Source organism: Hyaena hyaena, unplaced genomic scaffold (genome assembly GCF_003009895.1).
Source record: "Hyaena hyaena isolate Hyena2069 unplaced genomic scaffold, ASM300989v1 scaffold_408, whole genome shotgun sequence".
Classification (NCBI taxonomy): domain Eukaryota; kingdom Metazoa; phylum Chordata; class Mammalia; order Carnivora; family Hyaenidae; genus Hyaena; species Hyaena hyaena.
In genome coordinates this window covers 983,632-1,127,810 of record NW_024081041.1, presented here as the reverse complement: position 1 = coordinate 1,127,810, position 144,179 = coordinate 983,632, and the positions used below count along the sequence as shown (strand labels likewise).

The following is a 144,179-nucleotide window of genomic DNA, read 5'->3' as shown; positions in this document are numbered from 1 at the left end:
CCAAGGCAAGAGTCCAGTTTGGAATACAAAAATGAGTCAAGCATTGGTTTTTTGTTACCAGCCACAAAGTAAACTTCATTTTCAGGCAGTGTTTCTGGGGGAGGTAGTGGAGGGGAGAAAAAGAAAAATCGATAGTGAGTGACTGATTGCTTCATTTTATCAGGCGGGCCCATTGTGAAAGAGCTCAGAGGAAATGTGGAGGTTAAATATATTTCCAGAGTCGTCCAACAGAAAGTGGCACTTTGAAGAGAACTAGGGAAATATATATCTTCAGAAACCCCTGTATAGTTCTCTGCCTTCAGTTTTAATAACTTAATTATAATGAGTTATTTGTGCTGACAGCAGCAGTTAAACTTTGTTCCTCTAATGGCTTTTTTTTTTTTAACATAAAGAAAATAATCTGGGAACTTAATGGTGTATGCATAGACTGTTTCTTACTACACAAATACCCACATGCATACAGAGAATATCTCCACTCTAGACTGGTTTTGTCTTCACTAGCTCATTTGTTTATCAAATCAAATTTAAGGTCCCACACCCTCTTCTCCTATAATTTATCACAGAAAATACCAGTTTGACCTGGACAGCTTTTCCCCCTTCTTTCACTAAGGAAGCCAAATGAACTGGGGGGAAAAAATGCTATTTTCTATCCTTCCTTTTCTCCCTTTGTTAATAGTTTCAAGTGCGCTTTTTCCTTATCTTGATGGAAAATGGTTAACTCCCATAACAAAAGACTCCACTGGGAAGTGTAGGTGAAAAAACTTCTAACTATTGAAAATAAATACCATTAAACTGTGACCAGTTAAAATATTAAAAAATAATCAGCACAAAAGGGCGCTAAAAGGGAAAACACTTTTTATTAATCTTAAAAGTTTGGGGCGCTTTTTTTCTGGTTAAGTATTAGGCAAATCTTTATTTAAAAAAATAAATTCTCAATACCATAAAATGATGGTTCAGCATCAGATTAGCATTGCACTCAGTAGTTAAGGTTTTAGGAAATATGCTTTATATTGTCTTTTCAAACACCTGTGATTGTTTCATTTTCAATGTTTTTGCAAGATAAATGATGACTTAGAATGGGGCATATTTATTTGCCTGTATTTCATTTCCCCCAACGAATGTCACTAGGAGGTGGGCACGGAGCCGCTGCTTCCGGGTGTGTCACACTGCTTGTTCCTGAGGTGTGGGGACTGGCCTTTAGTGAAGCAATGCAGAGCAGGGCAAATAGCCAACGGTTAAGGGAGGAAATGAATTTTCAGATTCTTATTACCAAGTGGGTAAGGTCAGACGCTGGAGTTCAGGGGACGTGTCTATAGCTCCTCTAACTCTCTTGGGTTTACTAAGACAAAAGTTACCACTGAACCTTACCACTATGTATATATGTTTAATATCTGTCTTTTGAAATGCAGAAATAGTTTAAATGTTTCTTTGTCTATTTTTCTTTTTTTTTTTTTTAATGCTACCCAGGGAAATATTTTCATATCATTTTTAAGTGGCCTGCCTCAATGTATATTTATTTCTTTTAAAGCAAAAAGGTTCTGGAAACTGTTTTTCTGTAGCTTTAAATGAGTAGATGAGCAAAATCTATATGGGATGTAATTTTTTTGTTCAGTCTCTTTAAAAAAATACTTTGTTTTGGTACATTTGGTTGTGCTTGTGGGGAAAATAAAAACGCAGAGATCCTTATATATTTATGTTAAAGTAATATTTTATTATCTACATAAAACAGAAATGCACAATACCTTCATAGTTTGTTCTAATTATTGAAATATCTTTATTTTATTTTTAAAGATAGTGCCAAGTTTTAAGGGGGGGGGAACCCTAGACCTTATACTGACTGAGTTGAGTTGTGTGTAAAATACTTCCCTTCCTTTATACTTCATAAAGTTTTGGAATAAATTTTATGCGTATACTGCCAGGTTTCACGTTGGTAACTTTCAGAGCTTTTGTTTTGTTTTGTTTTGTTTTGTTTTGTTTTGTTTTTAAGAGAGACCACTGTTCTGATTCTACTTCACTTTTCTTTGCAAAAAGCTATCAGTCCCAGACCTTTCAGTCAATACGTCTATAGCACTCAATTGAAATGGTCATTGGGTTTGAGTTCTGATTCCTTTGCCATTTCAGGGTCCAACAGAGAGATGTTTGTCCCCTTTAAATATATGCAGATATCCGTACATCTTCTTTCCAGGTTACTTTTACCTTAACTGATAGTGCTTTTTTGGAGAGCATCAATGGAACTAGGTGGACTTTAGTCTTTACCCACTTATCCTCACATAATTTGGGATCTAAAAGAGGAAGCTTAGTTAAAGGTATTATTCTTTCTAATAATTAACAAATATCTTTCAACAAAGAGTAACTCTGACAATATGCAAGATGTGTGTTTTCCAAGAGATTAGAAGTAGGTCCTATATATTATTTCTGTTAGGTTTACGGGGGGGGATGGATTTTGCAATGATTTATACAATAGTGTCTATTTCTCTTCAGGCAAGCAAACAGGCTCTGAAATAGAGAAAGAGAAAAAAGGAAAAAAAATGTATGGGAGAGACTCAGGCCATGGTGCTAATAACAGATTGTTTCAGATAGTCTCAGATGGAGCATTATACTTACGAAAATCAGTTTTAAGGTTAGTGGAAAATCCAAGCAGTGTTGGGTTAGTTTACAAGTTTGCTGATATATTTGAAGTGCTCCCTGGGATGCCAGTTTAAGTACAAATGTCCATTTTGAAAGGTAGTTTCTGGGCTTATTACATCTGATCATCTTTTCTAACTCCTAGTCAATATTCCACAAGTCCCAAACAGATTCAGCCAAATGATCTTATCAATAGTCTGAACGAGAAGTGACAGAAAGAAGAAGTGTTTTTGTGACCGCAGACATGCTGATGGGTAAAATGTTTAAGCTGGATATAGATTTGAGTTCTGGGTCAATATCCTCCTCCATTGTAGGCAGAAAACAAGCAGCATCTGCCCTCTGCAGGGCATTTTAGTGGACCTTGAGAAGGCGTTTTTTGTTCTTAGCCACGGGGGCTACTGACTGGAAACCATCACGTGTTAAACGGACACGCCATGGTTTTGACCCATGCTTGCCGTTCAGATTCTAAAGCTACTTGGGCACTTTCATTGCCGGTTTGGGGAATGTATTACACGCTAACGTGAAAAACTCCATCACTGCCACTGGGAGAAATTTGTGGGGCAGTCATCCCTAAGATGTTGGCTCGCCACAGTGACAAACCTTTTCTTTTCCCCAAAGACAATAATGCAGAATGCAGCCGTCCTGAAAAAGCTCCTGTGTTTCCTCAGAATATGTCACTTTTAAATTTTATGGTGTACCATGGGGGAGAACGGATCATGTGGGAGAGTCATGTGAAGGTCAGATAGAGGGAATGGCCACAAATAACATTATGCTTGGCACTTGTAGACATCCTCAGTTCCCATGAAGTTACCTTCTTTATATTTCAGATGGCGACAACAAAAGCACTCTCCTTCCCCTCTTGCATCTACCAGTGAAAGCCACACACTGGTTGGCAAAATGTTCTGATGAAATGGCTTTAATAAAGGGACTCATCCTTCTATCTTCTTATTTCTCCAAAAGCAACTAATAAAGAGATGCAACAGCAACAATGGGCAGGGGGGCGGGGGGCGGGGGGGGGATGGCATGTGAGTGCTTGGGTACCTGTGCCTGTGTGCCTCTATGCTGCATTCATTTGCCTTTCGTTTGCCTTACTATGGAAGCAGCTTGGGTAGTGCTGTGTTGCTGGGTGAGAGAAATGATCGTTTTGTCACTGGTTTCTGTGATTTGTCTTTGTTGATTTTTCAATCAGTTTATAGAACTCTGTTCTAGATTCTATTGAATGCCTAGACAAGTTAAAGAATGAGATAAAGAACGGAGCTTTTACAGAAAAAGAAAGAAGGATGGTGAAGGGAGGGTCAAAGGTAAAAGTGTTTCTTTGGTCTGCTTGTATATTTCAATGAGGCAAGAGGGACAGTGTCTATGTGAAACGAAAGTGCATCTGGAGGAACTGTGAATGAGTCTTGACAATATGACGGAATGGGATGTTCAGCTAAATTTTAGACCAACGTGATCCCTATTTGGGAAAGTTTACTTTCTCAGTGATGCATAGTCTCTTAACAAGGGGCAGATGGTGGGAGGAGAGAACCAGGCCTCCTGGTACCTATTCTCACCACTTGATTCAGTACAGGAAATAATGCAAAGGTGGCCGGCGCTTGCCACTCAGCTAGAAAATCGTGGAATCAACTTGCCCACCTTTGTAGAACTTGGGCCAGAGTTATTCCAATGCGTCCTAGAGGTGGGTACAGCAGTACCAGAAAATGGCTTTTTAGTTCTCTTAAAGGCTTCGCTTGGCTATGGAGATAAACAATCAGAATACTTTCACATTGTTCTTGCGTTTTTTGGGGAAGCTAGGGAATTTGTTTCCTTCTTTATTTTTTAAGAAAAAGAAAGTTAATTAACTTTACCATGTAGTACTTTCCCTTTACCTTAATAACAACTCTGCTTGGCTTAGCTGTTAGAGGTTTTAGAAACAGTATCACATCCCATCAAAACAACCCTGGCCTCTTATTGTTAGAATTCTGGTTGTTGATAACATTAAGATGTATTTCTTTAAAAAAAAAAAAAAGTCTGAAATGTTATTTAATACACCAGTAAAAGTGCATCTATATCTTAAAGTTTATTCCTTTCACGTCTTTCTGAGTTTTTATAGCTCTTTGTCTGAGATTTGGAGGGAGGGGGGCAAAAAAAACTTCCATATACGGTTGGTACGTGAAGAGTGTGGTCTGTAGCTGGCGGTACACAGCTCTCTGCTCTCAGAATGAGGAGCTGTCATCTAGAAAAAAGAAGGAAATAAATGCCCCATAAAGACTCACTTGTCACTGATTTTAGAAAGACGGGAGCATTAGGACCCCATCTGAGCAATACGGAGGGGATTTTGATTGTTATAAATTGTATACGATTAACTCTCTGCGTGCAGAACGACAGCAGTAGGAAACCTCGCTGTGGAGTAAATTTGAACCTGCATCCTTTTTTATTTGGGGGGCATATATTTTTCCTCCCGCCAGTGTTTCCTCTGGGTTTGGGGTTTAAATTGAGAGGGGGAGGGACGGGTGAGCCACACACACAAATTTGGCCAGAGTTTGGCAGGAGAGTGAGGGGAAAAGTTTCTTGCGCGCGTGTAACACACATTAGCCGTTGTAAATCACTGGGCTTTAGGGTTCAGGCAAATCCTCGTGGAAAGGGGCGGGGGGACTTCTTTCCCTCCTCCTGTTCAGAAATCTCATTCCGGCAGAAGAATCCTTACGTTCCACAGCGCACGATTCTGGAGACAATGACTCGACCGTAATAACTTTTTGTTTGTTTGCTCCCTTAACAAAATATTCCTTCGAAGTTGTTACCGCGCCTGGCCAAGGAGGGCGAGGGTGCTGCCGGCCGCTTCTCCTCGGTGCACGGACGCAAACGAGGCGCCCCAGCCGCGCGGTGCCACCCCCACCTCGGGGACGCCCAGGCCGCTGCAAGGAAGGCCCAGACTAGCCAGCTTGCCGGCGCGGGGAGCCGGGCGTTCCCCGGACTGCGGCCCCGGCCCTCGCTCCGGGACAGGGAACAGCCCCGGAGGGTCTGGGGAACCGGGCCCTGCGCGGCGGCTCCCGCGGCTCCGGCGTCCGAGTCTGTACAGGGCGGGTCGGCCGCCCGGACGTCGCGGGCTGTTCCAGCGCACACTCTCTCCAGGGAGACCCTGGAGGCCGGGGGGGGGGGGGGGGGGGGGGGGGGGGGGGGGGGGGGGGGGGGGGGGAGGGGAGCCAACGACTGGTGTGTTCGCCCACCGAGGCTGAAGGTAGAGGTGGTGGTGAGGGGGAGGAGGGCAGGTGCCCTGGGCACAGCAGCCGCCCCGGGGAAAGTTGGTTACAGTCGCAGCGAGGTGGCGAGGCCTCTCTGGGGGCGCGTGCGGCCGGGGCAGAGATGCAGTGGGGGGCAGAGGTGTCCGGGGGTCGAGCGTCCAGGCGCCAGTGACGCTCCGAGCTCTCTGCCTGCGCGGCGGTTCCGCTTGACTCTGCAAAGTTGGGCCCAGGACCTTGCTTCCATCCTGAGAGAGTCAATCCGCAGGGGAAGGTGCCCCAAGAGAAGAAGGCAGAGGAGGCAACAGCTGGAAAACTGGGGAGGAAAGGGGGAAGTCGAGTAGTTTGGCCTTTTCTTACTTGTTTTGGAGGCGAGTGGGAGGGGGGCAAAGAGTGGGGCAAGGGGGCCAAGCGCTGTCAAATGAAGTTCCGAAGCCTGCTCCCTTCAGCCCACGCCCATCAAACTTCTGGCTGCTCCTGACCTCGGCGCCCTGTCTCCACTGAAGAAGAACCGACCCACCAGATGCTGAAGCTTGGAAGAAAACGGACCTCTAGACCCCTCGGAACCCGACCCCTCCCTGCTGGGCCTAAAGTCGCTCTTTTATCTACTGTAAAGGAGGAAAATCAGTTCCCCAGCGAAGGGAACCAGGGAGCCCCTCTCGGGCACCCCAGCCTCCCAAGTCAGAGATGCGGGCAGCGAGCGGGCAGCGGCCGCACCCCACGATCAGAGGCTCGCAGCTCCACTCTGCAGCCTGGGCCTTCACAGCACGGCCGGACGCCCCCACCCCCTCCCCGGCCCTCCAAGGCTCTGGGAGGGGTCGCCTAGTGGGAAGAGATCACCCGGTTCTTAAAACCCTGGTGGCCGGGCGCTGGGGGTCCTGGCACGGCCTTTGCCTCCGGAGGAGGAGAGACCAGGCGGGGAGCCGGGGCCCTAGGGGCCCGGGGGGCGCGGCGGGGCCACGGGGGCGAGAGGCCGGCTGAGGAGGGGCGGGAAGGCGGCCGGGGCCGCAAGCGGGGCTCCGGCGGGGCGCAGGCCGGTGCTGGCGCCCGGCCCGCCTCCGCCCGGCGCTCGGGGCCTCCGGCTCGCTCCCGCCGCGCCCGCCCGCGGCCACTCCCCGCGCCCCGCGGCCATCCCGGGCGAGGACGCACGCAAACAAGGATGCTTCTGTTTACTCGCCTCTGCCTGTGGATTTCTAAGACATTCAGCAGGCACAATCATTAAACTAATTTGTATTTGATTGTTTGGGCGGACGGAGGGTAGTTTTATTGCGCTAAGCATTCAAGCAGGCACGCATCGCTGATTACCAGTATACATTAAATAAAGTTGTTTGTACACATTGTCTTACCACATATAGGCAGAGGCTTATTATTCTAATTACTCTAATTAGTGCATTGAAATGTTTTCTACTTGATTTGAGGAGACAGTGATTAGTTCTATTACTTCTTTTAACTCGTATTTTATGGAAAACTGTTGGTGCATGTTCAAATTACTTTATTTGCCCCTGGAATATCACGCTGACCCAAACGCAGTGAACTGCACGGCCCTTGTGAGGCCCCAACTTTGATGTGGGCCTCAGCTTGGAAGAGGCGTCTGTTATTTATGATTTCCCTCCACCCGCGCGGCCGCGGCTCCCAGCGCCGGGCCCCGCCGTCCCCGCCCCGTCCTGAGCCCCAGATGCGCGCCGGGCACTGGCCGGGTCCAAGCAGGCGCGGATCCGAAACCCGCTCCGGCGCCGCATCGCCGGCCCGCTGCCCCGCCAGTTCCCTGGGTGCGATTACTTTTAAAAGACGCCCTTAAGCATATTTTCCGTGAATCTGTTTCTTGAGCTTTAATGTTACTATTAATTGATAAGATCAGCTCATCAAACATACTGTTTCGATAGGGAATTGTAATTAAAACCTTAATCCTGTTTGAGACTTTTTTCCCTTTAAATTCCTTTTTCTTACGGAAGGGGTGCAAAGTTCACTATAAAAGTATTATAACAGGGAGATTAATTCGTTATCTAAATAACAATCTTTGTTATTGATCCAACGCACTTTCCTGCACCTTTTGTGTCGGTCGGGGAGACCCTTAAAAAGGAGACTATGACAAAGCAGAAGATTTGGACCGAGTCCCGCAGACTCGGATCGACTGGGCGAAGCGAGGGGGTCGACGGCCCTCCCCCCCGAAGCACAATCCGGGGAAGCCCGGGAGGTGGGGCTCGGCCCGCGCCGCTGCGGGGCCGCGGGCCTGGGAGCCCGGCCTGCAGCGCGCTCCTCTCCCCTGGCGAAAGGAGATCCGCTCGGTTTCTAGGTAAATATTCCACCGGTTCTGCTTTTACTGTTAATATTTAACCTCGGATTATCCCGTCTCTAAATGCGCGTTCCTAACCTTTGCCGGTGGCTGCGGTGTAATAAACCCTGGCGGGGCCGGGCGGTTCAGACGCCCGAGGTCTCGGCCGCAGCCTCCCGCTCCCCGCCCCCACCCCACCCCGCCCCTCCCCACCCCACCCCACTGCACCCCACCCCACCCCCCGCCGCGAAAGCCGCGCGGGAATGAAATCAGCGCCTCGCGGCCGGGCAGCTGCCGGCTGAGCATCCGGGACGCTCGCAGGCGGAGGGAGGCCGCCCTTTATCCCGACGGAGGAGTCCCCGGGGGCTGCAGATGGACTCGGGCCGCCCTGCGGCGCCCTGGAGGAGAAGAGAGCGCGCGCGAGCCCCGGTTCCCGGAGGCGACAGTCCCCAAATAGGGGTGGGGGGCGAGGAAGGGGGGGTGTGTTTGTGGGGAGCAAGCAGAGCATCTCCTCTATCCCCCTCCTCACGCGCCCCTTTAAAAGAGGCCTCAGTGTGAGAAGAAGCCCGAGAATTTGTGAAGCGAAGAGGCGCTTCTGTGGTCTTTGGTCAGCTCAGTGGTCTGAGCGTGTCTTCTTTTCTAGGAGCTCCCCCACCCCCCACTCACACCCCCCTTCTTCCCCCTTCCGACAAAGTCTTCCTCCACCACGCACAGACTTGTTATGTAACAAAATCTCCCCGGTGGGTTTCACTGGAGAATAAAGGACACCCCAGCCCCACCCCTCCTCTCCTCTCCCTTCCCTCCCCCCCCCTCCCCCAGTGCATCTGTTCGCCACGACTTCTGTCCTCGCACCTCGCGCCACGGCCGCAGCCCTTAGCCGAGTAGAACTTTGGCGCCCCACAGTGGCACCCGCTCGGAATGACTCTTGAGTTTACAGCCTTCCAATCTGTTCAAATGTTTTGTTTCAGGACCAATCGCCTTCCCCCTCCTCTCCCTCTCCACTTTGCGTACTTTCCCTCAACTCCTCCTAGCCAAACACTTATCAAGGTGACTCTATACATGTGACCCATACGAAGGTTTCTAAACATCCAGTTCTAGGTAGTAGGGATTGGAAAAAGCTTCATCTGCAAAGACCATATTTTATACCAGAAAGCTTCCCGCCCCCCCAAAAAAAGGGGAAGAAGAAAGAACTGCCCCCCAACCTTTGGTCCCTACGTGTTTGGACTTTGGCAAGCTTTCAGCCTCTCAGAGAAGCCCCAGCCTTTCAGGGGGACCAGAATACTAGATAAGAAGTAATGGTGAATCATAGGGTGCTACATCAGGAAAAAAAAGGGGGTCCCAGTAAATGCTATTTTAATTCAGCCTAGGTTTCACCTGTGACTTCTTTCTATATAGAAGGTTTGTTCAGTCTTAGTTTTTAAAAATGACTTTCTAGCTGTCACTTGAGCAGAGACCCATCCATAGAAGAGCTTTCCAGAATAAGGACACTCCTCCCCCCAAAATAAACTACCAAAAGTATCAGCTCAGCACCTGGAGCTGACTCCGCTTCCTTCAGAGCCCAGCGAATTAGTCCTTCTCCCACACTCTAGGCCGCTTTCACCATGAGTGGTGATTCCTCCCTCCACTGTTATCCCAAGTAACTTGATAAGGAGGCAGAAGAGGAACACAGGCAGCAGTACTGATGGAGCTGGAACCGAGACCTGCATTTGTGTACGAGCCCTGCACGTGGGTGTGAGCAACCTAGGAGAGGTCAGCGGACCCCTCCAGACCTCAGTTTTTCTCTCTTGCAGAATGAGGATAATACCACTTCTTTCTTTCTAACAGGATTTAAGTAAGGCTCAACGGAAATAATGTACCAGAAAGGGTATCAAGTGCAAGACCGATGTGAAGTGCTGTTGCCGCTAACTCCACCCGAGGCCTCTGCTGTGACTGTCCAGCACACGCGCGCACACACACACAAATGTTTGTAGCTTAAAAAATAATGATGCAACCTTATGTCTAATCAGTGTGGAAGAAGGGGAAAAATAGCCATCTCAACTGCATTATCTAGGAAGGGAACCACGGATTCCGATTAGCTTTAAATCAGAGCTACCACAGCACGGGATTTTTTTTTTTTTTTTTTTTTTTTTTTTTTTTTTTTTTTTTTTTTNAGGATGTTCAGGCTCTGGCTTGTGGCTAAAACCATCATTGGGGCCTCCAGCGCCACGGAACAGAACTCCTAGCGATTGTAGTTCCGCTGTGATGCCAGGGCCAGCCCAGGACTCCAGCAAACCACTACCCTCCCCCCCACCCCCTTTTTAAAAAATTTTTATTTATTTCTAGGAGAGAGAGAGAGTGAGCAGGGGAGGGTCAGAGAGAGAGGGAGTCACAGACTCTGAAACAGGCTCCAGGCTCTGAGCTGGCAGTCAGCACAGAGCCTGACGCGGGACTCGAACCCACGAACCGCGAGATCATGACCTAAGCGAAAGTCGGACGCTTAACCGACTAAGCCACCCAGGCGCCCCGCACTCCCCACCCCCCGCCTTTTTTTTAACATCTTACAACCTCTTGATTTTTATAGCGTCCTTCTCTGGGTGTCATTTAACAGCCTGCATTAGTCAAGAAGAGAATCCTGGGATCATACACTTAAAACAAGTCACACATACACATAAAGCAGCAACAGCAACTATAGCACCAACCACGGGCAGCTTATCTGGAACTGAGACAGGACTCCCACCTGTGGAGAGCTCCAGTGGTCTCGGGCCACGTCCAGGCACTGGGCTTGGTCAGTAAAGACAGCTCGGATCCAACAGGCACTCTGCGACACCCGGGAGTTCCCCGGAGGGGCGCTGTGGCGGAAGCCGGTCCCCCACTCTGGTGGGAGGGGGGCACCCTTCACTACTCAGAGGATCCCATCCCACTCGGAGTGTCCTTCCACCACCCTGAGTCCCTTCCGCCGGTGCGAGGGGACCCCTTTGCCATTTCGGCGTGGGAGGAGTGGCCCCGGCCAGTCCCTCCCTTTGCCTGCGTCGGGAGGCCCTCTTGGGGAGCCCAGCCGGGCGTGGGTAGAGGGAGAGGTTCTGGGCGCTTCCCCGCCCGCGCTGAAGCCTCGGGTCCCGGTGCCCTTGGGGCGCAGTCGAGGCACAGTCTGAGCGCGGGTCCCTGCTCTGGAGACCCGAAGGCGCAGGGAGGCTCCGGGCGCCCGAAGTGCAGGCGGGGCAAGGGGTTCGCCCCTGGCCGTTTCGGGGCTGCCCCCTCTTCCCCTAGTTGGCGCGGGGTGCGCGGGGCGCGCCAGGGCCGAGTTTTACACTTTGTCTCCCAGGAGTTCTCCGGGGGAAGAAGGGGGCGGTCGCCGGCCGGCTGGGCCCCACGATCAGAGCCCCCTCCAGGACCCGGCAAAGACGCCTCCCGCTGACGAGGGGGTGGCCCGGCCAGGAAGTGACCTGCGCCGTATGGGCCGCCGCCCTGGTGGTCCCAGCCGTGCTCCAAGGGCTCTCGCCTTCGCGGTTACCTTCCGAACGCCTGGAGGCCCCTGGGGCTTCCCCAGTCCAGGTGCTCAGGGGCGGGGAGGGAGGGGCAGCACGCCTTGCAGGTGAAGAAGGGAAGCGAGGTAGCACCGAGACACCCCGGATCATGCCTATCTGGCGTGAGCCAAGGACTGCACACTAGGTGCACCTTCACCCGGTTGTAGGAAAGGCCAAGCCACTGGCCCCAGAACAGCAGGACTTCTTCCAAATGCGCGGAGTCCCTGAGCCAAGGCGTGTGGGCACCGCTCCCCGCAGCAAGGCGTCGATAATGCAGGTACAGGAACACATAGGCATTTCCAAAAGGGCAGACCCGTGTTCAATCCATTATGACTCTCAGAGTAATCAGAGCTGGAAGGGAACGGTAATTTAACAATCTTTTTGTTTGGTTTTTGAGAGAGAGTATTTGGGCAGAGAGAGGAAAGAAGTGGAGTGGGCACTGTGGGTAGGAGGAAGCTGGCACAGAGCGAGGCAGGGAGGCAGGAAAAGGCAGAGGGTGAGCAGGTCTGCGCTGGGCCTGAGAACAGAAGCCTGCGCCCGCTGAAGGCTGCTAGAGGAGCCTGCGTACAGACTTAATTGGTAGAGGATCTTGAAGAAGTTTTAATTAGATTCAAAAGGCAATTAAGAGCCATTGTAAGGGAGTGATCCGATGAAAATAATGCTTCAGAAAGGAAGAGAGTTGGCGCTATGCGTCAGATAGATTAGAGAGGATGAAAAGCAGAGAGGTTAGCTAGGGGCTGCAGGAGCAAGCCTGACTCAAAGTTGTCAGGGAAGTCTGAAACAGACAGGCAGATGCTGCTGCTGAAATGGCTGTAGGGGCTAAGAGAAGAGAGAAAGAATTACGAGACCATGATTACATTCTTGGCAAATCAGATGGACAAGAAGAAATGGGAAGAAAGAAATTATGTTCAGTTTGAGAGGTACTAGTTTCACTAGTCTCTCTCTCTCTCTGTCTCTCTCTCTGTCTCTTTGTTGTTGTCTCTCTCTCTCTCACACACACACACAAACACAGTACCACAAAGTCATCATGGTAGCAGGGTTTGCAGCAACAACTTATCTAATTGATGAACCTACCTCTAAGGCTAAGCCAGTAAAATCAACTTAATTTCAATCCCAGAAATCTTTATTAGACACCTATCATATGATAGACCCTTTCCGAAATGACGTCTCCAGAATTGAGCTGCAAAGAATAGGAAAGAAGAGAGAACGAACATATATCAGAGGTCACAGTTTTTGTATACATACTAGGTGCCAACCGTGGGAGAAATCTGTATAGACAGGCCACAGCCAGGGTTCTTTTAACTTCTCACGAGGAGTCCTGCTTAAGGCATATCATTTCTTTCCTCATGTATTTTCTACTACATATTTTCATTTAAACCTTCACTTTCTTGTAAAAGAGTTTAAGAAGTCCATTTTAAAGAAATTCAGATCTGCCTTATTTAACACGTCAAGCATCTAAACCAATGAATGGTTACATTTGGGGATAATATATTTGTTTATATTTACTACACTTCCCAGTTGAAGTGAACAAACCGCTCTCCAAGATTTCCTTGCCTTTGGAAAAAAAAAAAGTAGAATGGTGTAGTGGATTACTTTGAGTTAGGAAGAAAGGAGGGCAATTTGAATAGGGGCCAATGGAACACGAGTACGTCAATATTCTCCTGAGTATGGTATAAAGTAACTGAGAGAGCCTGCTTTAAAAGACAGAGCATGAACTGACTTCCATATGATTTCTCTTCCTCTTTTGTATGCCTCTGATAGTCAATCTACATTGCTTGCTTTTGCTTTCCACTTCCCGTGTAAAAGCACGCTAACTAGACGGCCTTGATTTTTTTTTTCTTGGAAGCTCCATTTTTCAGAAAAGAACTTGTCACCGGCAAATGTTTTTTAGACATGAATATTTGGGAGATACTGGGGAAAAACATGAGAAGCCATTTTCTGCAATATTTGTCAGAATAAGATTTAGTACTAATTTGTTAAAGGAATTAGAGTTTTCTGGAGTCCTTTGGAAAGCACTTTTTCAGATGTAAACACGCTACTCCGTCGCACACCACGTCCTGAAATATCTTACAAAATGCATCCCATAAAAACCTCTCAGGGGCAACTAGGTAGACAGGTGAGGTGACTGGCTCTGAGTTAGAGGGCGTGCGTGTACAGTGGAGAACCTGCCGGTGCCACCTGCTTCTCCTCTGGGCCTGTCACCACCACGGTTCATTTGGAAAGAAGAGGAAGAACTAGTATAAAATAGTACAGTATGGGGGCTGAGTGATGAGAATGGTCTACATCGCAGAGCGTCATTCTAGAACCCAATGAAACAAATATTTCTGAAAGAGTTTCAGGTAGCTTCAGTTTGAATATCATCTTAATCAGATGATAAAGTGTAGAATTCACTTTATAATTTTGCATATAGAAAGGTCTAAAGACACATATCAACAATACCTGCCTCCTTACCGCACTGCTTGAGAAATCGAACATTGCCAATACGCTATTTGCCCCTCGGTTATGGCTCCCTGGTGGCCTTCTCCTCTCCTCGCCATCAGAAGTAACTACTATCTTGGATTTAGTATCTTCCACCCATTAACGCCTTTATATTATTACACATATATTTTTATTCATAAGAGTTTTTCATGGTTTCCAAACTTTGTATAAATGGTTTAAAACTTTTGAGGGACACCTGGGAGGCTCAGTCAGTTAATCGTCTGACTCTTGGTTGCGGCTCAGGTCATGATCTCACTGTTTGTGAGATCGAGCCCCATATCAGGCTCTACAATGACAGCACGGGGCCTGCTTGGGATTCTCTCTCCCTCTCTTTCTCTATCCCTACCAGCCTCCCTCAAAATAAACAAATAAACTTAAAAAAAAAAAACTTTTGAATCAACCACACTTCATATAAAAATGTTAAAGATCTCAAATGCAAAAGATCAGCATCTTTGGATACCCTGCTATCCTGTTCAGACTTACATGCAATATATTGGTTCAAAGGCCTATATGGCTATTCTAAACCAGTTATGCTTTCAAAAATAGAAGCTCCATAGGGCATAATAAAAGACAGGATGGATAGCACTTGCAATATTTATGTTTTGCCTTTTTCAATAAGCAAAACCTATATATTTAAAAATTATCACCTTAGTTGTATATATAAGCCAAATGGACTACCATATGTGTGTGCTTATAAATAACTGTATGTCCTAATACTTGCCACTTCAGAAATATTTATTTCCCAATGGAAGCATCATTTTCTCATTTTGAGTACTTTTATAAGTATTAAATGGTTCAAGAAGGAGTCTACTTACATGAGTCAAGACAATTTGAAAATAGAAAGGTGTAGTAGTTTCCTTCTCCAGTGATGAATAAAAACAACAGGGAGGTAGGTTGTTTCCAGAGATAGTCCCAGCAGTAGCCCCCATCCCGCACACTCTCTGCAAGGAGATTTTGCCGTTCTTTCATCACATGGTGGAATCACTCCCCCTACGACCAGTCCATCTAAGTTGGCGTGGCCCCCTGGCTTTGATGGAGAAGATGAGGCCATAGGAACGCCTCCATATGGCTTACAACACTAAGATTTAAGAGTCCGTGTGACTTCCGTTTTTGAACTCTTGGAAGCCCTGGGAGGAGAGAAGAGATGACCTCAAGCCCAGCCAATCAGCGAACCAAATGCAGGCACGAGTGACTGCAGGCAAGAACAGAAGAATGAGACAAACCACCCAGAGTCATGAGAAATAATAAATCATTGTTGCTTTAAGCCATACATTTTGAGGTCATTACAATGCAGCAATAGGTAACTGAAAGAGAGTAATGAGGATGGGTTCGTGCTAAAAGTCCGGCATAGTTGCACTGGAAGGTGGTCATAAACAAAGTGCTCACGAAAGAAAGTCTTACCAGTTCTGCATCTCGGTAAAACTAAATATTTAAAAATTTGTAGGGCGCATCCCTACCAACCCACAGTCCTCTGGGGTAGGTCAGTTATGAGTGAGACTTTTACCCTAGATGAAAATTTTCAAACGACCAGGTCAAATGACACTGTGCTTATAGCTAAGTGTGCCGGGAACCCGGAAGCACTCTGATTTTGGTAGTATTTACAATTACCACAAGGAGTTTATAATCTGAGTATACAAATCCGTACCAGTTTCCAGGACAACAAAAGCATATGCACATTATGTGTGAGCTGACTCAGAATTCTTAGTTGGGGGAGACTTCAAAGCTAAGAAGAGTAATATAAGAAAGCGATTTAGCAGTGTTTAACGAGATGAGAAGATGTGATCTGGCAGAAGAGGCTGATACTTTACAGAGGCAACAACTGGAAAAGGCAAAGGAAACTTGCCCTTCATAGGAAATGGGTGGGAGGAGTAGTTGCTTAAAAGAATATTTTCTGCAGAATGCTAGCATTTGACTATTAGAACTCTTCCATTTGCATGTCACTGAAACTAAATAAAGGAGGCTTAATCATCACCACCCCCCCCACACACACAAAAACCCAAAAAATAAAACAAGGAATTTATTGGATCATGCAACACAGAACTTCTGAAATGACTTCCCCAGGGGGACAAATGGCATCATCAGGACTGAGTCAGGTTCTCTTCATCTCCTGACAGATGAACTCCTGGTGAGCAGAACTGCTGGCTCTATGATAAAAGTTAGGTTTGTAGTCTGTATTACAAAGAGCCTCATCTTGAAGAGTTCCACTGAGGCCAAGAAGTAGTCTTACGGCTCACTCTTTTTATTTATTTTATTTTTATAATTTTTAATGTATATTTATTTTTGAGAGAAAGAGAGACAGAGTGTGAGCAGGAGAGGGACAAAGAGAGAGGGAGACACAGAACCCGAAGCAGGCTCTAGGCTCGGAGCTGCCAGCACAGAGCCCACCTTGGGGCTCGAACTCCTGAACTGCGAGATCATGACCTGAGCTGAAGTCAGATGCTTAACTGACTGACCCAGCTGCCCCAAATAACATCAGCATTCTTTTTTTTTTTTTTAACGTTTATTTTTGAGAGAGAGTGAGAGTGAACAGGAGAGAGGCAAAGGGAGGGAGAGAGGATCTGAAGTAGGTGCTGCACTATCAGCGGCCCCGACACAGGGCTCAAACTCATGCACCATGAGATTGTGACCCGAGCCGAAGTCGGACACTTAATGACTGAGCCCCTCAGGAACCCCTGCTCATTCTTTTTAAACAGTCACTGTGTGGTGTGTGTGCATGTGTGTGTGCTTGTGTAAGAGCTGCAATGCTCTGATTGGTCAGTCCTGAGTTCACATGCCAACTTCTAAAACCAAGGAATCGGCTCCATCTAAACCATTTGTCCCTAGAGTACAGGAGAGGTGTTTTCCCAAAGAAAGTCAGGGGGGTGGTACAAGAAGGGGTAAAAGGTAGCATGAACAGAGGCGGGGAAAGGAATAAAGAAAAACACTGTCTACTATAATCAATGAACTTTTAATACAGTAATGCTTAAATTTTTAGTGTCCCTAGGCTAGGGGCGCCTGAGTGGCTCAGTCAGTTAAGCGCCAGATGTCTGCTCAGGTCATGATCTTGCCCCGTGTCAGGCTCTGTACAGTCCAGAGCCTGGAGCCTGCTTGGGTTTCTGTGTCTCCCTCTCTCTCTGCTTCTCCCCGGATCACACTCTGTGTGTCTCTCTTTCTTTCAAAACTAAACATTAAAAAAAAAAAATTTAATTAAAAAAAAAAAACATTTCTAGGTTAAGACCTAAAAGTAAGGGTACTTGCAGAGCTCTTTCTATCTTGACGTAGCAACTTAAAAAAAAGGTTATATCATTATTTGAGTTACAAAAGTGAACGTTATTAGTCTCTTAGCCTACAGTTTCCCTATTTCTTACCGCAGAGGTAATACACTTTTCTAGGAAACTACTCCTAGAAGATTAAAAGATTTCATCTAAAAATGTACTTATTTGAAATTCTACAACATTCTTAACGAAAAAATATTATCTGCATAATTACATTAAATGGCTTCTGGAATACATTACCACTAATGATGCTAATAGAGTTAGTCCAGATGCAAACTATAAAAACATCCATTATCTTTTGTCCTTGAAGGAACTTCAAAAATTGCTCTTTTGTTTCTTGTAGGAAGCTGACTGATGTTATATTCTAGTTTCTTGTATGTTGTTTTGTAAACTGTCCTACAGAGCCTCAATATCTCACAGAAGTTTCTCAAGTGATTCAGAAACTATATCCCACAATTTCTTACTTTTTTCTAGGACTCGGTTTTGGATGTAATTGATTTAATGAACATGGTAGCCGACATATACATCTGATTTTTACTTTTTGTCCCAGTTTGTATTCAGCCAGTAGGTAGGACAGAAACCACAGAAACATTCTCTACTATTTTATCAGAAAACATTAAGTTACTGTTATTGGCAATACATACGGTTGAAAATGGGTCTCATTGTGCATCAGTGTTGTGTTAACTTACAGAGTTTACAAAAAATGTTGGCAGTGATAAAGCAACCTAAATATTTTGGGTCTCAGGTTCATACAAAAGCAAAACGTCCTACAAAAATGATGTTTATTGAAAAATAGAGTCAGATGTTTGTAAGGTAAGCAAGTGCATGATAGGAAAGCCTACACACAGACAGCTCAGTTGAATGACTAGATCTCTTCAATAAAGCTGCATAATGCAGCTGGCTTTAGGGGATCCCACGACATGGTCATTGGTACATATATGGTGCTTCGAATCTAGTTAATAAAATGTCTTTATTTTCTCATATATAATTTTAGGTCACAAGTTTTTTTGCCCTTGTTGGGAAGTGTATTAGTCAACCAGGGTTTTCCAGAAAAACCAAGAGGCGATGGCTAGATGTGTGTAGCTATATACAAATATTTATACAATATTAAAAGCCGTTGGCTCATGGGATTACAGAGGCTGGTAAATACAAAACCTGCAGGGTGGGCTGCCGGGGTGGAGACCCAGGAAAACCAGGGTTCGGTTGAAGTCCAGTGGCAGTTTGCTGTAGAACCATGAAGAGCCAATGTTGCAGACAAAGCCCAAAGGCACAGGTGCCTGGGTGGCTCAGTCAGGTAAGCATCCGACTCTTGATTTCGGCTCAGGTCATGATCTCACAGTTCGTGAGTTCGAGCCCTGCATTGGGCTCTGCCCTGGTGGTGAAGAGCCTGCTTGATATTCTCCCTTTCTCTCTGCCCCTCCCCATGTTTGCTCTCCCTCTCCAAATAAATAAATGAACTTATATATATATATATATATATGAGCCCAAAAGCAGCATGCTAGAGAAATTCTCTCTTGCTTGGGGAGGCTGAGCTTTTTGTTTGATTCAGGCCTTCAGCTGGTTGGATAAGGCCCACCTAGATTATGGGAGGCATTTTGCTTTACTCAAAGTCCACTGATTTAACTGTTAATCTCAACAAAGAATACACCCAGAATAATGTTTGATCAAATATCTGGGCACCTAGAGGTGCCAAATTGACACATAAAATTGACCATCACAAGTGCACCCCTTATAAACCTGGCATCCCAACACAGGTTCTAAAACTGTACTTAATCTCCAAATAAAGAAAATAAGGTCAGATTTGCACCCAGCATGATACAACTACTCTGCATACGATGAAAAGTCACTAACACTTTCCCCAGAAGAAAGGGCACACTCCTTAGATGGTGCTTAGTCTTCTTGATATCCTGTAATGTAAATACTATGATGTAAAAATTAATAATACGTAAATACTATGATATAAAGTCAACACATCTTATTAGATGACAAGGAGACAAGAGAGACTAAAACAAAGTTGTTTGCTATCTAAATACACAAACATCTTCATAATGAAATAGGAGTAAGTACTCAGGAGAACAAGCCCTTGTTTTTGTAACTGGTCATGTGGTCAAAGCTGGTATTCATGACTACCCATTTGGTATTCCCTTTGCCTTTAGCAAGCACCTCTGCTGGGCGTGGTTATCTTTGCGGTGAGGTGACCCAAACCTTCATTCCTGACAGTGTACTGGCACAGGGCATTTCTAGGCACCAGACCAGGCAGTAAAGGAACAATTAGGGAAATCTAGACCAGGGAGGGGAACATGTCTAAATAAGTGGATTGTTTTAATGTGGTCTAATCTTATTTTACTAAAAATGTTATAAACATTACAGCAGCTATTTTTTTCCTTCAGTTTTCAAAGGGCTTTGGACCTATTGTCTATATAACTTCAGTTCTTTTCCAGTCAGGCATTTATTTTTATTTTGTTTTTAAAGTAAGCTCCATGTCCAATGTGGGGCTTGAACTCATGACTCTGAGATCAAGAGTCACATGCTATACATACTGAGCCAGCCAGGCACCCCCCCACCCACCGCCAATCAGGCATATTTTTATGGCATAAAAACCTCTACCACTACATATGTTGGCTTTCAAGGTCATGCATCAGACCATGCTGAGAAATAAATTATCCTTTTAGTTTGTTTTTTTAATCAAGAAGATTTCTAGTTTTCAGAGGAAATCCTGAATGCTATTACACATTCATATACCTATCCCATATATGTATCACATGAAGATAAGTGCTCAGTTTTATGGGAATGTAAATCTGGTGCCTTTCACCAATGTTGAATTCATAGTTGGGAGTTTCGTGTTTCAATTAAGTAATTAAAACTTGTTGAAATGATATATCATCTTTAAATTGCCATAATTCAAAATAAAGTATCACACATAATTAAAAAATAGACTAGAAAAAGATGGAGAGAGTTTGCAAAAAGGGATGATAAATCTAAAAGTAATAAATTAAAATGACTTTCAAAATAGATAGGACATTAAAAGAAAATAAAACTGCCTTTAAAAACATCGCCTATCTTATAAAACTCAGATCTTAATAGTCTTGCCTTATACTGGAGACAGGCCAAGCTGTGTATAATCTCCAAAATCTGTTCAACAAATATTTATTGAATACCTACTCTGTGCTAGGTATGATTCTAATTCCTGGTAGAACAAAACAAAGAGGTAAAAATTATAGAGGGATGGATATATATCAACACATAGTATGTCAGATGGTCATAAGTGCTATAAATAAAAATACAGGGTACAAAGGGTAGGGATTGATAGGTGGAAAAGAATATGGTACTTTATCAGTGGTCGATAGGGCCTCTCTGCCTAAGCAATATTTGAGCAGAGTCCTGAGGAAAGTGAGAGCTGAATGGTGGAGATACAGGGGGAAGAGCATTATAGCACGGAGCAGGTGCAGAGGCAGGGGTGGGGGGAGGTTGGAGAGATAAGATCCTAGAAGATAAGGGTTTGGGTTTCTACTCTGGAGGGTTTTAAGCAAATAAATGACATGACGTGAGCATGTTTTAAAAGGTGTATGTGGATGTGGGGGTTAGATTCTGAGGAAACAAGGGAAAGAGCAGGGAGACCGGGGGTAATAATTTAACAGGAGTGCTAATTTTGTAGCATTTCAGTCTGAGGTGGATCTACCCTTATGGATTTGGAGAATCCAATACCAATCCAAAGCAGTTTCACTTCAAAGGAATATTAAGACATTTTGGTTTCCACGTTTCTAAAATTTACATATGAATATAATTCTGTCCCTTACAGAGGTCCAATATGCTAAATATGGAAAAGTTAAATTAATGAAGACAAAATGCAACATGAGGCATGATAGTAACTAATTCCAGATTATTATGCTAGGTATTTAGTATCTCAGGGCATGGGATTGTTGTTATTATTATTATCATTATTATTATCAATATATAGAGTTTGTACTGCTTAGACTAGTTTGGACACCTGGGATGCTTGTTAGAGATGTAATGTTCTGGGTTCTGTCTAGCCTTGGAATCTCCAATCTGCAAATTAACATTTTCAACAAGCTCCCAGATGATTCTTACATATAGTGATGTTTAAACCAGCAAACCTCAGAGTAATGAAAGAGTATTAGTTTGAATATTAAGATTAAAAACAAGGAGTTTTGTATTCTATTACTTTATCTCGACTCCCGTTTTTAATCGGGTAGGATATGAATAAAAGAAAATTAAAATCCCATTGCTCTGCCATAATTCTAAGAAAAACAACGAGTTCAACTGTAATAAAAATTGAAGAAGGATATGCTTTGTTAATGAGATGACAATAAAAAAGCATTAGAATGAGAGCTTTATAGTAAGAATGACCTCAGAAAGCTGTGGAACAACTTTCTTATTTTACACATGAGGAAATCGAGACACAGGAAAGTTAAATAACAGCTACAGTGTAGCACAGTCCAGACTGCAGAGTCCTCAGGACTCCTGTTCCCCTTCTGTTGTTTCCATTCCTACACCATCAATTATCTAGGGCCATTAGTTTATCATATTTTTTATTTCCTACAGAATTAGGAGACAGTGATATTTGGGGAAATCTTTTTATTTTCCAAAGGATGAAATACAAAGACTGGGGATCCTCCTAAACACTCTGAACCTGCACCAATGTATCAGTAACACATTTCTTTGTAAAGAATGAAGATGTTATCTCCTCTTATGTCATATTGACATACGTTGGCTGCTTACAGTGAGCTCAAATATTGGTGGGGAATTGTGGTATCTGGGGAATTATTGTTTCAGAATTATTTGTTCTCAGCACCTTTGGCTATGACCTATAGTGGCTCTCTGAAGAAGAGGCCTGATGACTGGCCACATGCCTAGCACTGACCAACAGAATGTGCGCAGACCTAAGGAGCAGTATTCCCACTTTGACACTTGTAGATGCATCTCACATTGCTGCCAGTTCTCTTCCATCATGCCCTTTGCCACTGGGAGGGCATATCCCAAGTTAGGGTCTTCTCCTTCAGCCAGGATTCCGGATGGAGCAGAGCTGAACCTGAACCACATCCTGGAGGTAGCTACGGAAATCAACCCACATTAGCTAACATGCCACATGAGTGAGAAATATATGTTCTTGGAAGCCACTGGTATTTTTCAGGATGTTATTCACTGTAGCCTGATAAAAGCTAACACATAAATGCTTCCAAATCAGGACCAAAAATCTGGTGTCTGAGGCAGAAAGATATCAAAAGTAAAAATTCTGAGGTTTCCAGGCTAAGAATCTTTGTTATAAAAATGTGTACATATCTTATCAATGTGCCTGCATATACATTAGTGAGAGAATGATTTTATGCAGTTTAGAGTTTGGTATATATAGGTACACATTTGAATTATGGTCATTTGTGTTTGGAAAATAGGTATAATGAATCTCCATGACAATTTCATAATGTAAAATGGCACCAACACTCGCAGAAAGGAAATGTCACAATTTATCTGGGGATACAATTTTCAAAGTCCGTGGAAATATAGGGAAATGTTTTTATAAAATTATAATCCCACAACACAATGCTCTTTCGATTTACATGACCGATGTTAGATTTACATCAGCAAAACTAATTTACTTCTCCTTTTTTCAAAGTATTTTTCTTCTTAGTATTCTTAATTCTCTTACTGATGATGATTTGGTAAGCGTAGGAAACTTCTTAATTTTATTCTTTCAACGTATTTGGTGGCAAGGAAGAATTTCATAGATTTTGAGGGACCACTTGACTGCAGATAATACCAGTTCGGCAGGAAAACTAGCTGTGACTTCTTTGGCCTATTTTCATCTGGCATCAGTGAGCGGGAGACGGTTCACATCAACTCAAAAGAATAAAGTGTGTGCATCTCATCCCAACTCAGCATTGAGTGACTTCACACTGAAAGCTCGAATATTTACATGACAAGAATTGGGAAGCCCTACAAGTCAGGGCTTTTCTCCCCCCAGAGAGTTGGTGGTTAAACATTTATCCAAAGGCTTAAAAAGTCACCTTCTTTATCATTTGGCACTTTAACGTTCAAAACATTAAAAAGAGAGAGAGAGAGATGGCCTAATTTGATGTACGAGGAAGGACTGAAGGCTACCGAGTTGAAACCAAAGCTAATGGCTTATTTACAGAGGTTGAGGACTGAAGGTGCTAAGGAATGAGGCGGATGCTCTAGGAACAAGATTCTTTCTGCGCAGACTCCAGGCCGTGGTAAACCTGACAGAACCGAGAGCAGGAAATGAGACCCCTGCCTTCGGCAAGGGGCTTATATACATGGGCAATCAGAAGATATTTTGAAAGAAGCAGAATAGCTGTGCAATAGTCTAATATGTTTTTTCTCTTTTCTGTGTAGCTACGCATGGTCAGACACAGTGCTGACAAACGTTGAGGTGACATATGGTAGGTACACACATCAAGGTCTTCCAGTTTTACAAATATTTCTGATTATAAGGACTTATAGATATTTATTTTAGGTTTTACTGGGTGGAATAATCTTTAGGGCTTTTCAACAAAGGAATCAGGGCTTCCACACTATCAATTCTTTATTGGGGGTATCTGTCAGCAAAAACATCCCAAATAAGAACAATGGTGTTCCAAATTCTGTATTAGTATTAATAATTCTCTAGCTTTTATGGTTGTAATCTTAGCAGCACCTTACAAATATTCTATGGAAAGCACTGCAGAAATGTAACTTCCCACTAACAAAACAACTAACAAAATTAAACACATAATTTACCTAAGAGACTGAAAAGAATATATGAATATACGTATGACAATACATACAACAGGGTTCACAGAACATAAAAGTATCTAATTGGGAAGAAATGGTCTTATAATAAATTACCAACTTCTTTCATCCATAGACTTTAGCCAAACAGGCGCTAACTCTGAATTGTTGTTACTGTAACTTTAAAAATAAACTTACTACATATTAAACATTTTTAAGTAGTCACTGCTCAGAAGTTAATCTAAAATGTCTACTGTTTCTATTCCTACACAGTGGATGGTTAGAATAGCTTATAGACTAGTACAACACATAAAGAGTAAATAAAGCAACTTGACCATGAAATCCTACATACAAATATTAAAAATCATCAGAGAGTACAGCAATTCCTTGAGCCATTCCCAGTGACGAGACTGTCATTCATGTTCCCCAAATTTTAGGATACCAAAGTAAATGCATATTCTAGAAATCTAATATAGGAAGAAAAACTGACTTAGATATTATGGGTGCAAATAAAAGAAATCATGCTCAGAAATATTATCTTAAATCATACTGCCAGAGCATTAGTCAACTTCCTAATCTTCTTCTTAAATAATAAATTTTAAATATTTTTATTGTTAAGAAATTATAATGCAGGATCTTGCAGAAGCATTTAAAAGTAACTGCAATGAATACTTTTAAAAAATGTTCATTAATTTGCGGAGAGAGAGAACACATGAGCAAGTGCAAGCTGGAGAGGGGCAGAGGGAGACATGGGGAGAGGAGATCTGGAGCGGGTTCTGTGCTGAGAACAGAGAGCCCGATGCGGGGCTCAAACCCACAAACCGTGAGATCATGACCTGAGCCAAAGGCAGGCACTTAATCAGCTGAGCCACGCTGGAGCTCCTGTAGTCAATACTTTTTATAAGACACCACGTACCACTTAGTAACACTTTCTAAAGTGTGCTCTGAGAGACTAGTTTCCAAGAAATGTTGACAAGTATTCCACAGAAAGTTGGGAAACGCCACAAACCTTACCTCATCTCACCTCCACAGTGTCCATTAAATATTAAAAGTTCTGAAGCTCAGCAGTAAAGAAACCTGCCTAACTGTGCTGAATTCGTGGTATCCCATGCTTATTTCACCATAGAATTTTTTACTTGGCACATAAACCACTTTTGAAAATTGCTCTTTGGTTATTTATATGCATTCTGTAAACCTTACCCGCCCACCTAATATGCAGTAGCACAAGAGATCTCAACACATACTTGTTGTCATATATGTTAACATATATCGTAAACTAAGTGGATGGATGAATGTGTCTTATCTTGGGTGCTTCATTCCATTCTCGCTCACCAAAGCGATTTGGGGCACAGCGGGAACTGCAGAACTTAGGGGCTAATGAGTAATTAAGGGGCTGGCTTCTTACCTTGTAAGTCAAAGCAGGAAAACACTGTATCAAACTCTCATTTAAGTAACAAACCAACCAAACTTAAGTAAATAAATCTTATCTGGGGGAATTATTGAGAAAGGAAAGAAAAGTAAATAACAGGGTGAACGCAGTCTGCAGTTTAGTTGCAGGCTTGTGTAATTTTACAGTTTAAAATGAGCGGATGTCATCTCATAACATGAGGATGGATTGAGAGTGTGTAGCACATAGATGATGCCTCATCTACCAGGCTTAGCCTCGTCTAATTTCATAGAGGCTGTGACACAAACCTATTTACCCAAACCTTCCATTGTATTCAGCAGTGTCCTGAAATGATCAATTTTGAAAGTGAGCTAATGAGATACTCAAGCTTATCTTATTATTCTGAAGTACGGAATAATACAAACAATAAAAATCATTAGATATTGAACAGCATTTTTATACAAATAAAATTTAAAACATCTCAGTTAGTTGTCTGTACAGATTCTCATTTGTAACAGAAAGAGCTGTTTTATCTTTGGTGTAATCTACTCAATTTATCTGATCACATGACTGCTTTGCTCTTAAATTTTTCCTTGAAATTTCATAGCTAAGACTGCATTAATTTACTTGGCCAAATACACTGATAAAAATAAAAAACTTCTTTCCTCCGAAAATGTTAATTTCAACATAATTACCTTTTGCTTTCAGAATGTAATCAAATAGACCATTAATAGTATTCATATGTACAAAATTTTAAGTGCAAAATTCAGACTTACAGGCCAAAAGCTTAAATATACTTTCTGCTGTGTCAAAGGAAAAATCCTGGCCTCTGTCCACATTTATAAAATATATATAATAAATCATGATCTCTGATTAAAGTAATTTATCTTTCCCCTTTTGACTTGTGGCTACTGCTGTCAATCATCACCTCATTTGCTTATTGACATTAATGTACTGCTAGAGAACTACGCTACAAGGGAAAAAATCACAGCTGCTAGAATAGTGTTTTAGCAATAGTTAACATTCTGGTAAGAGTCACTGATAACATTTTCAGAATGGCTAAAAAAGAGAAGTTCTTCTGAAGTATTAATTTAGTATTAAATGTGCTAAAAGGGAGGAAACTAGATGCAACACTGAAAAAATGTGCGATAATTGGCTTTGAAAATGAAAACTACTGTATTAAGAATGAAAAGTCAAATAATCATTTTTAATTTACATGATAACCAAGTGAAATTTTTGTTTGGTTTTATATCTCTTTGGTATTACTATACTTGTTAATATGAGTTTCCTATCATTAGTTAATTCCTGGAAAACACCAAAAATAAAAACACTTCTGCAAAAAAAGAACTTTTTCTTTGCTACACATTGGCTCAAAATTAATCACCCTAACAAAAAGGAAGCATGTTAACTGTGTAAATGTTTTTCTATATATTGCATATTTTTAGGGTCTTATTTTAGGGCAGTTTAAATTGAGAGGCTCCTTTAATTATGCTCAGAGTCAGGGACATATCTTTATCTATTACTAGTCACTGGGAAGATAATTTATTTTACCAAAATGCTAATAAATATTTAAAAAATTAAGTCAGTTGACAATACTAATAACAATGGGTCATTTGGCTTCAAATTTTAATGGATAGTCTACATATTTTTTTCTTGTTAAGGGAACCTTTGTACACTGTTGGTAGAAATGTAAATTGGTACAGCTATTATGAAAAACAGTGTGGAGGTTTCTCAAAAAATTAAAAATAGAACTTCCATATGATCCAGCAATCTCACTCCTGGGTATATATCCAAAGAAAATAGAATCAGGATCTCAAAGAGATAACTGCAATCCCATATTCATTCCAGCATCTGTCAACAGATGAATGGATAAAGAAAATATGTGATGTTATATTACATATATGTATATATATAATTTATATTATGTACACATATCATAATGGAATAGTATTCAGCCTTGAAAAAGATGGAAATACCGCCATTTGCAATAACATGGATGCACCTGGAGAACACTGCTGAAACAAACCAGACACAAAAGACAAATGCTGCATGATCTCATTTTTATGTGGAATCGAATAAAACAGTCAGATTCATAGGAATGGCAGGGTTACCAGGGACTAAGGGAGGGGGAAGTGGGGATATGTTGATGAAAAGATAGAAAGTTTCAGTTATGCAAATGAATAGGTTCTGGAGCTCTAATGTACAATGTGACTACAGTAAATAGTACTTACTGTCTACTTGAAATGTGCTTGTCATTACCAAAAAAAAGTGGTAACTATCTAAAGAGTTACATTATTTAGCTCGAATGTGGCCATGACTTCACAATGTATATCACAATGTATATGTAATGTATATCAAATCATTAAATTGTATACTTTCAATATATACAATTCTTAGTTGCCAAATAGACCTCAATAATAAAGAAAAATTCAAAATTCTCTTTTGTTATGGTAAAAATTTTTGGTTTTTTCTAAGTCGATAAAATACTGTTCTTCATAATAAAATCTAAACGGTAAAGTGAGAAAGAGAAAGGCTGAGAAGTGGTTTGATAGTGGTGTATAAAATTTGGGGTGGCAAACCCGAGCTTAGTTAGTAACTGATCTGAGAGTATCCTAGAACAGGGGTTACAAATCTGGTCCACCAGCCAAATTCAGACTGCCACTTAAAACTGTTTTTCCATTTTCTATTGGTAAAAAAGAAAATAATAGCATTTTGTGACACATGAAAATTACATGAAATTAAACCTTCAATGTCCATAAGCAGTGTGGCCACATTCATTTATGTAACTTCTACGGTGGCTCCCACCGCACAGGGGATGAGGTGAATCGCTCCAACAGAGACCTCTGGTGCTCTCCTCATTCTGCTCTGCCACTTCACACATTACAAATCGCAGTGATGCAGGTCTAACTCTTCGTATTCTGAGTACCACATATCTTGTCCTATCACAATGTTTATTTATTACCAGTGGATACTCCTAAATGCCAGAACAAAAAAAGAAATAGGAAAAAAAAGAAACGTGGACTGCAAGTGTCATGTGCTGAAGGCACAGTGCAGGGTGGACAATTTTGTGATCAAATCGGATGGCAAAGCATTGTGTTCATCATGCAGTGACACCGTGGCTGCTCCGGAAGAGTACTACACATACGCTGGAATTCTCAGATGGCCAGAAAAATTAGAAAATTTAAAGCAAGGTATCTCATCTCATTACAGAATTTCTTCATAAAAATAAAAACATGAAAATAAAGCTGCAGCCAAAAATAAGCTTCTGAGTGGTTCATTTGTTAGCCAGGCAAGGAGAGGCTTTTACCAATGGCGAGTTAATTAAATTGTTTTTGATTCATCGGCTAAAGTAAAGTGTCCAAAGTAAACTTGCTTAGACTATTTAATTAGCTTTTGGCAAGAACAGTCGCTCGAAGAATGGAGAACATTGGGAACGGCATCAACAGTCAATAAAAAAAACACAAAAAAACCCAAGGCAAATGATTCTGAGTGGTTTTCCCTGGCTCTTGACGAGTCAACAGATGTTACTGTTACTGCCTGGTTATTGTGGTTTATTTGATAAGTCAATACTGAGGTTGGAGTGATTGAAGAGTTAGTTTCTATGAATAGTCTGTGTGTAATGACTACAGGTAAGAGTATTTTCTAAGAAGTTAAGAAAACATGACTTGGGTACAATCTGAAGTAGAATCTGCTAAGATGTGTTACATTTGGTGATAAAAACGTGTGGAGGAAGGGGCGCCAGGGTGGCTCAGTCAGTTAAGTGTCTGACTTCAGCTCAGCTCATTATCTCACTGTTCGTGGGTTCAAGTTCTGCATCCGGCTCTGTGCTGACAGCCCTGAGCCTTGAGCCTGCTTCGGATTGTGTGTCTCCCTCTCTCTATTCCTTCCTCACTCACGGTCTGTCTCTCTCTCAAAAATAAATAGCATTAAAATTTTTTTTTTAAAAAAACGCGTGGAGCAAAAAAAAAAAAAAAAAGACTTAGGTGGTCAAATTTATGAAACTTGTGAAGATGTAACATATTGAAACCCTATGGTTATTTACTGTATTGTTTATAGCAGGTTTTTGTGGAATATGTTTGACTTTCATCTTGTGTTAATGAACTGGTGCTCTCAACAGTGAACTTCATGTAACCAGCATCAGTTGTTATCTCTTGTCAGCTATGGAAGGTGACGTCCTGATTTGTTCGACCACACTGCAGTTGGCTTAGCAGTGGTAGTTTTATTGTGAGTGTCTGGGTTCAGAACTGATACTGCAATTTTTCTGGACCAGAAGAAATACCCTCAACCAACAGTACAGAACACTGAATGGCTTTGGAATCTAGCTTCTGTTGCAGACTTGATGATGTTTTGTAATAAATTCCCCCCCAAGTTGAAACAGTGCAAAACAATGGGAACAGTTACTCCCACTGTCTGTAAGCACTCAGGAAATGGCTTCTCCAGACTCAAAGAGCATTTGAGAGTAGTGCTTTTCAAAGGGTGCCCTCAGACCAGCAGCTAGAGCATCTACTGATTACTCATTAAAATGCAAATTCTACTGAATCAGAAGTTCTGGAGGTGGAGACAGCAAAACAGCGGTCACACAGGAAACATACCCTAGAGTAATTCTGATGACAGCTAACACAATTTGAATCACTAAGTAACATCCAGGAGCTTTATACATTCCTGTGCTCTCAAAAGGGAAGACAAGAAGCAGTTATCTCCATTGTCACAGGAATCTGCAGCAGATACGTTTTCTGAGCTCAAACGACAGGTCCAGCATTGTTTCTTCGGACCCTGATGCAAATGTAAAGGAGATTTCCATTTTTCAAAATCCATTCAATTGTGCAACTCACGAGCTTCCACGTAACCCTCAACTGGAAGGGATTAATCTGCAAGGTTCTAGCATGCTAAAAGGAAAAGACCAAGGGAAGAAAGGATCTAGTAGAATTCTACCAGGGCCTTCCAAGTGATAAACACACTCAGGGAAAATACTCTCATGGATTAACACGTGTACTTGGCAATTCTGATCTGTCTGAAAAGATATTTTCAAAGACAAAATATGTAAAATCTTACTAGAGATCAACATTAACAGATGAACACTTACCATCATTTCTGATGATAGGAAATAGTAACTTTGAATCCCAATTGAGTGAAATATTATCCTTCCCATGAGTATTTCATTCTTCTCTTTAGTAGAACCATATGACCAAAAAAAAATTCTTAATTACTATGTTTTGAATTTTGTCAATAAAAATTTTGTGGAAATTCATTTTCTCTCTCATGATATCATACCTCGATAGTCATCTCAATTTTGCCTCTTAGTCCATTACAGAAAATGTTTGCTGACTTCTGCTCTGGAATCAGAAGCCTCCCTGCACACTTAAAACATAGGTTGAAAGCGCTGTCTCTAAGCCAGATGTCCTTGGTGAGTAAAATGGCTCTGCCACTAGCAGGTATGTGGACAAGAGGAAGTCCTCCAATCTTTCTTTGCCTCAGTTTCCTCAACCGTAACTGGAAGTAAACAATGGCATCTATCTTACAGGGCTGTTGTGAAGATTAAGCGACTTAGGAAATGCAAAGCTCATCAACGAGGGTCTGGCAAAGTAAGCATCAACTCAGTGCCGGTTGCTAATTTAAGATACAAGTACTACTTCACCCAGTTGGTAATCAAATTATAAATCTGATCCTCCTAAAATTCCCCCAGATAAAACATCTAAAATGTTTACATACATGTATGAGGGAAAAGAAAATCCAAGTGCATGAAGGTAACGGTACAGGATAACCCAGCCCTCTCCCAACTGACCCTTGCTTCTGCCAAGAAACAGAAGACAGGTGGGTCCTACCCCACGACAGTAATCCTCGTATAGATGGTTTCTTATATGGAAGAAACTGTATTGCTATTTCAATATTTCAAATGTCACAGTACTACATTCTTTATATTCTAGAAAAGAATCAGCATAGTAGTAATTTAAAATTTTTTTAATGCTTTATTTATTTTTTGAGAGTGTAAGCAGGGGAGGGGCAAAGAGAGAGGGGGGATAGAGGATCCTAAGCAGGCTCCGTGCTGACAGCACTGAGCCTGATGTGGGGCTTGAACTCATAAACCACGAGATCATGACCTGAGCCGAAGTCAGACGCTCGACTGACTGAGCCACCCAGGAGCCCCTATGACCTTTATATTTTTAAAGTTTGACATATTATATGGCTTCACTCAATAATATATTCTTACTCGTTCAATAACTACTTATTGACAACCTAATATTTGTCATACACATAAATTCACTAGCTTAAGCACTTTGGGGGAGAAGTGCTTTCATATATGTACTTTTGAGAATGCCCTCAAAAATTGCCTAGAGATATATATCAATCATTTTTAAGCTAAATGTGCTTTTTCTTAAATGACTACAAGAAATTCTAGAGTACTGATGTCTAATATTAAAACCACTAGCCTCAGGTGACTACTGAACACCTGCAGTGTGGCTGGTACAACTGAGGTATGGAATCTTTAATTACACTTAACTATAATTAAATAAAATAGCCATATATGGCTAATGGCTGCCAGACAGGACCACTAGAGGATTATTCTAGAATGTGCAGATGCTGGGATTCAGCAGTATGTCCTATGTGGGAAAGTAAATTTTGTTACACTATACACTTTGGTCGGGGACTGGAATTTCCCTATCAGTCCTGTGGGCCATCTTATAACAGATTTTTTCCTATCAAGAGGAGGGGTGGGAGGATGAAGCCCTAGGACTACTGAGCCTGGGTGATAGTTCTCTGTTTCTGCTAGTACATGGCAATGACAATGTCCTTTCTTCAGAAATGTACTGGGAAGTTCAGTATAGAGAAAGATATCTAAGTGGAGCTATTCTGGCTGAAATAAGATTGAGCATTGCAGAGTCCCCAGCCTGCCTCTACCCCCTCCTCCCACCCTACCAACAAGCCTCTAAAACATGGCGAAGACTCGGGAGAAGGCCTGAAGCCATAGGACACTGAACCGCAGGAGTCTGGGAGGAAAAGAGACGGAGTCCACTAAGAAGACAGCCTCACAGGGCTCCCTCAAGAAACAAGCCAAAGCACACATGGTGGAGAGTCCCAAATACCACTACTAGTAGGGAAATAAAATAACCAAAATCTCAACAAGAGAGATCCAGAGACACCATTCAAAGAACACTTCCTAAGCGGACAGGTCCTGGACAGTCAATGAGCCTTCTTTTTTTTTATTTTATTTTATTTTACTTTTTACTTTTATTTATTTCTAGGAGAGACAGAGAGACACAGCGTGAGCAGGGAAGGGTCAGAGAGAGAGGGAGATACAGACTCTGAAAGAGGCTCCAGGCTCTGAGCTGGCAGTCAGCACAGAGCCCGACGTGGGGCTCGAACCCACGAACCGCGAGATCATGACCTAAGCGAAAGTTGGATGCTTAACCGACTAAGCCACCCAGGCGCCCCAATGAGCCTTCTTTAATACAGCAGCACAAGCAGGTGCACAGGATATAACAAGCTTTTAAAATTAATAAGAGACAGAAAGCTAGCCAAAATGATGAAAATGGAAGAACTCTCCTCTAAAGAAATTCCAGGAAGAAATGGCAGCTAAAGAACTGCTCAAAAGAGACATAAGCAACATAACTGAACAAGAATTTAGAAACAATAGTTATAAAATTGATTGCTGGGCTTGAAAAAGGCATGGAAGACATCAGAGAAGCTCCTGCTACAAAGACTATGGAGCTTAAAAATAGTTGTGATGAATTAAAAAGTGCTATAAATGAGGTGCATAATAAAATGGAGGTGGTCCAAGCATGGATAGAAGAGGCAGAGAGGAGAATAGGTGAATTAGAAGACACAATTATAGAAAAAGAAGAAGCTGAGAAAAAGAGAGATCAACTGATCCAGGAGAACGAAAGGGGAGTTCGAGGACTGAGTGATACAATCAAACGGAACAATATCCGTATCATAGGAATTCCAGAAGAGGAAGAGAGGGAAAAGTGCTGAAGGAGTCCTGGAACAAATTATAGCTGAGAATTTCCCCAATCTGGGTAAGGAAACAATGAAATCCAAGAAGCACAGAGAACTCCCCTCAGACATAACTTGAATCGATCTTCTGCACGACATATCATAGTGAAACTGGCAAAATACAAGGACAAAGAGAATTCTGAAAGCAGGTAGGGAGAAAAGGGCCCTAACATACAAAGGGAGTGGTGACAGACCTCTCTACTGAAACCTGGCAGGCCAGAAAAGAATGGTAGGAAATCTTCAATATGATGAACAGAAAAAATATGCAGCCAAGAATCCTCTGTCCAGCAAGCCTGTCATTCAGAATAGGAGAGAGAAAGGTCTTCCCAAATAAACAAAAATTGAAAGAATTCATCACCACTAAATCAGCCCTACAAAAAATCCTGAGGGGGACTCTCTGAGGGAAATGTGTCAAGGAACACAAGGTACCAGAGACACCACCACAAGCATGAATCCTACAATGAACACAATGACTCTAAACTCATATTTTTCAATAACACTGAATGTAAACGGACTAAATGCTCCAATCAAAAGACATAGGGTAGCAGAATGGATAAAATACCAAAATCCATCTATTTGCTGTCTACAAGAGACTCATTTTAGAACTGAGGACACCTTCAGATTGAAAGTAAGAGGATGGAGAAATATCTATCATGCTACTGGAAGTCAAAAGGAATCTGGAGTAGCCATACTTATATCAGACAAACCTGACTTTAAAGTAAAGGTAGTAACAAGGGATGAAGAAGGGCATTATATAATAATTACAGGGTCTATCCATCAGGAATTGTTACACTATACAGTTAATATTAGTTTGCTACTCAAAACATCCCTGTCTTTTCATGCCACAAAATATTTTGTTTACTCTCTTAACAGCAGAACTAAATCAATTCACTATTTAACACAACAATGCTTATTTTTCCTCCAGTATAACTGATTTCTAATTATTTAAGGTGCTGGGGCACAGAAAAAAAATATATATAATCCACATATATTTCAGAGGCCTTAAGCCTCTTCCTTTGGCCAATTTTTAAGGCATCTGCTAATAGTTGGAAAGCTATTTTGTTTAGTAGTTTACCTATTGTTCTTGATTATGCCCACATTTTTACACAGGTATTATCCAATAGTAAAATAGGTAAACAGAAGAAAAATGGAAAAACTAAAACTTTCAAGATGAAAGTGTTAATATATCAGCTGAAAAAATAATCACAACATGAAAAAATAAGACTCTTCCTCCAATTAACTCTGAAAATTCTGTATACACCAAACAAAACACTGGCCAGGTTATAATGCTTATTATAATAAGACATCTTTACATGGAGGTGTGAAAAATTAATTTTATTTTTAAATATCATGATACTTTCTGGCTCAACATGTTCCTTTAAAAATAAGTTAAAATGTTTCCATATTACTCTCTTATTACACATATTATTGACTAAAGAATAATATCACTGATAACATAAAGTAAAAATAATGTGACCCACTCACATATTCTTCAAGAAAAGTGCTTACAATATTTTATGAAAACACTTGCTTACATTTTTACTTGATTTAATGGACAATTTCATATTGTTCTTTAAAATCTACAAATCTCTTAATGGAGCAGTAAGACATTCCTGCCATTATATAACTAAACAAAACCAACGCTAAAATAAAACCATACAAAAGCACATTGATTTTATTATGCAACATATATTAAGTCACTGTGTAAAGCTCTTTTTTATGAATACTTTTGGAAAGCTCACATTGAGTTCCAGCACAGCTCTGTTATCAATCTGTGAACAGAAGGACACATCAAGCAAGCAAAGATCTTTACATGATTCCAGAAGTTTTCTTAAAGATGCTGGACTTACCATTCTTGTTCCTGTGAAAACAAAATAAAACACCTTAAATACTGCATTTATATAACATCCTGATAAATAGCCCCTTTATTAATTATTTAAAATGAACTTAAGATAAATTGCTTTTAAAAATTAAAAGCATTTCTTTAAACAAAAGACATATTGAAATAGACTTGTAAAAAAAATACAAACTGAATTCTCCCAGCCAATTTGGCATCTAGGACCTGTATTTTGTCAATTCTCTGCCCACTATCTTCATTCCTACCTCCTATGCCTTCCAAGCAGCTCCTCCAGACTTTTCTATTTCTGTTACACAAGTTCAAAACTGGTTGCACATCTCATTTTCCTCAACCCGTGGGTCAAATCAGACAGCAATGCTTATAATGATTCAACCTCATATTCCGTACAGTGCAGTCACCGAGCAACTACCCCTGCAGAAACTTCGGTTTCAGGCACTGGAGATGCAAAGATGAACAAGGCATTTGTCTGCCCTAAGGAACTCCTTGACCAGAGTTGAAAACAAATAATTACAATACAATTTGATAAGTGGTGGGTATAAAATGACATTACTGGAAGTCAGATAATGGTGAGCAATTCTGTTTAGCCCATGTTAAATTTGAAGAGACTATGGGATACTCAGATAGAAGCTAAGTTATATACATTATGAAAAGCACCTGCTTAAAGTCAGACTCAATAAGAAACAATTATCATTAGGCTTGAAGATATCATCTGTTATGAAACATACCTTGCCTTAACTATGGGTTTTCTAGGGAGAAAAAAAAATCACTATCATACCACATAAACACATCTACTGTGAGGGGGACTGAAGTTTCTGAGATGTTAACCTAGGCCTTTTCTCCTGAGAAATCCTTTCTACCCCCCTCCTTGCACGGGCTCCAGAAGCAGCAGCCCTACTGCTACCGTGATGTGGCTGGCCCCGTGCCAAACCCATACAGATTCTCCTGGGAATCTGGAACTGGAATTCAGTAAAGCCTTCAGTGTCCATAGATCCCTTGAACTAAAGACACGAAAAACTGGGATGGGGCTGTTAAATTATATAGCTGTGTGTACCCAGGAAGACAGAGATGGCTGGCATGACAAGAAAATAAGGCAAAACCAAACATAAAAGTACCTGTGAGTACACAGAAGCAGTGGGGGTAGAGGCAGGTGCCTGGGCACCAAGGACAGGAAAAGAAAGAAAAAAGGGAAAACAGCTTCCTTGCCTTTAAAAAAAAATTTTTTTTAATATTTATTTACTTTTGAGAGAGAGACAGAGACAGAGTGTGAGTGGGGGAGGGGCAGAGAGAGAAGGAGACGCAGAATCAGAAGCAGGCTCCAGGCTCTGAGCTGTAAGCACAGAGCTGGATGTGGGACTCGAACTCACAGATCACGAGATCCTGACCTGAGCCAACGGTGACACTTAACCAACTGAGCCACTCAGGTGCCTCCTTTCTTGCCTTTTGTTAGTTTTCTAGTCTCTGCTGAGGTCTGACCATAGTTCCTCCCTATCTCCCAGAGAAACCCCTGTATCTTCATAATAATGTTCCTTCCTTTATGTGGAAGTTACCTTGAGTGGGCTTCTATTGCACAAGTTCAGAGAACCTCAACTGGGGACACTGGGCTATGTGGTGTATTTCACCTAGGGTTGTGACTGTTTTCCAATTTGCCAGACTTGGTCTTTAGCATCTGAGTTTCCTAGTAAATTAGAAATTCCTAAAAGCCTAAGAGAATGGAATGTCAGGGAAGGAAGGTGGGAGACCGTAAATCTACCAAGGCTAGGGTGCCGTCTTATGTATCCGGAGCACTGTGTGCTTTTGTTTTCTTATCCACTGAGGACACAACTGTGTTCTCAGCTTGCTCCTTCAGGGCAGGGGCCACATCTATCTTGTTCGCTGACCTATCTCCGGTGTCGGAAACAATGCCTGACACGGTGTATGCTCAATAAGTGTGTAATAAATGAAAGAATAAAGGGATGATATTGAACTTCCCAATGCCATCACCCTGGCTTGGACCCTTATTAGATGGATTACCGTAGCTAATCTCCCTGATTTTGATTTCCTCCCTCTCCAATTCACCTACCACTTGTTTCTAGATTAATATCCTGAACACAGCTCTAAATATATCACTCATGCTCTGAATTAAAACCCAATAATAGCTCCTCCCTATTGAATTTAGTGCAGATTCCTCACCCTGGTGTTCAAAACTCTCCATTATACTAATGTTCTAAGTCAAATTACACTGCCTATTCTCTGAAGGTATTCTGTATTTTTAACTCCTGTGCTTTTGTTTCACGCTCTTCATTTTCCTTAAAATGCTCTCCTCCCCCTATTTTCTATTCATTTTTCAAGGATACCTTTCAAATACCTATTACCCTTTCTTAAAATTTATTTTAGAGAGAAAGCATGCATGAGTAGGAGAGAGGGACAGAGGGAAAGGGATAGAGGAAGGGAGGGAGGGAGGAAGGGAGAGGGAGGGAGAGATATAGAGACAGAGATAGAGAGATAGAGAGAGAGAGAGAGAGAGGGAGAGAGAGAATTCTAAGCAGGTTTATGCTTAGCATGGAACCCAACCACTTTGGGATCCGACCACTTTGGGATCATGTTCTGAACTGAAATCAAGAGTCAAATGCTCAACTGACTGAGTCGCCCAGGTACCCCCCTATTAACCTTTTCAATTAAACTTATTCATATTTCTTTAATCATATATACTCTCTTTTCTTTGAGCCCCCAAATGAACTTGCTTCTGGCTTGCATTAAAATTATATATTTTAAAATATATTTTATAATATATATTTATATAAATTTATATTTATAATATGTATTATATATAATATTATATATATATATATAATTTTTTTTGGCCAGGTTATAAATTCTCTGAAGGTAGGGACTGTATCTTACTCAGCTTTGTATTGGTCAGTAAGTATTTTCAGCATGAAGAAGGTATGCCACTTAACATTAATATGCACCAATCACAAAATGACAAAATAATGACTATAAGCTTGGTTTACCTAAGAATCTTTTTTCAAAATGGATTCAAACACTTACCGAAACCATAAAACAAGAATAAAAATGAAAATATAGCATAGTTGTTTAGGAGCACAGATTGTGATTCAAATTCAGATTCCTGTGGCACCTGGGTGGCTCAGCTGGTTAAGCATCCACCTCTTGGTTTCAGCTCAGGTCATAATCTCATGGTTTCATGAGTTTGAGCCCCACAGAGCTTGTGTGGGATTCTCCCTCTCTCCTTCTCTCTCTGCCACTCCCCTACTTAAACTGTCTCTGTCTCTCTCACATAAATAAATACACTTTAAAAAAATTATAAAAAAACACAATTCAGATTCCTTATTAGCCATGAGACCCTGGGCAAATCAATTTGTTTCAGCCTGTTTCCACTTCTGTGGCTATAATAACAACTATCTCATAGGCTGTTGTGAGGGTTAAATCTGTTAATATATGCTCAGAATAATATAAAGCATACAGTAACATTGCTGTTAACATTATTTTACTTTGTTCTTTACATCTGAAATAAGATGGTCTAATATATTTGCATGATGGTCTTCTTCCTATAATTTATTTTGCCATAATACTTCCTTGCTCTCTTCTATTTTTTTTTTTAGTATAGTTGACATACAATATTATCTTACTTTCAGGTATACAAGGTAGTGATTCAACAGGCTTATACATTATGCTATGTTCACTACAAGTATAGCTACCATCTGTTACCAGGCACTGCTACTACAATATCATTGACTATATTCCGTAGGCTGTGTCTTTTATTCCCATGACTTATTCATTCCATAGGTGGAAACCCCTATCTCCCACTCCTCTTCACACATTCTGCCCATCCCTCCACCCCCCTTTCCTCTGGCAGCCATCAGTTTGTTCTCTATACTTACAGGTTTGATTCTGCTTTTTGTTTATTCATTTGTTGCTTTGTTTCTAAAGATTCCACTTACAAGTGAAATCATATTTATCTTTCTCAGGGTGACTTATTTCACTTAACAAAATACCCTTCATGTTGTCACAATCTCATCCTTTTTTATGGCTATGTAATATTTCACTCTATATCTATATATCACATTTTCTTTACCTATTTTTTATTGATAGACACTTAGGTTGATTTCAGATCTTGGCTTCTATAAACAATGCCACAATAAACATAAGGGTGCATATATCTTTTTGAATTTGTATTGTTTTCTTTGAGTAAATATCCAATAGTGGAATTACTAGAACATATGGTAATTCTATTTTTAATTTTTTGAGGCACTTCCATTCTGTTCTCCACAGTGGCTGTACCAATTTACATGCCCATCAACAGTGCACAAGGGTTCCTTTATCTCCACATCCTCACCAACATTTATTTCTTGTGTTTTCTATTTTAGCCATTTTAATAAGTGTAAGTTGATACCTCATTGTGGCTTTGATTTGCAGTTCCCTGATGAATAATGATGTTGAACATCTTTTCATGTGTCTTCTGGCCATCAGTATGTCTTCCCTGGAGAAATGTCTATTCGGGTCCTCTACCCTTTCTTTAATTGTATTGGTTGTTTTTTCATACTGAGTTGTTAAGTTCTTTATATATTTTGGATATTAACCCTTTATCAGATATATCATTTGCAAATATCTTCTCCCATTCCATAGGAATGTTTGTTGATGGTTTCTTTCACTGTGCAACTTTTTTTTTTTTTTAATTTTGATGTAGTCCCAGTAGTTTCTTTTTGCTTTTGTTTCCCTTGCCTTAGAAGACATACCTAGAAAAATGTGTTGCAGCTGATGTTAGAGAAATTACTGCCTATGGTCTCTTCTAAAATTTTTGTGATCTCAAGTTTCACATTAAGGTCTTTACTCCATTTAAGTTTATTTTTGGGTATGGTATTAAAAGGTAGTCCAGTTTTATACTTTTACACGTAGCTGTCCAATTTTCTTAGCACTATTTGCTGAAGAGACTGTTCTTTTCCCCATTATATAATCTTGCCTCCTTTGTCATAAATTGTCCATATAATCATGGGTTTATTTCTGGGCTCTTTATTCTGTTTCATTGACCTATGTGTCTATTTTTATGCCAGTACCATACTGTTTTGATTACTACAGCTTTGTAGTATATCTTGAAATCTGGAATTGTGATACCTCCAGCTTTGTTCTTTCTCAAGACTGCTTTAGCTATTTGAAGTTTTTTGTTGAAGTTTTTTGTGGTTCCATACAAATTTTAGTATTATTGGTTCTAGTCTTGTGAAAAATGCTGTTTGTATTTTCAGTACAGGGATTATACTGAATCTGCAGATTGATTTAGGAAATATTTGGGACATTTTAGCAATCCCAATTCTTCCAATTCATGACCATGGAATATCTTTCCATTTGCTTGAATCATCTTCAATTTCTTTCATCAGTGCTTTATAGTTTCCAAGTACAGTTCTTTCACCATTTTGGTTAAGTTTATTCATAGGTGTTTTATTCTTTTTGGTGCAACTGTAAATGGTGTTGTTTTCTTAATTTTTCTTTCTGCTATTTCCTGTTGGTGTATAGAAATACTACTGATTTCTGGGTACTAATTTTATATCTTGCAGCTTTACTGAATTCATGTCTTATTTCTAGTACTTTTTTGGTGGAACGTTTAGGATTTTCTACATATTGTATCATGACATCTGCAAACAGTGAGAGTTTCACTTCTTCTTTACCAATAGGGATGACTGTTAATTCTTTTTCTTATCTGACTGCTGTGCCTAGGACTTCCAGTACTATGTGGAATAAACATCGTGAGAGTAGACATCCTTGTCTCATTCCTAATCTTAGAGGCAAAACTCTCAGTTTTTCACCACTGTGTGTGATGTTAGCTGTGGGTTGTTCATATATGGCCTTTATTACATTGAGGTATGTTCCTCACTTCAGTACTACTATTATGTTGGGGTAAGTTCATTCTACTTTGTTGAGAGATTTTTTATCACGAATGGATGCTGAATTTTATCAAATGCTTCTTCTGCATCTACTGAGATGATCATATGATTTTTATCCTTCGTTTTGCTGATGTGGTGTATCACACTGATTTGCAAATACTGAATCATCATCTTTGCATCTCTGGAATAAATTCTACTTGGTCATGGTGAATGATCTTTTTAATGTATTGTTGTATGAGGTTTTAGTTATTTTATTAAGCATTTTCACATCTATGTTCATCAGGGCCATTGGACAATAGTTTTCTTTTTTGTGGTCTGTTTGTCTGGTTTTGGTATCAGGTTAATGGCCTTGTAGAATATATCTGGAAACTTTTCTACCGCCTCTTTTTTCGGAATACATAAAGGAGAATAGGTACTAACTGTATTTATTTATTTATTTATTTAACGTTTATTTACTTTTGAGAGAGAGACAGAGTGTGAGTGGGGGAGGAGCAGAGAGAGAGGGAGACACAGAATCTGAAGCAGGCTCTAGGCTCCAAGTTGTCAGCACAGAGTCTGATGTGGGGCTTGAACTTACAAACAGCCAGATCGTGACCTGAGCTGAAGTTGGATATTTAACCAACTGAGCCACTCAGGTGCCTCAGTAACAACTCTTCTTTAAATGTTTGGTAGTATTCATTTGTCAATCATCTGGCTCTGAACTTTCATTTTTGGTAGTTGTTTGATTACCAATTCAATTTCATTATTTGTAATCGGTGTATTCAGATTTCCTCTTTTTTCCTAGTTCAGTTTTGGAAGATTGAATGCTTCTAGGAATTTATCCATTTCTTCTAGGTTGTCCAGTTTGTTGGCATGTAAGTTTTCATATTATTCTCTTATAATTCTTTGTATTCTGTTGCATCAGTTTGTTACTTCTCTCTTATTTCTAATTTTGAGTCCTTTCTCTTTTATTTTTGATGACTCTATGGATTTATTGATTTATTTATCTTTTCAAAGAATCAGCTCTTGGTTTCATTGATTTTATTCTATTGTTTTTTGCTTTTTTAGTCTCTATATCATTTACTTCTGCTCTGATCTGTATTATTTCCTTTCCTCCACTCACCTTGGGTTTTGTTTGTTCTTCCTTTTCTAGTTCCTTCAGGTGTAGCTTGTTTATTTGAACTTTTTCTTGTGTCTTGAGGTAGACCTGTATCACTACATATTTCCCTTAGAACTGCTTTTGCTGTGTCCCAAAGATTTTGGACCATTATGTTTTCATTTCCATTGTGTCTCCATTAATTTTGTTTGTTTTTTGATTGTTTCATTGACCCATTCATTGCTTGTTTAGCATCATGCTGTTTAGTCTCCAGGTTTTTGTGTCTTTTCTATTTTTTTCTTGTGATTTATTTCTAATTTCATGCTGTTGTAATCAGAAAAGACACATGGTATGACTTCAATCTTCTCAAATTTATTGAGTCTTGTTTTGTGGCCTAATACATGATCTATTCGGGAGACTATTCCATGCACAATAAAAAAGAATGTGTATTCTGTTGTTTTCAGATGGACTGTTCTCTATATATTATTTCCCTCTAGTCCAATATATCATTCAAAGACATTATTTCCTTGTTGATTTTCTGTCTGGATGATCTTATCCATTGATGTTAAGTGAAATGTTAAAGTCCACTACTATTACTGTATTATCATCAATTTCTCTCTTTATGTCCATTAATATTTGCTCTTTATAGGCAGGTGCTCCAGTGCCAGGTGCACAGATATTTACAACTGTTGTATCCTCCTACTGGACTGATCCCTTTATCATTATGTAATGCCTTTCTTTGTCTCTTGTTATAGTCTTTGATTTAAAATATATTTTGTTTGATACAAGTATTGCTACCCTGTTTTTGTTTTTTGTTTTTACACTTCCATTTGCATGATGATGTTTCTCTATCCCTTCACTTTGGTGTAGATGCCTTTAGGTCTGAGGTGAGTCTCCTGTAGCTGGTATATCGATGCTATTTTTTCTTTTTTTTAATCCATTCTGCCACCCCATGTCTTCTGATTGGAGCATTTTGGCCACTTACAGTTAAGGTAATTATTGACAGGTATATATGTATTACCATTTTATTATTTGTTTTCCAGTTGTTTTTGTAGTTCTCCCCTGTTCCTTCCTTCTTCTCTTGTTCTCTTCCCTTATGATTGATGAGTTTCTATAGTGTTACGTTTGGCTTTCTTTCTCTTTATTTTTTGTGAACATATCATAGGTTTGGGTTTGTGGTTCAAATATAGCATCCTAAATTTATAGTGGTCTAATATTAATTTGATGAACTTTAAGTTCAAATGCATTCTGAAAACAAAACAGAAAAAGAAAAAAATCGCTTTTTTTCCTCTTCATGTTTTATGAATATGTTGACCCATTTTACATCTTTTTATTTCTAATTTTCTTATGTCTAATTATGGCCATTTCTTTTCCACTTAAAGAAGTCCCTTTAACATTTTTTTTTGTAAGTCTGGCTTAGTGGTGATAAACTCCTTTATTTTTTTTGTTTGGGAAACTCTTTATCTCCTTCAAATCTGAATGACAACCTTGCTGAGTAGAGTATTCTTGGTTGTAGGTGTTTTCCTTGCAGCATTTTGAATGTACCATGCCACTTCCTTCTGGCCTGCAAAGTTTCTGAGGAAAAATCAGCTCATGGTCTCATTGGTTTTCCCTTTAGGCAACTTTGTTTCTCTCTTGCTTTAAAGACTCTCTTTATCTTTAACCTTTGAAATGTAATTACTATGTGTTGTAGTGTGGACCTCCTTGGGCTCACCTTGTTTGAAACTCTCTTCTTTGATATGGATGTTTAATTCCTTTCCTAGATTAGAGAAGATTTTAGCTACTGTTTCTTTAAGTTTTTCCACCCCTTTCTTTCTCTTCTTCTTCTAGGACCCCTGTAATGTGAATGTTTGTTTGCTTGGTGTTGTTTAAGAGATCTCTTACTCTATCCTCATTTTTAAAAAGTCTTTTTTTGATGTTTATCTCTGGTGCATTCCATTACCCTGTCTTCCAGAGCTCTGATACATTCTTCTGCATCCGCTAATCTGTATTCCTTCTAGTGTTTTCTTTACTTCAGTTATTGTATTCTTCAACTATGTGATTGGTTCTTGTTTATATTTTTTATCTCTTTTATATCTTTACTGGGTATCTCTTTAAAAAGGGTTTCATTGGGTTCTTCCACTGTTTTATCCAGCCTGGTATTTTTATAATCATTACTTTAAATTCTTTCTCAGGAATACTCCTTATATCTGTTTCACTTAGTATTTTTCTTGTTCTTTCTTTTGGAGCATACTCCTTTGTCTCCTCATTTTGCTTGACTTTCTGTGTTTATTTCTAAGGATTAGGATGTACAGCTACTTCTCCTGAACTCAAAGGAATGGTCTTGTGTTTGGTCATCTCCTATACAGACTATATGGTTGGTGACTTTTGCTGGCTGGCTGGCTGGAGCTGTGGCTGGCATGGCCTGGGGGAACCTGGCACATTTCACACAGTGAGTGCCCTGTCAGAACAGTTAAAACTGAAGCAGATGCAGGTCAGGATGTCCCAGGGTTCTATGCACAGAGGGCACGCTAGAAGGATAGCCGAGGCTGAAATGGGTGCAAGCCAGAGTGTCCCAGGGTGCTCTGCACAGGTACCTTGGCGGAATGGCTGGAGCTGATGTGGTGTGCAGGCCAGGAGATCCCTGAGCTCTCTGTGCAGAAGGCACCCTAGCAGGAGAGCTGAAACGAAAGTTGGTGCAAGCTGAGGAGACGTGGGGCTCTACACACAGAGGCACCTTGGAAGGACAGCTGAAGCAGAAATGGATATAAACTCTGGTGTTCCTGGATTCTCCACATAGATGGTTCCCTGAATGGTGGCTGTATTTGGGGTGGGGTACAGGATGGGAGGTACTGGAATGTTCTATGCAGGGGATGCCTTGGCAGGACGACTAAAGCTAAGATGTGGTCCCTGGGCTCGCCACACAAAATGTGCCCTGCTAGGACAGCTGAAACTGAACTGGGTGCAGGTCAGGTTGTCCCATGGTGTTCCACGGAGCAGGCGCCCTGGCTGGGTGGTTGGAGCTGAGGCTGGCATGGATGGAAGTGTTCTGGGGTGCTCCACACAGGGTGTGTCCTGGCAGGCTGGGCTGAAATCAACGTGGGCATGGGCCTGGGACTCCCGGGGTGCTCCACACAGGAGGCACCTGGCAGGATGGCTGGATCGGAAGCAGACCTCAGCCAAGATGGTCTGGAGCACTCTGCACTGTGGGTGCCACAGCAAGTCATTTACTGCCAGTGTGGTTGGGCCTGGAGTGTTCTGGGATATTTGCACCTGTGTCACCTTGGTGTGAAGACTGGGACTGGAGTGAGCACCAACCAGGGGAGTCCTGGTGTGTACGCTGTGGCTGCCTGGGTAGGACAGGTGGGGATGGTGTGGGGTAAGGGCCCAGGGTTCACTGAGGCACCAGATCAGTCAGGGTGCCAGACTGTGCACTGGTCTGTGCTTTCAAGGTGGAGGGGGAGTGCAGACTGTGTACATTAGCTCCTCCCACCCAGAGAGCATTCTAGCAGCAATCCCTACTGTTGGGTGGAGTTCTAGGGTTGATTCTTTTACATGCTAGTTGCTCTTTTAAACCATGGCTTTTAGAAAGAAAACACTAATACTAATACTAATACTGATAATGATAATGGAGGAGAAGGAGAAGGAGACGAAGATGAAGACGAAGACAAAGACGAAGAAGAAGAAAAAAAAGAAGGGGGCACCTGGGTGGCCCAGTTGGTTAAGTGTCCAGCTTTGGCTCAGGTCATGATCTCACAGTTCGTGGGTTCGAGCCCCGCATCAGGCTCTGTGCTGACAGCTAGCTCAGAGCCTGGAGGCTGTTTCAGATTCTGTGTCTCCCTCTCTCTCTGACCCTCCACTGCTTGTGGTGTCTCTCTCTCTCAGAAATAAATTAAACATTAAAAAAAATTTAAAGAAGAAGAAGAAGGAGAAGTAGTAGTAGTAATAGTAGAAAAAAGAAAAAAAGAAACAATAAACAAAAACAAAATCAAAACCACACACACAACAAAAGCCCCCATGCCACCGCCCCCAAGGTGGGCTTGTGGACCCTGATCTCACTGAGGTCACAGGTGCACTCTGATGACCGGACCCACTGGTGTCCAGATCCTGCTGGAGTCTAGGCTTTTAAGGTGGGGGGTGAGGGGTCATTTGGTAGAGTTCTACTATTGTGTCTTTTATGTGCCAGTTGCTCTTCTCTGCTTAGGCTTTTTTCTTGTGCCCAAGGACTGAGAGATCTGTTCCTGGTCCTCAGTACTATCCCTCCCTACTGCTGTTGGCCTTGTAAGGGTGGGGGGTTCCCTTTGTTACTGTGTCTCAGTTATTCTTGCGTTCTCTTGCCATTCTATCTGATTGTGCAGAAGCTGTTGAGTCAGCCCTCAGTTCTTTCAGGAGGAACTGTTTTGTAAGTAGGTGTGAGTTGCTGTGTTCTGTGGAGGTTAAGTTCAGAGTCTTCTATGTTGCCATGTTGGACTGGAACTCTCCATGTTTCCTTGCTCTTGTTCAGGAAAGTTACAAATGTTTTCAAAAAAGAAGCCATTATACTTCTTACCTATTTTATGTTTTTGTCAAGTAATTCATATGTTTGTAGGCTGTTAGACCACCTGACTACCAGCCCCACAGTTCACAAGTGTGCTTTTGTCTAAGGATCAGCGTTACCGACTTCTTTGTGGTTCTGCAGCATCTCTTTCAGACACTGGCTACTCTTCATCTCTACTGTATGAGGTTCTGGGGGGAGGGGACTATAAAACAGGTATTAACCAATGCCAGCCCCTATCCTCTGAGGTGAAGCCTAATGTAATCAATGATCTAATTTTAAAGGCCTCGGCTATCTTTCTTCATTCTCTCTCATTTTCTTGAACTTTCCAAAAATATTTCTCCCATAAAACATTTTGACTAACTAATTCAAGGTGGTAGGTGGGCAGGAAGGAAAAGAAGTAAGCAAGGAAAGCAGTCGTGGTGTTATGAAAAAAGAGTACTCACTATTTTGGGGCCCCAAACCTTACATTTGAACCCCTGCTCTGGCATATATTAATTGCTGGGCTCTAGTCCCTCTTCTACGAAAAAACAATGGTATCCAATTCCCTGAGCTATGAAGAATAAAGAAAATAACATAGATGAGGCATCCAACCCAAAGAGTACATGTAACAGGCAAGAATTTCTCCCTAAAGTTTATGCAAGAGTTTCTGCCTAAAAGTACTTGAATAAGTAACATGCAACCACATAAGCAACATCCACATAAATATATCATAAACCTGGACTGTGCAAAGATTTTCAAGGAAACCACAAACTCAGATGCTGAAAATCTTCAGGTTTTCCTGTTGCTGAATGTTTAATAGACAGGAAAGGATAGACTCCCGTCCATGGACTAACCTATTAACACTAACAGATTACCAGAGAACACAGTAAAAGTGCTATGTTAGTTCACAAAGTACCAGTCATTTGGGCAGTTTTAACTATGGTGCTGCCAACACTCTAGCTAAAGTAAGAAGTAACAAAGCCTCACAGGGATCCCAGCTGATAAACTGCAAGGACACAAGGAAGGAATCCCATAACTGGAAAGAATTTTCAGTAGATCTGCCTTGGGGTAGAATTACTCCTAATGTATAGAATTATCAGAAATGAAGATTTGACAATATCCCTTAATTACGAGTTTAACATCAAGAAGTATTATGTATGTATATATATACATATACATACATATGTATACAATCCATTTGTATAAATGTGTGTATATATGCGTGTGTATATGTGTATATATATACATATACGTATGTATATATATACATTTGTATATACAAATATATACATACACATATATACACACGTGCATATATATATATACACACATTCATATATATACATACATACACATATATAACTCATTATACAAATGGATTAATTTCTTCTCTGTCTGTAATAAAAATGGAGAACATAGCTCACATAAATTCTCACTCTTCTTACTAGACCAAAAATTAATGTTTATTTAGAGCTTTCTGATAGGTTCAACTATAAAATTCTGTTACTGTCCTCACTCTTTTACCTAAGTACAGATAAAATTACTCTCTGTATCAACTGGCCTATCCTGCACTTCCTCAAACCAAGCCGGCTTATGAAGACAAAATTTTATTGAACGCAAGAAGTTTTTTTTTCCTTGCAAAAAGTCTGGGATTGCCTTTCACATCAAGACTTTAAAAAAAAAATTATACATGGGGCACTTGAGTGGCTCGGGCAGTTGAGCTTCCGACTTCAGCTCAGGTCATGATCCTGTAGTTTGTGAGTCTGAGCCCCCCATTGGGCCTGCTGCTGTCAGCCTGTCAGTGAAATCCTGCTTTGGATCCTGTCTACCTCTCTCTGCCCCTCCCCCACTTGCACTCTCCCAGAAATTAAAAAAAAAAATCTTTAAAAAATTAAAAAAAAATAAAAAATAAAACAAACATATACATTGTATCCTTACCTAATATGTCCAGTTGCCGTAATCTGGTACAATTACATGCCAGTTCTTCAATGTCTGTGTCACACACAGATCTGTTGGCCGTAAGGAAGAGTTTTTGCAAGTTGGGGAGCTGGCGTGCCAGTCTGGCGAAACAGCCGGTGCTGCTCTGCAGAGTAGGGCACCAGCCAAGGTCAAGTTCCTCCAGAAGCGGACACCCAGAAGCCAGTTCTGCTATCCCATTCTCAGTGATATTCTTACATCTCCACAGATCCAGAGTTCGGAGTTTTTTACACTTGGCTCCTATCATGCTGGCTATCACATCATAGTCTTCAATCTGGAAATCAAATCATTGCAGTCTCTTACATATTATGCTCAGAAATACAAGCTGCGTAGAGCAAGTTAAAACATTCGTAATCATCTCCTATTGTTTGCTTCCATGTAAACAGCCCCACATACTTGTTAATACAGATCTACCCACTCATCTCACAGCTCTGCCACTGTTTCATAAAACAGCAAGAATAATCACTTACTTAAAACTCCATCTAAGAGAACTCTAAACAGAGGGCCTCATGAATTAAATCCCAAAGCAGTTGAAATCCCGGATCCCTCACAACGAATTTGAGGAGTTTGTGTTGTTCTTGTACACCTTCCATTTTGACCTTGCTGCTGCTACTCGTTCACAGGGCCTAGTTTCTTCTATTTTATATACAATTAATCAACTGTGGGAGGTATGTTAAGACCCCCCTGATAGAGGTGGGCGCTTCGCCACACTCTAAAATGGTATATACTGAGAGTCCTAATAATGATACTAGTTTGGGGTTAAATGAGGCCTTTAGGGACTGAGTATACAACACAAAAATAATTTAGATGGTGATATGTTCGTGTCGGTTACTGGATGTGTCCAATGATCTACTTCATGATCACAAGATAATCCTCTACTAAACAAGGATTAAACATTTCAGTTCATGGGCTTTACATGCTTTAATAATGTTTTTTTCTGAACAGGTTTCTTAAGAGTTTCATTTGATTCTTTTATAATCAGGTATCAAAAGTATCACCAGAAGTCAAAAGGAAACAAAATACCTAACACTTTCAGTTATTATTTCCTTGTGTTCATTCATTTATTCCTTTCTTCAGCTACCATGTGCCAGCACCACTCCAGAGGCTAGGAACAATAGTGAACCCAAAAACAAAGACTTTGTTCACATTTTTGGGAAAGACAGACAAATGAGCAAAATAAATCCAGAGAGTGTAAGTGGTATGAGAATAATAAAACAAGGTGATCAGACTGCCAGGTACGCAGAGTGTCATCTGTGGTGGAGGAAGGGAGGGAGGGAGGGAGGGGGAAAGGGAAGAACTATTGTTGGGATTTCCAGGAATGAACCTGGTGCATTCCGGGAACAGAAATAGGACCAAGTATGGCCCAAGAGTAGAGAGGCCGTGAGGGCAGAGAGATATGCAGGGGCCAGGCTATCAGGACATGGAAGGGTTTGGATTTTTCTTTTAAGTACTGAGGAAATCAATGGAGGGTTTGAAACAAATATGATTTACACCAAAACAAAAACAAAAACCCCTCTGGTTTCTGTGTTGAGGGTGGTCTATGGTAGGTAAGATTGGAGGGGGAAGCCCAGCAAAGAGGCCTGCACTAGCTTAGTGGAGAGAGAGAGGGGCTTGCATTGAGTTTGTAAGCAGTGGAAATGAAGAAATGAACAGACCTGGAGCTCTATTTTGAGTCAGAGCTAAAGGCTGATGGTTTAGATGAAGTCATGAGGATTTCTACGGTTCTGATCTTCAGGAACTGTGTATGGTAGAATCATGCAGACCATCAGAAACAGATTTGAGGAGAATACAACTACTTAAGTGAGTGTACCCAAAGAATACAAAACTGTAACTCTGAAAATCAGTGTAGCCAATAAACACCTTTACAAAGATGTCAAACTTTCCAAAACCCACGATGCTTACTGCTATTGTTTTGATAGTCAAAAAGAAAATCAAATGAATCGTCCTGCCTTTTGGTCAACTGAAAGAAAAGAAGGTGAAATAAACATGGTATTAGAGTATCAACAGAGATCTGTCAGTGTTACTGTTCTGGTGAACCCTGGACCTGTGGTGAAATGGGAGCAGTATTTCTATGACAAGGGTGCAATGTTTCAACCATGATGGAAATAATAGTATCAGCAATATCACGAATATTTCTCAACTTCCATGTTAAGTCCTTAACACTTACTTTCCTGACAAGCATCAAAAGCCACAATATTTTACTGGCAACTACATACTTTAATTTAAAAATTGCCTCCTTATCTTAAGTAGCATTTCTTACAGGACATCATATATTAACAGAAGTACTAGGGAAAGGTTGGGTCAGTAGTCAGGTAGAGCTGGAACACACTGGCACGCACAAAGGCGCACAGTTTCTTTGCTGTAGGATATACCATTGAAAGGTCTAGGAGGAAGTCAGGGTAGCATTATTTCCTAATCTTGATCAGGAATCCCTACCTCACTATGCCCCCCCCCCCCATACACATCTTTTCTTAATTGAATATCTTTTAGGACTAATGTTCCATGAGTCAACTTGGAAATGCTGGTTTAAAATATACCTAACTCTAACTACAAACATATATATAATTCTAAATCTACAGTATGTGTGATCAGAGTCCTGCTTTTCTAGGAGATGTTGTTCCAGTTTATGGGAGATAAATAATAGGCAGAAAAAGGTACCTCTGGCCAAGGTTAGACAGGGTCCTTACCAACCTAAAGAGGGCGAGCTAGCAAAGATCCAAGTGGCAGTAACTGGTTGGTCTGTCATCACAGAAAGTGCCATCGAATGTCACTGAGCCCATCCAGAGGAGTCATCAGAGGGACCCAACCAAAGCCCATGAAATGGCTTACAAAGATAAGAATTGGATCAAAAGTAAGGAAAGTCTAATACTGAGTTAGTGGGCTCCCAAGATAGTTTCTAAAGACTGGGGTTGGTCTGAGCCCACACTTGAATTTTAGTCAGGCCTAACCACCAGGGTGGTTTTTATATGAGGATATGGAGATAAACGAGTGGTCGTAACAGGTCTCTCTAGCCTACACTGCCAAATCTTGGAGCATCTCTGAAGCTATCACTGAACTGTAAAAGGTGTTCACACAGAATTTCTTGTAGGTTGGATCCAAGCTTAGGACACCAGAAGAACTTCTCTGATCTTGCAACTATCCTGCTTCCTCAGGTTTTCCTAATAAGCGGATATAAAATCAGAATCGTTTGGGATTTCCAGAATCTGTTTTGAGAGGGGAAGGTAAGAAAGAAAATAGGGACGGACTGCCCCACAGTCGGTATAGTGGAAGATGTATTTCCTGTGAGTGTGTGTACATGCGTGCACACACACATGTACATACAAGTACAGTTCTTCCTTGGAGTTTCAGCATTCCTTATAAGCTGCATAATTTAGATGAAAAGAATTTAACTCATCCCATGAACTCTTTCAATGGCACAGAAAGTCAAATTTTTAAATCTGGAAGGACTTTAAAGGTTATCTAGTCCAACAGTCCCTAGACATTTGGATTTAATGGACCATTAACATTTCAAAAAAATTTCAGTTCTAACACAGGGTGTCCACTTACCTTAACCAGTAAGGACAGTAAAACAAACACACACCAAAAACAACAGCAACAGCAAAACAAACAAAACAAGATAAACCTACCTATTATTAGCAACATTTCTAGGAAATAACTTCAAAACTTAAAAACTAAAATTAGGGGCACCTGGGTGGCTCAGTCGGTTGGGCATCTGACTTCCACTCAGGTCATGATCTCACAGTTTGTGATTTCAAGCCCCACGTCGGGCTCTGTGCTGACAGCTCGGAGCCTGGAGCCTGCTTCAGATTCTGTGTCTCCCTCTCTCTATCTGCCCCTTCCCTACTCACATTCTATCTCTCTATGTCTCAAAACTAAAAATAAACATTAAAATAAAAAAAAATTTTAGAAAAACTAAAATTAGCTTTGTGACAAACTTACTGGACTACCAGCATTTGGGTATGACTGATATCTTATTTTGTAAAGAAAATCCAGAAACGTAGATAGCTTGTCTGAACTAGCATCTGGTTCGAGGCAGAACCAAATTCTTTTTACCACAACACATGACTTGCCTTGCTCTCATGGATAAATAATGTCGATGTTCCAAAGACATACTCTCGAATTTAAGAAAAATGTTTGACAGTACAGTACACAGTAGTTCGCCATAAATCTGAAAAGCCATGGGTGAGCGTGGAGTGGGTGGGTCAGGATAAAATTCACCCAGGGGAAGAAAAAGAGCAGAAATGATGGTGAATAAAGACATTTCAAATACTTACCATTACACAACTGCCCAGACTAAGGTGCTGAAGCTCTGAACAGAAGTTCAAAATGCTGAGCAGCGCTGTTTGCTGCCATCAGGGACCCCATTGGTGGCAAATATGGAAAGTGAAAGAAAGCGAAACAAAGAGAAGAGGTCAATTAGACATTAAAGGCTGTCACTGCTTTTCCTGAGACAGAGCTCAAACCTGAGGTTACAGACACCACAAATGCCGTTTAATGAGTCCCCAGGTGCTCCTGCCATTGATTGGCTTGAAGTCAAGGTAATCATTACTAGTTTCCATGTAAGTCACCACGTTGTAGATGGCTTCATGAGCCCCACAGACACCTATATTTTCTGTGACCTCTCGGCTCATCTCCCAAAGGTAAGCAATTTGAAAGTCTGGTTAAGAATGAACAGCAAGACAATCTTAACCCCACCCCTCAAACAAACAAACAAACAACAATAAAAAAACCCCAACACCAAAAACCCAGAGAGGGCCCATGACACTGTGAAGAACAGCGGCAGCTCTGACATTCACTGATCAGCTGCTGCCTGATGGAGCTGCCAATAGAGTCACCCCAAATCAGGACTGAGCTGGTGACATTAATGTCAAAGGGTTCTCTTTGCTGACAAGGATACCAACAACCATTGAGCACCTGTCACTAGCAACATGCTGACTGAAACATATATAACGTGCACTTTCTAGTCATGTTCCTGCCATTTAAGCCCATCTATTCTATGCGATGAAAAAGGTTTCACCACTGAAGAAACCAAAGATATACTAGACTGCTACATAATCATGGCACCTCAAGTGTCTCTGGTCATAACTTCATTTGATGAAATGCCTGCCATAAAAAATTACCAAAAACAGCAGCAAAACATTCACATTTCTAGGTTGTTTTTTCCTATTAAGAAAAAAACTACTCAAACTTACGTGGCAAAATTTCTTTCTAAACATTTTAACTAAATTGTATGTAAAAAAAATGACAATGACAGTGTACAACCTCTGTTTAATCTGTTCCAAGTGTCCAAAACCTGAACAGTATCAGCTGGAGAAAGGACGAAGGATGTGTCGATGACAATACAAAACATTAGTTCAAATCCAGGTAAGGTTTTCCCAGAGAAAATAAAGTAATGAACTATATCATATAAAATAAACTTAGTCTAGGCAAAATTAAAATAATAGTTATAAGAGGCCTGAGAACAAAATCAGACTTAAGACTAATTGTTTCATTACTGGGCATTTCTTTAAATTTAAGCCAAAAATAAAAGTTTATATTCATTTTATGATTTTATGCTTGAGTTTCAATACAACTTATCACATTTAAAAGATATGTAGCTCTCAGAATGTTGATGTTAGACGAGATCTATGAAGATAAATTAATTTTCTGATTCTCTGTAATACTTAGGTATTTTAACTTACTAACAGATCGGAAACTGACAGGTTTGTTTTTATTAAAATACCAGATCCTTATGACAAGGCTGTTTGAAAAGACTTTCCCATGAGCAAGATCCAGGATATATTAGAGAATTTAAAAAATTTTTAAAAATCTTTATTTATTTTTGAGAGAGACAGAGAGAGACAGAGTGCAAGCAAGGAAAGAACAGAGAAAGGGAGACACAGAATCCGAAGCAGGCGGCAGGCTCTGAGCTATCAGCACAGAACCTGATGCAGGGCCCAAACTCATGAACCATGAGATCATGACCTGAGCCAAAGCTGGACGCTTAACCTACTGAGCCACCCAGGTGCCCTATATTAGAGAATTTTTAGAGAGAATTCCATATATTCTTGTCGACTCAAAATTATAAACACCTCCCCTCCCCTCACCCCCATACACACACTTCATTCAAGAACTTGCTGATAATTTATTTTTAAACTGTTTACAATGCATATCTCAAGTATACAAACAAGTACAGAATCCAGTGTAATGAATACCCATGTAGCTGCAACTCAAATTTATCAAATTTTAACATTTTGCTTCCTTTGCTGACCCTTATCTATTTGTGAATCCCTCCATCCATTCACATACTTCTTTAGAGGTAACCTTTATCATGACTCAAGTGTTTAAAAACATGCTTCAAAATTATGTAATTTTGGGCACCTGCATGGCTCAGTTGGTTGAGGGTCTGACTCTTGATTTTTGGCTCAGGTCGTGATCTCATGGTTATGAGACTGAGCCCCGTGTCAGGCTCAGCTCTGGGTATTGAGCTTGCCTAAGATTCTCATGCTCTCTCTCTCTTTCCCCTGTCTCCTATTCACACTCTCTTTCTTTCAAAAAAAAAAATTATATAATTTATTACACATTATGGATCCATAAATTGCATGTAATTACTGTTCTACATGGTTTCTATAAAAGGATATTATATAAACGTGCATATACTTTTGCGTCTTCCTCAACAATGTCTGTGAGAAATTTGTCCATGTTGATACTCACAGCTTTAGCTCACTGACTTGTTAACTGTTGTATACTATTACATCATGCAGCATATACTCCCGTTTGATGAATATTTAGTTTGTTTATAATTTTTACCTTAACAAAGTGTTAAAATAGCCATTCTTATATGTGCTTCCTTGTGCATTTTTTAGAAGAGTATTTCTCTAAAGCACATGCCAGAGGAAGAATTTCTAGGTGTTTAGGTATGCTTGGGACTTCATCAGATTATGCAAAATAGCTCTCCTGAGTGCCTACATCAAATGATGTGCCCACCAGCAATGCAAGAGTGCTGGGTCCCCACATCTTTGCCAACGTATAGTCTTTTCATCCTTTTTAACATCTGCCTATCTGATAAGCCTGGAATGTTAGAAAATACATTAGTATGATTACTAGTGAGGTTGAAGATCTTCTCATATGTTTACAGGCCACTCATATTTCCTGATCCATAAATTGCTTAACCATATCCTTTGCTGATACTTACATTAGATTGTTTCTTCCTTCCTGACTTGTGGGAATTTTTTTCTATGCTGGATACCAATCATTGTCAGTTACATCCATTACAAATATCTTCTCTAAATCTAACACATGTCTTTTGCTTTATTTATAGAACATTCTGAGACATGAAATTTCAAATTTTAATATAGTCACATCAATCTTTCTCCTTCATGTTTGTATTTTGTTGTCTTTTCTAAAAGGTCCCTCTATACCCAAGGGAGAATAGTCTTCTTCTTCTTTTTTAAATGACAGCATTAAAGTTTTTCTTTTTTACACTTATGTTTTTAACCCAGTGGTAACTGATTTTTATACATGGGAACATATCAAATTTCATTTTTTTCCTTAAGAATAACCAGTTGTCCTGGTTCAATTTATTGAAGATGTTACCTTATCCCCCTATTTGTGGTGTCTTCTCTTATATTTCAAGTTTCCATATATGGGTGAATCTATTTCTGGGTCACTTTGTTTCACTTGTCTATTTGCCTTTCCCCTGCACCAACACTTCAGTCTTTCCTAGTATAATTTGGAATGGGTCTATATATGTGGTAAGGCAAACACCTTTTCCTCATTCTTCAAAACTCTTAGCTGTTCTTGATCCTTTGCTCTGTCATATGAACTTGAGAATCACCTTAAAGATTTTAGTTTACCTTTTAAAATTGTTTTAATGTTTATTTATTCTTGAGAGAGAGAGAGAGAGAGAGAGAGAGAGAGAGGTGGTAGAGGGGCAGAAAGAGAGAGACACAGAATTTGAAGCAGGCTCCAGCCTCTGAGCTGTCAGCACAGAGCCCAATGAGGGGCTCAAACTCACGAACTGTGAGATCATGACCTGAGCTGAAGTTAGATGCTTAATCGACTGAGCCACCCAGGTGCCCTTTAGTTTACCTTTTTAAAAATGATGCATAAAGATTAGCTTTTCTTTCTTCCCCCCACCCCCCCCAATGATCAATACAGTTGTTCCTTGAAAAACATCAGGATTAGGGATGCTGACCTCTGCACAGTCAAAAATCTGCAGGTATAATTTTTGACCCCTTAAATCTTAGCTGCTACTAGCCTACTGTTGACTAGAAGCCTTAACAGTAACATAAATAGTTAATTAACACATATTTTGTATGCTGTGTATATTATATACTGTATTTGTACAGGAAAGCTAGAGATAGGAAGGTGTGATTAAGAAAATCATAAGGATTCCATTTATTTATTTTTTAAATGTTTTATTTATTTCTAGGAGAGAGAGAGAGAGAGAGACAGCGTGATCATGGGAGGGTCAGAGAGAGAGGGAGTCACAGACTGAAACAGGCTCCAGGCTCTGAGCTGGCAGTCAGCACAGAGCCCGACGCGGGGCTCGAACCCACGAACTGCGAGATCATGACCTAAGCGAAAGTCAGACGCTTAACTGACTAAGCCACCCAGGGGCCCCATTCACGTTCCATTTTAAAAGATGCTTTCATTTACTCTTTGAACTCCCATCCCCTGACTTCACTCTTTGTAGTCTTCCCTGTCTAATGGTCTTGCAGACTGCCTTCATATGGCACCAGGAATTCTCCCCCCCCCCTTTTTGCTTTAGAGGGAGAGAGAGTGAGCGAGCATGAGGAAGGAGGGGCTGCTCCATGCTCAGTGCAGAGCCTGACACAGGGCTCAATCTCATGATCCTGGGATCATGACTTGAGCTGAAATCAAGAGTCAGATCCTCATCTGACTGAGCCACCCAGGTTTCCCCTGAACCAGGACTTCTACTGAAAGTGCAGTGGTCCTCCTTGGCAGTGGTACTGCAGATACTGCAGAACCAGGAGAGGCTTGGCTCAGTTCTGACAATGAGGTATAGCCAATGCCGGGTCACTATATACTTTTTGTTATATGTGCCCAGGCCCAAATCCCTCCTTTCTCTAAACTTTCCATCCAGTCCCTGGGGTGGCTCGGACAGCCATGTAACACAGTCACTTAGCTCTGTCTACCCCATGTTGGGACAGTAAGATTCTCCTGATAAAGTCTGAGATGAATTCCTATTAAATCAGTTCTTCTAATTAAAAGTAAGAGTAAGATAAAAAAATGTATTGCCAAGAGCACCATATGAATCCGTCTTGACTATTCCTTTGAGGAGCCACACCTACCGCTTACTGTCTAGCTTAAAGATTCTAACTTTGAGGCCCAGACAATACACTTCTGAATTAAAATTACCATATTTATATACCTACAAAACATTCTGTGTAAGGGTAGATGCATTCTGGAGGAATTACAAGCCACAGAAGAGGAATTCATGGCATACTGTACTTACTCATGTAAATATCTTACAATGACTTACACACTCTGTACATTAAATTGGGAATTAAAAATTCATTTAATAGTAGAGAGAACTATTATTTTCATTCCCACCTTAAAGAAGGAACTCATGTAGAATAAAAGATTCATGTTGAAGGATATCACACATCTTTGCTAAATAAGGGCTATGAGACGACGTGCTGAGACCGCCACACGAGGGGATGGAGGTGACAGGTAGGGGAAACGAGGATGGCCTAGGAAGAGATGCTGTGAGGAATATAACAGGGCCTTAGCAGAGATAAATAAAAGGGCCGACAGGTAGCACTGAGGTGAACAAGCAAATCATGACTTTTTCCAGCAGAGCTCATGAGAAGCCAGAGACTTGGGCAGTACCCGGGTTTAGAAAACACAACAATAGTTTGCAGTCTCTCTAAATCCATTTAACCCACTTCCTTCTAGAAAGTGTTCAGGATATTCTTTCTCTATGCTGTTAGTACTCAGAATAAAAGTTCTGCTATTGATGTTGAAGCCAAGAGAAGAAACTAAAGAGAAATGAACTCTTCATTTCCAAGTATAAAAGGGCCTGATTTGGAAGAGACCACAAACTCAATGGTTTAGAGCGGGAGTCGACAAACTACTGCCCAAAGGCCAAATCCAGCCCACTGCCTGCTTCTGTAAGTAAAGTTTTATTGGAACGACAGCACAGCCAATCATTTATGTTTTGTCTGTGGCTATTTTTATACAACAACAGCAGGGTTGAGTAGTCGTGACAGACCATATGGCCTGCAAGGCCTAACATATTTACTATCTGGCCGTTCACAGAAAGTTTGCCCACCCCTACTTAAGAGAACAGTTCTACAACATTGAGTACTTGCAGTACTTCTACATGTTGAGAACACACAAGTGGATGGATTAAAGCTACATTATCAAGGGTACCATGAGAAAGGTATTCAGAAATAAAAAGCGAAAAATTGTATGAACCTCTGAATTAAGACTTAAGGTATCTATTCGGTCCTCAAGTCCACAAATTCTGCTCGTTAGTTCAATAAAATTCAATAGAAACACAAGAGTAGCTGCATAAAATCAAAATACAATTTAAATAGTTATCAGCTTTAATAATGCAAGGCAGGAGATTCATTTTCAAATGACTCTGTAATTTTTAAACAAAGGCCAACCTTATTTAAAAGGAATTTGCTAAGAAATGACTGGATCCATGTTAATTTCTCCTACAGAATTATCAAAACATACCCTAAGTGAAAGCTGGCATCTAGTAGTAGAATATATGCTCTTAAAGAAAGAATCCCTTTGCATTCCACCTAAAATCTACCTACTAAACCTGTTCAAAAGCGTCAAAATCCAGTAAATAACTTTTAGTTACAGAGAACTATTATTAATGTCTCTCCTTGCTGTAAGGAAAGAAGGAAATTCAAATTTTCATTCACAATTTTTTTAAGAAATGCTACCCATAAACTACATAACCTTCCATCCTCCAGACTTTGAAAATGCTAAGCAAAAATACTTAGTAAGATGATAACTGATGTTTACTATACTCACATATAAGTTTTAGATAGTCCAGGTTTATGTTTTAGTACAGTTCTACTTAGGCATACCATGTACATTTCATAATACAGTGAGGCATTGTTTAATCAATGTATGTAGTACTGTGTTCAACATTTTACATTAATACAGGCATATGGTTGTTAGTTTATGACCTTTGTTGCTCAGTTAAAATTAATTGTTGCTTATCTTTAGTAAAGAATGCAACCCTTAATTATAACACTCTTATTATAGGAAGGTAGGATTCCAAATCAGTGTTCTCTACTCTAAAAAAATGGTTCCTAGAATGCATTCTAAAGAAAAATTACAGGGGCACTTGGGTGGCTCAGTAAATTAAGCATCCGACTTCCACTCAGGTCACGATCTTGCAGTCCATGGGTTTTAGCCCTGAATCAGGCTCTGTGCTGATGGTTTGGAAGCCTGCTTTGGATTCTGTGTATCCCTCTCTCTCTCTGCGCCTCCCCCCACTCATGTTCTGTCTCTCTCTGTATATCAAAAATGAATAAACATTAAAAAAATTTAGAGGAACATTATAAGTTTACATATTACAGATGTATATTAGCTAAAATATAGAGACTAGTGACATCACCTGATCACAAACAAATGTACTTTCACCGGCCATGATATATTTCAAACATAGAGAATAATATCTACAAGTAAATGGATGGGATTTTATACAAGTATATTCACTGCATGAAAATTCATAAATTTGCATAACAAATCCACCAAAGAAATGCAAAGAACACAATAGGTAGAATTTAAAATACACATATATGTATGGGGTGCCTTGCTGGCTCAATCAGCATAGAGCATATGACTCTTGATCTCTGGGTCATGAGCTCGAGCCCCACACTGGGACATTACTTAAAAAAAAAGTACACATGTACGTCCGAATCCTTCTCCAATTTTAATATTTTGTGTCCCAGTGTTCCAATCTCAATATAGAATAAATGTTGAAGTATTCTGAGAACTATTTAAAGCCCTTGAAACTAACTATATGTAGAAATAATCATTCCAGAATATTTCAGTTCAATTATTTATAGAGATTTGCTATGAACCATGTACTACAAATTGTTCTGTTTTATACAGTTCAAATATACAATATAGGTTATATAATGATACATAACCACAACTTGAAAATGATATTGTCTTTTATAGCTTAAACTTTAAGATCAATATTGTGGTGGAAAAGTTACACTTCTGACTGATTTCTTTAAAAAAACGGTTAAAGCCCCTAAAAGACATAAATTAATAAAGCTCTTATACCTATCTTTGAGGAAAGAAAGGAAAGTTTTCTAAAACTAACTAGATGGTTAAAGCTACCCTAGACCAAATACTCAGAAATTTGGCTATATAGTACAAGTTTCAAAATAAGGTTCAAATAATTTAAATTCCAAAAGCCCAAGTGTGTGACAGAACAAAATCTAAGACTAAACCACACATAGGTGCCTTGCCCTATAGTCTCATTTCAGAACTATTTTTACTATTATAGCAGATCTCTCCTATAATCATACAGTTGAATACATCTTTGCTCACAGAAGACTAAACTGATCGATTTCCCTATCAATCCATAATGGATGATGGCAGGTATCTATGGTCACAAAGTCAGGGCAGTTTCCACACCAGCTGGTCTTGACAGTAACCATATTGACTCTATAAAAAAAAAGAATGTTTCCATGAAAGGGGTCGAAGGGCTGGACTGTCAGAGAGGCATGTAGGAGGAGTCTGAGGCATACGTTGGTTGGCACTGTTCATCTAAAGACAGTGTCCTAGTCCAAAGACTTTGTCTTCTTTCCTTCCTGTTAAGATGAAAGTGTCAACCTGTCCTGTGCTGATGCCTTTCATCATTTCAGTCACATAACTAATTCTCATTGTTCTCATTCTAAACTCACCAAATAAATCTTCTAACTATAGTTTCACTGAAGACATGGCAACAGTGAGAGAATGTGCTGATCAGCTATCTCTAATGAATGATGTCCTTTCCAGGTAGAGCTCTTCTACCTGACTTACTGGTGGATGATAACAAGTCTGGTCATCAAGAGATGCACTCCCTCTATGTCCCACCTCACTGCACTGACAAGTTAGGCTTCTTGACCCTGAATGAACCACGGCCTATTCTCTTGGGCCACATACACTCAACCCCACCAAAAGCCTCACATTCCTACTGGAACGTCTATACAGCCTATCAGGCTAAAGAGACGTACAGATATATTCTTGCCTGGAAACATATTATAGAGACTTTAAAAGCTCTTAACTTTAGTATGTGATAGTACGTTATATATAAGTTATTAAAAATCTTACCTTTTAAGCTATTTAAGAACAAAGTAATTGTTAATATCCTTTTGTTTTATATGTTATCTAGCCAAATGACTCTGTCTGAAGCAGACTGCATTTTAGGTGGCAGTTAGCTAATGTCACCCTGCATTAGTCAGTTTAGGTGACAAGCACTGGTTTTTCCTATTTCAATTTCTCTTCTTGGTCTTAGTCGTCTACACTGGCTCTGTTAAGTGAGAGGCCATCCCTCTCATTTGAGTTTGTTAGCTGCACCGGTTCCATTAAAGGAAAGGCCATCCCTGCTTCTACTTACCAGTATAAAACAATGTGCTCTTTAAATCAAATAAGAATGCAGTAAGGAAACCACCATTATCTGTGTCAAGAAGCAAATCCGTGGCATTAAGTCAAATCAAACCATTTTCAAAAGACAGTTTATATATCTTCAGTGGGACAGCCCAGGCGCTTTCATCAATAGACAGAGTGGGATGCGCTTTTACTTACCTATCTATATACTCTGCCAAATGAACTGGTACAGAAAACAGAAAATAAAAGGAGAGTGCTGATATCCAAGAGAAGTAAAGATCAACTACTTTTGTTGTCTTCTAGTTGATGGAGATGAAGCCAGTGGGGTCCTTGAAACCGTCGTCCCTGCCTAGTAGGCCCAGTAAACAGTTGTTGAACCATACTTTCGGATTACTGTCATACACTAGTCCCCCACAATACCTATAATCAGTTTTTTCACTTCTTCAGATTCTTTCAATTTATGCTCTATCATTCTTGAAGTGAGGCAATCAAAACTGGATGCAGGTGTTCCATTTATAACTCCAACTTTTAAAAAACACACTTGGTTTTCTTGTCTGCTGCTAAGCAACAGAATGACATTCTTACTGAGCTACTATCATGCCCCATCTCACACCCATTCCAGATATATATATATTTTTTTTTTACAAAGAAAAAGTAAACAGGTTCGAACTTCTAACACTAACCCAGACTGTTTCAGTAAATGTGCATGACTTCTCTCAAAGACACATTTTATTTAGTATGTTAAAAAGTTATTGTTATGCCATCCTTTACAAACTGCATTCATTTATTAGAGCTGCTATGACAACGTACCATACACTAGGTAGTTTTAACGACAGAAATTTATTTTTGCACAATTCTGGAGGCTAGAAGTCTGAAATCGACGTGTCAGCAGGGTTGGCTTCTTCTAAAGCCTCTCTTCTTGGCTTGGAAATGGCCGTATTCCTCCCTTGCTTTCACATGCTCTTGCCTCTGTGAGTGTCTGCATTCTAATCTCCTCTTCTTATATGGACACCAGTCATACTGGATTAGGTCCCACCCTGATGACCTCACATAGCCTTAATTACCTCTTGAAAACCCTTTCTCCAAATACAGTCACATTATGAGGTACTGGGAGTAGGACTTCAACATATGAATTTTAGGGAGATACAATTCAGGTCATGACACAAATATTTAACAGCAGGTTACACAACATATACATCCCTTTAGAAGTAAAGAACTGTATCTTCTAATTTATTTTCAAATGGTTCAGGAAAAAAACTGATGCATATGGTAGGGGAATCTACTTGTCATGCTACATTTCTTTAAGTCTAAAATTAGTTTGAAATAAAAGGTTTCCTCTTAAGTATTTCAAAGTCTATTTAATGAGTTAAATCTTTACCGGCCCCCTCTCATGAAAAGACATCATCATATACGGCGGAAGAAGTGCTTATAATCAATGTTTATCAAGCATAAAAAGAATCTTGTGAACAGGGAAGAAAAGGTCCAAAGGGCTGGAAACAAAGTCCTTCCCATCACTATACATCTAACTCTGTTTTAACTACCTTCTCGTCAGGATGGTAGATGATCCTAAGTACAACAAAAGCTTCTTTCCTGTCTGTTCTAAGTTCCTACCTTTTGTCTAGAAGATCCACCTAAAGATCCTAAAAGAGCCACCAAATTCACTACAACAAATTATCCTATTTACCAACCCATTTCACTAGTCATTCTGGGATCATGCAGCAAACATGGCCTAAGTCTTGGCTGGAGGGTCATTTCTTCGAATACAGTTACACAACACAGACCATACTCCGACCAAGCACAAACCTGTGACATTCTTAGTATGCACGTGGGCTTACTGCACACCAGTCTGCTTTGTCTCTATTGTCATAGTAGCTTCTTCTTTACTAGGCATACATTTATGGCTCTGCATCTCCTAAAGTCCAACAAATGTATACCACTGACTCTGCAAATAGCTTATTTACTGATTTTTTTTGGTTGATGTTTTAAGAAGATTGTTATTTCTCTGGTGAAACAATTTTTCATCTCATTCCTAAACACATCTAAATAATGAAAAAGATCTCATGAGACAAATGAACAAACCAGGCTGAACGATATTGCACTATCTTTTAGAGCTAAAAATTATGAACAAAGACATATTTGTTCAAATATTTTCTTACAAAGTTTTCAAGTTGAAGATGTAACCATCCATCTGCTTAATAGATATGCTTTCATGAAAAAATGAGTTGATAAGAGATAGCTATCACTCATTCATTCAACACAAGTTTACTGAATACCTACTATGTACATTCACTATAGTGAACACTGTTCTATGCACTAGTCGTAAAGAAGTAAACACTCAAAAACATTAAGGAGTTTGCAATTTAGGAATGAACATTCCTTTCACAGAAATAAATCAAAAGGCTAAAAGAGATAATTCAGCCTAAATCTCCCTTAGCACATAATGCAAAAGATACTCCTATTTAGGAAGAAGTACAAGAACATTTGACAAAAGTGGGAATATTTGTGTAGGTCTGTGCTGGATAATTCCTATCGTTTCCACATCTACACAGGCCCATCTAATTCATAAAGTGTGTGTGTGTGTGTGTGTGTGTGTGTGTGTGTGTTTTCTTAAACATGTATGACCTAATAAATAGTTTATGTGATGGGGTAAGTTTGGCTTGTTTTAATGGATAAATATACTTTGAGCTTCGTACAAGTGACTTACCCAAGCACAAGCACATAAATCTTTTAAGTAGAAAAGCCAAGATAAGGACTGAGTTGTATGACTTGGGTCTATGATACAGACTAAATAACAAATATCTTCCCAGTTTTTAAATTATCAAATAGTGTGTGAATCAGATACCTGAATCCTACTGCTAAGCAAAAGTTTTAATCATAGCTAAAGTCTCAACAAAATCCTACTGCTGCTTTCTCTCATTGCAGGGTACGAGCCTCAGTATTAGCCACAGCAGTGGAGCTGGCAGAAAAATCTTTTTTTAATTTGATAAACTTGATGTGTTATTCTTTGTAAATTTAAGGTGTACATTGAGTTACTTTAATACCTTTATATATCGAAACATGATTGAGATTGAAACAGTATTTCTATTGAATCCTTACAGTATAATACTATTGTCTATACTCATACTGTGCATTAGATCTCTTAAACACCATCATCAATCTTACCCTCCCCCCACTCCCTATCCTCTGGTAACTACCATATTACTCTGTTTTTTCTTTTTACAGGTTTGACCTTTTTAATGAACTAGGCCATGTAAAGGGCTGGGCTCAAAATCTGGTGACAATGACACTGGGACTTATTTTAAGGTTGCTCTCATTTTCATTTACTATCAAAGCAGCAATCAAGCAATACGAAGGATATGAACCACAGTACAACCCCATCTCCTGATAAAGTTACACACGAGGCTCATGAGGCTCAAGCAGCTTTGATGGTGAAATCTGTCCGAGAGAGAGAGAAGCCCACTGCCTGTTTCACTGCTGCTTGGGAGGGGAAACATCAGCATGTCAGGATCTACCCACCAGCTTATTAGGCAATTCTGACCTGATTATACTTTCCTTCTCCTGGGTTCTCAGTCTTACTGAGTAATCAGAACTGCAACATGCCTGGCAATGCCTAACTACCTAGGAACATACCACCTAGACATCAACATATCGCTTTACCTGCTAAAATTATTTGGGGGATTATGTGTCCCAATGCTACTGTCCACTAGGGTATAATACGGAGAAGTGGCTTATATAACCCATCTGCTTAAAGCAGTTCATTATGTATTGATTCCACAAACTATTACTTAAATTTTCTAAATGTAATTTAAATAATTGTTATAAATGCAGAACAATTAAGACTTCAAAGCAAGTTTGTTTATAATAAAAATAAAAGACAAAAATTCCACTTCCTTGGAGTAGTTTCAACCAGAAAATATTTATAGAACTTAACAGTTTGCATTTTACACTCGATCATGACGCCGTATACCTTAGTTACAATGTTATATTTCCTCACCAAATGCAACTTTTTGCTAATAAGTAGTAAGGAAAAATCTCTGGTTTAAACAGAGGCAGCCAGGTTACAAGAATAACCACTATTCTGTGCTTTTACATAGATTACAATTTTAACTGTAACACTGACACAACCAAACCTGGGTTCAAATTCTGACTTTAACATATTGCTCTGTGCCACTGGGAAGGCTACTAATCTTCTGGGACCTTCATTTGGTCATCTGCAAGATGAGAATGACACCTACTTTCACTGGACTAGTGTAAAGAATTAAATAATATGCACAATGTCTAGGACAGCAAACAATATAGTCAGTAAGCTTTCTTCAACTTTGGGGCTAAAACCCAGGTCTCCAACATCCTCTAAAGCTTTGCTCCCTATGCACACAGACTTAAGTCTTATAAAATGGCACAGATGTATTGTGCTTATTAGTATAAATTATATATAGGCCTGTAAAGTATAACTCTACCACATCATAAATCTAATCTCTCTGAAGTGAAATGCTATAACCAACTCAACATTTAATACCACTAATTTTTGCTTATTTTAGAAATTTGTAGAATTTAGAAAAACAGATAAAAGTGGCACTGGATAATTTGTATTGCTTGTTAAACACACACACACACACACACACACACACACACACCTCTCCCAGGAAGTTCAAATTTGTATCTTCTTTTTCTTCTCATATATTTCCTTGGAGTAGACAGAGGCATTTAAAATTAATTGCTGTTCCTTTTTTTCAAAACAGTTTATAACATCTGAATGTACTGCCAATGATTACACGGGAGGTTCAGAGAGAAGCCAAGCCCCTAAATCTTGTCTTATTCCATTTGCTCTCCATCCACCAACATTGCTGAGTGTAGGACAGGAAGTGTACATTCATGGAAGAAAGAAGGGGGTGACATAATGCTTTGCTTAAGTGACAAGCGGGGGTATTTGCAGATTAAAATGAATACCACTGTTGTAGTTTCTGTTTGTTTTAAGAGAGACCAGATGATTGTGATGCCTTCTCCCTTTATTCCTGTGAACTACTGAGTACCCACGTCAGCATCTGAAATAGACCCCAAGGATGAGAAGACACTAGAAGTGAATAATAGAGTATAAGTAGAGAGCACTGAATACGGACTTGAGAAACAGACTTGAGTAAAAGTAAACACTACCTGGGTAAGTGTTTCCCAATTTTGAATTTTCCCATTTACATTATTCAAGTGGAATTTATTTTTATTTTACTGTTAATTGTAAATCGTTAAAATGTAATTTTATAAATCTTTTACATACTCAATGTCAGAAAACTGTATAAAATAAACTTATAAATTATTTTATGATATTTCAGCAGACTAGGGGACTAATGCAAGTAAACTTTAATAGGAGAGGGTACAACATAAATTTTATTTAATACATTCATGCAATGATTTTACATTTGTGTTTAAGTAACTGAGGGAAGCTGGGATGATGTTTGCCATCTAGACTTAGATATGCATAGATCTCTACTCTGCAGATAGGAAATCTTCTCAGGCTTTTGTAAATCACATTTCTTAAAAAATATACTCGTATGTGGAATTTAAGAAACAAAACAAATGGACAAAGGAAAAAAGAGACAAACAAACAAAAAACACTCAAATATAAAAAACAAACTGGTGGTTGCCAGAGGGATGGTGGATGGGAGAATGGGTAAAATCGGAAGAGGGGATTAAGAGTACACTTAACAGGATGAGCACTAATGTACAGAATTGTTCAATCATTTATTGTATACCTGAAACTAATAAAAGCAAAAGAAAATGAATTTAAAAATACATAGTCGTATTCTATCAGGTTTTTGAGGTAAATAAAAGGAAACTGGATTACTTCATGATTTCCTAACACTTAGATCATGTTAATATAGAACATTTCAAAAGCATCCCATAGAATACACATTTTTTTAAGGAATCTTATTTATTTTAACTAATTAATTAATTAATTTTTATTCTCAAGTTAGTTAACATACAGCATAGTCTTGGCTTCCGGAGTAGAGCCCAGTGATTCTTAAAAATTGTCATAGATGTAAGGTGCCTAGCAAGTTAGTATTATTTCTTGTTTTTATCCTACCTTTCTTCCTGAAGATTCACTGAATAATTAACTGTGCTATATTTCTTCTTAAAGTTAAATTTCACCGGAAAATTTTTAAATGAGGCATTATCTTGCTCAGAGGATCTCAGACTTTATAGTACATTGGCCAATAAAATAGTTAATATGTCAGTAAAAATAAGGTATGGCATAATTTAAGAAGGTACAGACCTACCCAAGAGAAGATAGGTGACATTTTACACTCACAAATGGTAAGTCATTTCAAGACAGGCCAATTAAAACCTGGGCTCACACTATACTTAAACAGGCATTCAGAGACAATAGTCCTTTTGTCTTACAAAAGAAGAATCTGGGAATGTGAGAGACTATGGGACTCAACCTAGACCACTGTCACTGGGCCAGAACCAGAATCAGTCTTCTCCCCACAATACCAGGTCACCGTTTAAACTCTGGCTAGACATTGTGCCCAAAATTGAAAATACTACATTAAACAGAAGCTCTTACACTCTCACATGCTTTCAGGCTTCCAGAGATTGGAAAAAACACCATGTCTATACAAAGGTATATACTCTGATCTACCAATAAAAAAGGTTATATACCCAGATGGTTTTATAGGTAAATTCTAAAACAGATAATTCCCATCTACTGAAGTTATTCCAGATCAAAGAAAAAAATGGGAGTTTCCCCAATCATTTTGCTGTGTTGTCACAATCCTAGCCCCAAACCATAAAACAGCATGAAAAGGAAAACCACAGCTCAATCTCACTTAAGAAAACAGATGTAAAAATTATTTATAAGTATAAATCCTTAAAAGATGTTTACTATGAACCAGGCACTGCTATAAAACTTCATGTATATTAAATCATTTCATCCTCAAGAAAACTCTGTGGTACATACTACTGTTATCTCCATTTTACAGAAGGGACAGCTGAAGCACAGGAGGTCATGAATCTTCCTCAAGGTGGCAATTCATAAGTGATAAAGCTAATTCAAACTCAGGTAATGTGGCTCCAAAATATTAGGAAATTAACCCAGCTTTGTATTAAATTAAAATCATGTAGGAATGCAACGACTATTCCACGTATCATTATATTGATGGAGGCTTAATATACATTTTTGATAAAATATTCTTAAACAAAAATGATAAAGACTACTTATCAGAAAGCAATATCAAGCAACATATAAACTTAAGCTGCATGAGGAGTTGCCTGTTTAGTTCATTACTAAAGTTCCAGTCCTAAAACAGTACCTAGGCACCTAACAGATATCAAATATTTGTCGTATAGATGTTTGTAAAATTAAACATTAAAGACATTCTCACCACATTAAAAGGAACACTGGTATACCTGTTATGACTCTATTGTTCCACATTAGTTATTAATTTCTATCTAATAAAAGAACACTTTAAGTATTAAAAAAGAAAGAAAAACTGTATTAATTTTGAATATGTAATCATATTAGAAAATCCAAAAGACATAAACAAAAATTAGAACAATTATAAGCATTCAGTAAAGTGACCAGATACATGATAAATATACAAAAAAACAGTAAGCCTTAACAATAACCTATTAAAATTAAATAGAAAACAGTATCTGAGACTATAAGATGCAAGAGATAAATCTTTTAACCAGAAAGATTTAAAACCTAAGTGAAAAAAACTATACTATGCTCTTGGACATAAAGCAAGACCAACATGAACAGACAGGAAGTCTTATTAAAAAGTAAAATGAAATAAAATGAATGCATTTCTAATAAAATCCTTGCTGAAAGGTAAAAGTGGCAGAAGAATATACAAGGATTAAAAAAAAAATGTTTAAAAGAAGAGGTGAGACTTCTCCTACCATAAAGTAAAACATGCTACAAAACTGCCATGATGACACTATTAGTATTACTGCTGTTACTTGCAGCTAATATTTATTGAGAGTGTACTATGTTCTAGGCACCCTCTAAACACTTTACATGTAATTTAATTCTCACAATGACCTTGGGATCTGTATTTTTATTCTCTCCGTTTTAGAGAAAAGGAAATTGAAACACCAGAAGTTAAATACAAGAAGTTGACCAAGGTAACATTCAAGACATGCAGAAGTTCACTATAGTGGGAAGGCTATGGATATACCACTATGGAAAAGTAGTTTGGTTATTTTTTTCATTCATTTAATAAATATTTATCAAAGAGCCAATCTTTACCAAGTACTAGTCTAGATGTTGGAAAACACAGCAATGAAAAGACAGACAAGGCTCCTAGTTTCATAAAATTTATATCCCAGTGTAAGGAGACAGATAATAAGCAAAAAAACAAAATCATTTCAGAGTGATATAGATGCTAGAAAGGAAATTATACTGGACGACATGAAAGAAATGAACCAGAAAGGGAGCTACCTTTTTATCAATGTCCAAGAAGTAATCTCTGAAAAAAAAAAAATACTTGAGTTGAACACTGAGCTAAGAAAAGGGCAGCCATGTAATAAGCTGGAAAACATTCTAGACAGCAGAAAAGTAAGAGCCATGAGCTGGGACCAGATCAGAATGTTCAAGTCATAGAAAGAAGAACAACATGACTGAAGAAAAGGAAACAAGTATATGACAGTAAGTGGCCCCTACAGGGCCCTAGGCACATACTCTTTGATCCAGTAATAGCACTTACAGGATTATATCCTATAGCAGTAACAGCATGTATATGCAAAATTCTCCCCAAAACAATATTATTGCTAGATAGTTTGTAAAAGGAAAACAACTGGAAAAACCTGAATGTTGATCACTTGGTGAATGGCTAAATAGGTTATGGTCTAACCTACGTACAGTCTATGAAAAGAGTCAGGTGGTAAAAGTAGAGATCTGGAAAGAAGTCTTAGAGTCATTATATGAAAAAAGCAAGAAGGTCAATATACATGACAAGATTCCATTTTTCATTAATGAGACTCCTAAAATATGATATCAAGAATTTTAACTTGTAAGTCTGGCCCTGGATAAATTCCACTTTGCTTCTTACTCCTCCTGAATACTATCATTCTACCTCTTTCTCTAATTCATTCCCTGCCAGCATTTCAGCTCATCTCAGCCCATGGCTCATTTCTTTACCCAGAAACATGAACAGTATTACAAAACTTTTAAGAGCACAGAGAAGAAGAACCTTTTCCTATAATTATAAAAACAACATGATACTCTTTAAATAATTTTAAAATGACTGAATCAGTTCTATTGATTTTAGAATAATCAGGTGGCATCATAATCTATTTAAAAATCAGAAAGCACATTATCATGAGCAATTACGGGCAACTAAATATTCAGTTGGCTATCACACTAGCAAAGATGTAAAGAATGGTTATTCTTACCTCTACTTTTGTTCTATAGAGAACAAGTCTTTTAAGACCGCATAATTTGGCAATGTGGTTGAAAGCTTGAGGTGGTAGTTTATCACAGGATGAGAGATTTAAGTCCTGTAAATTGGGACACATCTCAGAAATAATCTCCAAGCAAGTTTCATTAAGAAAGTGGCTTCAAGATAATTCCAGACGCACTAATTCAGATCCGCAAACCTTCAGAAACCTGTAAAAACAGTGTTCCATGTGAATTTTGCAAAAGTAAGATACTTTTACAGGTACACTGGAATTACCTCAACTCTTAACAGACACTTTCAGAAGAAGGATTTCTATTAGGGAAAATGTAAAACTCGTTTCACTTAAATTCTCATTTACTGCTTACCGAAATAGGCATGATTAAGCTAAAATAAATTAACCTGAGATGATAAGATGTATTCACATCATATAAAAAGTCAGCCAGTGCTAAGTGAAAAATTAAGAAAGCAAAGAATGTATTTCTCCTATCTAACTAAAACTCACACCTGAGTTTGTAGAGGCAAAATCCAAAAACATAACAAAACTCTTACAAGTTATTTCCCCCTAAACAATATCCATTCAGTACTAGATAATTTACTTTGAATATAACACACAAAGTGAAAGCTTTAATTAAATGACTTCAAAATAAATGAGACTAACCTCCTCTTAACTATGGAAATGTGGAATTGGTTTAACCGCACCATTGTAATGTTCCTTATATTTGTTACTATTTACCACACTGATGTTGAAACTATTTCAGGATATTCAATTGCAGCTTCCTATAAAGTACACAGAAATGATTCAACATGGTGGACATAAAATTCTGCATCAGACTGGCAATAACAACATTTATCTTAATTGCATTACAGATGGTGGGGGTGGGGGGCACAGGAAATAATCCTGTCCATAATCATCATCAGAAAATAATATAAAAGTAGATGTGAGTCTAAGAGTATCTGAATCCATGAAACTCTATCATCACCTAAGCAAACTGAACCCTAAGTGCACCAAATCATCCCCATCCAGGACTCTTGGCATTTTCTTGCCTATCACAATGTCACATCAGTGACATACCGTTAGTTTATTTATGCCACATCTTTTTCCTAAATCGATTAATTAGCTTTCAAATACACATATAAAATAAAACTGACCAAATCAATCACTCACTAAAGGATTCATTTTTTGCCCTGTTCTACCATTTCCAAGCATGTGACCTTGGAAAAGGCATTTACCCAAGTTTCAGCATTTTCTCAGCTGTAAAAAGCAGACGGGAATTACATACCGGCACTCACCACACTGTCTCATGGTTTTGAACATCAAACAATATGTGAAAGCAGTTGGTAAAGGTCAAAGCACCCCACGAACATTAAAATAAAAGTTAAATCTTGGCCAACCCATATTCGAACAATAATAAGAAATTCAATTACTACAAATTTATTTTAAATGTTGAAAATAACTATTGCCCACATACCTTATTTATACCCGAACAGCATTTATTCTCAATCTGCTGCAATATGTGTTCTGTTCTCCCTAAATTCACCCTTTCCTTTTAAATGCCAAATTCAGTGCCCTTTCTTTCCAGTGCTTGAATTACTTGACTTATTGTGGCATTTCGCACAACTGCCTACCCCACCCCTTCCTTAAAAATGTCCTGACACTCCTCAAGCTACTCTCTTCCCTGGATTTCTTTAAACCTGTCTCACTACTGTTACCTTTGTTAAGTTGAATTAGGTAAACTGCAATTTGCATCAATCATGTGCATTCATTCATTTAACAAATATTTATTGAGCTCCTGTTATGATCTAGGCATTACCCTAGGCAGTGGGGAGTTAGCAGTGGACAAAGTCCCTGCTCTTAACCAGCTTACTACATTTTAGTAGGAGGCAGGCTATAAAGAACTAAAATAGTAAGTAAAAAGTGTCCGGGCACCTGAGTGGCTCAGTAGGTTAAGGATCAGACTTTGGTTCAGGTCATGATATCACGGTTCGTCAATTCAAGCCTCACACTGGGCTCTTTACTGACTATGCTTGGGATTCTCTCTCCCTCTCTCTCTGCCCCATCCTATTTTCTCTCTCAAAATAAATACACTTTAAAAAAAAAAAGTGAAAAGTATCAAGGAGGAAAGAAAAGTGGGAAAGGACAATGGGAAGTAGCAAGGGTAGACAGGGTGGTCAGAGATGCTTCACTGAGAAGATGAGTCAAAACCCAAAGGAAGTACATGTATAAGCAAAGCAGGTATCTGGGAAAGAGCATCCCAGGCCAAGGGAAAGGCAAGCATAATAGCTCTGGGGCAGGATACTACACAGAGTAAGGAAATGTAAAAAGACTAATTCAGGAGATACAAAGTGAGGGGGAGATGAGGAGCAGGTCAGAGAGACAAGAGGCAATGCATACAGTGTATGTCCCATAAAGACTTTGGCTTTTATTTTGAGGGCGATGGCATTCTCCATCATCAGAGGGTCTTGAGCAGAGAAGTGACACAAACTTCTTGTGTTTTAGTAGGATCACTCTCGTTTTTATGCAGGGAACAGACTGAAGGGGAAGAGGAGTAAAAACAGGGGAGGCGGTCAGGACACCACTACAATATTCAGAAAAGCAAAGACGGTGCACTAGATCCAGGTGGCAGCACTGAATGTGGTGCTCAGTATTCAAGTTCTGGATCTATTTCAAATATAGGCAATGTGTACTAAATTATGATGGGGTGCCTGGGTGGGTCAGTCAATTAAGTTCAACTTCAGCTCAGGTCATGATCTCATGGTTCACAAGTTTGAGCCCCCTATCGGGTTCTGTGCTGACAACTCAGAGCCTGGAGCTTGCTTTGGATTCTATGCCTCTCTGCCCCTCCCCCTCCCCAAAATGAATAAATATTTTTAAAAATTAAACATAAATAAATAAATAAATAAAATAATGACATAACTCCTATGTGCTAAATTGAACTCAGGCTCATCTATTCCTCAACTACTACTTTTTTTTCCCCTCTTAACCACAATTTCCTCCTTAATTTATTTACGTCGAGCTTTCTAAGTTGCCTCAAATTCCACTTATGAAAATTTACTTGAAGCATTACATTTTCTCTATTCTGGAACAGACTAAGTTCTGTGGACTCAGTATTTTTCCTTTACTAGGGTTAAGCTATTCCCAAGACACAGGACAAAATTAACAGTTTTTACCTAGCTTTGGGTGTAAAAATAATAGTTAAAGGTGGTTCTTCATATTTTTATAAACTAGCAACCTAGAAATGGATGTAGGGTTTCAGAAAAACAAAGACTATCCTTTTTAGATTTGGTACTTCTACAAGTATTTGAAGATTATAAAAGTTAAATGAGCATATTAACTCTTAAAATCTTTAGGCATCTTATCTCTTGAAGGTCTTCATTATTTGGTAAAGCACTTTGTTCTATAATTCTTTCTCATATTGGACTTGGAATACTTGGACATCCCTTTTCTCCTTACTCTCATTATTGAACTTTATAGTGATATCAGACCAATAAGCAGAAAACCAACCGGTTAACAGACTAGAAAACTTCCCAAATTGATTTAATGAATGGTAGAATTTGAGAAGCACAATGAAGATAACGAACATGCCTATGCTACCTTTCCAACTTTCCTCTCTCTTTTCTATATTGCATATTTTTACTCTGAGTAGATTATTTAGTCAATATCCCCATCCTCTGTTTTCCTAAATTTATAAGATCTACACCATCGAATTTTTCATTATCTCTCCAGTTCAAGAAGGCAGAAGTAGCAGCAGAGTCGATTAATTAGCTGAATGCAACTCTTGTTTCTTTCCTTAATGCTCCTGATTTAAGTTTTATTTTAGTGCATAATTACAATATGCTTTTGTTCTGGTCATCTATTCATTCATCTCAATTGTGACACTGGCCACCCAAAACAAGAACTACAGCTTCTTTATTTCCTACAGCCTATTCATTCCATGGTATGAATTCTCATAAAGTTATGTCTTGATATTAGGGGTATTATGAGAAGACGAGTTCAGATGAACAATCCCAAACTAGGTCTCCTGCTATCAGAAAATAAATAAATGGCTTATCCTTATGTGGTGAATTAATTTGTCCAGAATAATATAAGTACATAAGAAGTAATTTACTAAATGGTAACTTGCAGCCTAAAATAATAAAATCACATGAATGAATGATTTATTATGATTTTTATTCATCAAAATAAAAGACACTAATCCTCACACTTGCCTGATGTATAAAGGTAAGGGGAGAATTAAACATAAAGATCTATGGCTTCTGATTCCTAATGGTATATTTTGTTAACGGACTCTCACTGAGTTTTATAAAACAACATATTTAAGATAATCTTTAATCCCATGTAATTTGGAACATTATTTAATACATCTGATCCAAAATAAAGCCATTAAAAACAAAACTTGTTGGCAGGGGAAAAAAGTTTTAAAATCGTCTCAAATCTCTGGGAATTGGACATGCTAAAAGAGACAGCTGTATAAAGCATAGGTAGGCAACTGAATAAACAAACAGGCAATGTGCTCTTTATCCCATAAAATTGTAGCCTGTGTCAAGACATCGAATATAGTTCTAGAATCTAAAAAGCATCCAACAATGTTTTCTGAAGGAAACAATGAGAGGAGTCAGGGGTAAAAATCTCTACATAGCTAAGGTGGAGACCAAGGTGTTGAATTTAGGCAACTATCTGAAGAAAAACAGTAGTGGAAAAAAATAAACCTAAGGCTTTTTTGAGCATCAGAGTGATATGATGAAGCCTCAAAGCACAAACAGGCCAGGGCAGCGGGGTGGAGGGGCAAAGAAATATCCAAGACTTTAGGGAAATGTATTATAACAGAAAAGTGGAATTATGAAAGATGTGATTTTAATGAGTAATGATATGCATGAGCAGTACTTGAAGTTGCAAATCACAAATCTGGGGATAGAACAGGATTTTAATAACTGATTAAAACTTTTAAGTTCTTGTTATTCCAATTCAACCTATTTTCCTGCTCTTCTGAATAATATAAATTCCTAAAAAGTTCTTTGAAATCCAGTTAAACAGTTCCAACTTGTGAGGATAAGGTTTTTTGGCAACAAAATAAGCCATATCAAACTTTTCCCACAGACTTACTCATCATCACTGGTCTCTAGTTTAAAAATGTATTTTTTTTCTTTAAAGTATCATAAATAAGTCTTCTTCACAGTAATGAGCATAAATAGACCATACTTATTCATAGATTATTCATTAATAATCAAGCCATGAATATTTATTGTTTATTCTGGGAATGCTGCCTACAAGGCATAATGACTATCAATTCGGCAGTCAAGTCAAGGGGGCCTACAGCAATCAGTAAGCAAAACTCCAATATCTCCCACCCAGAAAAAGAATTCTCTCTCCCTGGTATTTAAACTTTTTATTTTGTTAATGGGAATGAAGACGATGCTTAAAGGAATGCTATCAAGATTTATAGTTTTACTCTCTGAAATACTACAGTAAAATATGGAACACTTCAATTTATGTATGTACCTTTGTGATTATTCAAACAGCCCCACAGCAACTAACATGGCAGGATTGAAAATGGAAGAGAAATTGCCAGAGAGAGAGTAGATTGGAGATTTAGTCTTGCAAAAAGATCTTTATCCCTTATGAGTCTAAAATTAAAAAGTAGCATTACCAAACTTTCTTCTCACAACTTACGTCTCTGCTCATGCATCAGAATGAGCTACATAAAAGGAGTTTTAAAACAATGATTTAATATTACCGTTACATTTTACTCAGTATATCAGGGTCACATGCAATATTTGCCAAAGAAGCTGGGCTTCAGCTGTTCCCTACCAATGTTTTCTTTAATGTCTATACTCATTAGCTGTCATACTGTTATTTAATTTATTTTATTAGTAAAAATATATAGGATGTTTACATGTTAATCTAAATATCTTTATCTTTTCTGTAGTTGGACATAGGGACCACGTTAAACATCTCTTGATGTGGCCAACAACATTCACTATAATTCCTTATACACAAAGGGTGAAAACAAACAATAAATTCCCAGTCATGGAAAACATTGAGGAAAGAGCTACCAGAGGAGTTAAAATACCTGAAAGGTCCTTAAAATATAAAATAATGCTTACTGACACAGTTATTCTAAGAATCAGTTAGCCTTGTCATCTGACTAGTCTAAATATCCAGTCATCGTTAGCCTCCGTGTTTCCTGGTCCTATCAGCAGAGAGGACAATTTTCGAATGAAGTGTATGTGTCTGGGCCAAGGGGAAGCAGAAAGGATTAAGCCATGTTCCACTGGACTGCTGTCAAATGTCTAGCAATTTTTAAAGTGTGGATTCTATAAAAATTCACTAAAATCACACTACCAAAAACGAAATGCCTACTTTTCTACCATAGACATCTCTCTTTTTTTAAGTCTTTTTATGTTTATTTATTATTGAGACAGAGAGAAACAGAGCATGAGTGGGGGAGGGGCAGAGAGAGAGGAAGACACAGAATCTGAAACGGGCTCCAGGCTCTGAGCTGTCAGCACAGAGCCCGTCGTGGGGCTTAAACCCACGAACTGTGAGATGATGGCCTGAGCCGAAGTTGGACGCTTAACCAATTGAGCCACCAAGGCACCCCTACCATAGACATCTCTTAAGAAACTTCACATGATGGAAACCATTTTGTATACACAGCATGTTATAAAATCATTATACTCTCTGACTCACAATCCCATAATGTTTTATCTAAGAGCTCCTTTCCCTGGCTCTACTTTTGGAGGAAAAGAAAGGAACTCGGGGCATCCGTAGTTTCACCATGTGTCATAAGCCATCACTGCTTGTGTTTTTTACTTTGATGCATAAACTATCAATATTAGCACTTTGAGCACATTGTTACATTAGTTATTTCATCTGAATCTTATGCTATCAAATATTTATTTTTGGAACTGTATCTTTATTTTTATAGTCTAGTCAAGGGAAAACAAGGCTCAATATACAAATTTCTAATTCATAAACCTCTGTTCAAGAATGTATCCACTGAGGATGTGTGAAGGGAGAGCTGCTGCTCACTTTTAACTTCTAAAAACAGGATAGAAGATTATTCATTAATCAAAAATAACAGGTAATTTCCCCCAAAGTTTCTACTCCTTCATTATTTAACTTAATGAAATGATGGTAGTGTAACATAAAATGAGAATAACCCTCAGCAAGGTTAAGAGAAAAGCACCTGTTTGTATCATAAGAAAAATTAATGGCATTACTAAATGAATATGCACTTGTGCGAGCTTTCAAATGTTTAACAGGTGATATTTAATAGTAAGGAAACGAAACGCTTCAATAGAAAGGAGCAGAAACACCTGGGCAGGTCTGCAAGTGTGGTCGTCTCCTTAGCATGCAATCCCATTTTCAACATAATTAGTTTAAATGAGCTTCTAAATTTGGGTGATGTATTGCACATGTAATTAAGATTTAATTAAAAATGTTCTATAATAAATTGTTTTCCATTTCTGACAAATCACATTAGAGAGGTGGATTTTGATTTGGAAATAGTTTTTAAAATGTGTTAATCATCTACGCTGAAAATATGAGAAAGGAAAAAAAGGGGCTCTGTTTACAGTTACTTGGGATTTAAAAAATATGAGGCAAAGGACAGAGTTTCATTTCATCTTATTATAAAGTTTAGCTGAAGGGGGATGATGAAACTTATGTTTATAAGCAGAAGCATCTGAACATGATGATACAAAATGGATTTATTTTTTATTTGTTTATAGTATATGAAAGATACTTTCACACTCTGAATACGGAAAAGACCACATAGCAATAACCACAACACGGCTTGGCACTAACCTGCTGAATCCTGCAACAGAGATGAAGCCCCTATTCCCAGTCCAAGACAAATTAAGCCACTGAACAAGGGTGCAGCGAGCCTGCAGAAATTCCAGAGAGGTGTCATTTAGTTTTGCCCAGTACGGCTGCAGATTGAGGTGGATGTACTGTAGAGGATCACAGCAATGCTGGTTCAGTAGTTTGCAAGTCTGTGCTAATCTACACAGGTCTGGTAGTGTAAGTTGGTTCAGAATCAGTTGAATGAGCTACATCAAACAGAAAAACCAAGATCATCAAGACTGAAAAACAGTATCACGTAAGTATATTAGATGGTCTGATGAAGAACAATAGTATCGCATTTGATGACAGTATCTTCACATACTAAATAAACCAAGATTCATCAGAATTCTCCAAATCAGAAGAAAGCATACATGCATAAGACTGTATTACATTTCAAAAGTGTTTACAATCCAATCGTTCATTGACTCAACATTTATTGAGCATCTACAGCACAGCAAGCATAGTTATAGAAGAGAGTTCCTACTTCCAGAGTTTTGCAGGGCCCAGTGGGAACGGGTAAGTACAACAACATATTTTAATAGCTTGGAAAAAGAGTAGCATAGGCTGCTATGGGAGATAAAGCCTAAGCTCAAAGAGAGGTTGCATGAGGAAGGCTCGGCAAGAGGCAAACTAGGTGAAAGACTAGTTAGTGGTAAGGACTGGGTTACAAAGAGCTTGAATTTATTCTGAAAGCAAGAAGGAGTCTTGAAGGGATATAAACTGCAGGGTGATATGCTCAGATCTGTGGCTGGAAAGCTCACTGCAGGGGGTACTACTCAAGGCAGGGAGGCAAGGAGCCAGGGAGGGCGGCCAAGGAGCTATTAGAATTCCCGAAGGAAAGAGAAAAACCAGGAACCTGCTAGCGGTGATGATGGAGTAGCAAACAGATACAAAAAGTATTAAATGGGAGGAATCCAAGTATTTTTACCTCTAATTAAAATAGTTCCTCAAACTAGTTTAAGATTTGTTTTTTCTTGATGGTGCACAATTGGGGTTTCTAAAATAATACTGCTGAATAGCCTATTCTGAACCAAGAATCACAAAGAAAGATCAAATATTTGCTAAATGGTAAAAATCTTTAGATGACAGAGAATATTGAGTTTCTTGCTTAATGTAGTGTATTTATCTACTACACTTTTTGTTTTGCAAATACGCCCTTTAACCCAAATGATGTTCTTCTATTTATTTGACTCCGTAAACCCAATACTAATTTCAGGTCAGAATTTCACTGTTTTAGGCCAAAAAAATATAAATAGTGATAACTAAGCATAAAAAGTACATAAAATATGAGCACAATATAATATATACATTGTGTTCAGTGAGGCTTGGGGTGTTTTTGCTATTTATATTTAAGACTGAACTAGACTTTAAAATTATTAAGGGTACCTGTTACCAAAAAAAAACAGGGCAATATAAGGAAATTAAAAATTAGTCTAAAACCTCATCACCCCAATAATACGTAAACTGTTGACATGTAAAATACATACAAACAAAAAAGAAAATTGGGATAAAACATTAAAAAACCCAAACACTGAAGGGTAGAATATCAGAAGTTTCTCCCTGTCTATTCTCAAATCCAACAAACCCTCTCCCCATTGGTAAGCACTGTTCATTTTTCTGATCTCTTCCAGACAAATATGTATGAATATGTATAAAATCTAATGTATGAATATGTATAAAATATGTATGAAATACTATTTTGGATTTGCACTAAAAGCTACACCTTGCTTTTTTCACTTAGTGATTTATCTTGTAGGTATCTTTTTATCTGTACATAGAAATCTACCCCATTCCTTTTTAAAAATGTGGCATACAATTCAACTAATTTCTCACTTATGTGGTTCCTGGGAGATTTTCCCTGTTACAAATGATACTGCAATATCATCATGTGTGTGCATATGTATATCTTGGCAAAATGTGCAACTATACCTCAGATTAATTGCCCTTCAGAGCATCAATTTACTACCAATAGTTAAAAAAGTACCCATTCAGGGGTGCCTGGGTGGCTTAGTCGGTTAAGCGTCCGACTTTCACTTAGGTCATGATCTCACAGTTTGTGGGTTCGAGCCCCGCGTCGGGCTCTGTGCTGACTGCCAGCTTGGAGCCTGGAGCCTGTTTCAGTCTGTGACTCCCTCTCTCTCTGACCCTCCCCTGCTCGCGCTGTCTCTCTCTCTCCTAGAAATAAATAAAACATAAAAACAAAAAACTTAAAAAAAAAAAAAGTACCCATTCACTGATGTCCTAGACAGCATTGGTATCAATACCTTAAACTTTGTCATTCTGAAAGAAAAGGAAAAAAAAAAAAGAAATAAGAACAAAAGCAGTGTGGCACTGTTGTTTTTTATTGCTGATGTTTGTTTTTTTGTTTGTTTTTTTTTAACTACAGAAATGTAACTCCTTGCCAAGGGAGTTGCCAATGTTTCTTACTTTTCTGCTGATCTGTTTCTGGATCCTATTCTGTTCCATTTATTTAAACATTATTTCTCCCATATCAATAGCCCTGTGAGTCAAATGAGTTTTGTTCTAATTTTTTAAAAGTTTATGCATGGAAATGCATTGGATTGTTTGGTTGCAAATGACAATCTATCTTCTTCTTTGTTGGCCCACAAATATCAGTCCTGTAGCTTCATATATGCCCTACTGTCTGGTGGGACTAGTGCCCTCGCTAGCACTCTTCTTTTCCAGAATTTTCCTGAGTATTTTCATGGTTTTTCTTATCAGGTAAACTTTTCATTTAAAAAACAAAAATTCTGTATGTAATTGGGACTTTATTGAATACATAAAGGAAAACTGACACCTTTACTTCATTGTGTCTTCTTATTCAAGGGCGTGGGATGATTTATCATTTAAGGGTCTTTTATGTTCCTAGAGTTTCTAAAGCTATCGATTTTTGTCTGTTAACTTTGTAACCTGCCAACTTACTGTTCCTAACAGTTTTTAGTCTATTCTACTAAGTATTCTAGTACAGAATCATATCATCTAAAAAATGATAATTAGTTTACAGCCTCCTTTCCAAAAATTATGTCTTTTCTTTCTCACATCTTCCAGCATTGGCTGGAACACCTAGAACAATGTTAAGTAACATTGTTGTCTTGTTCCTGGTTTTAATTTAAATGTGAGCCACAAATGTGATTGCACATACATAATTTTAAATTTTTAGTAAACACATTTTTTAAAAAGTCAAAAGACTATATAGTTAATGCTCTATTGTATACTTGAAAGTTGCTGAAAGTAGATGTTAAGCATTTTCAACACAAACAAAAAACAAGAGTTAACAATGTGAGGTGATATATATGTTATTCACAATCTTGGTAATCATTCTACAATGTATATGTATATAAAATCATCATTTTGTACAGTTTATATATATACAATTATATTTGCCAACTATTCCTTGATGAAGTTAAGAATAAAGGCAAAGGAACAGGCAATATTAAATATATTTTATTTAATAATATATTAAAAATGATAATTTCAACATGTAAATCAATATAAAATTACTGAGATATTTTATTCCTTTTTTCGTGTAAAGTCTTTGAAATCTCGTGTTTTACATTTTCTGAACATCTCAATTCAGACTAGCCATATTTCAACTGCTCGATAGTACATGTAGCTAGTGGCTACCATACTGGACAACGTATTTCTAGTGTTTGATAATTAAATATGTTAGCTTTTGGTTAATGATATTTGACAGTAGACAATTACTATCAATAGCTTAACAAGGTATTTATTTTTTAACAGAGATAGATAAAAAATTTGGATATCTGTCCAGCTGTCATTTGTCAGCCAATTTTGTAAATCCACTAAGATGATATAGGATTTTTCTCCTTTTGACTTAGTACTATGGTATTATTATATAATTCTCTAATACCAAAACACTCTTGAATTCCAGGAATACATGCTGAATGATTTTATTGTATTATCTTTCAAAATACTTCTATGTATTTTATTTTTTTGCCGAAGTAAAATTGGTCTGTGGTATTGTTAGGTACTATAATGTTACACTGACTTCATAAAAAGTTGAAAATTTCCTGTTTCTTTATACCATGAAAGAATTTAAATAATATAAGATTTATCTGTTTCTTAAATGTTTGAAAGAACATATGAGCCATCTGGGCTTGGCAACAGTAGGACCTTAAATATTTGTAGAATGAATTAAAACTCCATTGTTTTAACTATAATATTAAAATTTATTTCAAGAGAATTTGTAAAGGCAGTTAGTGCAAAAAGGCATTAAAAATTAAATATATCCCTGTATCAGAGGATCTATAATTTACTTTTTCCAGATGATCTGTAATTTAAATAACACCCAACAACTTCTGGCATTGTTCCAAACAGAAGTCACCAATATTAAAAGATGTATATTTTGTGTGAAAACATTCTATGATACTTAATATTACATTTTAAGCAAATATCAAAATGGAAAAAGAATAATGAAAAGTCACTGAGACCATGACACATATGAAAATGCACTTTGGGTTTTGATTAAATCAGAGATAGCAGGTTTCAGGCCTACAGGAGAATACCCATTCATCATTATTTGTCTAGCGTCTATAAAAACATGTTTTTATACAGGGTTTTATATGTTTTATACAGGGGTATCCCAGCACGAAGTACAATTCGATGCCAGAGTGAATGTAGGATGTGATGTTGGGAAGGGCTCAACTGTGCCCTTATTTTCAACTGTGGAAACACTCATTTGGTATGTTTAAATGTGCTTTTTTTTTTTTTCACTTTAATTCATTTAGATTATCTTTAAAATATTCTGGGTAATTTTTTCCTTTTAGTTACTGTGAGATCATTCGGTGCTCTGCAACATTAACTCTCTCTTAGTGGTCCTCTGCTTTTGTCATGGCTGGTTAATGTCCTCAGAACCACAGATTCTGTCTCCTGGTTTCTTCACATGACTTTGTTGTACTGACCAAACCCCTTGCCTGTATTGGAAGCTTTCCCTCTCTACTGTCTCCTTCCCTTGGCCGAGAAACATGCTGAAATCTCCCCCAACCTCCATTCACAAACAAAAACCTTCCTACTCTACCGCCTCCTCCACTGGTCTTTTCTCCTTTTAGAAGGCAAGTTACAACAGATAATATCTAATTCATACTCTCCCTCATTTTGATATGCTTTTTTTGAGTGCCACACAAAGGGGTGGAGAGTTAGTCAAGATGACAATATTATTCATTATTGGTGGACAGTCTTAGCCATGTTACAGCCCCAAAACAGAGTATATTAACAGAAGTCTTTTTCTGCTTATACTCAGAGTAACCAGTTTTTTGTTTCTGCTTCTCTCCCCCTCCTTCATGCCTTAACCAAATATGGCAAAATTTTCTCATCCCTCACCTTATGTTCATGGCTCCACTGGACTGGTAATTGTAAAGGATTATCAAAGATCTCCCAGTAACCAAAACCTGGGGACATGTGTGACTTAGCTCTCCGCAGCAATGTGGCTGACTAGGTCCTTTTAATGTTTTTTATGCCCCTTTAGGCTTCCTCTTGCTTTGCTTCTAGGACTCCCTTATCTTTATCCCAGGCGCCTCTTCTGACAGGTCTTCCTCTATGGGACTCTTAGATGTTACTATTTTCAGAATTCTGTCCGTGGCCCTTTATTCCCACTCTACAGAGCATCACCAGTTAATTTTATCTACCATGGTGTCCCTCTCCTGTTTTAAGACTCACTCAAATGTAAACTCAGACCTCCATCCTGCATATCAAACTGAAATACTGTCTGCTGTCCTCAACCAGACAGTGGAGATGCTTTGATAAATCACAGGCACCTCAAAGTCAGTATATCCTTCTCACCTTCACCCACTGTTTCATGATTAATGGCATGTCCATCCACCTAGTCATTTCGACCAGAAACCTAAAAGGGTCTCTGATGTTCCACTTCATCAATAGATAAACGTTTACAATTTTCAATTCCCACCTCCTGATCTCCGGAATATTTCTCCTACCCATCTCCTTTCCACATCTTCCAGTATCCAGGCTTCATCAATTTTTTTGCCTAAATTATGGCAGTAGTTTCCTAACTGGTGTCCTTGCTTCTCACCCAGGCCTCCTCTTGCTCTATTCTTCATATACCAACATAGTAATCGAAGAAAGAAATCTCATTTTGTTATTCTTGTTTTTAAAATAAATAAAATAAAACCTTCAACGCTTCCTTAACTGACTACAGAAAGGTTCATTATCTTTTTTATACCATGAACACATATGAAAGACAAAATTTACATGAAGGCCAAACACCTGGGCAATTATTCTAATTGTGGGCCAAGATGTTTGCAGAAGTGCCTGAATATCTTGGATAATTCCTGGAATGTTAGCTATTCCAACCTTTCTCTCCCCCTCAGAAAGGCATTATGAATACAAGACAACACAAGAAAGTGAGTGTGAAACTATTACAGGGATAATCTTGGATCTGCTCTAATTTTTCATCAAAAGTAAAGTGATGCAGCAGTGATGCAGGCTCCAAACTGCCAATGCCGGGCTGTCCCCATCGCTGTCATCTACACGAACGGTGTCCTAGGGAGTCAGGCACCAAGCTAGTCTTGAGCCTCCACCCAGTTGTATCCCTTGCAGCCATCTTGGTCCCAAACAGGTCACAAAGTTTCACTTCCTATCCCATCTGTATATTCTCTTCCCTCTGCTGGAAGTTCCCCTCAGTTATTCATTTGAATACTATGTATCAGCATTTTGTCAGGTCTGGACAAAATTCAATCACTGTTCAAAATGTATTTGCTGAATTTAAATTTCTACTTTGTAGTTTTAAGAAAGGCATAAGATCAAAGAACTGATTTTGTTTCTTCCTGATGAACTGTTCCCACTTTTGTGAGGACAGCTCCTTGAAGCCCTAGGGGAATGACCTTGTCAGCACCCTATGCTCGGCTCTTTCTCCAGCTCAACTCTTCATCTTTTCCCAGCCCTCCCATTAAGAACTGAGGGTCTTATCCGATCTGTGAAGCCTTCTTTCTGTAACACAAGACTTGACCCTGGTGGGATCCTGTTCATGGCTTACTGACTAAATTACCTTGGATCATTCGCTTCAGCTTTATGTGGTAACTCTAGCTACTTCAAAGGATGTGCGATGGCATTCTAACCGTAGAATGGTGCCCGGGCATTGTAGTGACCATTAGGCTTTCAAGTATCTTACTGTTCTATGCAAGTTATGCTACTTGTGTTACTACAGTGAAACCTGAAATACCCACCAATTTGGAAGGGGGCCAGTTTAAATTAGCTAAAATTTGTGTTTATAAATGTTTCTTAAAAAGATTAGGTTATATTATTTTTAACTGCACACAGCAGTTGTCAGCAGAGGACAGAAACACCTGGCTGGATCCCCCTACCACCAGAGGGTGTGCTTCTGGCATGTGATGCCTGGGAGCCAGTGATGCTAAATATGGCGCAGAAATTCCCTTGCAAAGACACATTGAAAATAAGGCTTTAAGTAAAGGCACTTTGCACCTGCCTACACCAAAAATTTTAGCTAGTCAGAAGTATATAAAAGAGAGTTAGTATAGTAGCATGAAGGAGACTTGGAGAAACTGTGGACTATCAAAGAGAATAGGCATCCCTCTCAAGGCCTTATTAATACTCCAGTGCAAAACAAAAGTGGTAACATATTACGTAATGTGGTAAAAAATTACGTAACATAATTTTGTCTAGTTTTATCACGGTCAAAATACAGTTGACCCTTGAACTACAGCAAGGGTTAAGGGTGTCAGCCTTCCCTCTACCAGTTAAAAATCTATATATAACTTTTGACTCCCCAAAGTCAACTACTAATAGCCTACTGTTGACTTGAAGTCTTACAGATAAAATAAACAGTTGAGTAATACATTCTGTATGTTATATGTATTATGTACTATAGTCTTACAATGACGTAATCTAGAGAAAGAGAATGTTAAGAAAATCCTGAGATTTTCAAAAACACATTTATTGTACTATACTATAAAAACATCTATATATAAGTGGACCCACATACTTCAAACCCATGTTGTTTATACATATACATACACATGTATATAAAAACATCTATATATAAGTGGACCCACATACTTCAAACCCATGTTGTTTATACATATATATACATACACATGTATACATATATGTACACGCATGTATATACACACATATACATGTATACATACATATACACACATATATACATATATATATACAGGTTAACTGTATATAATACATCAGGTTATATACACCTTACCAATGTTTCTATTTCTCTGATATCTAGCAAAATAAACATTAATACCTAAACATTTAAAAACTATAGTGTTATGTCCAATATTGCTACTGGTTATCTCTGGCTTACCTCATAAGGCAGTTTATCAAAATATCCATTATTTGGCCCTTCCCTGAGGGCAGTACTGCTAAACTTTTTGCTTAGACTGTCCATTCCACAACCATCTTTTTCTTCATAGTCATCATCTTCTAGATCATTCATGTCAATAAGTGAAGTCTTGAGAGAAAGCACTGGCTTGTCCTTTGTACCATGTAACACGACTGCATCCAATTCAGTGTAATAATCCAGGAGAGAACTATTTACTTCCAGCCGTATGAGGTTTGTGGGAAAATTTATCTGCTTAATACAAGGTTTAAATTGGCGAGCCTGGGAAGCATTCACCTTCGTCGGTCTCTCTGACCAAAGAATCTCCCATCTGCCAAAGAAAGAAATTCACCTATAATACACTTTAGAATGAGATTTACTGTTACCTTAAGGTTATGGCCCCATGCCCAACATGTTACAGTGTGACGCACAAAGGTATTAAATAAGGTGAATAGAATCAAACACAAGTGTTGTTTCCAGGGTGTAAACACATTTATAAACTAAATGTCATAGACCTGAAGTATCTGTACTACTTAAATTATTTTCATACCTTCCTAGAAAGTCCTTCTTGGCAAATTCCACATTGGTCGGTTAGAAACTGGAAGTGCTAGCTTTACATGAAGAACACCATTCAGTTTTACAGAAAGAGGAAAACTGAAGTCAGAATAAGGCACACAGGAGGAATAAAGCTCTGCTGTGTACATGTCCTAATCCAACGGTGGAAACTAAAATCATCTTATCACACCAAGGTTTCCTTTTCCAGCTTCTCCATTTCTGTTACTGGCATCATACGAACTCAACACTTCAATTATCTTTGATTTTCTCTTATCCAGTCATTAAATCTTGTCAAAATTTTATGAAATCGTCCTTTCTCTATGCTCTTCTTCTGAATTCCCATTGCTCTCCTCTTTTACTCATCTGCATACGGTCCGTATCTGGCAAGTACCTCACACATAACAGATAAATAACATCTTCTCCTACTCTTCCAAAATGAACTCCGCTTTCCAGCCAGATTAATCATTACCTTCCAGATAATAAACTTATTTCTGCTTTTGTGTCTTTGCTCATGTCCACAATGAAATGTCCAGCTTGCAATTATCTGCCCATCTCTATCTCTTCTTCAAGGCCCACTCAGATTCCACCTCTTCATAGAAGTCTTATAAAATTATTCTCCAAAATTACATAAAGATTCCTCATAACACAGCATCATCAGATATGTAACATTCTCACATATGTGTCATAAGTAACCATTTCTCTAATACTCTTTCCAAATGTATCAGAAAAAAAATAGAAACACAGATAAAAAATACTTCAATAAACATCTTTCCATTTCTAATTATTTACTTTAGCTACGGAATTTTTTAATACAGATTTTATGTCAAAGACTAAGAATATTTTTAATTCTCAATACATAACAAACTGCTTTCAAAGAAGTTTATGCCAATAGCATATAAGGATGACTACCAAAAGTATTATTTATTTTTAAAAATAATCTGATTTCATGGTAATCCATATCTCCATATGATAATTTATAATTCACTATTACTAATAATGCTTAAAATATTATCATAAACTTATTAATCATACGAGGTTTTTTTCCTGTAATACATTATCAGTTCATTTCCTTGGCCTGACAGTGACCTATTAAGAGTTAAGTAAAAACTTATTATGGCAAGACATTTAGGAAACAGATCTAGACAAAAGAGTGTGAGTCAAAACTATAAAAGTTATCAATATGCAGGTACCCTAATGGTCTTTCAGCCAAGACGGTAGCAAGGATGGGCATACAGCCCCACCTCGGAGAATGGAGAAAGGAAGCATGGTAATTTCTACCTGCAGGAATAAAAAAGCACATAGCAGAAGCTCAGGGGGATTACAGTAGACACATCACTACCTGCTACCGTAGGAACTTTCGCATTCATTAGAAGTTTTATAATCACGTCACATTTGCTAGTATTGCTGGTTCTCTCTAGAAAATTACGAATAAAATTCATCAAACGTAAAGAGGCTGTGAGCACCATATCTGGAAACATGAAAGTAAGAGTGGAGAGACTGGTCCCCCTCTTTAACCTAGCTTGTGAGACTGTGGAAAGTTCTAAGGAGTAGAGCAGACTGTGGCAGGTAGAAAGAGGAAAGGAAAGCAGGCTGGGCATCTTCCTCTCCCTGTGACACGGCGGTAAAGCACACTTGGAATGCCAGCCTAGACCCACACACTCCTAGAGATTAATCGCAAAAATCATGAGGGTTCCTAACTGTAGAACTGATTTGAACACTCTCACGAAAACTTATGCATTTACATAAATGCATGTAAAGGAACTGAAGTATGAATCATTCAAAACCGTGCTGGTAGGAAAATGCATTCCTAATTTTGAACAGTATATTTCCCAAGGAGGTAAACAGTTTTATTCCTTTGTTTGTTGTTATGGCAAAATGACATCAGGTGATGGTAGAGGAATGTCTCATGTCTAGGAAACAAGGACCACTCAGGACCCTTTGAAATAACAATCTGTACTGGCTCACAACACATGTGGTCTAACACAGTCTGTTTGATTATTTAGCTTCAATGAGGGGTTTGTATGAAGCTTGACAGAAAATACTGAAAATGCCACATAGAAATCATCTCTGCTAGATCCTTTGCAATAAATAAATACAGCTAACACAAGCTCTTCATGTGTAGTTTGAACTATGCTATAATGTAAATTACATTATAAATGTACAAATTCAAGCTTAAAGGAAAGCAGTCACTAGAGCAGAAATATTCTATTTTAATAAGGTATTAATCTACTAAAGTCTTCCGTGACTACTCTGAAGAATGGATGAGGTTAGATGATGATTCAAGGTGACTTCCTTAAGCTTTCCAGAAAATCAGGACTCATGCTATTTGGGCATCATTTTTGCTCTTTCTATACAGCATGAATATTCTATATTTATTTATAAATATAACTTAAGTTGTAAGTGTGACAGTATACTTAAAGGAGAATACCAGTATCTTATCAGTGTTTAGAAATATTTAAAAATATGTCTAACTATAAAAAACTTCCAAGTATCTAAACTAGTTATTTATATTTTACTTTTTCTTGATAACCTAAAAAGTAACAAAAAATTAAAAAAGAAAAATTATTTTCTAGGTCTGTGGCCATTTGAATTAACATTAACTATGAGATCAATACAAATTGATCTGAGGTGTGTGCATTAAAGTGAATTTTCATTTAAAATTTCCTAATAGAACTACAATATATTATTTCAAAGTTAGCAAGAGAAAAGTATCTATTTTATCCAACAAGAAAATATGCCAATGTTTTTTTATTCTGAAAAACTAAAGCCAGAATCTTAAAACGTAGTCTATGAAAACAAACAAATACAAACAAATGTACATGTGCACACATGTGGGTGCTCTCTCTCTCTCTCTTCTGAGAGACGGCCCCAACTCTTTTAACCTTTAGCCTAGGGCAGTGTTAAAAAGATTAAACCACTTTAAATCGTGCCCCATAGTCCATATGTCCAGTTTACTACATATGCTCACACACTGTATTTGCCTACCAGACAAGTCTGACCATCTCCAATGTCCTATGTAAGTATTTTAAATCTACACTATCACACATGGAGGATTCAGCTCCGAATCCCATTCTTGCTGTGCTTGGAACACTTAATTCTGGGATGGTAACCAACAGCATTCACTTCACCAGCCCACTTAACTTCCCTTTCTGGAAATGCCTACTATGTGTCCAGTTCTGGGAAACAAAGAAACAAGCCACTGGCTCTCTGTGTTGTCAATCTCCTTTCCCCATTGAGAAAGTCCTTCCAAGGCTCCCAGGAAGCAACAGGTAAAACAAAAGAGAAAGTGAGATAGCTGTTCACCAATGGAAACCAGAGAAAGCAAGTCTTCTAACATATTTAGGTTCGAAGCCAAGCACACAGATGCAAAAAGCTTCCCTATAACCAAAACTTCTCCTGGTTGGTAAGCATATCTAGTAGCCAGCACAAAGGAAGTTTCTTGCCAATACTGTTCCATTTCACCAGCTAAAAGTAAAGGGACACTGGGGCGCCTGGGTGGCTTAGTCGGTTAAGCTTCCGACTTTCGCTTAGGTCATGATCTCGCGGTTTGTGAGTTCGAGCCCCGCGTCGGGCTCTGTGCTGACTGCCAGCTCAGAGCCTGGAGCCTGTTTCAGTCTGTGACTCCCTCTCTCTCTGACCCTCCCCTGCTCAAGCTGTCTCTCTCTCTCTCTCTCTCTCTCTCCTATAAATTAAAAAAAAAAAAAAAAAAAGTAAAGGGACAGAAGAGGAAAACCAATGAGAATAAAAGAAAAGTATTTTGATAGGATACTGACTCACTCCCTGCCTCTCAGCCCATCTCTAATTGGAACTAACTAGCATCTGCTTTAAGAAGAACCAACCATTTTAGGGCCTGGTGACTTCCATGACAAAATCATGCTTCCTGGCCTATAAAATCAGGGCTAGACTATGACCGATTGGTGAAATTGCTGCTTAAGCAACTTCCCTTTGGCAGCAAATTCTCTCCGTGACAACCACTTTCTTTATCCCTGCTTTCTAAACTTTGGTATTACATAATTAAATGCTTTTAACACTCAAAAAAAAAAAATCCATACCATTAAATTTTATCCCCAAATAACTTTATTCCAATTAGTTTAATAGGACCTCAATTTGTCATTTTCTTTTTCTGTCTTTCTCTTCCAATGTACAACCCTGTGTTAGCCTGTTTTCTGACTCTTACACAAGCACCCATTAAGATCTCATCCCCAAGAACAGAACACTATACTACCTATTTTCTTTTCTCTCAATAGGGCAGGAGGCAAGAAGTCAGAAGACTTTGAGATCTTATAGAACTGCCTGTAACTTCGTAACTTATCTACTTCCTTCACTGAACAAAAAAATCAACTAGACCCAATGGGGAAAGACTGCTTTTGAATTTTGAACGTTCTGGGACTACAAGCCCATTTCCTGCCAAGAAATTCCTGAGCGACTCCAACACACTCTCTTGTCTGCTAACTCTTAAGGTAGGCATAAAACCATGCGCTCAATTAAAATATTAGGTAGTAGAGTCCAGTAAGTTCCCAAATAACAGTATGTGATGGAGATTTCCATGACTCAATGTGAAAAATAAGGAATGTATCGGTATACATAAAACTATGCACACATATTCATGTAAAATTGCCAACCATTCTTTAAGATTCTGATCATGCTAATTCCGCAGTATAAACTGAGGTTTCCTTTATAACATGATGGTGATGACAGATGATGTATTTCATTTGTTTGTGTTTAACGTGTACTTACTTAGCAAAGTAAATAATGTGACAACCTACATCAGTCCTCTAATTTTTATGATCATTATTATTATGTTTACTAGTTTATGACAACCAACTTTCTCTCCCTGTATTCCACTTAGACCTCCTGGTCACTTCTGTGTGCCCACCCTCCACATCTCCGTGCTTTGCTCCTAAAGGCTTCTACCTGCAGCCTTCTTCAGAGTACAGCATCTTCATCCAGAGGGTAGCACATGCATGAACGATTTCCACTCCCCTTCCCACTCCCCTGGCCATAGCCCAAGACAGACAGGTGTGGGCAGTATAAGAGCCCAGCTCACTAATAACTCTTCCTCCACACAGACTGGGACTTCACGTGAAAGCATATCCCTGCCTGACTTCTTCCTCTCCCTAGCTCTCCTGGCTTCTCCAGGAGCACTTCCAGAGCAAATCATTTGCATAACAGCAGTCTTCAAAGTCTGCTTCTGGAAAACTGGATCCAAGAGCCCTGTGAGTCCCAAAATGTGGAAACCTCTAGGCTAGATCTTAAGAATGGTACTTTCATGCTTGTGGCCCCTCACTAGCTTGTTCTCTACACTCTTGCACCTTTTTTCAGAAAGTTCTTCAAACATCAAGATCTCATCTCATGATTTCACCTTTGCACATGTGGTTCTCTCCCCACCTTTCCCATCCAAACTAAAGCCTCACTCAACCTTTAGCTCTCAGTTATTTTACTTCCTCAGGGAAGACTTTGAGCCCTACAGATTTGATCTTCGCACCACCAACACATGTTCCGTGTGATCTCATGGTCTTCTTCCAGGCTGACCTATAAACTTAAAGAAAAGAGCCATGTTTGTCTGGTTCTTTGTTTTGTTCCCAGAAGTGAACTGGCAGAGAAGGGGTTCAATGTTTCTGACTGTTTAAATAAATTCACCAAAATCTTAACAGTTACTGAACCTGGGGAGAATTGTGGAGGTTTTGTTTCCTGTATGTTTTCTTTCTTAATATTTTATAACAAGTTTTTTTTTTAAACACTGAAATACCTATTGATTTCATACTCAGTAAAATTTTAAAGGTCCTTTTTTATTTTGCAATAATACATATTGGTTAAATTATTCTTCTCTTAAGATGTGATGGTATTTTCTGTGGAATAAAGATAAAATTCAGTTAAACAAATTAGAGATACATCTATAAATAAAGTTGTCACTTTAATCTGAACCACACACTCCAACTCTCAGCTAAGAGCATGACTTACACTCAAAATCAGTTATGCAGACATTATGTTTTAGATTAAAGATACTACATGTTTCATAGATCTTATTCCCAAATTTGTTTAGCTTTTTAGGAAAAAAGTGGATAACTTTGTAGGAAAAAGACAAAGAATGATAGAGTCGAATTAAACAATTCTCACATAAGAAAGGATCCTGGGGGTGCCTGGGTGGCTCTGTCAGTCACGCGTCTGACTTCACCTCAGGTCAGGATCTCATTCATGGTTCATGGCTTCAAGCCCCGCATCGGGCTCTGTGCTGAACATTTACTCAGAGCCTAATGGCTGCTTCAGATTCTGTGTCTCCTTCTTTCTCTGCCCCTCCTCCACTCATGCTCTGTCTCACTGTCTCTCAACAATAAATAAATGTAAAAAAAAAAAAATTAAAAAAAAAGGATCCTGCCCAAAAGACTCTTCCCTTGGGGGAAAAAAATCAATCTGTATATTAAAGAATGCTGGTTTTGTGTTAAAAAAACAAAACAAAACAAATTCATTAGTACTATTATTCACAATGAATTGCTGAGGTCATTTTGAAAAGAACAAATAGAGATTATTCCAGCAACCTCCAGCTCGAGGTGAGCCATCCTCTGTATTTATTTCCTGACACTAGGGAGGTATTCCCTTAGAGCTGAGGGGGCAAGGGTCTTCAAGGAAGCAGCGTGTCAAGTGGTAACTGACCCCTGTCCCCATTCCTCCTCCACTGGCAGCTGGAGTCTTACAATTTAGCAGGTGCCCACAAGCTGCTCTGGGGTTAAAATACACTCAAAAGGGCAGGGCTTTCTGTCTATTTTGTTCGTTGTTCACCGATGTATCCCCAATACCCAAAACAATGCTTACCACATGGTAGACACACACAAATATTTAATAAATGAATGAATAAAGTGATATAAAGATCTAAAAACTGATAATATCAACAAGTAATAGAAAAATGAGCAAATAATATGATCAGATAGTTCAAGGAGAAGGAAACCTAAATGGTTCTTAAACATGAAAACATATTCAACCTTGGAGATAATACAAGTACTCTAACCTAAGGTTCATATGAGGTAACATTTCACCTACCAAATTGGCAAAAATATTAAAATTACCATACTCTGTAGGTGAGGCTTTGGCAAAACATGTTTGCACATACATTGCCAGTAGAAATATAAACAGAGTCTCTTTGAAGAGATTTTGGCACTATATATCAAAATTACAAATGCACAGACCCTTAGCTCCGCAAGTCTTTTGGTAACTTAACCCACAGACATATTTCCACATGTGTGAGGTGATTCATGACAAGGTTATTCATTGCATTAATGCTCATAATAGCACAAGCATAGAAAAATTAAGTTCCCATCAAAAGGCGATTGGTTAAGTCGAGATGCATATGCACTGTACATTACTTGCAACTGTAGAAAAGAATGAGGAACCTCTCTCTCTTTGTACTTATATGAAAAGGTATAGGTACTACTAAATGAAACATGGTATAGGACAATGTGAACTGTATGCTTACTTTGTGTATACAGAAAATAATATATTTGTATTAGCTTATATCCACATAAACTCTGGAAAAAAGTAAGGAAGTTGATAAAAGTGGTTTCTTTGAGGAAGGATGGGTCTAAGGCACTACATTATGTACTTTTTAGATTATTGAACTGTGTGAATATATTACCTGCTCAAATAATTATATTTTTATTTTCTTTATTAAAAATTTTTTTAATGTTTATTTTTGAGAGATAAAGAGAGAGAGAATGAGAGAGACAGGGTGTGAGCGGGTGAGGGGCAGAGAGAGAAGGAGACACAGAATCCAAAGCAAGCTCCAGGTTCTGAGCTATCAGCACAGAGTCTGATAAGGGGCTGGAACTCACTATCTGTGAGATCATGACCTTAGCCAAGTCGGAAGCTTAACAGACTGAGCCCCCCAGGCGTCCCAAACAATTATATTTTTAAAACACAGGAGGCTGAACTCCAAAAAAAGAGAGGTACTGCTATGCAAATTGATGTAAATAGTCTTTTAGAAAGAATGCATGAATTTCTCAAAGCAACATTTGTTTTTAAATGAATATGCTTGTTACAAAAACATCCCCCTAACATTAAAGCTAATCCCCTAAATACCCCACCTCAAGTATCACTCTATAGACCTACTTTGAATTACTCACTGTATGTAAAAGCAATCATATGATACTTGTTTGAAAATATGTTACAGGTCATATAGCCTACTAACTTCTCAGATTGGCCCACGTCCCAATTAGTTCAAATCACACATCTTGTTTATAGTAAATTGTGACACACAAATCTCAAAATCTATGAATGCTATAGTGTAAGGTGTTATAGTCACATAGAATTCATTATATCTTCAAATATGTGATCTTTCTTTCCCTATTAGAAAACTAAGGAAATTTTTAAAAATCCAATTTGTTTAAATTACTTGAGAATTAAAAAAAGACCTCCAATATTAAAACATCCCAAAACCTTTCAGCCATAAAACCTGGTCATTAAAAACTGAGTCTTACCTTACTTCAGCTGGTAGAATTGGAGAATACGGATTTGCAGAACAAGCCAGAATTCTAATGACCGCTCCAGGATGATAGGTTTCCAGAACATGAACTGCTGTAGGATACACCTGTTGTTCAAAGGTAAGTTCCACATAGTCTTGGCTTTGAAAATTAGGCGGCGTCCTCTTGAATGGCACGGAAGCACTAGGACACTGATCCCACCATGTTCCGTAAGTTCGAAATACAGCTGTCTGAGTGAAGTCACCAGAACTTGGAAATACATTTGGTATGCCTGCCAAATTCCACATGGTATAGGACATACTATTCTCGCTTCCATAATGGGAACTGAAATCCACTACTTCTTTGGCATACTGGACCACCTCTGTGTTGAGAGGGGAAGTCCGGCTGTTTGATTCTATAGTTCTATGGCTGTTCATCATTTCTCCTCTTGTAGCTGTCCTCGCTCGGCGCCGAAGGCATATATAATAAAACATAGTCAGAACTGTTAACATGGGAAAGACTGGTGACATCTAGGTGTGAATTATGAAGCTTCAAAAGGTCAGGTGTCCTCAGTAAGACGCATGAACTCTTTGAAGGATGTTCTAAAAAAAATGAATGGCTTGGTAAAGTAAAATAATTTAAGTAAGCAGAAAAGTGCATGGATAAGGTAATAATCAGGTTCCCCCCCAATATAATTTCCCAGAATGAAACTAAAAAAGCAAATTCACAGTAAATGTGAATCTCTGGCATTAACTTATCAAATGTGTTTTTGAGAAACCTAAATACTGAAAATGTATACAATTCTATACTATATGGGAAGCAAAACTGATGTTATAAGGCAATGGAAGGTATATATGATCCAAAAAACTCTACTGCGTACAAAGTTCTATCTGTCAAAAAATACTAAAACCTTGAACTTTTAAAATTAAAATTATTTAAAATATATGGTGAACCCTTAAAACACTGCTGTGAATCCAAAAGAACCTTAAAGCATTTTATAACTTTACATTTTAACAAATTATTCCCTATTGTTAATTATTACTCACCTCCATACGTGCTAAGTACAGGTTTCACATTATGGGAATATAGTTTTCTGGAGCTGACAGTTAATCCAGACCAACTAAATTAACTGCCTTACACATCACAGATCACCAGACAGTGTTTAATTTATAACTCGTGGCAGTATTTGTTAGGGCAGGCCGTGGCTGGCTGGCATCTGGTTTGCTGCCAGGCACTCTTAGAAATCACTCACCCCAGAGAGAATGGTCACAGGATACACACAGGAAATGTAAAAGTTGGCATTCATCCATGTGGCCTGAAAACTGCATGCTGATTTCAGGTTCAAATGTTGAAATGTCACATTCTTTCACCTATAAGATCAGAGTTTTAGAAGATACTTTTATTTCCAACTTAGGAAGTTAAATATCCCCAAAAGATTATAGATCATCTTTTAGACAAACAGATAAACATAGTTATTAGATATAGAACTTTCAAATTGCACATATTTATGAATCTTGTGGACAATTCTGAATAATTTACTTTAAAATTTCATGACAGGAGCACCTGGGTGGCTCAGCGTCTGACTTCAGATCAGGTCATGTTCTCATGGTTCATGAGTTCGAGCCCCACGTCGGGCTCTGTGCTCACAGTTCAGAGCGTGGAGCCTACTTTAGATTCTGTGTCTCCCTCTCTCTCTAGTCCTCCCCTGTTCATGCTCTGTCTCTCAAAAATAAATAAACATTAAAAATATTTTAATGAAAAATTAAAATGCATGATAGAATGTAATAAAGATATAATGACCCCTTTCTATATAAACACTACAGATCTATAACTTATGGGTCAAAGTATGTGGGCAGACAAATGTTACGGGGACCAAACAGTACTTTTTATCTCATTATTTTTATTTAAAAAAAATTCTGATTATAGTTGACACATGATGTTACATTACATTCAGATGTACAACATACTGATTCAGCATCTCTACACTATACTCTATACATTTATACTATGCTCACCCAAAGTGTACCTACCATCTGTCACCATTATATGCTATTATAGTATCACTGACTATATTCCCTATGCTGTGCCTTTTATTCCCATGACTTATGCATTCCATAACTGGAAACCTGTATCTCCCACTCCCCTTCACCTATTTAGCCCATCCATCAACCCCTTCCCTCAAGCAACTTTATCAGTGTTCTCTGTATCTATAGGTCTGATTCTGTTTATTCATTTTAGATTCCACATATAAGTCACGTCATATGGTATTTGTCTTTCTCTGTCTTACTTCAATTGGTATAATACCATCTAGGTCCATCCATGTTGTCACACATGACAAGATCTCATCCTTTGTTATGGCCATATAATATTCCTCTGTGTGTATGGGAGGGTATGTGTGATTATGTACACCACACCACATCTTCTTTATCCATTCATCTAACAATGGACACTTAAGTTGCTTCCATAACGTAGCTATTATAAATAATGCTGCAAAGAACATGGAAGTGCATGTACCTTTTCCTGTGTTTCTGTTTTTGTTATGTAAATAGCCAGTAGTAGAATTATTGGATCATATGGTATTTCTATTTTTTATTTTTTGAGGAACCTCCATACTCTTTTCCACAGTGGCTATACCAATTAGATTCTCACCAACAGGGCATGATGGTTCCTTTCTCTCCTATCCTCACCAACACTTGTTAATTCTTGTCTTTTTGATTTTAGCCATTCTGACAGGTGTAAGGTGATCTCATTGTGGTTTTGATTTGCATTTCTCTGATGATTCGTGATGCTGAGCATCTCTTCATGTACCTGTTGGCCATCTGTATATTTTCTATTATTCTGGAAAATGACTATTCAGGTCTCTGCCCATTTTTTAATTAGACTGGTTTTTTTGGTACTGAGTTGCATGAATTCTTCATATCTTTCGGATATTAACCCCTTATTGGATATATGATTTGCAAGTAAGTATCTTCTATCATTCAGTAGGGTGCCTTTTTGTTATTTCCTTTGCTGTGCAACAGCTTTTTATTTGGATGTAGTTCCAATGGTTTATTTTTGCTTTTGGAGACATATGTAGAAAAATGTTGCTCTAGCCAAAGTCAAAGAAATTACTACCTAGGTTCTCTTCTAGGATTTTTATGGTTTCAGGTCTCACATTTAGGTCTTTAATCCATTTTGTGTATGGTGTTAGGAAGTGGTCCAGTTTCATTCTTTTACATGTAGATGTCCAGTTTTCCCAGCAACATTTATTGAAGAGACTGTTTACTCCCCACTGTACAGTTTTGTCTCTTTTGGCATAGATTAATTGACCATATGGCCTGGGCTCTCTATTCTATTCTCTTTTCTGTTCCATTGATCTATATGTCTATATTTTTGCCAATACCATATTCAAACAGTATTTTTTGAAAGTTTCACTAGGTTGCAACCCTTAAAAAAATCAAGAGGACCCCCTGTTAGAAGAGGCCTGTGCTCTCCAGGTGGCCACCATTGTTCCCAGCCAACTCCATTAGTTTACAACAGAGGCTTAACCCCTGTCCACATTGAGTAGGTAACCTCTTGTCTACACAAACAAGGAATTCAAATACTCATGTCTGTACCTATAAAGTCCTGAGTTTAACTTCTCCTAAGAAAGCATAACTTTTCTTTAGTAACGTGTAAGCCTTTCAAAACTTTAGCACTAAGACTAATACATTAAATGCCCCTGCCACTCAAAAGCCTCCAATAATTTTTTCTTACCTATAAAACATAATCTAAGTTCTTCAGTTTCACCTTCCAAGGTCTTCCTCAAGCTAGACCCATGTCTTTTTGTCTAACCCAGTAAACTTAGTCAACCTCTAAACACTATGTTTCTCTAGGTCTGTCTGCCTCTCTGTTATTTCTTTTCCAGCCACTTTACTCACTATGTTTAGTCTCTGACACCACCTTTGTATCAGATATATACCTTAGCTCCACAAGGGTCTACATTAGAACTAAGTTTCTTGAAGGAGGGAATCCAGCCAAAGATCTTCATTTCTCAAAGTACTAAGTACATGGTAGGCACAAAATACTGTCATGTTGACAGAAAGGTGATTAGCAAACAAAAAACACTATAAAAATCTAAAATAATTTAAAATTATATAACAGCATTCTTGTGCCTCTTAATCCCAGCCAGATCCAAACACACTGAAGTATAACCAGTAAAACAGTAATGAAAGAACTGAGCTTGAAACAAGTGAGGAAAATCCACAGTTGTGAGAAACAGTCAAACAGCACAGAGCAGGGGTTGAAGCTAATACAACTCTTGGAACAAGTTATAGGCCTTAATGGTTATAAGAGAACTTTCTAACACCCATTCAGAGAGGTTATTTCAAAGCAGTGGTGACATCTGGAAGATCTTCATAAAGCCAAACATTAGGGAAGATCATCCTCTCTGTGAAACCAGGTATATAAAAACTTAGCTCAATGGCCAAGAAGCCTAAAGAGACAGGACATCAATTTAGGAAATACAGCAAAGTTGCTAGTGGGAAATCAGACCCTATTAAGCATATATCATGCTTAAAATAGACCATGGGCCTAAATTCACGCTACCTTCATGATTTAGACTCTCCACTCCATCCCTAAGTCAAAAAAAAAAAAAAAAAAAAAAAGGAAAAATAAAAAGTAGTCCTGAATTGGTAAAACTTCAGAAGCTGATAGGGGCAGATATGAAATCTCTGCAGGGAGGCTTCCACCACACAGGATGGACTAAACCCTAACTAAACATACGGCACAGTAAAAACTCACAGACTACAAGAGAAAAAGAACCACGATGAAGGACAGTCAGTAAGCAGACTCACTCAAAGGAGGAACTTGCACTCAAGAACAAGAAATAACAGAACTATCTGAACAAAATATTTTCTGGGGAAGAGTAACAAAACATGTATTAAAATAAATAAGGTGTGTCTGCAGCACATGCTCCTAGTGCTGCTATACCAGGAATCAACAAATCGGATTCATCTTGGGAAATGTAACACAAAGTGCTAAAGTACAGGTCATGTTATCAATGTGGGGAAAAAATAATTATCTAGCATATCACTTCTTTATTCAAATATTTCACCTACCACAAGTATAAATCTGTTGCAAAACAAAATTTACAACTGCACAAATCTCAAACTTTAATGCAAAATTTTTAAATGAGACAGCTCTCTTATCATATACACTTCATTTCAAAATGGGCCCCGAGATAAATCAACAAGGGTAATTTCCCAAAGAATTAATTTGGCCCTTCTGTCTCTTAAAAGAAAAAGAATAAAATAAATTGCAAAAATGAAATTTAGGAAATAAAGAACAATTTATAAGTATCTGACTCAACTGACAGACCACTGAAAGACTGTATCTTTTATTCCTGGACACCTTCAAGATCATGACAGTAGCCCACCTTCCAAGGTGAATGGACGAGTTTGGCTTTATAATCTTTGGACATCACTTCTCACTCCACAGTCTGTAAACTGCTTCAAATAAGCTACTTTCACTTTCTTTATAAAACTGCATTTATCAGAAAGTAAAAATTTTATAAAACCAAAGATACATCTGCAAAATAAGATATCATTCAAGTGAACTTTCAGAATCACTCAGGGCTAAAAGGTGGAGGCAAATTATGAAAGTCAAATTCTGTTGGACATACCACACCACAAGCTTTCTGTTTGCCAGCTAGCTTTACTATCACAGAATCTGGGATAATATCAAAAGCAGTAAGAGTGCCACATTGGCGGTATCACTTTTAAGCTGTGTTAAAGTAAAATTTTACATTGTAGCAACGTATGTAAAAGTGAGTTAAAAACTGTAAATATATGTATTATATATTCAAACTTCTGCAGAGTAGAAATATAAATGGATGCTTTATTTTTTCCAACCACGAATAATGATAATCGTTAGCTATTTTTTAAGATAAAGCTAAAAACGACAAAAGAAATTTTTGAAAGAAGTGAAAGCAGTATATAGTACACTGAAAAAACAAATATATATATTCTCTTCCAGCAGTACTATTCAGAAAAATGTAATAAAGTTAAAACCTGTTTTTGAAAATAAACAAGGTGTAGAAATAAAAAAGGAAATGTGCAAATCCACTGTTAATACCCTTCATTGATTCTAAGCTCCCTTCCAATCAACTAAGATGACACATCAAAGTGTTTGGGGCTGGGAAAGAACATATGGAGAAGAAAGGATAGCTCGCTCTACTTTTCTCTGGGAAATGAAGCTGAAAAAGGGAATGGAGCCATAGTCTCAGGGCTCATGTGGGTGGCAACAGCCAATGCTGAAGTATAAATTGTCTACGTACCGTCTGGACTTTTGCCAAGGCATGGAGGCAATCTGTGATAACCAATGAATATCTCAATGGGCAATGAACCAAATGCAAAAGATACAATAACTCTATTTTATGAGGAGAATGGGATTCAAAGACAAAATGACTTTTCCCACCTGGCTCAAATAAATAAATATTAGTCTGGTACACTAAACTGGCTCAAAAGGGTGATTACAAAATATACCTTTTGAGAGACATTTTCTTTTCCGGTTCATTCAAAATGTGCATTTAGTTTTTAAAACTCTTACAACATATACAAATGTTATTTTCCACTTAACATCAACTCAGAAGTAGAAATAGGGTGATGGTTATCTTATTAGTCGTTGAATCCAAGTACTTATCGACAACGGCTAGGAGGTGAGAAATTCTCCACAACACACAGAACTTTTCTACTAGCACAATCAGGGAATACAGAAAACAGCCATTTTAACTTCTATCCTGAGACTTTCATACTCCTTGGGAAACAACGTGCTTTACACGACATGATTTTATTATAATACAACTTTATTTTCAACTACATCTTTCATATTCTTAAACGCTTAAGAAAGTTAAATAATACAATTGCAGAGAAAGCAATAACAGCGGAGAAGAGAAATTAAGAGGTGTAGACAAGGGAGAACATATGTTTTCTACTGAGATTTGGAGTGAGTGGGGAGTCGATGAGGCGGAGAGAAGCAGGATGGCAGGCGCTGCAGAGAAGGCGGCTCGAGCTCCAGCACAGGGAAGAGGAGGAACGGACAGGGCTTTTCATAAAATAAACAAAAGGAGGCGATCAGAAGGAACTGGAGCCAGGACCACGCCAAGGCTAGGTTCACAGTGGGATGAAAGAAGCTAGGGGCAAGTGGAAAACTCGAAGAGGATTCTCCACGTCCAGTGAAAAGATCCAGGAAAAGGAAAGAGGACAGGCAACGAGGCACAGATGGATACTGAAGGCAATGCCCATCACGGTACTACTGTGGAGCGGCCCGCAGAGGCGTGCCCGTGAAGGTGGGGGGGAGGGATGAGGGTTGGGGCCGCTCAGAAGCATCAGGCCAAAATGTAATAGAGTGCATAATGTGGTAAGAAATCAAGAAGAAAGGCCAAACCTGAATCCTGCTGAAACTGACCAAGAGACATCATTTTGAGGAGAGGTGTCTAGAAATCAAGACATGGGTGCACGCAGGAACATGTCAATCAAGAAGAGTGGAATTAGATTTGAATTCAGTGCAGCAGCTGTCCCTCCTAACCAGCCCTCTTCCCTGGCCTGCCCCCTCTAGGAGTCTATGCCATCACATGCTCCCATGCCCACCTCCTCCTGTCTGTCTGAGAACTTCTCCCTGGGTCTTCCTCCTCTTCATTCTCAAATATATAGAGGTATCACGGAATGAAGGCTGACTTTCTAATAAAATGATACCCAACAATGCTCCACCTACCTTGGCACCAGTCTTCCCCTCTCCCTTTCACTTCTACACACTCACCATTACACACTCACTCTTGCTGTAGGACATCTGCCTGGTCCTCAACCACACCTGTGCTTGCATATCTCAGCATCTTCAAGTCCTCCGCTGGGGCTTGGCTGCTCTGGAATGCCCCCGATCTTCCCCCACGGGGCACCCCCTTATTCCTCCTTTCAGGTCAGGTCACTCACTTTTTCTCTGCTCTTACATTTTCTGTGCCATTTCTTACATGGTGAGACATCTTTTTCCACCCTGTCCGACAATGAATTCCTCAAGGTCAAAGAACGTGGCTTAATCATAACTACACTGTTAGGGCCTAGCTTATGTCAATATATGCTCAATAAGCATTTGCTCTGTTTTCTGAAGACTGGCATAGTAGATGGCAGGGCAGAATTAAAATAAACACAGAAATGAGAATAGGGACTCTTTAAGGTAAGAACACTTAGATCGAAAAATGAAGCAAAAAGAGTTCCATGTCTTGATACTGAGCAAAAGAGGGAAAAAATGGATAATAAAAAACCGAAACACAATAGGTAAGAATCAAATGTATGACCTTCTTTGAAGCCATCCAATAAGGAATAGTATACATATTGAAATTTTACTGTTCAAAGAGAATGTAAAAAAGTAGTAACCTCTGTTAGTACAAAAGCAGCCCCAGAACACATAAAAGAGACTTGACCTTGACTACAAAGAAACTGATTGAAATTAAAGAAAGATTCATGAAAGAGATGATTGGGAAGGTAAAAGGAAACTATTTTCTCAAATACAATGAATTTTTTTTAATGCTCCAAATCTATGTTAAAGACCGTAGGATGATTAAGAAGAACTGGAAAAACTATGAATGAAAAGTAAATTCGTAGAAAAAGTGATAACCTAGGAGCAAGGCGGCAGAGACAAGCCGAGAAAGGCAATAATAAAAAAGAGTAAGGGTATAAAGACAGGTTGATACCGTTCTGGTATGAGATGAACTAGGGAGGAGCACAGACCAAGGCAAAGCAGCCCTCTGTCTTTACCAAAATTATTTACATTTCAATGCACAATATTAAAATACTGTAACATTGTCAGTAAGGAGACTACCGGAGATGGAATATTATGATGTGCCTATCTCTTCCTCTAAGTAAATTCTCCTCCAGTTAAAATAGAGTAAACTGGGAAAACGAAAAATAGAGCCTCCTATGCAGCTTCGAAGCTTCTTGAAAATCTAGGCAAATAGAGCAAAAGAAGGCAGAACAATTGAGGAACAAATGAGGAACAAAAACCTAAAGATGGAGGAAAAATCCTGAAGACCGAAAAGAAAAACAGTACTTCTTATTCTTCCAGAAATCAAAGTAGGACTCAAAAATACAAAAAGTGGCTGTTCAAAACTGCTGAGGTGATGCACGATTGGTGAGGACTAAGCAAGAAGTGCATAAGAAGTCAAATTAGGAATGAACTTGTCAGAAAACAAGGGATAAGGTTTAGAATCAACTTAAACTAGAAATCGGTAATAGTTGTGCAGAATGTTTTTTCCCTCCTCTTGCTTTCCTATACTTTCTTTAACAAACACAGCTCGATTTATGAAATATTTCATGACCATTCTTTAGTAGCAAGAGAAAGGAATTAAGGAGTCAATGTTTTCATTTTGTTTTGTTTAAAGAAAAAAAAAAAAAAGCAGAGCTGTAGGATTGGTGTGTGCCTTTGTGTCTGGCCTGGAGAAACCAGGTCTGACCCCCTCCTCCTTTACAGTTTAGTGTTATTCTGGCATTTGTTAAACTGGCTTAATTTGTTTAATGTTATCAGTGCACTTTAAATAGGGGCACTGAAGTTCATTCCCACCACCAGGGCTTTCTTTGGGGTGCCTGGACCGTAAAAGGCTAGCCAAACTCCCAATCTGCAAATCAGAGCCAGGAGTTCTTGCTCCTGGCTGCAGGCCCAGGCCCCAAGGGGTCCCCTACCTAGGGTCACAAAGAGCAGGAAGGAAGAGGAATAGCAACTAAGGATTGTGTGGGAATCTGCTCTTAGGGACCAGACGCCTCTGCCTGGCCCTGCATAGTGCTGACTGCCCCTCCGCTCTCTCCACAGGTTCTGAGTAGTGCCTGAGACCCTGGCCCAGAAGGCTTAGAGGTGGGACTGGGCGTGGAGAAATGGCCTGCCCTTTTCTGTCTTCACTGAACAGGTCGTTCTAACTGGGGAGGAAGGGGAGAGCTCTAGATTGGATGAGGGGAGTGGGGGTGTCAGGGAGGCAAGTGTGTTGTGTTACTGTGTCAATAAACTGATTTAAAGTTAAAAAAAAGAAAAAGGTGACAAGGAAGGACATGTTCCTAAAAACACAGGTATGGTATATAAAGTACCTTACAGATGCCACCATGCTATATTATCTATATGTTACCTTTTTTTTCATTGTTAATGATGGGTAAGAATAAACCATCTGAATGGGAGAATAACCCTAAAGCTTTAGCAGATATACAATGTACATTTAACTAAAATCTACAGTATTAGGGATATCTGGTTAAGGGCAATTTTAATAGACTCACTGAAGACAGGGGAAAAAACCTCTCTTTCTAGCTCTTGAAACCATAAAGTATATTGAATTTACTTTAGCCAAATACTAACTGTACATTTTTGCACACTAAAATAAAGAGCATTTTACTTAACAGAAATACATTACATTTACACTTAGCCTAACAAAAATCTAACTATAAGATCATAGGTATGTCACTGCTAGTCATTCTTGTTAAAAGAGCAATTAGGTAAAAGGGTGTAGTACTGTTAAATTAACTTTGGTGTGCAATTTATATTCCAAAAAAAGTACTCCATTTTAAGTGTATAAATTTTTGTTTTTGATTTTGATTTTTTTTAATTGTTTTAATGTTTGTTTATTTGAGAGAGTGAGCGAGCACAGATGGGGTAGGGGCAGAGAGAGGGAGACCCAGAATCCCTCCAGGCTCCTGAAGCAGGCTCCAGGTTCTGAACTGTCAGCACAGAGCCCGATGCAGGGCTGCAACTCAAAAATCTTGCGATCATGACCTGAGCCAAAGTCGGACACTTAACCAACTGAGCCACCCAGGCGCCTCTAAGTGTATAGTTTAATGAGGTTTGACAAAGACGTATACCAATGTAATCACCTCCAGAGGTGAAATATAGAATGTTTCCACTCAGTCCAAAAGGCTCCTTGGTGCCCCCTCCCAACCAATCACCCATCCACTTCCTTTTGTTTTTTTTTTTAAATTTACTTATTAATTTTGAGAGAGAGCATGTGAGAGGGCGAGTATACATGAACACGAGTAGGGGAGGGATAGAGAGAGAGGGAAAGAGCACAGAGCCCGATGCAGGGCTTGAACTAACAAACCATGAGATCATCACCTGAGCCAAAATTAAGAGTCAGATGCTTAACTGAGTGAGCCACGCAGGCACCCCATCCCATCCACTTCCTTCACCAGATAAAAAATAATCTGCTTCCTATCACTATAAATCACATTGTCTTTTACTCTAGAGTTACACAGAAGTGAAATAATATGTATGTACTCTCTTATTTTCATTTATTTCGCACAGCCTATCTTTAAGATTTATCCCTGTTATTATGTGTGCCAGTAGTTTGTTCCTTTTTATTGCTGAATCATGCCCATTTTATGGACATAGCCTGTCACCTGTTGATAAACAATTGGGTTTCTTGTGCCAAAATGTTTCTAAAATGGCTGCACCAGTTTACATTTCCATCAGCAATATGTGACAACTCTAGCTGTTCCACATCCTCATCACTAGTTAATACTGTCAGTCTTTAGTGACATTACAGTGGAAGGGTGGAAATATCTTGTTTTAATTTGCATTTCTCAATTGACTAGTAATGATGTGGAACATTTTTTCATATCTTTATTTGCCATTTGTATCTTCTTTAGTGAGATGTCTATTTTGTTCATTGTTAAAATCAGGGTTTTTTTTGGTTTTCATATTATTGAGTGGTAAGAGTTCTTTATACATTCTAGATACAAGGTTTTTTAAATCAGATATGTTTTGCAAATACTTTCTCCCAGTCTATGCCTGGCTTTTCATCTATTTGATAATATCTTTTAAAGAGAAAAGTTTTCCATTTTTATTAAGTCCAATTTATCATTTTCTTCTTTTATTGCATTTTGTGTATACCCTGGCAAACATTTTACTTAAAAGCAATGTTAAGCATAATTTCAAAAGGGTAAACCCTGGGACATTTAATATCTTAAACCTGGGAACAGTTAATTATAGATTAATGAAATTTTAACATGATACCAAATTGGATGCTGCAAACATTTCTGGTGGGAATGCAAACTGGTATAGCCACTTTGGGAAACTTTGGCAGTTTATAATAAAGCTCAACATACCCTCACCAAAACATCTAGCAATCTCGCTCCTACTTTACGTATTCAAATGTACCAGAAACCTGTTTTCAGACAAAAACCATACACAAATGTTTGTATATTCACTCATAATCACTCCAAGACATCCCTCAACAGGTGAAAGATTAAACAACTATCCATACAATGAAATATTACTCAGTAATAAAAAGGAATGAACCACCAATTCAGCCAACAGCACAGATGAATCTTAAAATGATTTCACAAGTGAAAGAAGCCACACTCAAAGGCTACAGACTGTATGACTTCCTTTATAGGACACTCTAGGAGAAAGCAAAACCACAGCAAAGACAAACAGATCAGTGGCTGCAAGAGAGTTAGGGGAAAAGACAAGGGTTGACTCCAAGGAATTCTTAAGGTGATGGAACTGCTCTGTGTGCTTTTGATTTCGGTCTTTGTTTTAGATCAAAACAAAGTCAAATTGGAGATTTATGATCCCTATATTGGCTTGTTTATGGGGGCCCTACTTTATTAGCCTGCCCTTAACCAGCACACCCTGAAAGATATCTATTAGTTGGCATGTCCTGCCCCTTCATTGTGTAGGGGGCAAGGTGGCATCACAGAGCCCCTACCACTCACTCCAGAAGAGTGAACAGTGACCTTTATGACTTTACAGAGATTCCCTACCAGGGACAAATCAGTCAACATAGGTCTGCATTTATAGATAGGAGTAGAATTGGCCATCTTAAAGAAAAGGAAACAAGAGGGGCAATGAGAACAAATGGCCTCCAATAAAAGTTAATAAACGATAGAAGAGTACTGTTAAAGTAACAGTTGTTATCTTTAGTGTGAATTAATAGAGTACAGGATTCATAAAACAAGTACAAACTAATTTTTTAAAAATTTTAAGGTCTTTGAAATTAAAAACATGATGGCTGAAGTAAAACTTAAATGAAAAAATGTTAAGTGACTTGGAACACAGATGCAAGAAACCTAATGCCTATATAAAATTAATTCAAGAGACTGAAGCTGATGAAAATTCAAGTACGTGCTAGAATATAATGTAATATTTCAGAAGTTCTAAAGAAGAAAAAATGTACTTAAACTCTTATTCACAAAGAAACACAAACACGAGGAGAAAGCAGGAAACAACCTCCTTGACCTCCACCGCAGCAACTTCTTACTTGACACATCCCCAAAAGCAAGGGAATCAAGAGCAAAAATAAACTGTTGGGACCTCATCAAGATTAAAAGCTTCTGCATGGCCAAGGAAACAACCCAGAAAACTAATAGGCAACCAACGGAATGGGAAAAGATAGTTGCAAATGACAAATCAGACAAAGGGTTACTATCCAAAATCTATAAGGAACTCACCAAACTACACGCCCGAAAAACAAACAACCCAGTGAAGAAATGGGCAGAAGATATGAACAGACACTTCTCCAAAGAGGACATCCAGATGGCCAACAGACACATGAAACGATGCTCAGCATCCCTCCTCATCAGGGAAATACAAATCAAAGCCACACTGGGATACCACCTCACGCCAGTCAGAGTGGCTAAAATGAGCAAATCAGAGAACTCGAGATGCTGGCGAGGATGTGGAGAAACGGGCACCCTCCTACACTGTTGGTGGGAATGTAAACTGGTACAGCCCCTCTGGAAAACAGTGTGGAGGTTCCTCAGGAAATTAACAATAGAACTCCCTTATGACCCAGCAATAGCACTGCTAGGAATTTACCCAAGGGATACAGAAATGCTGAGGCATAGGAGCACATGGACCCCAATGTTCATAGCAGCACTCTCCACAATAGCTAAAACATGGAAAGAGCCTAAGTGTCCATCAACAGACGAATGGATCAAGAAGATGTGGTTTATCTATACCATGGAATACTGCATGGCAATGAGAAACAATGAAATCTGGCCATGTGTAGCAACATGGATGGACCTTGAGGGTGTTATGCTGAGCGAAATAAGTCAGGCAGAGAAGGACAAATACCATATGTTTGCATGTATAGGAGGATTAGGAGGAACTTGACGGAGGACCAAGGGGGAGAAGAAGGGGGGAAATGGTGGGGGAAAGGGAGAGAGGCAAACCATGAGAGACTCTTGAATGCTGACAAAAACTGAGGACTGATGGATGTGGGGGGGAGGGGGGATGGGCATGGAGAAGGACACTTGTGGGGATGAGCACTGAGTGTTATGTGGAAACTAATTTGACAATAAACTATTTGTAAAAAAAAATAAAAAAAAAGAAACACAAACAAAAAAATGAAAAATATTTCTGGACATGCAAACATACTTCCCATAACTCTTCTTAAGAACAATCTTCAAAAAAGTATAAAAATACTTTTTTGTATAAAAATACCAGTATAAAAATACCAGTCGAAAAATAAATATTTTGAAAAAGGACAGACATAATATTCAAGTAACTAGTGACTTTATAGTCAAATTTGAATCATTTCAGATACAGTGCTGGTGAAGGTGAAAAGGATGGTTGGGGAAAAAAACATAAGTAAAGTAATATAAAAAAGAAATCAGGTCAATAAAGCTAAGAATGTAAGAAAGGTAAGGAGTCACAGTCTCACATTATTAAAAGGAGGTACAAGGGAAACAGTTATATAGATGGTTTTAGAATTTCCAAACTTGCAAGGGAGACGAAAAAAGGTAAGTATGAATAGGTTAAATTTTCCTATTAAAAGATAAAGCTTTTTGCACAAGGGATCTCTGTAATGGAACTGCTCTGTATACAAGATCTATATAAAGCTGCAGAGAATTAAATGCAAACACACCCAAGAGAGCATGTAAAAGTTATAAAATCTAGATAAGGTCTGCAGATTGTACCAATGTCAATTTCCTAGGTGTACCATTATACTTTAGTTATGCAAGACGTACTGCAGGAGGAAACTAGGTGAAGTGTACATAGGTATTTCTCTATATTATTTCTTATCATTGCATGTGAATCTATAATTATGTTTTTACAAAGTTTAAAAATGCAAAAAAAATAAACAAACTTTCAAATTAGGAGAGGCGGAGGCCTGGAGAGAGAAATAAATGTCCAGCTATATGATGTTTGTTTGAGGTGTACAAGAGAGGCAGTAAAGCAAAATGATGTAGGCTGACGAAAATTAAACATGTGCAATATAGATCTGGCACACACAAAACTGATCGAGATGGCAACAGTAATATCAGACGTGTAGACTCCAAGGCAAAAATCATTAAGGCAAAAGGATATTTTATATTTTGTAAGATTAAAATCCAAGCAATTACACATAGGATGAATTCAACCATATTCACAGTCACAGTAGGAAACCAACATATTTTGCTTACCAACTTGTCGATTTTGAGGAAAAAAATAATATAGCATAATAAACATGTCAAATGAAAACAATAGGGAAAGGATCGCTTATCAAAATAAATGTTTTAGAAAAATATCCAGGTATTTAGAAAAGTAAATTTAAGGTATTATCATAGCAACTATTTCTTAGTCTAAACTTATGATACAAAATATCCAATTAAGAGAATGTGTACAAAGCATCTTAATAATCTTGGGGTAGAAACTCAGAGGTCATAAAGGAAGGGAATAATAGAACAGACAACATAAATATTATAAAAACTTGCATATAGCAAAAGTTCCCAGAAACTGTGTTAAAAGAATACACTATGAAAAAAAAAAAATACCATCAAATGGTATACCAAGTCAGTAAGAGCCACAACACTTAAAGAACTACCACAAACCAGTAAGAAAACCAGAAATACTTCCAACAGGAAACTAAGCAAAGAGGATGAACATGTTAAGTTACAAAAGAATACTAATGACCAGGAAACATTTATAGATATTTAATTCCATCAATCAGCAAAGAAATGTAAAAGTTAAGAGTAGAAAAAAATAGCATTTTTCATCCATAAAACTGCTAACATGTAAAAAAAGTAAAAAATGATTGTATCATCTTAGCAGCTGTGTTTTGATACAATTCTTCCCAGGTCTCTCTATATGCATAGGCTCTGATGGCCTTTGTTCCAGACTATATTTTCAAGGATGTCTACAGAGCAAATGTCCATGGTAAAGAGAGGTTTCCCTTTGGAGCGGAGGGCAGGTTTGTTTGTTATCCAGCATAATAAATATAATGCCTCTCTGTAGGGCAAAGGTTAAGCAAGTTTACTTGCAGCCCATTATGAAAGACTCAGGTTCCCTAAACTCAGGGTTCCTGTCCTACAATGCAATCTACTGTGTGTGCTAGAGTCATCTAGTCCTTATCACATCACCCCACAGAAAATGGGGTTCAAGGAAGAAGCACAAGAAAATGACGATACTCTGGTTACTGTTGTTGCTATGCTTTGTCTCTGGCCCAGGGGTCTCATCTCTTCTGTCAGTATCCATGAAACTGTTGGCTTGCAAGGAGGGTAAAATCTCAGATCTGTGACAACTCTTGGCAATGATAATGGTAGCAGCAGCAGCATTCTTATAAAGTATATAAATTTACTCTTCCAATACCTTTTGAAGAACAATATGACAATCTATCATAATTTAAAATGTATATAGCCTTTGACCCAGCTGTTGCTTGTCTAAGCATTTACACTAGGGAAATAAACAAGTGTGCAAATAAATATACACAGACAAAAATGATCCCTGCAGTTTGTCTCCGATAGAAATAAATTTGGAATAGCTTAAATATCAACAGGGGATCAGTTAAATAAATTTCAGGTTATTCCTACACTGAAATACCAAAAAGACTTTAAAAAGATAATGTTAAATGCACTGACATAGAAAGATGTTTGTCAATTATTACTAGCTGAAAGTTACAGAAAATTTTATACATATATATATAGTACACTGCCATTTATGAAACAAATATAGACTTATACACATGTATTTTTAATGTCTGGAAAGAGAACAAATGATTCAGTAATGATGATCTCTGGGAAATGGAGTTATGGGGTAGGTTGGCACACAACACTTTCTCCTCTGGCTACTTCTGTTATGACTTGACTTTTTCTGAAGAATGTATATATTTATTTTGTAATCTAATAAAGTTTAAGTATCTATAAGAACAGCACTTGAAAATCCATTACACTTAAGATGTCCAGTTGAGATGGTGAAATACAAATGGACATGAGGCTGTCCTGGGTAATCACTTCTATCGGCACTTATCCCTCAGAGCTGCAGAAACCAGGGAGAGAAGGTCCTGAGTCATAGCTGACAAGAGACCCTACACTTACTAGTAAATAACATAATGCAAAGTCAAGAGACAGGCCGACTTTGAACAGCTGCTTTTCTACGTACAACTCTGAGCAGCAGCTCTACATGGCGAGTTCCAAGGTATGAAGAGAAGGGATTTATTTATCAATGGTTAATGATTCAGCTTACCATGAAAAGGTCTTGCTAAAAAATAATTTCAAGAATAGATGAGAGGCTTTAAAGGTGGGGGAGGAGTAAAAAGAAAATCAATTTAGCCCTACTAAGTGTCATCATTCCAAAAATATTCAGTGGCCTACAGCATGGCAGACACTATTGAATCACTAGATATTAAACACATCATAAAGCTAGAATAAGAAAAGCAGCAGGTATTCGCACAGGAAGCCAGAGATCACTGAACAACAGCTCAGAAAACATCTTGTTTTTAAATGTTCATTTATTTTTGAGAGAGAGAGAGAGAGAGAGAGAGAGGCAGAGCACGAATGTGGGAGGGGCAGAGAGAGAAGGAGACAGAATTCGAAACAGGCTCCAGGCTCCGAGCTGTCAGCACAGAACCCGATTGGGGTTCGAATCCATGAACCATGAGATCATGACCTGAGCCGAAGTGGGACGCTTAACTGACTGAGCCACCCAGGTGCCCCAGAAGACATCTTAAGAATACACAAGGATTTGGGCCTTGGAAAAATGGGAGTATTTCTTATCAGCAGGAAAAAACAGAATCCAACAAATAAAGATGGGATCACTGGCTAACAATTTTGGGTGGGGAGAAGGAAGCGCCCTACTTCCTTTCTTACACTAAAATATTCTTGAGGTAAATTAAAGATTTATAAATGAAGAATAAGATCATTAAAGGTACTTAAAGAGGGGCTCCTGGCTGGCTCAGTCAGTTAAGTGCCTGCTCTTGATTTTGGCTAAGGTCATGATCTCACAATTCATGAGACAGAGCCTGGTGTTTGGCTCTGCGCTGGTAACAAGGGAGCCTGCTTGGGATTCTCTTTCTCCCTCACTCTGTCCCTTCCTTACACATGCATGGACGTGTTCTCTCACTCTCTTTCTATCAAAAATAAACAAATGTTAAAAAAAAAAAGTACTAGAAAAAAACAGAGGTGGATACACACACACTCTTCATGTGGCAAAAGGTCTAAGAGAGGCACCAAGGTAGCTCCTTGAAGTTAAGATAGAATGTTGATCATAGGAAAATTATGATACAGAGAAGACAGCAAAGAACAAAGGGGCAGTCTTTGCTAACTGGCCATATTTCAAAGTAAAAGATAAGCAGTTAGCAATATTTTAAGATGCCATGTACAGAATACTATAATTGCATGACTAGATCACAGCACTATAAAGAAGAAATTAACCATTTTACATTGAGCTGACCTTTCTGCTTTTCAAGTCAGTAACAGAAGAGAAGGGCAAGAAATTGAGGGTTCAGAAAAGCCAAAATTTGAGACAGTGTAAAAAGTCAGTACTCACTAAAAAAGCCTAACAAGAAGAATCCGATTCAATGAGCAATTAGAGGGTTCCTACCATAGGGTGATGCACACACTGCCACTAGGAAGACAAGTACACTGTCCTTTCCCCCAATAACTTAGTATCTAACAAAGGATTACAAGATAGTTGATGATGTATTAGGAAAATCTCCCTTTACTTAACCAACAGGTACAATATGCAGTATAGATCTAGAGGTATTAAGTGAGCTTTTTAAGGATAAAATGTGCTTGAAGCCGAGGAGTGCAGGCCGGGCAGCAGTGAAGGCAGCTTGTGTCCTCAACCAAATAGGAACAAGCACGATCACAGCACCCGGCAGAGATTCCCCCATGGCATAACGCCAAACACGGTACCCTGTCAACGCCACTATCTGACCACAGGTTTATATCACCTTAACTTTCTATTTATCCGTACATATATCTTCACTTAGTGACGGCATCTTGAGGCTATATGGCAATAAGCATTTGTGAACCATCAAGGCCATCCAAACTCACTCCCACTGTAAACAGGTTGACAAGGTAGCCAAGTGGGCGGTTACCATCAACACTACTTTCTAAGGACACCCCTAAACATAGAAACAAGGTTGCTGCCGGTATCTTGTGGCAGTCCTGAAGACATGCGCCTGGTTCGTCAAAAACCATCGATGCCAGGGGGAAATCAAGGCAACACGCACAGGAGCAACATGTACACAGCCGGCAGGTGGCTGACGGGGTGGCTGCAGGGTCAGCACGGCCCAGTGACACCGCGGTGTAAACAACCCTAGGCGGGGTGGACGCCAGCACGCCTAACGCCTTGCCGACAGAGCGGGACAGAGAAGTAGCACCCAAGGCACGTAAGCCACTCACAGGCGCCCAGCAAGCTCCGCAAGCGCTATGCGGGCTTCGGGGGAGGGGCGATGAGTGGGGACCTCGGCCCCGCGCCCAGGCTCCCCGAAGCGCGGCGCTCCGCCCCGGCCCGGCCCCGCCCCAGTGCCGAAGGAGGAAGACGGAGACCCACAGGAGCAAGAAGTAAAGGAAGGGCCGTACCCTGTAGGGTCCGGGAGAGCCGCGCGCCGTGGGCTTCACCAGCGACCCAGGCGGCACCGGGAGACGCCGGCGCGGGGGCGGCTCCCAGAGTCCCGCGCTGCGGCGCGGCGGCGGCGAACACGGCCCAGCGCGACCCGGAAGGAAGACGCGAAGGCCACGAGGAGGGGAGGGGCCGAGCCGAGCTGGGGAAGGGGCGGGACCAGAGGGGGGCGGGGCGCCGCTCGGGCCTTAGACGCTGCGCTGCGTCTGGACCGCCCCGTCCTGGACTGAAGGGAGGAGCTTCCTACAGACTTCCCACCCCCAGGGTCGGGCTATAAATTGCCCAGTTATTCCCTAGCAGCCAGTGGTTTAAATCGCTTTAGGAGTAATCCCTTGCTCGCGGCAGCCTGCTATCTGTAGTGTAGTCCTGCGAGGGCTTTTGCAGTCCAGAGTTGGTGGGTCAGGTGATGCATAGGGATTATGGCTGGTAAGGTGCTCAGAGCAAAAGTGGAAAATAAATTATAGGCGCTCTAAAGGTATAATTCGCCAAGTTTGCAAACCTCTTCTGCCCCAGTACAAATCCTTCCTGCAAACTCATTTCCCTCACAACATTTGGAAACCGTGACCATTACCTCCCATGAGCAAGATGCTCTCACATCTTCCCTGCTCAGTTACTTTTATTTTCAGTAGATACAATACCACCTTTTTAACTTTAGCATTATACTGATCTCCTTACAAGGTTTCTATTAAGATGGAAAAACATTGAATAATGAAGAGCTGTTTACTCATTACTATTTAATTGCTCCTAAAGAGGCAGTATAATAGAAAGACTTATTTATAAAGCATATGAATTGAGCTGATATATGTGGTAGAAACTGTATGCAACACCGGACATTTTAAAAAGAAATTGAAGCTTAATTCCTAGCCTGTCTTTGAGACAGCGTGAGTAGGGGAGGGCCAGAGAAAAAGGGAGATACAGAATTTGAAACAGGCTCCAGGCTCTGAGCTAGCTGTCAGCACAGAGCCCGATGCGGGGCTTGAACCCACGAACTATGAGACCTGAGCCAAAGTCGGATGCGTAACCAACTGAGCCACACAGGTGTCCCATTCCCAACCTGTCTTGAGTGTGCTCAGCTTAGTGACTTGCTTCCAAAGAGTACGAAAGGAAGAAAAAAAGTAACTTTATTGTGGAGAAATCTGGTAAACAGTATCTTGGCCAGATGAAAATTAACATCAGTGATAAATCAAGTTATAGCATGCTCCCTGATGTGGTGTGATGAAAAAGGTACTCTTCTTCAAAAGTTATAAACCCAGTCTGACCTTGAGAGAACACCAGGAAAACCTACAAAATACCTGAACAAACTGTCAAGTCAATGAGAAAAACAAACAAACAAACAAGGAAAAACTGAGAAGTTGACACAGACCTGATGGAGATTTGATTGACTAAATGTAACATGGTATTTTGAATGGGATCCTACACCATGAAAAGGATGTTAGTGGGAAAACTAGCAGCATAGGAATGGAATTTAGTTAACAGTTATGTACCAATGTTGGTTTCTTAGTTGTAAGAAATGTACTATTATAATACATACTGTTAACATATAAGGGGGAAGTGGATGAATGGTACACAGAACTTTCTGTACCACCATGGCAACATTTTTGCAAATCTCAAGTGTATACCAAAATCAAAAGTGGAGTACAAACAAATTCACTAATGGGCAAATAAAACCTGCCCTTTTATGATTGCTAGTGAGACGTCATTGATTTAATGCCTTTAGGGCACTCAGCCCCGGTCTAACTAAAGCAGTTTCTCATTTTTAACATTATTTTGGGGGTTTTTTTGTTTTTAAAAAAATTTTTTAAATGTTTTTATTTATTTCTAGAGAGAGAGAGAGCGTGAGTAGGGGAGGGTCAGAGAGAGAGGGAGTCACAGACTCTGAAACAGGCTCCAGGCTCTGAGCTGGCAGTCAGCACAGAGCCCGACGCGGGGCTCAAACCCATGAACCGCGAGATCATGACCTAAGCGAAAGTCAGACGCTTAACCGACTAAGCCACCCAGGCGCCCCTCTAACATTATTTTGAAATAAATTTTTCATTGAGGTATAAAATCTATATTCATAAAAGGACACAAAATACGAATGTAGAGTTTGATGAAACATGAACACACCCATGTATTCACCACTCAGATAAAAAAAAAAAATAGATCATTACTAGCACTCAGAAGACCCTTTTGTTTTCTCAAATCTCTATCCTTCACTCCTCCCCAAAGGTAGCCATTTTCCTGACTTCTAATACCAGAGTTGTTCTTGCCTTTGTGTAGTTGGATTCATACATTATACACTCTTTTGGGTCTGGCTTATTTCTCTGAACATTAGGTTTGTGAGAGCTATTCATGTTGTTGAGTATGTTGAGTATAGTGTTTGTGTTTTTTGAGTTTCTGTTGTATAAATATACCGTAACTTATTTATTCTACTGCTGATGTACATTGGACTCTTTTTTGGTTTTGATTATTACAAACAAAAATGTTATGAACATTTTATTCATATCTTTTGTTGTATATCCTTTGCATCCCCTCAATACATTTTTGTCTTTTTGGTGTATAAGAGATGTAGTAGTTGGTGCTATTATTTGTTTTGTTTAGTGCTTTGGGGTTTTTTTTTTTTTAATGTTTTATTTATTTCTGAGAGAGAGAGAGACAGTGTGAGCAGGGGAGGGTCAGAGAGAGAGGGAGACACAGAATCTGAAACAGGCTCCAGGCTCTGAGCTGTCAGCACAGAGCCCAACACAAGGCTCGAACCCACGAACTGTGAGATCAGGACCTGAGCTGAAGTTGGCCGCCAACCGACTGAGCCACCCAGGCGCCCCAGTTTAGTTTTGTTTTTAAAGGCACTTAAATTGCTGCCTGGAAAGTGTAAAAGTTTCTGTTTAAGGAAAGGAAAAGACTAGGGCAAATTTCCATTTCTGTGACTAGACGGAATTTTGGTCATCATTGCTCAGTCTATCCTTCCTCCAACCTTCTCCTCTCAAGTTCCATAACATGGCCATGCTTCATTCACTAAACAGAAGAGCCAAGTGGGGCCAAGGAAAAAGGCGATACTTATCAGTTAGTGATGGCACTGATTTAATGGGTGAACTAATCCCTAGTTATTAAATGGAATGTTGTTTGGAGCTGAATAGCATCCCACGCCGTAACAGCACTATTACAAATAAAGAAAGTCCCAACAAAGCTTAATTGTGCATAAAGTACCAGCTCAGCAAGCTAGTTATGATCCATTCTAAGTTCGCTTCAAAAGTTACAATGTTCTACTCAGATGGGGAGGCGGGCAAAGGAATAGCAGGTTCAAAACTCTTCTTTGTCTCTAACTCTTAAAACACTCACCATCATACTCTCTGCTGTTTTCAAGTGATTCGTCTTTATCTTAACGAAATGTCTACCAATTATAAACTTCCAGGGTGAAGAGTGTACATGACAATAAGATACTATATCAGAGAGGCAGACATAGCATATAGTCAGCACACTGCAGGGAGAGCCAAAAATGTCTTCACAATGAGCTCCCTTAGGTGTTTCTATCACTGGTTACCAAGTAAGGTCTTCTGTCAAGTCAAGATCTCTCCGAAAATGCAACTCCATGCATTTTCTACATAACTCAGCCAAAATAATTTACCTCTTTATGAAATCTTAAGTTAACTAGCTTACTGAAGACTATTATTTGGTCAGTAATTATTAGTCCAAGGTCTTTAACAGGCCAATTGCCAAAGAGTATGAATAATAGCCAGTAGGAAGAATCTTTTGATGAACTTTTTTCAACCTCCTATAGTCTATAAAAAGTTTTATTTTAATATTAATTTATCACAATATTAATCTAGAAATAGTCACAGCCATGGGGGGGTGGGCGGGGAGAAGAATTTTAAACAAGAAGTAAGCCCAAAAGTTGTGTAGTCCAAATCCCTTTATTACAAATGAGGAAACTGAAGCTCAGAGAGGTTGATTTCCCCACATCATACTGTCTGTCAAAGAAACCTGGTCTTCTGACTCTACATCCAGAGGGGTAATACCCTCTGTAAGATAACACCACATTACTTTATGATTTAACAGAAACTTAACCTTGAAGTATCCTGAATACAGTAGAAGAAAATTGAACTTGGGAGTAGGAAGGGCCTGTCTATCCTGCTCTGCTGTGTAAGAAACTCTGTGATCTTGGGCAAGTAACAACTTCTCTGAGCTTGCTCTCACTTCTATGAAATGTGCCTAACTCACACGCACTGGAAAGATTTAAAAGAGATCATATATGTGAAAGCACTTTGTGAGCTATGAAGTAGTATGCAAATGTTTGAATATTATTAATATTTATTAAAACATGTTGAAGATAAGATATTGAATCTTTCCAGCACAAAATGTCAGAATAGAACTTTCATGTGCGTTCTACTCTAATCCTTTCTTTTTTTTTTTTTTTTTTTAAATTTATTTGTAGGAGAGAGAGAGAGAGAGAGACAGCATGAGCAGGGGAGGGTCAGAGAGAGAGGGAGACACAGACTCTGAAACAGGCTCCAGGCTCTGTGCTGGCAGTCAGCACAGAGCCCGACGCAGGGCTCGAACCCACGAACCGCGAGATCATGACCTGAGCGAAAGTCGGACGCTTAACCGACTAAGCCACCCAGGCGCCCTACTCTAATCCTTTCAATTGTCACCAGAGGAGAGAAAAGCCTCGAAAGACTGGGTAAATTATCCAAAGACTTATGGCAAGTTGCTGGCAAGCCAGGCCTTGAATGAGGTCTCCTAACTTGCAGCTTCAATGAACTTCCAATATGTTTGATAAGTGAACAAATCAGTAAGATGGTTTAAAATTATCTTATAAAACTTTAAATGTTTATTTTTGATAGAGAGAGAAAGAGAGAGAGAGAGAGAGTGTGTGTGCGCAAGCAGGGAGGGGCAAAGAGAGATGGGGACAGAGGATCTGAAGTTGGCTCTGTGCTGACAGCAGTGAGCCTGATGAAAAGCTTAAACTCACAAACTGTGAGGGGCACCTGGGTGGCTCAGTCAGTTAAGCCTCCAACTCCGGCTCAGGTCATGATCTCACAGTTCGTGGGTTTGAGCCCTGCATCGGGCTCTCTGCTGATAGCTAGCTCAGAGCCTGGAGCCTGTTTCAGATTCTGTGTCTCCCTCTCTCTCTGACCTTCCCCTGTTCACACTGTCTCTCTCTCTCTCAGAAATAATTTAAAAAATATTTTTAAAAATATTAAAAAAAAAAACAAAACTGCGAAATGATGACCTGAGCCGAGGTCAGATGCTCAACTGACTGAGCTGTCCAAGTGCCCCAAATATGATTAAACTTCAAATTGAATTTATACAAGCTTAGAAGGATATCTCGAAATGCTTGTATAAGTATTTTAAAAATATATTTAAAAAATAAAAACATATCGAACTCACAATGTTTGTGCTGTTTTGACTTGTATCATTCCTTTTCCTATAGCGTGGATCATTTACCTAAAAACTTAGCATTAATAAAACATTGTCAGTGGTTGAGGATAGTATAGGAGAAATACCACCTGGAAACAGTGGACAAAACAGATCTCTTCCTGAGGTAACTTCCTGCCAAGGGTTCTGTGAGGGTGGAAAACACAGCCATGGAAATGATGCTCATGGCCAGGGCCTCAGCTAAGGCCAGTTGAGGCTACAATCCCTCTTCTTCCTACTTTTTCAAGTGAAGATGCTTTTGAAAGAATTCCTGTGTGTTTGCATGTGGTCTATTCACGGAGTGACATGGTAATCAATATAAAAGAGCAAAGATTTTCTGTCCATATGGGTAAAATAAATACCTGAGAGTTTCAATATAAATATCCCATATAACTCAATCTTCAATCCCTCAGTATTATTTTGTCCTCAATGGAAGATTCAAGGAGACTGGATTACCCAGATAAACACTCATCATTCACCTATTTATTTGTGCCCTTGCACAACTGTGACTGTCCTTCCCCACTGTAATATAATCTGTGTATTTAAAACAAAAAATTGAAAATATGGTTTTCTGGGTAACCTATATCCTTTGGAATACAAACAAGTGTGTCCTATTTTTGTTATGAGCCATAAATATTTTCCCCATCTAGTTAATATGAGTAATAAAATGTATATAGTAAACACAAATGACTCAAGAATAATTTATTAAGCATAATTTAAAATGAAATCTTTACCACAGTTGTTGAACCCTTATTATAAATCTTCCCCCAAACCCAGTACCCTTTGCCGATGTGTTTCTTTCACCCGGCAGCCTTGCGTCTCTTGTCAATAGTGTGTGAAAGGACAAGGGTAATCTGACCAAAAGCTCCCTAAAAGTGCACCTTTAAATATCAATCTTTGAGATGCACCAACTGTTTAGGATCTCCTGGTTAGATTCCTCAATGGCTTATTGGGGAAAATTCCTCTATTTCCAAGTCATTTAAAAAGAAAAGACAGAAAACGTATTTACAGATAGGCTTGCTTTTCTTCCCCCCCTGGTTTTAAATTGGTAGCAGTTTTCCAGAATTTTGAGGAGAAATTGGCTTGTCTTTAATAGGTTTCTCAGACTGTTACTGAAGACAAGTCTCCCTATAATATACTACTCTGTAGCTATGCTTTTGTTCCATGTATCATTGCAGCCTTTAATGGTGAGAGATTTGATTGCTTTCAAGTAGGGGTCTTTTCCTCCAAATCAAATGACTCATAAAGCAAGTCAGTAAGAGACGAGGGTGAGAAGCCAGGATGGCCTGCTGGCCGCATCCCCCCTTCCTCCCGCCTCCTGGCCCCCCTGCCCCCTCAGTACGCCTGTGGCTGCCAAGATAGCATGCACAACCTGGAGATGGGCCAGACAAGATTTAACGATGGGCACTTGGGATCGATCCGGTATGGAACTGGGCACTTTATTTACTATTTACTAAGTAGATTGCTATTCATATAGTGTTGGACTATTTTATAGGATAAGATGTCTTGAGCTAAGCTCATATTTGTATGCCCTATTTCCCTAATAATGAATATTTTTCCATAGCCTTTAGTGCAGCTGGAAAGCAAGTTTAATGCAATCCGTCAAAAGTACCTCTTTAGAGAACCAACACGAGTATTTGAAATTCAGAAGAGTGGGTCTTTGAGCTACTTTCTTTGAAGGTCATATCGTGGATAGGAGGAGCCACCAGAATATTTCTAAGGGACAATATTAGTATTTGATTCTTCCGCTAATAATAATCCGTGTTTGTTTAGACAGAGAGTTAGAGTTCGCCTACAAATTGTGTTTGGCATTTTTTCTCTTCTGATTCTGTCTGTGCCTCCAACTATGGACAAGAATCTAAGCAGACATTCTTTTACATGGAATGATTGACAAATAGGATTTAGGTAAAAATAGTAAAAGTCCTGTAGGCCAATACTTCTAAAACTTTAATGTGCAATGGAATATTATTCAGCCATGAGAACGGAAGATATTCTCTCATTTGTGACAACATGAAAGGACCCTGGGCACCTTATGCTAAGTAAGATAAGTCAGACAAGGGCTGGATGACCTCACTTATATGCAGAATTGTAAAAAGTTAAAATTGTAAAAAAAAAAAAAAGAGTAAAATGATGGTTACCAGAGGATTAGTGAGAAGGATTAAAATGCTTGTGTTTAAGGGTATAAACTTATAACAAGTAGTAAATAAACCATAGAGATCTAATGCATAGTATCATGAATATAGATAATAATGCCATACCATAATTATGTAATGTTATAAATATTGCTATATTGGCAATCATATTACAATACATATATATATATATATATGGTCATAATCTCACGGTTTGTGAGATCAAGCCCAGAGTCAGGCTCTACACAGACAGCACAAAGCCTGCATGGGATTCTCATTCTCTCTCTCTCTCTCTCTCTCTCGCTCTCGCTCTCTCTCCCTCCCCCACTCAGACTTTCTCTCTCTCTTCCTCTCTGTCAAAATAAATAAGCATTTTTAACAACATATAAATGTGTCAAAGCAATACATTGTGCACCTTAAACTCACACAATGTTACATATCCAATTTATCCAATTAAAAAAAAAAACTTTTAACATGCATATGAATCTCCTGGGAATCTTGTTAAAATACAATTCTGATTGTGGGTAAAGCCCAAGTTCTGAACTGAAAACAAGCTCCCAGGTGATCCAGGAGCTACTGAACCCTGGACTATACATCAGTAGAGAGCATTAGGCTGTTTCACCTGCAGAGTATCCTATCTGAACTGTGAAGACTTACAATGAAGGGGTACTAATATTACAAAGCAACACCTCAACTTCAAGTGGAGACTCGAATAAAGTAAATGCATAGAGTCTCGTTAAACATTTGTATTGACTCCTTTTGATAGTTTTAGGCTTCCTTGGGAATAGGGACAGGTAATCCATATTCTCTTTCTGTTTTACTGAAAAGGCAGGCACAAGAGAAAAATCTATGAAGTGATGGCACACGTGGCCATCCCCGTAGTCTCATCCCTTCAGTGGCAGGCCCATCTTGCAAAGTAATCGAGAAAGCCAGCAGCCAATATTAGAACAGTCTGGGGGATAAAATCCTGTCCCGGGCCAACACTGCAGGAGCTTGACCAATTTAACTTTCTAAGTGTCAAAGTTCTCCACCAGTAATGTCACATCTCCAGCCGCTGTTCTGCTCCGTCCTGCCTTTGTTTTCGCTTGGCGCAAGTGCGGCAGGAAAATGAAGGCATAAGAAAAACGTCAGATTTGTTATTCAGAGCAACAGCTCCAAGCCCAGACAGCTCCAAAGTAAATCCGAGCAAGGTCTTGCTGTGACTTTGTGACCAAAGACTTAATGTTCTCATACCATTAGTGGGCTCTGGCACTTTATCAAACCTGTGATATTGACTAACTACCAGTAATTGCTGATTTATGGGCAAAGTTTTCTTAGCCTTGTTTTCTTCAGGACTCTCGTATACCTTCATCTTCTGGAAACGTGTTGAATCAGTCAGTTCACGTTCTCTGTGAGCTATGCTGTTGACATATCTAAACAGAGGACATCTTGCCCTTTTGCCTGTTGCTGTTGAGATGACTTTGTAGTTCTTTACTCGCCTACAGCTATCTCTTGCGAAAAAAACCCCACACTTCTGTGCATTCAGGGAAGGCTGTTAACAGAATACGGCATATGGGAAATAAATTGTTTTGGTCTATAATTTTTAAAAGCTCTTTACTTAAGCAGGATAAGATCATGGTATAACTAGAAGGATTTCTAAAGAGGATCTTGTCCAGGATGACAAACGCATTTTATTTCTAGTGCCATAGGACAGAGGAATGAAGGCAGATGCACCTTTCATTTTTCTGATCCAGATCTAGTATCAAACCTAACTTCTGGTCCACGCTTTCCTTCTCTTGGTCTTTGCTTCCTTTTCTTTTCTATCTTCCTTTCTTCTCTCCACCTAAATACAACTCTCTACCTAAATGCAAGTACCAAGCTGACCTCAAACTTACATCTCAGGAAGGATTATGGTCATATCAAGAGCTTAGGACAACTGTCCATTTAACCTCCCCTTGAAATTTCTACTACTTATTCCATCACTGACTGGCACCTGGGGCTCCTCAGAACCATTTCCATGGCAGCCTTTGAACCCTAGCATTTCCAAAGGGGCCCATGTTACTGTGAATGCTTTGTGCCTGTATGGTCATATTACAGTAACCCTTGAACCATACTATAAAATATTTATGGCCAAGCCACAGCTCACAATATTTGGACACATTTAATTCCTTTTCCAGAATCAGAAACTGCTGTCAGGTGCCTCCTTTATCTCTTTTCACACTTTCTCATGCATTACATACAGCGCCAGGAGGCAGGCAGAGGGTTGGTGAGAGCATTTGAGATCTTATAATATCTTGAAAGTGTCCAAGTTTAGAAATATATTTTGTCCTGTTTATTTCTGGATTCAGGAGAGTGCTAATTGCAACCAAGACGTCTAGAGCTGATTTAGATTTCTCTCTGGCAGTGTGACCTTGCCTGAGCTACTTCACCTTTTTGATATTTTGTCAAGTGTGGATCATGGCATCTCCTCTTAAATGCGGTTAATCAAAGAAGATATGCAAAAGAACTTTGCTCTCTCCACAGGGAAGTTTCTAGTCTATATAAATACAAAGAATTATTAAGATACTGATATTTTCAGGCTGAGTTAAGTGTGATTGAATTTTACACCATTAAATGTGCATGTTCATTGATTTCTTTATTGTTAGGCTGATTCTTAGTATGTTAATGAAGACCTATGTATAGTTTTCTTGATTAACTCATGGCTCAGGACGTGTTACTTCAAACACCAAACAAGACTCAGGTTTTTGAGGCATTGCATCCAATATCTCAATTATTCATCTTAGGAATTAGTGTAAAATTAGCACAGATCCCTGTTCATATGGAAATAGATGAGTATGTTAATTGAAATGCTGTAGCTGGAAAAAAGTCTTGCATAATGAAAGGATTGATATTAATATCTTTGAATGGAAGATGTATATCATATTGTTAGTAAGAAATCATTCATGTGTACTTTTTCTAAACAATTATTTTATGTAGTTTATCTCACTTCTGAAGTACAAGCTATTCAATGTATCTAGGAAATATTTTGAAATGGAAATAGCTAACACATTTTTAACTTAAAGGAAAAGCCATGTTGAAACACTGAAATTTCTTCCTTACTCTTTTCTTCTATTTTCTATCACTTTCCATGTCCAAATGTTCACATCAGTCGCTATAGGGTTTATTAACTCTTAATCAGAACTGGATTTTCACTAGCTATACAGATAAAATACTAGGTGTGTGTGATAACAGGCCATAGCATACTTCCTTCAGGTAGGTCTCTCAGAGCCTCTTCTGGATTTATATACAGAGGTAAGCCCAAATAGTGGCACCAATAATTTATAGAAATGCTGAAGGAAATGAGATACTGATCTATATCACAATCTCCATCATATATATGTATACTTATGTGTAAATGCACACACACACACACACACACACACACACACCTTGGACTCAAGTTGAAGCCTTTAATCAGTTTTAAGTTTCTAAAGCTTTTCACTATATATATGCCTTATTATAATATATCTTTATTCTAATATTTCACCATCCCTTTCACTTAGAAATTTAACTCAACAATCTTATATCGAGGATCTATTATGTGAAAGGCACTCTGCTAAATGTTGCAGAGGAAATGAAGCCTAACAAGGACCTTACCATCTAGGCGTACAAATATCCATGTGTACAAATATCTAAATCCCAAAAGGAGAGTTTAAAAGTATTATAAACAAAATTCTGTGTGAGCATAAAGTTAGACAAAATTGTCACTAAGCATGGCCGCTCAAAGGAGTTGGCATGTTTAACTGAGCTAAAAAGATAACAATTTCAGGGATTTCCAGGCAAAGGCAACAACATGGGGGGGAAAAAAAAAGCCTGCAAGGGGGGCAAAAAGAGACAGAAAATGTTTGGGGATTGGTAATGAGAGAGAGTTGCAAAGATTGGCAAAGTATGTCCTACTTCTTTTCTACCCCCAGCACTTTGTGATAATCTTACCTCCTTCTCATCAGTGCTGTGAAAAATTGCTTTTGAATACAGATTGATATGTGAAGAAATTCTAAAGCAGAAAGTGACTTCCTCAGGAGAGCATACACCATAATTTCACTGCTTTGAACAGCCAAAGACAATTGAGGATGGCGTTAACTAACACCGTAAACAGTCACGGAGGCCTAGGGTGTACCAAAGGGAAAAAAGAATCATCTGATCAGCCCCAGCGCACAGAGAAGATGGCCAGCAAAGCATAAGAGGCCACTGGCTCAGAGTCTGTCAGCTGAGAATGTAAGTCTGGGCACCAAGTACCATTTTTCACTCCACTTACAGACCCATGGAGAAGGGCAGTGGGAGTTTGGGATGACATCAAGCAAGTAATCCTGAAATGGAGGGGTCTCTTCAACCATTTCTAATTCAAAATTCTGAGAAAGGAATCCCCAAACATATCATTTATTTACTCATTTGCCCAAAGGGCCTGTTCTACTTACTATGACTGTCTATCAAATTACCCTCCAACTCCATGGAGAAAAATAACTCACACGCTCACAGACTCTGTGGGTCCAGTTTTTGACATCACAGTGGCATCAGCTTGCTTCTGCTCTACACTGCCTGGGCCTCACCGGAAGACCTGAAAGCGGGGGACTGGATCATCTGAAGGTTCCTTCTCTCACGTATCTTGTGGTTAACAGCTGGCTGTTGGCTGGAGAGTTCTCTCCACCTGGGCTTCTCCATACGGTCGTTCTGCAAAAAAGCTTGTTTGACCTCATCACAATATGGCGGCAGAGTTCAAAGGGACAGAGCCACATGTAGCCACGTGTCCTTTCTGTGCCCTAGCTTTGGAAGTAAGATAGCGTCACTTCTGTCATATGTTACCTGTGGGAGGGGTTAAAGCTCCTGCCCAAATTGAAGGTGAGAAAACAGAGACACCACCACTTGGGAGGAGGAGTGGCAAGATTCTGCAGAACCTGTTGAACTAGAAAGCCTGCTATAACCATATTTGGAAAATACAATCTGCCGGAGGCCTTAAAGAGTTTGTAGAACAAATACCGTTGCTGCCCCTCTCCTTTCCTCTCCTGTACCTTTTGTAACTGTTGTGGTTTCTGAAACGAAGAGAGAAACAGAGGATTAACAAGAAGCCCGGACTCTGCTTAGACAAATTATTAATAACGTTTCTTATGGGTTTTCAAAATTCAAACTCGATATACACTCATATTCCTGGAGCGTGAGAAGGATAACAGTATTTGAAGAGGTAGCATGGGATAAATCTTTGAGGACTTTAAATGCCATGCTGAGAATTTAGGTTTTACACTGGGTGGACTTGGGACTTTGTTTTGTGGCAATGGAGAAATGGCTACATAGTTTTGATCAGGTGACTGACATAATCATTTTGGAAAATGACGCATTCTTTTTTTTAATGTTTTATTTATTTTTGAGAGAGAGAGAGAACAAAAGCAGGGGAGAGGTGGGGGGGGGACAGAGGATCTGAAGGGGGCTCCATGCTGACAGCAATGAGCCCAATGTGGGACCCAAACTCCAGCAGTGAGATCATGACCTGAACCAGAGTCAGATATTCAACCAAATGAGCCACCAAGGAGCCCCAGAAAGTGACGTTCCTAAAGCTCTGGGAAGGATGGCAAGAGCTTAGTAATTGAGAGAAAAGAGTTCTCTCCTTCTTAATTCAAGTATAATTAATGTACTAATGTCTTAAATATAATTAATGTTATATTAGTTTTAGGTGTACAATGTAGTGATTCAACAATTCTATACATTACTCAGTGTTCAGCATGGTAAGTGTACTCTTAATCCCCTTTACCAATTTCACCCATCCCTCCACCCACCTCCCCTCTGACCACCAGTAGTTTGATCTTTATATTTAAGAGTCTGGTGTTTTGTTTGTCTCTGTTTTTCTTTGTTTATCTTATTTCTTAAATTTCACACATGAGTGAAATCTTTCAGTGTTTGTCTTTCTCTGTCTTATTTCACTTAGCACTTACGCTCTCTAGATCCATCCATGTTGTTGCCAATGGTAACATTTCATTCTTTTTCACAGCTGGGTAATATTCCACTTTGTACCTATACCAAATCTTTATCTATTCATCTACGGATAGACACTGGTTTGCTTCCATACCTTGGCTATTGTAAATAATGCTGCACTAAACGCAGTGTGGGTGCAGGGATCTTTTCAAATTAGTGTTTTCATTTCCTTTGGGTAAATACGCAGTAGTGGAATTACTGGAACATATGGTAATTCTATTTTTAATTTTTTGTGGAAAGTCCATACCGTTTTCCACAGCGGCTGCACCAGTTTGCATTCCCACCAACAGTGTGTGAGGGTTCCTTTTTCTCCTTGCCGACACCTGTTGTTTCTTGTGTTTTTGATTTTAGCCATTCTGATGGATGTGAAATGATATTTCACTGTGGTTTTGATATACATTTCCCTGATGATGAGTGATATCGAACATCTTTTCCTGTGTCTTTTGACTATCTGTCTATCTTCATTGGAAACATCGGACAGCTACATGCAGAAGAATGAAACGGGACCACTTTCTTACACCATACACAAAAATACCTCAAAATGGATTAAAGAGACCTAAATGTGAGACCTGAAACCATGAAATTCCTAGAAGCAACCATAAGCGATAATTGATTTGACATTGGCCATAGAAACACCTTTCTGGATATGTCTCCTCTGGCAAGGGAAACAAAGGCAAAATTAAACTGTGGGGGCTATACCAAAATAAAACAGAAATTCTTTGAACAGAAATGCCTCATCAGTCCCAGTTTTCCATGTTGTCTCCAAAATTCATGGACTCATGTGCAGGGCACTCTGCATGTTGAGACCAGTGAGGCGCGCCCTAACACTCCCGTGTATTCCTATTCCTTCCAGAAGAATTGCTCACTTACTGGGAGTCAGGAAGTTTGTCCCCAAATCTGTTTTTGAGATATAGTTGCAATTACATAATTTAATTAAATATTTTAAGACAGAAGTAATGATGATATAAAAGGAAAGAGGATTTGTGAAAATCCAACTACTTGTTTTGGGAAAGACTAAAAAAGGGTTTAAGAATTGCTATAGGATTAAGGGTGGGTGGAGCAAAGGTAAAAGAGTGGGGGAAGGGAAATGAAAATCTGGAAAGATTGCATAGTTTTGCACTTTCAGAACACACAATATGGTGTGGCACAGTGGTTAAGAGCCCATAGAGCTAAATTTAATGACACTAGTTCCAATTCTACCATTTGTTATCTATGTGACTTGGAGTAATTTACTTAACCTTTATGTGCCTCAGTTTCCTTATCTATTAAAGAGTTACTAATAGTGCCTACTTCTTACTGTGTATGAGGACTAATAGAGTTAAAATTAATAAAGTGCATAAAAGAGTATCTGCCAGTGTTAAAGAAGACTATTATTATTATTAATTATGATTATGCACTGTGGATATGGCTTTAAAAGAAGGGCAATGCAGAACACAGATAAAGTCAGGAAGATGTTATGGCTACATTAAAATGAGTGCATGAATAAACATTCATACGTTCACAAGGTCATTATTTTTATAATTCCCTGTTGAAACAGACTTATAAACAACACTGACAAGCCATTGGTCCCAATGATCCGACCTAAGAGCTCCTTCTCTACCTGGAGGGCTCTTGCCCACCTACAGGTAGATGATGCTAGTGGTCTATGGTGGAGGCAGGGGGAATGGAGAGTAAGGGGCAGAGATGAGAGACTTGATAAAAGGACACTCTGAAGTAGTACCTGAAAATTGTTTGCAAACAAAAGGAAACCAAGGACTCCGACTTCAAAGTTTGAGCCTGAGTACTTGAAAAAAAGTTAGAAGAAAGTAGTCAATTTGGGAAGGGAATAATTAAAATGCTTTATTTAAGTATAACTGTTTTTGAACTTTGGTACTTCCCAGGATTTGGTCCTGGGCCCTCTACATTTCTTCCCCTAAACATTCTATCTGTGTAGACTCATCTCATGGCTTTGCTTAGCATTTTCTAATCATGCTGAAATGCGTAATCCAGCTCGAACCTCTCTGCTGAACTTTAGGACGCACGGCTGGGTCCCAAATACAGCTCTTCTTGAACCTCCCACAGAACAGTCATTGAACACTCAATGTGTGCCAAGCAATTTGACATCTTCCCACCGACACCTGTTCCTTTTCCAAATTACCTTAACTAATGATACCATCATTTATCCAATCATTCAGGCCATGGGTAATCTGGAAACCAATCTGAATGTCTCCCCTTAACCTTACCCTCACATTTAATTGGTCTCTAAGACTTGCCATTTTACCCTGTAAATATTATTTTAATCTGTACCTTCTGCCTCCTAACTCATTTCCCGGCCTTCATAACTCTGCCTCATGTTTTCTCCCTTCTGACCCATTGCTACCAGAGTTATATTTATAAAACGCAGTATGATCATACCACACAAACAGTTAAGACTCTTCAGTGGTTCTTCATGGACTGTAGGACCTAGCCCAAAATTCTACAGATGGTACATAGCGTACACGACATATTGTAATCTGCTCTCTGCTTCCTTCTCCAGATTCGTCTCTACCACTTGTACCCTATGATCAGCCATATGGATTTATCATGAAAAATAATCCCACCTCGCAGAACTTCCCATTCGAAAATTTGGCACATTGGAATTTTTAAGGTGGAAGATTTTATATGATCAACAAAGACCATCTCTTATCGGCTTCAAGGAACAGAAAAAAAAGCTATCCCAATCAAAAATTTCTGAATTCTTTTTAAGAAAGTTTATCTAGTATAGTTCCTAGGGGGGAAAAATCCTCTAAAAAGGTATTTTCAAACCTATATTTTATTCTAAATATTTGTTTTATAAATTTACAAGCATCTGCTCCTAGTTAACAACAATATTTTGTATTTTCCTGGCATTTATTTTAATGATTAACATTACTAGTTTTATAGTATGAATAGTACCAGAACTCTGATTTATAACACTGTATCTTTAGGATGAAAATAATTTGTCTAAGAATGACTCGACTTCTAACAATCCTATAAGAACCAATTATGCTGTCAGAAGTGCCCTATACACAAAGTTAGAAATGAAAAAGAGAACAAAGAGGATATTAAAAGAACACCAAGAAAATACTTTGCACAGCTCTATAATAATAAAGTCTAAAAGAAATGAACAGTAGTCTAAGAAAATACAAATTTCCAAAATTGGCCCTTGAAGAGGTAGTAAATCTAAATAAATCAATTTTCATGGAAAAAATAAAGTTGTCGCAGAACTACTACTTAAAAATGTGCAGGACCCAGATGGTTTTACAGATGAATTATTTCAAACTTTCCAGGAACAAATTGTTTCTATGTTATATAAACTGGTCCAGAACACAGATAAAGAAAGAAACTGTTTCTCTTCCTTATATGAAGTTAGCATCCATTTAACAAGGAGAGCGCAAACTTCAGACCAATCACCCTTGAAAGAACTGACACAAAACTCCCAAGTAAAAGATCGACCCCTTTACTTTAAATACTTTTAAATGTTAAAGAATGACCCAGCAAAGGTAATTTCAAAAATGCAAGGATAGTTCAATAGTGTGAAATGTATTAAGAGATAAAAAGGGAAATTATATTATTATTCTGTCCTGCAAAGAAACAAAACGTCTTTTTAAAAAAAAATTTTTTTAATGTTTATCTATTTTTGAGAGAGAGAGAAACTGAGTGCAAACAGGAGAGGGGTAGAGAGAGAGGGAGACATAGTATCTGAAGTAGGGACCAGGCTCTGAGCTGTCAACATAGACATGGGGCTTGAACCCATGAACCATGAGATCATGACCTGAGCCAACATTGGATGCTTAGCCAACTGAGCCACCCAGGCACGCCAAGAGACCTTTATAAGCTTGAACTAGGAAAATGCCCAGATATTCCATGGTTAGCATAAATATAACTTGCTCTTAAAATGGATATGAAATAGTTAAACAATACACCCAGAGAAGTCACAAGGTATCATAAACTCCAGATACTGTATGCAGTGGACAAGCCTGCTTGGCCTATTCTACCTACTCCTTCCTCCCAGAAATGGAGATTAAAATGCAAAGCACCACCATAGCACTACCCTGAGGCAGAGTGGGTATAGATAGAGTCAGAGGGCCAATGCAGGGAGCAGGGAACATGACCCATGTATGAGAACTCCTTGCCTAGGAAGCAAAAAGCCACGGCAGGCATTGTCATGAGCATGTTGTTAGGGAGAAACACCACTAACAGAGCAGATGCTGGTGCAAACACCGTTCATTCTCTGGAACTGACCTCACAGCTCTGGTGATCCTTTAACCTAGGTGATAGAGGACCCAAACAGCAGGCAACAGAAAAAAGTCAGTGATCCAGTTCAATCAAAGAAGAGCACCCAAACTGGGCAGGACAAAAACCATTACCTTAGCCACTCCTGGAACCGTGCTGGGTATGTGCTATAGCTTTTGATATTTATTTATTGTTAAGTTCTTTATACGATGTGGAAGGTAAGGAGAGAGGGACGTATTAATCATGTGACACAATGCCATGAAGACCTAAGGGCCTGCCACTTTCTAAGGAGAGTCTCCTGAACTGCTTTCTTTGGTTCTGTTTTTTCTTTCTTCAAAAGCTGGATGAGATGTGCCCCCAAGTTCAGGTGAAAACCACCTGCCACTCTATCCACTGCTGACTGGGGAAGAGATTGGTATGTGAAGAAAAAGCAGCCTTATAGTGGAGCCTGAAGGCATGAAACTAATAGTAGACATTGAAAATTGTTTATAATGCAATAAATTTAAATTTAAGGGGCGCCTGGGTGGCTCAGTCAGTTAATAGTCCAACTCTTGATTTGGACTCAGGTCATGATCTCATGATTCGTGGGTTCTGTGCCCCGGATTGGGCTCTGTGCTGGCAGTGCAGAGCATGCTGGGGATTCTCTCTCTCCTCTCTCTGCCTCTACCCCCTCTCAAAATAAATAAATAAACTTAAAAAATTTAAATTTAAGTGTAAAGATGACGTTTGAAATCTAAGCATGTGATTTCCTTTTAAAAGTATACCTAGGTGGTTTATGTGCACAGACAGCTATTTCAAGAGTCCCAAAATCACCCTCAGACTGAATGATTTGTTGAAAGGACCCACAGGACTCAAGAAAGCTTTTGTGCTCATGGCTGTGGTTTACTGTAGTGAGAAGATACAGATGAAGACTAGCAAAGGATAAAGGTATGCAGGTTGAAGTTCAAGAAACACCGGTCACAAGCTTCCAAGTGTCCCCTTCCAGTGGGACCACACAGGGATGCACTTAACACTCCCTGCAACAATTTTTTTTAACTTTTTAAAAATGTTTATTATTTATTTTTGAGAGAGAGAGACAGAGCATGAGCATGACCAAGGGAGGGGCAGAGAGAGAGAGAGGGCTACAGAGAATCTGAAGCAGGCTCCAGGCTCTGACCTGTCAGCACAGAGCCCAACATGGGGCTTGAACCTACACACTGAGATCATGACCTGAGCCGAAGTTGCAGGTTTAACCAACTCAGCCACCCAGACACTGCTCCTAGCAACAATGTTTGACAGCACATGTAAAGTGTTCCCAAGTAAACAACTCAACCAAGTTTTGCCATCCAGGGATTTTTACTGGAGATCAGTCATGTAGACACGCAGGGCTGCACGATCACAGCTACTCAGTGGCTGCCTACCTGCCCAGACTAAAACCAGGTATTTCCACAAATCACATTTTATTTTTAAAAAAATTTTTTTGAATGTTTTATTTATTTCTGAGAGAGAGAGAGAGAGACAGAGTGAGCAGGGGAAGGTCAGAGAGAAAGGGAGATACAGAATCTGAAGCAGGCTCCAGGCTTTAAGTTAGCTACCAGCACAGAGTCTGACGCAAGGCTTGAACCCACAAACCGTGTGATCATGACCTGAGCTGAAGTCGGACTCTTAACCAACTGAGCCACCGAAGTGCCCCCACGTTTTATTTTTAATAGGCTTTTTTTAGAGCTACTTTAGAATTACAGCAATATTGGGTAGATGGTATTAATATTTCCCATCTACATCCTGCCCCACACATGCACAGCACCTCCTACCAGAGTAGTATATTTGTCACAACTGATGAATCTACATCGACACATCATTATCACCAGAAGTCCATGGTTTATACTGGGGTGCGTTCTCGGTGTTGTACATTCTACGGATTTGGAAAAATTTCTAGTACAAGTATTCGCCATTATAGTGTCATACATAATAATTTCATCTCCTTAAATATTTTCTGTGCCCAGCCTATTTATCCCTTTGTCTCCCTAACCATTGATCTTTATGCCATCTCCATAGTTCTGCCTTTTCCAGAATGTCATATAGTTGGAATCATTTGGATGTATCCTTTCCAGATTGGCTTCTTTCGCTTGGTAATATGCATTTAACTTTCCTTTATACCTTTTCATGGCTTGTTTCATTTCTTTTTTAGCACCGAATAATATTCCATTGTCTGACTTACCACAGTATTTCATCCATTCACTTGTGGAAGACCACCTTTGTGAATCCACAATTTTGTCAATAGGGGCACCTGGGTGGCTCAGTCAGTTAAGCATCCAACTCTTGGTTTCAGTTCAGGTCATGCTCTCATGGTTTGTGAGTTTAAGCCTTTCACTGGGCTCTGCTCTGACAGCACAGAACCTGCTTGGGATTCTCTCTCTCCCTCTCTCTGCTCCTCCCCCTCCTCCAAATAAATAAACATTTTAAAAAGCAATCAAAGTTTTGTCAACAAAAAATAAAGCAATTATAAACATCCATGTGCAGGTTTTTCTATGGAAATGTGTTCCACTCCTCTGCATAAATACCAAGGAGCACAGTTGCTTGTAAGAACATGATAAGAATATGTTTAGTTTTATAAGAAATTGCTAACTTGTCTTCCAAAATGGTTTTTTTTTATTTTGTATTCCCACCAGCAGTGAATGAGAGTCCCTGTAGCTCCACCTATAAATCATACTTTTAGAGCAAGCTTATTTGGTCAAACAAGATGGCATGGCCCAAGGCCTCAGGCACACAAAAACACTCTATCAGGCAGAATACTCCAAGGCTTCAGAGGTTCTCTGCTAGCAGTTAGCTAAGGGCCAGCCTGAAGACAGGTCTTTGGAATGTACTAAGTTGGAGCTATGGAGGTCTGCTGAGTTAACCCTTTTCCGCCCCCACAGTCCAAGTCCTGAGCACCCAGCCACAATCAGTAAGTACCCAGTCTATACCCAATTAGTATGAGAAGAAGAAGAGCGCCATGCCTTTCTCCCAGGAAGCCTGAAGTAACAGGAAATACCCAGTGGCTGAAAGGCTGACCCTTCTCTGCTCAGATTAGGTATTTTCATCATTCCTGGGGTGATGCCACTCCAACTCCCTCTTCTCACCCTTACTTCTAGCTCACAACGTAGCCTGCCCAAAAAGATGGGAAGTGAAGCCCTCTACTGTGCTCTGGGCTAGAAATGCAACCCCTCCTCCTCATTCACATGGGCTGGAGAAGCTGGAAAAAAGCTTGCCTGGGTTCGGTTTGGAATTGGTGAGTTGGGGTTCTTGTGAAAAGATCCGTTGGGTTAGAAAAAAAAGAACCTGCTCTCAATTCCTTCTTTGGAACTAAGCAGAAATTAATCTTTAACTAGACTACTTTAGTATTTTTTTAAGTTTGTTAATTTATTTTGAGAGATAGAGAGAAAGAGAGGGTGAAAGTGCACAGGGAAGGAGCAAAAGGGAGAGAGAGAATCCCCTTGTGTTGGACAGCACAGAGCCCAACACAAGGCTTGATCCCATGAACCTTGAGATAATGACCTGAGCTGAGATCATGAGTCAGACGCTGAACTGAATGAGCCAACTAAGTGCCCCTTTAACTAGACAACTTTAGGCACAATCCTTTGCAAGCCTGGGATTTGACCTTACAAAACAAAACATGTACTCTGGACTGGCAACACCACATCTCTCTCATAACCAGAATATTTGGGCCGGGGACGCAAAAGGCAGAGATGAAAATGATGTCAATCTTAATGACGCCAAAACGCCCGCTCTCAACATTTTAGGTTAGATGAGGCCACACCAGGAAAAATAGTGCATGCCATTTTAAGGAAGTTGGATTTATCCTGGAGTTAATGAGAAGTTATTGAAGGAATTTGCATGGGCCACTGCAGACTAAGGCTTATATTTTTAAAATATTGCTCTCAACACAATGAGGATTGAAGGAAACAAGAATGGATGCCAATTTAGGAGGTTGCTGCCTTAATTAAGGCAAAAACTAACTACTGAACAAAGACAGCAACCGTAGGAGTAGAGAGGAATTTGGATAAGAGATATTCAGAGAGTAAAACTGACATGCTGGAAAGGATCTGGCATGATGGCTACTTTCTGGGTTAGAGGAGAGAAAGGCAGAGGATGCATTAGACCCAGGTGTCCAGGAGGCAATGCATAGGAAGACTTAACACCTGCATGCTAGGCTACACATAGGAGGGGTTAATAAATCTTTATTAAGTTGAATGTTGGAGGAGGAATTTTAGGAAGATTATTCTGGAAGCAATAAGTCACAGGCCTTGGATAGAGGAGAAACCAAAACCTGAGGTACTCTGATTAGGATGTGACAGAATAGAAAAGGTCTAAGCACTCGTGAACTTTCAAAAGAAAAGTCTGTAAGTTCCGATGATTGATTAATTGGATACAGTGTATGAAGGGGGAAAAAATCAGTCATACTTCCAACTTTTAATTCCTGGCTAAGTACCAAAGTCACATGACTAGAGTCCCATGGATAAATATTATTCATTCTAATAAGAAACTTCAATCTGAATTTCACTGTATGGCTAAATTATGTCTCTCCATTTGGCACAAAAGTCTCATTATAGTTACAACCATTATCCCCATTGGGAAAAGAAATTTTCTTGCCCAGAATTAAGCTGATTGCCAAATTCCTGTTTGTGCTGATGATGTTTAAGTACCATAGCTTTTGTTTCTATGTTACTCTTGCTTACTCTTACTCTGATGAATTGGGATTTCGTTTGTGTAACCATTTAATGCACCAAGTTTTGAAGCCTGATTGTAACTTCTGGTTCGAGATGTTTGGCCTTTTATCCACATTTAAATATCTGAAAAACATTTGGAAACTTCAGCTGGGAGATCAAACACAATTCTGTCACAAAGGTTCCTGACCTTCCTACATTTCTGAGAAAAGGAATTAAGACTTCAGGCTTTCTTAATACACATTTGAAACTAAGCTCATTGATTGAGAGCTTTCTGTTCTCCATTTGTCTCGTAGGCTTCACCCAATATCAGTGTGAAATCTGCCGCTCTTTATCCATTACTTTCTCTTTTTTCCTCTGACCTCTATAAAGTTCAACTGACTTTCAGGTGAATAAATATAAGTCCAGATTGTGTTTAGGTGTTAGTAGGTATTGCCAAAATGGTCACAATCTTAAACTGGGAAGCTAAGATGTCAATAATCCTAACACTGGCTGGCAGAGGTTTTACTTAAATTTGAGTCCTCAGTCTTGTTTTCAAATATCTTCCTCTTCTCTATTTACTTATATCTTCAATAACTCCTTTTTAGGGCATAGTGTGTAGGAGGTACTTGGGATATATCAGTGAATAAAACTAAGAAGTTTCATTCATAAAGCTTATACTTGAGTGGGGATATAAAGTTATAAGCATAATAAGTAAGTATACCTATGGTATGTAAGGAAGTGATTAGTTCTCTGAGAACAAGAAAATTGTAAAGGAGGCTAGGAAGGAATTAGGAGAAGAGGTGGGGTGAAGAAGTTGCCGTATTAAATATAGAGATCAAGATGGACCTTGTGGAGGAGATGACATAGAAGCAGAAGCAGAAGATAGAATGTTCCAGAAGCAGTGAATATGGAGGTTTTATGGGGGTAGCGGAGGACATTGGCTGTTGTAAGTATAGGCATGGACAGGTGCTCTGAAATATCTGTTGACAACCTCAAGGCCATAACTGACTTTTTATCTGGCCAAAACTACGCAACCTTTTCTTCACTCCTCCATTCTCCAAATGAATTTTCTGCTTGTTAAGTTCATGTATTCACCATCTTTCCAAGCCATTCATGTCTACTTCTACCTTTATGCCTTTGTACATTCCTCATGGCACCATAGTTTGTACCTTTATCAGGGTACAAACTATGTACCCTGTACTTCTCCTTTGCTAACGTCTACTTCATGGTTCATCCATGCTTGGTGATGTTTTCCTTAAATGGATTAATCCATTTTTTTTTCATTCACTCAGTGCCACACATTTTATACCTGAAATATTTGCTGTTTTATATCATTCCTTTATTACATCACACATGTTACTCTTTTCTTGAAGAGTTTATACTTCCTAAAGTCTGAAACTGCTTCATCTATATTTAACTAGCCTTCACAGTTACATATAACTGGTGATACAGAGATGAGTAAGACTCTATCCCTATCCTGGAGGAGTTCAACCTGAGAGAAAATGACTGGCAAATCCATAACAATGATACTCTAGGATTTATATATAGCTAGGATTTGGAGAATGACAGTGTTCTAAACAGAAAGAAAAGAAGAACCAATATATATTAGATGCTACATGTTATCTCATTTAATTCCTACAATAGTCTGGCGGATAGAGGTAATAAACTGCTTTTTAGAAGATGAGGAAACTGAGGTCCAGAGAGATGTAGCTTCTTGACCATGGTTACTCTGGTAGATATGATCAGTCCTGGGGCAGGATTTAGGCCTTTGATTTTCATTTAACTACACAATTCTTCCACATGCCTGTTATCTTTTACCAGTCCAAAGAACACAGCAACTAAGAAATATGTTTTATACCACTCAAATAAAACAGCAATTTCTTTCATTTGCCCTTATGTTGCCTTTCAAATATCAGAGGATGCCCATGGTAAACATACTTTTCTTTATTTTATAAACTTCAATCTTGTCTCTCCTCAGACTTTGATTTAAAGAAAAAATGAAATCCAGTTCTAGCAGTATTTTTCTCTTACAATTCCTATTATATGTTTGCTTAAAGATCAGTTCTGAAACGAAAATGTCAAGTTCGAATTCTAACTCTACCTTTCATCTATTACAGGTTATTCAATTTAGCGGTTTTAGGTCACTCCATTTGTAAAATGGAGATACCAACATGAGGTTCATGGCAGAATTAATTAATATTTTAAGAACATCTGATACTACGCAACTGAAAAATACCAGTCAGTGAACATAATTACAGTCTTTATTGATTGCATGCATAGAAAACATCATAGCATACATGCATTAGGCAATTAGGTGACTTCTCAAGTAACTGTTGTGGAAAAAGATGAAGACTGTCTAAATGAGAACAAACAAAGTCTATTTATTCAGAACTTGCTGTAGCAAGGGAGTTAGACACCATCTCTTGCATTGTAGCGGAGCCCCAAAGACAAGAAGACAGAGAAATTTTTATAGTAGAAAAAAGGGACCTGTTAGGTGTGCTCTGATTGGAGGCTGCTGGCATGGGAAGCTATCAACAGCTTCTTAGTTGGGAGCAGAGACAGAAATTAGGGAAGCTGTCAGTTAATAATCAAGTCCTAGCTATTTTGTTACAGATAATTTTGTTTGGCTTCCTGGATTAGTTGCTGGAGATAGTGGTTGGACTTTCTATAAGCCTGACTTACAATGGCTAGCTACTGTAGGTAATGGATTGTTTCCTGGGCTGGTGCTACACATTGTGGGTCAGAGTTCTATTTTATCTATGGCTTGACCATTGTCTGTTCATACATTCAGTCCCTCACTGTAGATCTACTGAAAGTTAAGTTAGCAGACCTGTATGTTTTAAAGGACTCTATATGCACTTTAATGAATTGCTGGTTTTTTATTCTTTATATATTTTTAAATGTTTATATATAGAGAGAGCGTGCGTGTACATGAGAACGGTGGAGGAACAGAGAGAGAAGGAAAGAATCCCAAGCAGGCTCTGTGCTGTCAGTGCAGAGCTCAATCCAGGGCTCGATCTCATGAACTGTGAGATCATGATCTGAGCTGAAACCAAAAGTCAGATGCTTAACTGACTGAACCACCCAGGTACCCTGAGTTGCTATTTTTTAAAACTTAGCTCTAGAAGCATCTAGAGGACATGTGCTAATTTTCCTAAGCATTAACCTGATTAAATTTGATATATTGATAATTTGGGCATTCCCTTCTTTTGTCAAAATTTTTAGCTAAAATTTCCATCATGATTTATTAGAAGATATATGTAGGATAAAAAAGTAATGACTTGGATTGTAAAGAGTTTATTATCACCATTAGTTACCATTGTCACTATTGTTAATTAACACCCCCCCAAAAAAAAAAGTTAGATGGACCATACATGTATTCATAGTCTTCATTATAGGAAAAAAAAATTTTTTTAAAAACCTACAACTGGGACTCAAGATGCTACACACTAACCAATATGAAATTTCTAGAAAATAAAATCACATTTAAAACTCTCCATGGCAAAAATCATAGTCGCCAACACCGGAAAGGTAATTCAGGCATATACTGTGAGAGTTCTAAGACTATCAACATTGTGGCTTCAGCATATATTCTCTTGGTCATTTCAAATGAAGGTAGCCAGAAAGAGTAGACATTTGTACACTGCTTGAATAATTTTTGATTAGTGATGCATCTCTCCTCCACTAGTAGAGAACTCTCGTTATCAGAGGTTAGATGAGACGTCTCCTAGCCCGAGGGGATAAACCCAGGCCTATGCTAATCAATATGTCAAATTTCACGATTGTAGTGATTGGTTCAAAGATGGGCTCATGATTTCACCTGGTTCAATCAGACTAAATGTTAGGACTTTTCCTGAGAATACTGGAACAGATATTCTCATGCTTCCCTGGTGGGCATGAGCCACGAAGGCTATTTCCCAAGGGCAAATGGCAGCCATCTTGCAACCACAAGAAGAGTTCAAGTCTAAGAATAATAGCAACAGAGTTAAAGCAGAGTCCAGCAGTGCACTGGAAAAACTCAGTTTCCATCTCCTTAAGTAGGGGAAAATCCAGTTCCTTCCTACCACTAGTTCCTTCCCTTGTCAATCTCCCTTACTACTCACACAGAGCACTTCTGCCACTTCTGGTCATCAGATATGTAGAGGCTTCCCCCCACAACAGCAAGGAATTCTCTGTGACACCAGCTGGGTATCCTACAATTTTACTCAACGCTAACACTATCTACCTGGAGAGTGTATCAGATTCCCAAATCCCACAGGTTAAAGTTTAGTCCCACAACACTGTAGTCTTTTCCCTCCTTGCCCCGACTTCAGACACCAGTTGCAAGTCCAATTTGTCACCTGTGCTTCTGACCAACTGGTTATAGATTGCAGATTCCAACAACCCCCTCCCCGGAGTCAATTAATTTGCTAGAGCAGCTCACAAATCTCAGGGAAACACTTACTTACAGCTACCAGTCTATTGAAAGATATGATAAAGGATACAGATGAACAGCCAGATGGAGAGATACATAAAGTGAGGTCAGGTCTGGGAGGCTCCTGAGTGCAGGGGGCTTCTACTCCTGTGGAGTTGAAGGTGTATCACCTTCTCAGAGATGAGCGTGTTTGTCAGCCTCGAAGCTCTTGAACCCACTACCATTGGGATTTTGAGGAAGCTTCTCATGAAGGTATGATTAATCATTAACTCCATTTACAGCCCCTCTCTTCTCTCTGAGGAATGAGGAGCAGGGATGAAAATCATGGCTTTTCCCAGCTTCTCATCAAGGCTTGGTCTTTCCAGTAACTAGTCCTCTTCCAGGAGCCCACCCACAGTGACTTCAATAGGAGAAAAGAGCATCTTTTCACTTTCACAAAAGTGCTTTTATCACTTAGGAATTTATAAGGGTTTTAGGAGCTCTGTGTCAGGAATCAGAAGCAGAGACCAATATATCTATTTCTATTATCCCACAAGCAGTAGAGAGAGAAGACAGAGAGCAACTGATGATACTGTTTGAATCTATTTTCCTAATTATAACTTTATAGTCCTTTCCTAATTTTAAAATGAACATAGCAAAGCAAA

At 39.0% G+C, this 144,179-nt stretch overlaps 1 protein-coding gene across 1 annotated transcript; it reads right to left on the bottom strand.

The window, feature by feature from the left end:
- Nucleotides 1-35,122: 35,122 nt before the first annotated feature.
- On the bottom strand, nt 35,123-116,803 carry FBXL4 (F-box and leucine rich repeat protein 4). Its single transcript, XM_039252149.1, is given in 9 exon segments — nt 35,123-35,334; nt 48,713-49,025; nt 53,026-53,097; nt 71,720-71,933; nt 79,532-79,776; nt 87,888-88,233; nt 96,926-97,526; nt 98,160-98,277; nt 116,680-116,803. Coding segments are annotated over 7 exon segments (1,866 nt in total). The 5' UTR covers nt 97,438-97,526; nt 98,160-98,277; nt 116,680-116,803; the 3' UTR covers nt 35,123-35,170.
- Nucleotides 116,804-144,179: the final 27,376 nt, after the last annotated feature.